We start from the raw sequence: 144,179 nt of genomic DNA, 5'->3' as shown, positions 1-144,179 counted from the left end.
TTAGTATTTTGTATGCTAGGGGGGTAGCATTACCTCGTCTGCTATGTTTGCTTAATTAATTATGTTAATTAATCATGTTCTGTGCATGTACTGGGCAAGAGTCTGTTGCCTTTTGTACTGATGAAAGGAAAACAGCTTACTGCCAATTTGTATGAAGAGAAGAAGCCTTTATTATAGCCTTCATCTCAGAAACAAGCAGATGAAAGGAACGGATGCTTTTGTATCAGTAGCACATAAAGGATAATGAAATTGGAATTAGATTAGTGATTTATTGTTCTTCCAGCAGCACTCTTCACTATATGGGAAAATTGGCTTTCAGTATATACAGTAGTTGCTTACATAGCATGACAAAAGAGAGACCCTCTGAATATGAAAGATCCCAGATGAATGAGGCCTGAAACGCAAAACCTCTCTACTGCAGATCAGACTGTGTGGCTTTCAAGTGCCTTGCCAGTAATTTGCCAACATGTATATTTGATCTTTGAATTGCAGAAGCATCGATTAGAGTAGGTTGTAATGGCCCCTTTCTCCACCTACCATTCACCCCAATAAAGATTTTTATGTTACAACCATCCCTTTTTCTAGGTGTCAAGCAGGAAAAGCATCACCTGTGAGAAGGGGAGAAGTGGTGGTGTAAAACCCGGGCAAGGTTCCACATAGCTTACTATGCTGAAGAAAATAGAGATGCATCTCTCAGCTGCAGGAGAACCATTTCACCATGGAGAGGAGAAAGGTGTAGTAAATGGTCAGAAGCAGGAAAGTATTTGCTAGCAGAGATCTGAACCCTGTTACAGAGGGGGCAGCCTTTTTTCTAACTGTTGGCTATCCTCATCCCCAGTGGAGCTGAGCTGCTGTGTCACTTCAAGGACAGGTTCCCTCATGTAAGTGAATGACTCCATACTGCTGGGGTCTTTTTGTTAGGGTTAGTGTCAGCCAGTTCCCCAAGACCTTGCTGCTTGTGACTTAGAACAGGAAAGCAGATGAAATCTTGAAACGCTGTGTGAGGCTGAAAAGCCTTGTTTCTAAACCTGATTTGATGCAGCGCCAGCCTGTTTGAGGTGTGGTCTTTCCATGCCAGCATGTATGATGGAGGTACAGGCCTGGGTGAGAAAAGAATTATTTTTGAGGCCCCAGCTGGTAGGGGGGTGTGCAGTGCAATCTCTTTTCTGAATTAATATTCCCTGAGCAGGCCTGGGACTGTATCTGTTCTTTAGATCTCTCCAGTTAATGAAATGGCCAAATACAATTGCCTGGCAATAGAATTACACTTCAGTAATGCAAACAAAAAGACACTAATTTACATTTGTGCCAATACCATTAATGCAAAATGGTTATTAGCTATTTATGTTAAAGGGTTGTAATAAAAATCATAAAGGTAGTTTTATTAACTACATTTTGCCCTCTGAAATCCATGCTAGAAGGCACGCTTTGAAATCAGTGGTTTTCTTTTCTCAGGCAATATGGCATTTGCTCCACCTAACTAAGATATTTATAAACAAATTACTACCCTCTTTTCTTCACTTTTTTTTTTTTATAACACATCACTGCTATGAAGTTAATAGGATAGTTGTGTGCAATGCTTTTGTAATTCAATCACAATGCTGTTTTGTTCTTTATCCTATCATTCTCATGCATGTGTAGGAAGGGGTAATTAAAGAAAAAATGGCATTTAAAAACAATTATAATGCAGAAATAACAAGGAGGGAAATGTGTTTCAATCATTGTTTATAAATAGGGATGTGGGGAAGACTGGTGATAGCAAGAAAACAGTGTTGCACCTGGTCTTCCCTCCTGGTTTTAGCTTCTTCACGCGTCTGGGGAAAGTTTTCTTGGTTACATGGACCAGATTTTTCTTTATGCAGTGCGATCATACACATGCTCATGGAAGGGAGAGCCTGTGACCTCCTTGATTTTTGCCACAGCTATCCAGTATTGTGCTGTGTCACTTGGATCCCCTCCTCAACCTTTCTAAAGCACTTGGGTACTGAGTCTCCTGCTCCACAAGTCAGACATGCAGGCAGTGATGGCACAAGAAAGGGAGGAGGTAAGTAAGTCTGCTGGAAAGAGAAGAAAGTATGTAAAAAATGGCATACTTTTTGGGAAGAAGTCCAGGAGTACAGTGTACACATGAAAATGGGGCACTGCACCCACCCCCTTTTGCTGTGTTGCATAGGTAGTGACAGTGAAAACTGAAATATTGCATGAGGCACCCAGTCTCAGATATCTCGGTTAATGATGTCACTAGGGCTATACTTGGGTAAGGCTTTCTTTTGGCAGCAGAGCCAGAGACAGCAGCACTGACTTTCTGCTCTCTTTTTTCTGGATCTGTTGGCCAGTAGAGCAAGAAGTCACAAACCCAGCTTCCCAAAAGCCAGTTCAGCAGAACAAGCCAGCTTAACTCAGGTTGGTCCCAGAATCCAGTTATACCCATCCCAACTAGCTGGCTTGTTGCAGCTGAGGGGCTGTGTGAGAAGTGGGACCCCTGGTGGGAGGAAGAAGAGGGAGACAGGACAAAGGAGGGACCAGGACTAGCACCGACACTGGGACTCACATCTGACATGTTAGGCAGAAAATACTTTTATTGCTCACTACAAGTGAAAGACGGATGGAGGGAGTGATGATTGGATCAGAAAGAGGTCACAGACTGACTCACTGAGAGACTTGAACATCTGCAGATATTACAAAACTGAGAACTGATATGAAGAGGAGGACACATGGTGCAGTTTGAGGGCTGGGCTCTGTGGGCACACTTTTCAATATGTGCACAGGTGGGGAGGCAGAAGGTTGAGTGCTCAAGTCGCTGTTCTCTTGGGCACAGCCTCCAGCAGCAGGGTGATATGCCCATGTGTGCTTTCTGCCCTGCCCATCACCACGTCAGATGTTCGAGGCTGAGGCTCTGCTCCATTTCTCAGAAGGAGCTACATTTGAAAGCTTGGTGTCAGTTCCTCGGCAGCGCCAGGCTGTTTTGGACCTGAGGAGCAGTTTTGAAGAAGCAAAAGGTGCCCAAGAGTGATTGAAGTTATCAGATGGACCTGTCTCTGTCACCTACCTCATTCAGGGGTAGTGCTTCAGGCATCCACACAACTCCTGGTTTGGCTTCACCCTCATGCCGGTGCAGTTTCAGTCAAGTCTTTGGGTTCCTTGCTTACTGCTTTGACTAAGGCTCCTTTGGGGAAGGCAGGATGAGAGGAATAAAGTTCCATGCTTTTCCAGAAATTAAAAGACTTCAAACAAAACTGCAATATCCCTAACAGCAACTGTAAATTTAGAGGTCGGTTTCTTATTTCTATAAAGAACGTATTCTGACAAACAAAAATAATGTCAGTTTAATGAATTCACAGATCCCAGTGAATTTCAATCTTTTACATTGGAATTAGAAGTTCATGTTAAATTATACTCTTAAATTATAGTGTCATCTAACCCAAATATATCTGATATCTAATAAGCTGATATTAGTTATTTTAGGAGAAATTAGCTAGTTTGTAAAGAGGGAGGTGAATCTATTTTTTGTACAAAGAGATTTATAAAGTTGTGGCTAAATAATATCTAGCAACTAGCTTGCATGTAAGAATATTTTTACCCCAAGTACATTTGCATTCTCCTTGTGAGGAGATATAGGAGACATAGCATATATATTCCATGACAGAAAACAGTCCGGTGCTCCAGTTGTACTGTGAGGAAGAGCAGCAGTTTATTTTTGTGGTGAGTCTATATCAGAGACTGCAGTTGTTTGCATTCAGTGACACTGGAGTAAGTTGCTCTTAAACAGTTCATGTTGATAGCTAGAAAGGGAGTGCCATGCACTCCTCTGACCACCTGTCTGGGAATGGCTCTGGCTGCAGGGTAGAGCATGAAAAACAAGATAATAATTGACATGTGGTCCTTGTTTTTCATTCTTGGGACTGCAGACATAGAAATGATAACAGCTGTTTTTTTTCAAAAACTTCTCATAATAAATATAATGGTTTTAATATCTCATGTTAAAAACAACAACAGTCATGGTAGGTCAAGGAATGGGTGATTTGCTGTCTGTTTTTAATGAACATTCTTTGAAGAAGGAGAGATCAAATACTGCTAGCAGAGATCATACAACATTCAGAAGACTTTGTGAATTACCCATGATAGGCTAAGACTACTGTTCTTTGTATGACTTTCCAAGTTCACCAAGAAGAAAAGCACTCATCTTCATCCACAAAGAAAGATTGATTTTCCAATTAGTTCAACCTTCCTAATGTTTCTTTCTTTTATTTCTAACTAAGGAGCACTATGGGCTGAGGCTCATGAGTGTCCTGAGACTCTCCAGCTCCTATCTGTACAGCCACAGCCCCGGGATGCCACAGCCTTGCCTCTCCCAGCATGTCATCTCCGGGACTCTCTGCAGCCATCACGACTCCCACCACCTGCACCCACCCCCAGGCACCTGCACCCACGCGGCCCATGGCACCCTGGCACCAGCACCCTCAGCCCCAAGCCCCCGACCCTGCCCAGCACAGCCTGCGCTGCCCACCCCACAGTCACCCTGAGTGGGGACATGGGACAGCACCCGCTGCCAGCAGCAGCAATCCGGGCAGGGCAGAGATGACCTTGCCTGCCTTTGGGCTCTGCCATGGCCCAGGGCAGTGGCAGGAGAATGGCAAGCAAAACCCAGAGAGCTTGGAGCCCCAAAGCCTTCAACATCAGTCCCTGCAGCTCGTAAAGCTTCTCCCCGGGTGCCATGCCCAGCCATTCCCAAGTCAGCCATGGCCTTTGGGCCATACATAGGGATTTTGCATCCCTACGGGCTGAGCCCTGCTCTGGGCCCAGCAGTGCCTTTGGCTGCAGCAGTAATGGCAGCAGGAGGTTTGCTGCCTGCTCTGGGGGCAGCAGCACAAGGGACCACTCCTTGCAGAGCCCCCTCCGCGCTGGGCACAGCTTTGCCTTTGGGGACACTGCTCTGCCCCAGCCCAGGGACAGCAGCAGTGCCCAGTGCCGGCACTTTCCCCAGGCCGGCCTGGGCTGCCAGTGCACATTGGAAGGGCCTGTGTGACCACAGGGCCCTCGGAAATGGATGCACAGAAGGACAACCACACAACAGGTATGACAAATGGAAAGACTTTATCGACTTTGGAAAAATATTCTTAGTAAAAAGGGCATTCTTCTTTATTATAAGAAGAACCGTCATTTTAAAACTAAGTCTTCTTCGCAACAATAATCATCTTCTTAGTAACAAGAACAGTCTTGTTACGTACTAAAAAGAAGTATCTTCTTAATAAAAACAACTATCTACCTAATGAAAATCTATCTTAACAACTTATGTCTGCCTAAGAATAATTTTCTTATCAATGAAAGTCTTCTATGAAAACAGTGAACTTGTGAAAAACCCCCAAATCTTCTTTAGAATAAAAGGGAACTTCTCAATAGTACAACCATCTTCTTAAAAACAATATCTGCCCAAAAGCATGAACAATATAGAACATATATACAAAAAACCCCAACTTCTTCAACATATGTACAAAGCATCACCGGCATGTCCGAGTGTCCGTCAGCCCTGGAAAGAAAGACAGGGCATGGTCAGTGCAGTGGGGCCCTGCTGGGTCTGCCATGTGCCCCCAGGTGGGCACACGCCGGACACAGAGGGACTTTGTGGCCAGGTCTGAGCCCAGCTGGGCACGGGAGCCGGGCCCCGGCGGTGGCATGGGGCTTTTGTGGCCCAAAGCAGGGCAGGAAAGGCATGGGTGGGAGTTGTGGTGCCACAATACAGGGCACGGCCATGGTGTCTCTGAGCAGGGACACCCAGCCCAGCCCAGCCAGGCGCCAGCTGACCCACTGTCCCTGGGGCAGGGATGGGGAGCACCTGCCTGTGCTGCTGCTGGTCGTGTCCTCATTCCAGGATCATTGGTTCCTCCTCCACTTCCATCTCTTCCTCCTCTGGCAGATCAATATCCATCTCCTCATCAAGTCCTTCCATCTCCACGTCCAGGATCTGCCTCATGTCCCACTCCATGTCTTCCACGCTGTCTCTCGGGCTGCAGCAGGAGCACAAGCTCAGCGAGGGCTCCCTGTCCCACACCAGCCCCACAGAGCTCCAGCCGTGCTGGACACTGGAGGGCTGCCACTGCCATCCAATGGCACTCTACCTTCTTTGGGAGGAGGCTGCACGTCCTGCTGGAACTCATGGCAACACACACACTCCAGGTAGCTTCAGGACTGATGGATGAAGTGCACAACAGGTGAGGACGCTCCAGGGGCAGAAGGTGCAGGCTGGGCTCCAAGCAGGGCACAGGGAGTGCTGGCAGCTTCAGCAGGGCGCACTGACAGCAGCGAACGGCTGCTTTGTGCTTGTTGCCGGGCACTGGCACTGCCCCATGGAACACGGACACAGCTCTGGGAGCTGGGATGTCACAGGAGCTGTGGGGCCACTTCACAGTGGGCCACGGGGATGAGGGAATAATGGTATCCTGGAGTGCTTTTTGCTTTGGCAGGGTCTTTAAAAATCATGGTGTTCCAACCAGACCAAGCTTCCAGCAGACCTGGTTCCTCAAGTGCTAGCTGTCCTTGAATGTTGCCAGGGATGGGCATCCACAGCCTCTCTGCACAGCCCCTGCCAGGGCCTCACCACCCTGAGTGCAAACCAACACCTTCCCAAAGCAAATCAAACCTGCATCCACCTCCTCCATGTCCAAGCCATGCCCCTTGTGCTCTCTCCACATGCTTGTTGGTGGTGGTGTTTTCTCTACCTTTGTACATATACATTTTATCATGATCTGTTTCTACTTGTCACTCTTTTTCAGAAGTAAAGAATATTCCCATTCGGAGTTTTCTTTCTTTCTTCGTCTTTTTCATCATTTTTCTCTTCCCTTCCTTTAACCTACCAAGTGGGGGTACTCTGACAGACTATTGGGCAGTTGGCATTTTGCCAAGCTAAACCAAAGCAAACCAGGAAAACACAGGTAAATTAATTAAAATTCAACTCTGATCAAAATTAAAGCCTGATGTCTAAATTGATCTAGCTCTGGACTTGTCGCAGGAGCTCAGCTCTCCTTGCTAAGTTTGTGTCTCTGCAGAAGGACCCTGAGGTTTCTTAGGTAGCCAAACCAAAGCCCTTGCATGCCCTGCCCGGCAGGGCAGCGATGCTGAGGACACCCTTCAGGCCCGGCAGGAGAAGGCTGAGGAGACGAGAAGTGCCGCAGGTGCCGGTGAGCGCCGCCATGCCGCAGCGGCCGGGGCAGCGCTGCTGCCATGCGGCCTGGCCGCCCACCGCCGGTCCTGGCAGCACCCAGGGCTGCTGTGCCCAGCACGGGCAGCTGCTGTGCTCAGCCCTGGCCTGTCAGCAAACACAGGGCTGCAACAGCTAGGGAGAGCGGGCATTTCCTCTTCCTATCCTTTGCTCCTTGCAATGCATCTGGGGGCTCCTGCATTACTTTGTTCCCCCCAAATATCTTCATCCACAAAGAAAGATTGGTTTTCCAATTAGTTCAACCTTCCTAATATTTCTTTCCTTTATTTCTAACTAAGGAGCAGTATGGGCTGAGGCTCATGAGTGTCCTGAGGCTCTCCATCTCCTATCTGTGCAGCCACAGCCCCAGGATGCCACAGCCTTGCCTTTCTTTTTGCTACCACAGCGTTTTTCCATTACTAAAAATGAGGATTGTGATGAGTCATGTCTTCAGCCGAACATCAAACACAAGTCCGTAGTCTTCAGTGAGCATAAATATAGATGTGGATATAAATAGAGAAAAGGAGGTTATTATGTAGGAAGAAGGAGGATAATAGCTAAGCACAAGTCAGATATTTTTCATGTGCTTTGTGTTCTCTCTGTATCCTGCATTCTTTTATTTGGAGACAGGAGAGCAAGGGGTTAGCAGGACCCTGTTGTAGGCTCTCAGCAGAAAATTAGGAAGGAATAGTCACTAACACGTATGAAGGAATTGTGATTCTGCTCTATCTCTGTAAATATCTGAATGGATATTTCACTCAGCTTTGTAGTCACATGTCTTCCTTCAGCAGTATTTTGTGTCATTTCCAGTACACATGGCACAGAGGAACCCCTGAGTTAAAACTTTCCTCTTTCATCAAAGGACTTGCTAGAGAGCCTGCAGTTCAACCTGGTCTTACTACCATCATCTCTTCTCAAAACCTCAAGACTCTGCTCTTCCCTTCAGGCCTTGTGCAAGCAGCTACACACAATGCTCTGCTTTTCCTCATTTGACAGAGAGTGTGAGTAGGTCATGTCTCTGATGCAGATTTGTTTAAGCATGTCTCTAGCATGCTGCTGCTATGCAGCAATGGAGCAGTGTTTGGCTTGCAGTGGGACTTCTGGCTTTGTCTTGTTTGAAGACTGTTTCTCCAAAGGCCTAAGTGCTCAGCCCATTTATTGGACTTGAAGCCTACTATCGCAACCAAATTCAATGATTTCTTTCTCTCTGTACATTTTTGAAATGTAAATACTGACATCACCACCTTGGCTGCACCCCTTAGCTGGCTGGCTTGTTGCAGATATTGGTGAAGGGAATGGGCAGTGGAATCAAGTGCATCCTCAAAAAGTTTGCAGACAATACCAAGATGAGTAGTAAGGTTGTCATGTTTGAGGGACAGGATATAATGCAGAGCGACTGGCCAAGCTCAGGAAGTGTGCCCATGGAAACCACAGGAAGTTCAATGAGGCCAAGGACGAGGTTGAGACAGGCTGGAGAATGAAGGAATTGAGAGCAGTCATGCAGATAAGCACTCATGGTATTGGTAGATGGGAGGCTGATCATGACCCAGCAATGTGAGTTTACCACCCGGAATCCTGGGCTACATCAAAAGAAGCAGGGGCAACTGTTCCAGAGAGGTGTTTCTGCCCTTCCACTCCACTCTGTTGAGACCCCACCTGGAGTGCAGCATCCAGTTCTGGGATCTACAGCACAGTAAGAACAGCGACCTGTTATCAGGAATCCAGGTAGGGACACGAAAATGATGAGATGGAGTTCCTCTCCTATAAGCACAGGTTAAAAATGTGGGTGTTGTTCACCATGGAGAAGAGAAGGCTCCTGGGAGATCTTACCACACCTTCCAGTGTCTAAAGGGGGCCTAGAAGAAAGATGGGACAGACTATTTAGTAGGACCTGTTGTGATAGCACAAGGGGTAATGGTTTTAAACAAGGAGAGAGTATATTCGAGCTCTGTACAAGGAAGAAGATTTTTCTGCTGAGGGCAGTGAGACACTGGAACATCAGTGTCCAGCTTCCTAAAGTGGTAGTGGATGCACCATCTTGAGTACTGTGTTCAGTTCTGGGCCTCTCAGTTCAGGAAAGATATTGAGGTGCTGGAGCGAGTCCAGAGAAGAGCAACAAGGCTGGTGAAGGAACTGGAGCATAAGTCCTGTGGGGAGAGTCTGAGGGAGCAGGGATTGTTTAGCCTGGAGAAGAGAAAGCTTAGAGGTGACCTTATCACTGTCTATAACTACCTGAAGGGAAGTTCTAGCCAGGTGGGGGCTGGTCTCTTCTCCCAGGCACTCAGCAATAGGACAGGGGGGCGCAGGCTCAAGCTCTGCCAGGGGAAATTTACAGAGAGAGTAATCAGGCATTGGAATGGGCTGCTCAGAGAGGTGGTGGATTCACCATCCCTGGAGATTTTTAAACTGAGATTGAACCTGGCACTGAGTACCATGATCTAATAAATTGACTGGAGTTGAACCAAGGGTTGGACTTGATGATCTCGGAGGTCTTTTCCAGCCCAATCAATTCTATGATTCTATGATCTCTGGAAACATTCAAGGTTGGGTTGGATGGAACTTAGAGCAACCTGGTCTAGTGGGAGGTGCCCCTGTTCATTGCAATCAGATTGGATTATCTGGCTTTTAAAAGTCCCTTCCAACTCAAACCATTCTATGATTTCATGGCTGTAGTGACCCTCTAAGGGTTTGGTTCAGCTCCACCATTGCCCCCAGTGTAATTTGTGGTTTTGCATAATGAGGGATATAGCACCCTGGTTGTGGACTGCCTTCTCTTCTTGCTCCCAAGAGACCTTACTTTCAGAGAACCGCAGACAGGCAATGCACCTAACACATGGAAGGAATTCTACTGCAAACTGCAAATGGGATGATCTGTTTATCCTCCATGTGTTGTTTGAGGTTAGAACATGAGATGTATGTTTCAGAATGTAAATGAAATCTTGCATGGTGCATACAACCTTATCAACCAGGCTAGGGTCAAGACTATCACCAACTAGCTTCCTCTTGGTAAGGAAATACTTGTCATGTCATCCAATCACTCAGAATCTGATGGATCTTACTGTATATCAAATCACTGTCATCTGTTTCATGTGACATTTCAATCATCCTTCTCTTCAATTCAGAAAATACAAAATTACCTTGTTCACTAAACCATCCATGCTAATCACTTTTCTTCACAGGTTACCCAAACATACATTGTACTGAAATAGCAACATGTTTATGCTTTTTGAAGATGGAGTCAGGACAGTTTTCCGTGTGACTTTGTGGAGTTACTAGGATACAAAATTTTAAAGGCCTGGTTCATCTGGTTATTCAAAGTTAGAAACTTAACAGTGACGTATAATGGAACAGTCTTCAATGATTAAAAGTACTTTGTAAGTCTAGGTTAGGACAGGAAACGTTTTCTAAAATCATTTAACACTTTGAAAAGAGGATCAAAAGTCATAATTCAAATACAGCCCCTTTAATTAAGTCTTCTAAAGATAAAAATCGTCCTCTAGAAACTCTATGAAGATATTCCTAGCAGAAAAAAAGTCATACCGACTTTTCGTACACATGTCTTCAGTGGATGACTTCAATGATCAGAAGAACCTTTACTGATTGGAGCTAATCGTTACTCATCAACACCACTGCACCATGTGTCCTGAAGTGATAATTTTCTGTGATAGCTACATAATACCACAGCAGCAGTGTTCTTCAAGTATCAGGATATTAAATTAATCATGAAGGGATTTTCATTAGCACGGGGAAAAAGTGCCTCAATTAAAAATACTTTCTTAAAAATAATATCTGCTCAAGGATCATTTCAACTTCCCAAGGAAACTAGAATGCATGTGATGATCTCAGCAATGCTTCTGTGCCATGTGCTGGTCCTGACCCCTTAGTGAATTCCTATCAGTATTGTCTCTGGTCTTTCCCTGGAAGTCCTTCTTGCCTTAAGTTTCTCATTTTCTCCTGCTTATGGTAAGGAACAGCACTCCCTTCAGACTCTTTTCTTGGCTTTAGCTGCTTATAAAGTAAAAAATTACGTTTTGCCCTCAAATGATTTTTGCTATGTACTTTCCGAAAACTTGCCATTTGATCTACTTTGATAATGACTGAAAAAAGATGAAATTTTTCACCAAGGTGCTAGTTAAATTGTCTCTGTCAAATTGCAGAAGAGTACAGAGTCCAGGAAAAATGTTTGCCAGTTACCTTCAATACCTGCCAAAGGTCTGAAGTTACTCTCCCTGACAGTGCAAGCTAGCTGATGTCTTTGTGGGCAAGGCAGAGAACATAGGAGAGACCTGGTATCTCCACAGAGAAGAGAGAAAAGGATTATTTCAGCATAGTGTGAGGAGGTAGAGGTACAGCACCATCCTTCCAAGTATGCAGCCACTTGAGGTATGCAGAAGTCAAGCATGCACATTCTGGGAAACTTCTCTGAAATGAGCTTTCTGTTTGTGATTTGACCTAAAGAAGATATATGTAGCTATGAACAGTGTATAATTCTAATATCTGCAGGGGTTTGCTGCCTATGAAACATCTGAAAACTTGAAAATGTGCAAAGACCCCCAAGAGGTCACCACATCAGGACCTACAGAATTAAAATTTTGGTGGCATCTGAAAATAGTGGAGTTTCATGGATGACCTCATTTATTTCAGTATGTAATGCTAAATAAAAGAATTTGGCCTGTAGAGGTGTTGTTTTCATCTTTCAAAGTCTACTTCACTTTTGCTAAAGAAATAGTAGTAGAAACATCCCCGAATGATATAATTCTAAAAGTACCCCCTGAAAGTTTCACTTTACTGAGGCACTTGCCTCAGTAATTGTAATTTTTTTTTCTGCCTTCCAGCTCACATTGTCAGTCTTAAAGTTTGAGTTTTAGGAAGCTGAATGTTAGAAAATACTTTAATGGGCTGATCTGCTGTTTGACGAGTCTGAAATGGAGCTTCCAGTGGGGACTCCTTTGTCTGAACTCAGACTTGCTCACAACCCAATTCAAGTTGAAAAACTTGTATAGCTCAGTTAATTTGTCACAGACCTGGAATGAGATTTTTGTTTGTAATCACACTCGAGGAGCCAGGATAATCTGTCCTGCAAATGCTCAGGTGTGATCTTATATTTAGCTGTTGTTTCCAGTGAAGCTACTAGGCTATTTGAAATTCAGCAGGAGATGATGAATTTTCCAGAACTAGATCCTAATTAACTTCTAAATGTGATACAGTTCAAATAATTTCAGAACCTATATGCAAAAAGCAGCTGTGTATTGTGTTCTAAACAAGAATACACCTTTAAGCTTTCTTCTAGCAGGACGCTGTAATACAGAAGAGTCACATCTATCTTTACTAGCTTTCTCCATGACATCTTAATGAAAATTAAGAGATGCGCGTTTCCTGTGCCAGCATCACCCTGGCGTTTATTAACTGGCTGAGCTAAAAACTAGCCTTAGATAGAAATAATGAAAACATGACTCCAATGTGACTAGAGAATCTCTATAGTTTATAGTCTTATTAGTGATGCTAATGTTTTAAATGATGGTAGAATAACTCAATATGCACATTAATGTAACACATTGATAGATTATTAATGATCCAAATGCTGAACTAAATGAATCCCTTATATAATTCCAGGGAAGTCACATCATGCCAGAAATAAAATTAATTCATATTATTTTAAGTATGATTGTTATGACTAAATTAATACTGGTTTACTATCTAAATATCTGATAAAAGCTCAGACAGACTTCCTATACAATCAGAAAGCTGTGAAATTAGTATCAGGATCTCTATTTAGAGTTGTAGAGCTGGAGAACCTCAAGAGGAGCAATGATGTCAGACATTATTCCTGGCAGATGCTTGTCTAATCTGCTCTGAAGAAATCTTGAATGATGGAGATTCCACCAACTTTAACAGCAATCTATTCCCCTGCTTGACATCTGTGGTGTACATAAATCACAGGACATTCAGAGATGCTGAAGGGAAGCTAGATGCCTGACACTTACAATCAAAATGTATTAGAGACTTAGATAATTTTGATGATCTGTGTATTTGTGACCTTGATTTTTATTTCTTACATTCTTGCAGGTCTATTTTTTAATCAGATACATTAAGGTAAAGCTAAAATCAGCTTGTTTAGCATTATGCTCTGGATAATGATGTTATGATGTTAATATCCAACAAGTTCACAACTTCTTCTTAGGAGGTATGTGCTGGGCCTTGGATGATTGCCTCTTACCTGACACTTATCATATCACTGAACTCTCACTAAGGAAAAAAATCAAACATCTTTACTCAGCTAAAGGCGAAGATTCAGAATTCTGATTTTATCATAATTCCATAGCAGGAACAAGTTAATTTTCTCAGTACCCATTAAAGGACTAGTATTGTGGTGCTTTAATGCGGTCAATGTTTTACACAGAATTGCCATGACTGTCACAAATATCAAGAGAGTACCTAACTGATTGTCAGACTCCTTAACAAGAACTGATTTTACTGCTGCAATATTCAGATGATGAGGTAATTGCATTTTATCAGGTTATTGAAAAAGTCTTGTTAAAGCAGTCAGAGGTCATGGCCTTTTCTAGCATCCTCATTTCCCTTTGGTTGCTGTTCTGGTTTTTCTTTTTTTTTTTTGGTTTTTTTTTTTTTAATCCATTGCATCTGAATTCTGGAAGGTGGGGTAGAGGTTCATAACATTGCTCTGCATCTGCAGATATCATAAGGTTACCACTATCGTTTTCAGTTCTTGGGAATGATGTCAGTCTCTGGTAAGTGCTGACAAACATGGACCTTCAGTGGTGCTCACCATGTCTGGCAGAGGAAGACAACAGGAGTTTGGCTCAGGGGAGAACTTGCACACACAGACACTTGGACTCCACATACGTGAGGTGGTACGGTACCTGCATGAGGTATTTATGCCAATGGACTTTGCAATTAAAATGGTAGTTCTGGGAGTCTCTACCAGTGTGAAAACAGGTTGCTCCATGCTTTGAAACTGCGCTGTCTTCTGGTGCTTGCATTGACAGGAATGTTATTAAATGACAAGTTGCTCATGATGATTCAGACTGGTAACAGGCATCTGATGGCATCCACAGCCCCAGTCCTCTTGCCCCTGTCTGAGCTGTATCTTCACAAGAGCCTTCTGTATTTCTGGATTACTCTGACAATCACCTATCGATCACCAGCTGCGAGAAACTTTAATCTGATTAGAAGCAATAAAACTAGGTTCTATCTCTGGCACCTACTCAGGTTTCAGAGCAAAGTAAAAAGTATGACATCACCCCTGCTTGCATCTGTGTTGTGTAGCTAATGAAATTATGTGAAGGGTTTGAAGACCATTAAAGTCAATGTTGATCCTTATTATTATTAAGAGCACTTTCCAATTTACTGCACCACAGGGCAAGCTTGAAAGCATCATTTTTCAAAGGGATGTATGTTGCACTAGATTGCAGTGAAGAGCCCTGTTGGTGGTAGAGGATGCCAGCAGAAGGGAGAATCAATTCTGAAATTAATTGGCTAAAAGTCTGCATAGCTCCTTTCCTGCATAGGTCCACACTTCTCATTGTTTGGTGATAATAGGTACAATAGTGACCTTGGGATAAGAAAGCCCCAGACTGGCTCCTGTGTCTGAGGAGCTGGTGCCACGCAGAGGTTTCCTCCTGCAGACTGTTGTGGCTCTGGTGTTGCATGAGTCATGGCCAAGCTCTCAAGAGGGACCTAAACACCTGTCATTAATCCCAGCATAAACCTGTGAGTCCTTCCCTTACCTGCTCCACAGCATGGTTGGATATTTTTGCTTTCAAAAATTGATATTGACAGTTTGAAGCTGAGACTAAAGATACTTAGATGGTTGATGTCCACTAACAAGAAATGCCTCTGATCCTAAGTGCCTTCCTTACTGTAGCTACCTGGCCTTCTCTGGTTTTGGTGAATTCGAGCTGAATATGATATATAATGATACTGTCAAAACACAGACAGATTTTGTGTCAAACTCTTTGTTCTGTTAAATGGCTTAGAGCATATTGCAAAAGCATGACACAAGCCATTCATTCCCTTGGATATTTTGGCATCTGACTATGTGTTGCATCTTGTGACATTGTTTCTTCAGTCCAACAGATAAAGAAGCATTTTGCTCCAAGTGATGTAGATTTTTCATTTGCTTTTTGAACAGGTAAAATTGTTTTCTGTATTTTAGATCTTCTAGAAGTAGAGAGACGAGGTTTTTGCATTGATTTTGTTACAAGCGCGGGGAGCCTCTAGGGATCCTTGGATTTTGCTTTGGAGCAGGTGTCCCTGGTCAGGCTCAAGTTGTACAACTTGAAAATGAAAAAAATAGGCAATGAAAAAAATAGAATCTGCTTATGTCAAACATGAACTTTCAAAACTAGCTCAGGAAGGTGGCTTAAAAATTTGAGCAAGAGCACACAAAGGATTCCTCAGTGCAAGAGCTGGTGGGGGATAGCGGCTGGGAAGAATGCAGATGTCCTTTTTGCAGGAGTTTTTGGGGTGGATCTACCCAGCTGTCTGACAGTGTTTCAGAGCACGTACTGTGTGCTGTGTTAGGCAGTACTGGCAGTGGTACTACAGTCAGCTTTGCTCCTCTAGTAAGTTTACCACATAGTAAAAGGTGATCCCAGCACAGAGGAACAACTTGGAATAGTCTAGAGACACTTCTGCCATATCCTGATTTGTTGCTTTATTTCCTCAGCATCTGTTGTCTGGCAGCAGAAGGCAGAGCAAAGCTAAGCTTGTTCTGTCTTTTGAATAGGATAATTTTATTTAAATGAAGGCAGTTTCCAACTTCAGAGAGAGGAAAACTGGGTGAGAAGTCTCAGAGATGCCTATCCTGCCAACCTGCTCACCAGAGTAGGCCTGAGCTTCCCTAGGAGTCTGGCAGTAGCTCTGTAGCTCTGCTAGGCATCTTCTGAGCAGGAATCAGCCCAGGGCTCAGGATATATGCTCATAAACTGCTGATACTCTGATAGCAGAGGGTCTGAAGTAAAAACAGAAGAGCACTGGAACTTGGAGAAAATATGGTATTTTGCCAGTCCAACAGTTTACTGATGAAGCTGAAGTGTCCATCCATACATTTTGTACCTGCCTCCTCATGCATTTATGAGGAGTGGGGAGGCACATCCACAGGAATCATCAGGAGGAGTTATTTCTCCCTTTCAGTTTTGCACTGCTTCATCCCATCAGGCTCACAAAACCTTTGTAATGGTACTGGCTAAAAGCTGGCTCTGGGAATGATGTCTTTCCTGGAGCAGATAACAGTGCCTGGTTTTCCAAAGAGAGGCCATTTACAATGGTGGAAATGGTATAATCAGAATGAGTGTGACATTTGAATCTCTTCTAAGCGTCTCCCTATCAAATTTTATTTTTATTTGAGAGACATAGCACTAGCCTCAGCACAACAGAGCATCCTCAATTAATACTGGCTAGATAAGAAACTGCATAAAAGAGACAGCATAGGCACAGATAGTCCTAAATAAAAAAAAATGGAGCTACCAAGAGATCTGCCTCTCATTTAAGAAAAAAACTAAACCAGTCCCCTTCCTTCAGACATCACAACTTCACAGTTGCTAAATGGAAAAAGAGGAAGGGATAGAGGCAAAACTTTAAAATAATATGTACTGTCCCTTGAGAGTATTTTTATTATCTGTAACATCCTTCCTTAGTGTGAACTTGCGTGGAGAGGATTCATGTTTATGATAGGTTTTCCTACCAGGAACTTGCTATGCTAGAGTCTGGAGAGTCTATTGCTGGCACAGGTAGGTGTAATTCCTCAGAGTCAACATGGCCAAAAGCAGTGAGGCACACTTTCCTCATTAGAAGCCATAGATTACTTTTTTTAATGTTGGAACTCCACTGTGGAGACATTAAACAGTACGACTGCAGTAATATTAGGACCAATGTCCTGAAAATCAGAAATTCCAGTTAAATTATGTACTACACAGGGAATTTTCCAACCCTTTACACCACCACTGATGCCTTCCATATATTTTGTTCCCTTATTTTCATATATATTATATTAAATATATATAATATACAATATTAAATTTATATTATATTATATTATATTATATTATATTATATTATATTATATTATATTATAGCCAATCAGTGTGCTGTCTCATGTTGCAAACCAGTGAGAGATAGTGGTGTTCTGCTTGGAGGCAAGGATCAGACTACAAGCATTTGCTCTGTCCATAGAGCTAGCGGCTTGGAAATAAGGACGTTCACTTTGAAAACTGCATTTTAGGTAAATGTCTGCTGAACTACCACTCAGTTTACTCAGGTACTAGGTCTCCAGTGGTGCCTGAAAGTCTGAAAAAGCTTCCGTTCCTTCACTTAAAAAAAAAATTCCTAACTTGCAAGGTCCTTAATTTAGAGAAGGCACATGTCACTGCACTGAAATCATGAGTACAGCTCCAGAGCCATAGCATATAATAGTTGTCTGACGCGTGGGGCAAATTTCTGACAAGCCTAATTAAACCTCCCAGAGGCACGGGCACTACAGTAAGATAATTACAAGAACAGTAGGTGCCAGTTTAAAGCCCTACTCAGCATATCCTGACAGGTAACTCTTTCTAGGCTTTGAGATACAGGGGAAACGTTGGATGCTATGCTTTTATATGGAAAAGGCCTTCCTGAGTGATGCAGTAATGTAAGGGGGTGAGCAAGACATTTTTGTGATTTCTTTGCTCTCCTTCTGTAATTAGAGAATAATGCAAAAACTTAACCCTTGTTGGGAAGCCTCCTCATCTGCTAAGACATCTTGTCTTGCCCTTGCTGAGACTGAATTTGTCAAGGGCAAAAATCTTGATAAAAGATCCAGCTGAGGTAGCATGAAGCAGCTCAAAGATCTTGGCTTAGGACCATCTTTCTGTCAGTCCTGCTTCTTATGTTTGGTGAAGATCAATGGATCAGATGTCCCAGCACAGCCGCAGGGAAAGCAGCTGCTTTGCAGCAGCCTTCATTGTAAATATAATGAAACATTAAAAGTGTTGATGAAAACTTACAAGTTTCCTTCAGAGTGAGACTTCTCAATCAGCAGTGCATGAGTTACATGGTCTGGCACAGAGACAGCCTGTGGTAGTAAGTGTCTACCCCAGCTACTGCTTTCTGTAGCTGCCACTCTTTACTGCAGTACCCAGCAGAAACGTTTAGGAAATTGCTTTAAAACTGCAGGAGGGAACAGCAAGTTTGAAGTCACCAGGGAAGCTCTTGAGTATTAGCAATAGCAGACCTATTCAGCTCGCTACATTTTGGAATCTGCGGACTGCAGACTGCTCCCAGAAGACCACTAAGGTGGGTTTTTATAGGAACCACAATAAAGATATCTGCTTGTTTAAGGCTTGACTGGACAGGCACAACCTGTGAGTCAATCACTTTTGCTAGTCAGCTTTTTGGGGTTAAGCAAACCAAGCAACAACCTGCTATTTTATCTTCTTTCCTCACTTTTTTCTGACATGTTTGTTCATCTACTCGTTCATCTACTTATCATTAATCTTAAATTCAATACCAGCCCCCCTGCTAGCTGGCAGGATTGCACTGGGCAGGTTTGTTTTAAAGAGCTTATACAATAAATCTTTATCAAGATCTGTTATTTTAATTGCCAGATGACCCCTTTTCAAAATGTAAGAATTTTTCCTCATTGTTACATCTTAGTTGAGTGGAAAAAGAAAAGACAAAGGAAATAAAAAATCCTTACCAGCATAAGGTGGAATGATAATTTATAGAAATTAATAGATATACAGGAAAACACAATTTCCTTCCCCACTGATACTGTTTGCATTTCAAGTCCATCAGCCTGTGGGCTGTAGAACCATGCCTCAATCCCAGTCCAACAAAGTGCAAATTTTGTCACAGGTTAAATAAAAGAGCTTCAACTAATTTACAAGCTAAACCATGATATATTTCACTAGCTTTCCACATTTCAACATTTGCTTTAGAATAATTTACTGCCTATATATTGGGTGTTCTATCTATACAAAGCCATATTGCAGACTGTTAACTTGTAAAAAAAGGAGATCGAGAAAACATTCTAATTTCTCATCAGTGTAAGAAAAGATAAGAAAAAAATATTAACACATTGGATAATATCTTCTGAATAGAATTGAAAGAGTTTGCAAGAAAGTAGTCCTATGCACTGATCCTATCTTTTGTTAGAGCTGGAATAAATTCACTGCAGTCAGTGTAATACATTATTCCCAATTTTTAAAGAAGCAGTTAACACAGGTCAGATTCTGCCTTGATCTTCATGACCATGGATCTGCTATAATGTCATTAGTAATAGTGATGTCTCTGGGTTGCATAAGTATCTGGGAATCAGAGTCACTGGGCAGGAACCATCTACAATATGGCTCCCCATTTCATAGTCATACTACAGTGGTAGCTGAGAAACTAGTGAAAATCAACATATGGCCAGTACAGAAAGTTGTGCTTGCACTGGTAAGTGAACAGACTTGGGCTGATTCAGGACATTGGTTCAGAGAATCCCTTGGGAAGCAGACCTTAATAACAAAAGGGTTCAGGAAGGCTGGACATACTTTAAGAAGAAAATCTTAAAGGCACAGGAGCTGGTCATCCCTGTGTGCCAGAAGACAAGCCACTGGGGAAGAAGATGGGCCTGGCTGAACACGAGGCTTTTGCAGGAATTATGGGAAACAGAGAGAGTTTCTAACCTTTGGAAGAAGGGGCAGGCAAATCAGAAAGGGTACAAGGATGGTGTTGTGTCATGTATGAAGAAAATTATAAAGGTGAAAGCTCAGCTAGAACTTAATCTGTCCTCTGCTGTGAATGATAAAAGAAGTTGTTTTTATAAGTACATTAACAACAAAAGGAGGGCCAAAGAAAATCTCCATCATTTACTGGCTGAAGAGGGGATCATTGTCACCAAGGATGAGGAAAAGGCTGAAGTACTTAATGCATTCTTTGCCTCAGTCATTAACAGAAAGACCAAATACCCTCAGGGCACTCAGTACCTTGAGCTGGCAGACAGGGATGGGGAGCAGAATAGACACCTGAAAATCAAGGGGGAAATAGTGACCTGCTGAGTCATTTAGATGTAGGATGCCAGTTTGGATTCATCCAAGGGTGCTGAGGGAGGTGGCAGAAATGCTCACCAAGCTGCTTTCCATCATTCATCATCCATTCTGGTTAACTGGGGAGTTTTCAGATAACTGGAGGTTGGCCAATGTAATGCCCATTCACAAGAAGGGTCAGAAGGAGGACCTGGGGAACTACAGACCTGTCAGCCTGTTCAATTCCCAACTGACAGAATACCATAAAATGGGTGATAAACAAAATCTAGGTGAAAAAGTGTCCTTCTCTCCTTTTTCCTTTGGGGGAAAAAAAGGAAGAGAGAAAGCTGGTTTTTTTTTGTTGTTGTTTCTTTGTTGGTTTCTTTGTTTTGTTTTGTTTTGTTTTTATCTTTTCCCTAAGTACTTTCTGCTCAATACTGCTCAAGTATTGTGAAATCTCTGACAATTTTCATCTTTGAATTCAGAGAACCTTTGTCTCAGGTAGTAAAATTGGTGGTTAGTGAAGTCTGTTATCTAGTGGAAAAGGATTACTTTTGATTATGAGAATGATCTTATATAGATGATTTAACAGAGGCACATTTTTCCTTCAGTCAGTTGTGTTTTCAACCATTAATCTACTTAACCAGAAGATGAGATTTCATTTACTTGTTTTCTTAGAAGGTACATGAAAAGGCTTTTAGAACTTGGTTCTCCTTGAATTTGTATGAAACCTTCCACAGAAGTTTAGAGAATTGGACTGAAACATCTTTTTGTCTTAACCTGAACAAGTAGCAAGATAGCAAGAGATACTTTACCAGTAAGGAGAGTCAAATTGTGGTTTTCCTACTACAGCAAAATGTAGCCTCTGAGCTTGTTTCACATGTCTTCCACTCCTTATTAATCACCCCACGTCTTCAGGAGAGTTCCTTTGAATTTTTACCTGTGTGAAGTTTCGGGCCCCTATCTTAGGCAATGTGAATTATCTTTCTAATTAAGACTGTCCTAAATTGAGTAAGAAGAGTTAGCAACTTCACAGCCTTCTACAGTTTGCCAAACTTTGATATCCCAGTGCAAATTCCTCTGTCTGCGTGGCTCACTTGTGGCTTACTCATGAGCAGGGGAGGTGAGTGGGACTTTGGGAATGTGACTCATCCTGTCCTGAAGCACAGGCATAGATTACTTCAGATGAATTTGCTGCCTGAGTCTCTGCTTAGGCCACACTGGCCACTTCAGATATTTGGTCCAAATGTTGGTATTGCAGCATGGAAGTGCTCTGGGGATGTTCACAGCCCTTATGTCCCTGGAGACCTGAGCTCAGGGTATCTCCCCACATCCCACAGCCCAGTACACCATTTCAGCCGACTTAGGGTAAGGAAGGGCATCCAGCCATCCTCTCTGCTGAGAGCAGGGGTTAAGGATGCAGAGACTGGCAAGTTCATCTGTTGGGAGCTGGAAGAGGATCAGTGTCATGGCTTATCCTGTGTGTAGCAGTCCTGGCAGTAAAGGCAGTGGCTGAGCTGCAGTGGTGAGGATCCTTCTTTTGCCTGCAGCCAGTGCTTTCAGCACCCTTCAGAGTGGTTGCAGGAGCCTGACCCTTAGTGTGTGGCTACTAAGACAGCCAGAGGATAGACACCTGAGCTTCTGCACCTCCAAGGGACTACATTAGTGTTTCTGGGATGACATGATAATATAGATTCAGCAGAAAACCTGCAAATACCTCATCTGAAGAAGGAACCTAAATCTTTTCCTGTAGCCCTGTCTATTTATACTACATCCCCAGTGCCCCTCATTCTTGTTGAGCTGTGGTATAACCTATTACTACATCCCCAGTATCACACTGTGCAGAGCAGTGTCATACCTTGAGCATTAAAGAAGCCATAAAAATGTAATTGCATTCTATATCTGATGTTAATAGCATATTCTTTCAGCTAATGGAGGAGTTCTGCAATACCCATTCTATTTCCCTAATGTTAACTTTCTAGACAAATTTAGCTATGGTACAAAGGTTTTATGTGGAGCAGGATTTTTCCTTTTAATTTCTTTCCTGTTGTCTCTTTTCATCTGAAGGTCTGATTCTGTAGTGCACATTGTTCTCCTTGCTAGGCTGAATTCAACAAAACCAGCAAGAAGCTCGAAAGAGCAATAGGGCCTCCTGTCTTCACTTTGACTCTCACTGCAAGTCTGCATTTTTTCTAAGCTGGAATAGTCTCACTCCAGGTTACTGGTGGCTACAGAGAAAAAAAGAAACATTTTCTCAGGAGTCCAGTGTGGTGGAGAAATTTATTTGCAGTGCATTACTTGAAAGGTATTTAGCCATTGTTAAGCCCTGACTTTATTTTAAGAATTAGGAAGTATTTACTTACTCCAACTTGACCATCTGAGGGCAGTGTCACCTAACACTTGCTAGAAGGGATATGCCTGGTCACTATATACTGTTTGCACTTTTCCCATCCTCTAATGATGTCATCTGAAATTGACATACCTCAAAAAGAGCCTTTCTACACAACTGCATATTGAGCTTGACTATATTGCACTCGCTCTCTGGATCTGTGTCTGTTGCTCTAAATCTTTAACGGCACTGAACTGAGTTTGTGGTATTCTACCTGATTCTCCCAACTAGACTTGAATCTAGATGGGACTATGATTGAACTTAGGGTCAGAACTCTCACAGTTGTCTAACACAGATTACTGCAAAGTGCTTTTTATATGATGGAGTTTATGCTTGGCTTGAGCAGGACTGAGAATAATATCCAGTTTTAGAGTCCTCATGTGACAAAGAATCTACCACAGTCTTTGACAAATTGTTCCATAGGCAGTCAACCTTACTGTTAAAAAGTCCATCTTATTTAGACAAAATATGTTTAAGTTCACATTCCACCAGATAATCAGCTAGTCTAAGTTGTCCTTCATTTAATTTTGCTTTTGTTGTTAGTGCTAATTTTATGTTGTGGAGCACAGCAAACTACCAGATCTTCTTTTAGGTGGTTTCTATTAATTACATGCATGCAGGCAGCTGCCTCTTTTCCTTTAATTCCATCTCATCCTGAAACAAAGCCCTCTGTCTGTGGTCAAAACAGGTATTTTGGGTAGGAAGGAATGGGAAATCTTACAGAAGAGGCACCAATGTGAAAGGAAATATGGGGTTTCTGTGGTGGGTAGACTCGCTCTGAATTTTCTCCTCTGGAATTGAGGTGAGTAGGATGGGAATGATGGGAAAACAGAGCAGTGGTGGTTTATGTCATTTAAGAACTTGACCCTGAGCTTATGCTATACACCAGCTAGTTGCGATCAGCTGCATAGTGGCATGGTTGTGCTGCAACTCACATACAAAGATGGTGACATAGAAGACACCTTTATGTAAAGACATACCTCATAGTCATAGAATCATAGAATCAGTTGGGTTGGAAAAGACCTCCCAGATCATTGAGTCCAACCCTTGGTCCAACTCCAGTCCATTTACTAGATCATGGCACTCAGCGCCACGTCCAATCTGCATTTAAAAATCTCCAGGGATGGGGAATCCATCCCCTCTCTGGGCAGCCCATTCCAATGCCTGATTACTCTCTCTGTAAAGAATTTTTTTCTGATATCCAACTTAGATTTCCCCTGGCAGAGCTTAAGCCCGTGCCCCCTTGTCCTATTGCTGAGTGCCTGGGAGAAGAGACCAGCCCCCACCTGGCTAGAACTTTCCTTCAGGTAGTTATAGACAGTGATGAGGTCACCTCTGAGCCTCCTCTTCTCCAGGCTAAACAACCCCAGCTTCCTCAGCCTCTCTCCATAGGGCTTGTGCTCCAGTCCCTTCATAAGCTTTGTTGCTCTTCTCTGGACTCGCTCCAGCACCTCATTATCTTTCCTGAACTGAGGGGCCCAGAACTGAACACAGTACTCAAGGTGTGGCCTCACCAACGCAGAGTACAGGGGAAGGATCACTGCCCTGGTCCTGCTGGCCACGCTATTTTTGATACAGGACAGGATCTCACTGGCCTTCTTGGCCACCTGGGCACACTGTTGGCTCATGTTGAGCTTCCTGTCAATTAGTACCCCCAGGTCCCTTTCTGCCTGGCTGCTCTCCAGCCACTCTGTGCCCAGCCTGTAGCGCTGCAGGGGGTTGTTGTGGCCAAAGTGCAGGACCCGGCACTTGGCCTTATTGAACTTCATCCCATTGGAATCAGCCCATCTCTCAAGTCTATCCAGATCCCTCTGCAGAGCCTTCCTGCCTTCCAGCAGGTCGACACTCCCTCTCAACTTGGTGTCATCAGCAAATTTGCTGATGATGGACTCAATCCCCTCATCTAAATCATCAATGAAGATGTTAAACAGGACTGGACCCAACACAGACCCCTGGGGAACACCACTAGTGACCGGCCGCCAGCTGGATGCAGCTCCGTTCACCAGCACTCTCTGGGCCCAACCTTCCAGCCAGCTCCTAATCCAGGAGAGGGTACACTTGTCCAAGCCATGGACTACTAGCTTCTCCAGGAGTATATTATGGGAGACAGTGTCAAAGGCCTTGCTGAAGTCCAGATAGACACATCCACAGCCTTCCCCTCATCCACCAGGTGGGTCACCTGATAGTAAAAAGAGATCAGGTTGGTCAGACAGGACCTGCCCCTCCTAAACCCATGCTGGCTGGATCTAATCCCTTGTCCACCCTGAAGGTGCTGTGTGATTGCACTCAGGATGAACTGCTCCATAATCCTGCCAGACACGGAGGTCAGGCTGACAGACTTGTAGTTGCCAGAGTCCTGCTTGCAGCCCTTTTTGTGGATTGGGGTGACATTTGCCAATTTCCAATCATCTGGGACCTCCCAGAGAGCCAGGACTGTTGGAAGATGATGGAGAGGGGTTTGGCAAGCCCTTCTGCCAGCTCCCTCATCACCCTGGGATGGATCCCATCTGGTCCCATAGACTTGTTAGGATCCAGCTGGCTCAGTAAGTCAGTAACTATTTCCTCCTGGAATACAGGAGGGCTATTCAGCTCCCTCTCCCTGTCTACCAGCTTCAGAGGCCAGTTGTCTTGAGGGCCACCTGTCCTACTGGTAAAAACTGAGGCAAAGTAGGTATTAAGTACCTCAGCCTTCTCCTCGTCTTCCTTAACTATTTTTCCCTACAAGTCCAACAGAGAATGGAGGTTTTTGTTGCCCCTCCTTTTGTTATTAATGTATTTATAAAAGGACGTTTTGTTATCCCTAACTGAAATAGCCAAATTTACTTCAAATTCCACTTTTCTTTCCCTATTTTTTTTCCTGCATGACCTAGCTCTATCTGTAAATTCTTCATAAGTAGCCAGCCCTTTTTTCCGTATTCTGTAAACTTTCTTTTTATCTTTTTATTCTTTCAGAATCTCCCTATTTAACCAAGCTGGCCGTCTTCCCCTCTGGCTGGCCTTTTGGCACACTGGTATAGCCTGTTGCTGTGCACTCAGAATTTTCTTCTTAAAACATGTCCAATCCTCCTGGAGCCCCTTGCCTTTAAGGGCTTTTTCCCAGGGTATGCTCTGAATCAGTTTTTTGAATAGGCCAAAATCTGCTCTCTGGAAGTCCAGAGTAGAGGTTTTAATGGTGGCTCTCCTTACATCCCTGAGGACTGAAAATTCTATTATTTCATGGTCACTATGCCCCAGGCGGCCTCCAACCACTACATCATCTACCAGCCCCTCTCTGTTTGTAAACAGTAGGTCTAGCAGGGCCTTACCCCTGGTAGGCTCATTTACCAGTTGATGAAGGAAATTGTCCTCTATACATTCCAGGAACCTCCTTGACTGCCTCTTCTCTGCAGTATGGAGCTCCCAGTCCTTCTTGTCTTGCCCAGAATACTTATATGAACACTACACAGTTATAAATTCCTCTTTAAACTGTGATGGAAACCACTACCAAGTGATTTCTTGTGGTGGGAAATAGCAGTTTATATTGATTTTGGGGAGGTAACAAAAAAGATAAAATAATGAAGCAGTACCTCTTGGTCTTTAGCAACAAAGATGTTACATGGCCAGGTTCTAGAAAAATGTCAAGTAATCAAGAATAGTTTTGACAGGAATGTGTACAAAGACTACAATGATCAGCTCAGTAATCCCCAGCATGTTAAGAGTTTGTTCATCCTGAACCTGTTATCACCTTAAAGCATTAAATGTAGGGTTTCCTTCTTTCATGATTGATGGTGAGAAAGCTGGATGTTGGCAGCAAAAGTACAGTTGTAAATGCAATACATTGAAATACACTCATTTCGTTAAACACCAGTGTATAAAATGAATGTTAGTGGTGGTTAAGTCACTAGTAACCAGCCCTGGGCATTAAGAGTGAATCCAAGCACACTGGAGAACAATTCTGGAAATGGAAAAAATTGTTAGAACTTTGCTGTCATTGCTCTCTCTGCCATGATCTCGTTGCAATTACAGAGACATTGTGGGATAACTTGCATTACTGAGGTGCTCTCAGGGATGACACACACTGTTTTAGGAAAGGCAGGCCAGCAAGGCAATGTGATGGAGCTGTTCCTTACGTGAGAGAGCAAATAGAATGTCTTGGGCTCTGCCAAGGGGTGGATGAAGAACAAGTCAAGACCTTACATGTAAGAATTAAGAGTCAGGCTAACATGAGCGACAGTGCTGTGAGTGTGCCACAGGCTGTCTTATCAGGAGGAGGATGTTGATGAGGCCTTCTAGAGGTGGCTGGAATTAGCCTCACAGTCACATGCCCTTATTATCATAAGGGACTTCACCCACCCTGACATCTCCTCAAAGTTAACACAGCTAGGAACACGCAGTCCAAGGAGGTTCCTGTGGAGCATGGATCATAATATTTTGGTACAGGTAGTGGAGGAGTCAGTGAGGATAGGTGTGCTGCTGGACCTTGTACTAGCAAGGTAAGACTAGTTGAGGATGTGAAGGTTGTGGGCAGTCTTAACTGCAGTGACCATGAGATGTGGACCTTTCTCAATCTCCACATCTGACCTGGCTTTGTTTCATGCTACTAATCTCATCACTAAGTAGACCTCCCTCTGTTGCATCTTTTTTTGTTATTGTGGTTTAGGAATGGTACTCCCCAGTACAGTGCCCACCTTGAAACTCTCCCAAACCAGATTCCTTTCTCTTGCTTCCCCTTTCCCTACTCCTTACCCCTGTGGCAGAAAGAATTAGAGAAATGGAGCCAAAAAAGATGGAAATCATGGGTTCAGATAGGAACAATTTACTGGAAATAGCAATGAGATAAGAAGACAAGCAGTAACAGCAACAGGATTAATAACAAAAATATACAAATCAGAGGGTGATTCATGAGCAAAAATGCTTGCCAAGAACCCCGTACCCGTGACAATGAACAATGGTGGACAACTTTCCTTCTCCTGCCTCATTTTTTTGGACCAGAAGCTATGCCTTTCTTCTTGGAAGCTAGAGGGGGTCCCTTTCCCCTGCTCCTGACAGTGATGTGAGGTGGCATAGAGTAACATTAAAGTCCTGGCTGAAACTAGGAAAATTAGTCACTGAAGATTTTCCTACCTTGTAACTTTTCCCACCACAGTACTGATGTTCTTACCATTTGGCCTAATCTCTGGGAGATGAGAAGTCACATGCAGTATTGGCTCAGAAACGAAATGTTTTTAACCTCATTACCACAAGTAATGATCCATGCTATCCATAAAAAGATGAAGCTGAAGAAACCCCGAGGTGATAGTACCCTTGCAGCAGATGATTAATGTTTGGCTTTTTAAGAAAGAATACAAAAAAGAAAATTAAGGATGAAACATCTTCCTGAAGGACATACTGAAACAGTTTATGCAGTGTGTTACCTGCACACAGAAAAGGATGCGTGTACCAATGTGAACCACTGTGCTCTGGGGACTTCACACCATCTTACTGGCAGGTTTTCATACTGTCTGGAAGAAAAACACAGGAAAGTGGGAGGACACATTAATGGAGACCATTGGCACCAGAGAGAGAAGGCTCAGACACTGTGCTAGAGTGAGATAGGAGTGCAGTATTTATTCTGTGACCATCACAGAGAGTTTCAAACCAAAAGTTGTGCAATGGGTCATGAAATGGCCAGAGAGAATTGTATCTTCACCCCATGATTCATGGAAAATTAAACTAATCATGCTCGGTGAGCCATTCTTGGCAACCTCAGCCATATCTTGAAAAGAGTGGAGGCGAGAAAGTGCAGAGGGGATCCAGTAGGCAAGTGGGTTATCAAGTTTGGTTTGTACATGCTTAGGGAAGCTGTTCCTCTGCACAGGAAAATATCTGATTGTTGACAAGGAACATGTAAAATAATTCTTCTTGCTTTTGAAAACCTCATCACCACTTCTCAATATTTCTTTTATCAATAATCCTTTCCAGACAATGTTATAGTGGTTGCAGCTTGATCTGTCACCTATTTATGGCAGGTGGAGCAAACTAAACAGTTAGGGAAAAAAACCCCACTTTCCTGACTGGGCTCAGAAGGTAAAACACAATAAACTATGTTTTTGGGTATTACAGCTCTTTGGTTTTGTTGTTGTTTATACACACAGTTGCCCCCCAAAATAACTTTGACTCATTTGTAATTTCTTTTTTCTTTGGTTGGTACACAGTATTTAGCTACATAGTTCTCTGATGTTCCAGCAAATAGCCAGGCATTTTTTTGAAATAAAGGTTCTCTTAGAGTTTGCTTATTTTCCTTTCTGTTCATTTCTGGATCTGGGAAACAGAAAGAGACTTCAGGAGTGGCCCAAGTTTGTTTTACAAAGAGAAATATACTTGTTGTTCTATTTTTTTGCTGTGTACCACATTGTTCTTTTCTCCATTTTATTCTCTAAGCGTTCATGTAAAATGGAATTTGTTTTATTTGGGGCATGCTTTGGACTTTCAGGATTTCTTAAGCACATTTTTTTCTGCATCATGGAAGTCAGAATCCATTTACTGCCAGATGACTGGTGTTCACCCATGCTGCTTAGCTGTGTGGTTACTAGACGCTATATGTATTTCATCTATAATGTCCTAGAAAAATTTTTCTCCTCTTTCTTTCTCTCTGTCTCATCCCCCATTCTCATGTATCATTCCTTATGTAACCTCTACCTCTGTTGGTCACTCTGGTGACTTTTGAACTACTTTGTCAATTTAAATCAAATTTGTAGGAGTTAAAGGGGGAGGTTCCATCACATTTCATGGAAGTAGGAGTCTATTAACAGATGGCTGCACTAACAGCACTGGCCACACTCCCATGTCCTCCTGCATGCCCTCTGCATCCTCAAGCCCAAAGAATGGTTGCTGTCCTCACTCCTGAAACCTGTGGTGATTTTGAGCTCGCTGAAGTGCAGCAGCAATGGCCATATGCTCCATTCTGTGCTGTCAGTGGAATTGTTGTCTCCTGTCTCAGGCTGTGGCTACCACAGAGAAGTGCTGTGCAGAGGGAAAGGAACTCTCGAGGAAAAGTTCTAGAACTCCACCAGCTGGCATTGTGCTAGATCTGAATGGATGAGTGACATCACTGTCTGCCATGTCCATGCCAACTTTCAAGCTACTGACAGATGTAGCAGAGCCTCCCTCGTGGAGTGGAGTCAGTTGTCCCTAGAGAAACTGCAAGGACCATATGACATTACATAGAGTTTTTTTAAAATGAGAGTGGCGAGAGTGTCTACCTAGAAAGATCATCAACACTTTTATGTATCAGAGAAGCATTAGAGCCAGTTTGGAACAGAATATGACACTCTGCATGCCATTGGTGTACCATCACTGGTACACTAATACACCTTCACTTAAGGCTCAGATGGATGAAATGCACATACGCAAACTGACTCTGTGCTCCTCAGTCCTTGGGACACAGCCTTGAATGGGCTTGAAGTCTCCCCATCTCTGCAATGCCTTTAAAGAAACACTCCCTAGCATGAAGGGGCCATGCTGCACTGCAAACAGAGGCCTTTGGAAAATGCATCCTGAACTCAGCACTTGTGTGTGGGATGTGCTGCCTGCAGCTGCCACCATGGAGGCTGTGGGGAGCAGAGTGTGCCTGGAGGCCCTATGCTCTTGGGAAGCATGAGTGTGTCACACTGCTAACTTCTGAGGCTGGGAGCTGACCAACGTAACTCAAGTGTCTGGGTTTGGCACCTGATTTTCACTTAGATTTTAGGCCCCTTGTAAAGCAGTCTTGCTGAGGTGTCTGTGCTTCCTGCCTACTAAGTGGACAGAGCCAGGACTCTACCTCTGGTCAGACAGGGTACTCCTGGAGGTTCTCAGAAGCTGTGATTTGTTTGCTCCACAAAGCATGGATATTTACAATTAAATTCTGCTTTCTTAGGCACCCCACAGTTGAGGGGCTCATAGGTTATGTGATTTTGGTGCTGGTTTCTTAGTTCAAACATTTTTTTGCGGATCAGAAGTTCAGTGCCAGCAGGCAGATCAGGAAGCAGAGGAATGCCTCAGCACATAGGCACACTCACTACTGAAGGCATTGCTACATGTTTGGGTGAAAGGTGCTTTGTCATTGCAGGTAATTTTCCTATCACCTCTTCTGAAGTTATCCCTTTGCTGGGGTGTAAGGCAGCCTTCGATGTCTTGACTCATCATGAAGTTTATTTAATAAAATGAAGGCAGAGCACATTTGTGTGGCTCCAGGTACACCTGGCAGGATGGTGTGTTATGGGTTCACCTAGGTGGGCCTAGATTTGGGCTCTGAAGTGTGGACTAGGCCGAAGCTGTCAGCTGACTTGAGCTGGGCTGAGCTAACAGCTGACCTCTTCTAGCCAGTAACTTTGTATTCCATACCACGACATCATCTCCAGGAAAGTAGGAACCAGTGTGGGAGTGGTTAAGGAAGTCGCTTCTCAGCCCTCCTCTTGGGAGGACGCACGATGCTGTCCCAGGGGCGATGGAGAGGACCAGGCCCACCACTGGCTCACAGGGTATCTCAGGAAAGTAAGATGTGTTGTTCGGGGTCTCTCCTTTCTGCTTAAGTTTGTCTCCCTGGGGAATAAGTCTTTTCTTAAGTAATATGTAGTTAAGATAGTAGAATTTGTGTGTTCGTTATGAAGTTGAGGTGGGGAACTTGTTGTTGCAGACTTGTGTGAGTGTATATTTGTACTCTCTTCTAATTGTCTCTTTCTTTCTGTGAAAAATATATGTAGATTTCGTATAAATGCAGTTTGAAGTGGTTTTTTTTCTTTCCCCTCTCTTTTCCTCCCTTTCCCTGGTGTTAGGAGGGAGGCTTTTCTCTCTGTGCTTGGGGGGGGTTGGCAGTTGCTTATCTCAAACCAAGACAATGGTGGCTGCTCAGGTTTCATTTAATCTTAAATAAGTTGAAACATTTCTATCAAACTGGTTTTCTCATTTTAGACATCATCATACTAATATGAACAAGAAGAAGCAGATATAAATAGCATTGAGATGTGCTTATTCCTGATACTTTTTCTGAGATTTTATGTTGTGTTTTTTAGTCTTGATTATACACCTTGAGGTAGAAACCTGGCTAAAGAAGATTTTTTATCAATTATGCAATGAATTTTACATTATTTCCTTGGTCCAGTTGTTGTCTTTCAGAGGAAATTAAAAAAGAAAAAATTATTTTTTAAGGCTTATCATTTAGGAGATAGTTTATTGTAGTAAAATAATCTTATCTGCTGTGGTTTCTGATGTTTGGTATTCATTGATAGACATATTGTCATTTATTTTTCGTTCTGAATCCCTCTCACTAAAAAACTCAAAGCACATCCTATTTCTAGTTCAGTTTTGAAAATTCACGGATTCACAAATTCTCATATGAAGTTAAGTGTCTGCTGAATTTTTTGAGGATTACTCTTTTAGAAATCCCAACACCTAATTTAACTGCTTAATTTTATTGTATTTGTAGGTTCCACTAGATGAATACATAACAAATGAAGTCACTAGCAGACTTTTCCTTATGTTTCTTGGTATCTGATGACCAGAGAAAACAAAACTGACAAAGATATTTCAGACAGTGTTTTTTTGATGTTGGCAGAGTGAGTGAGTCTGAGTTAAAACAATAGGCTACTGAAAACCTGAACCATTATCTACTTTTCTGTTTAGATTGTGGAAAATTCTAAATACCAAGGGAAAAATTAAAAACTACACCATCATACCATAATACCAGTTAGTTAATATCTGTAAAATATATTGAAATAAAGAAGTATGAATCAAAATTTAATTATAGCAAAATTTGGTTTTTAGTTTTAAAAGCCTCATTTTTGAGCCAGTAGAAAAGTTTGACAAAACAAAAAGTATACCAGAACCCAGAATTAATCTTATAGAAAAAAATACGTCAAAGAAATAAGAGAAGAATATGGATCAAGGTCCCTCTACTCATGAAAACCAAGCAGAGGTAGACCTTGCTTCTAGAAAGCAGTGATCAGGAAAGTCAGAGCAGAATATACCTAGCTGGAAGGGAACCACAAGGATCATTGAGTACACAGGATCATTCCCTAGAGTCACACCATGTGCCTGAGAGTATCATCCAGACTCTGTAAAGCTTCCCTGGGGAGCCTGTTCCAATGCCCAAACACCCTCTGGGTGAAGAATCTTTTTCTAATAACTCACCTAAACCTCCCCTGACACAACTTCAGGCCATTCCCCTGCCTGCTGTCACTGTTCACCACAGAGAAGAGATCAGTGCCTGCCTCTTCTCTTCCCCTCACAAGGAAGTTGTAACAGTAATGCGATCTCCCCTCAGTCTCCTCTTCAACAGACTGAACAGACCAAAAGCCCTCAGCTGCTCCTCATACGGTGTCCCCTCAAGGCCCTTCAGTGCTGTGACTTGCTTAATTTTTACTGGTTCTACAAGTGAGTATCTTCACAGTGGATAGTACCTCCCTGTATTCTGCATTTCTCACTACATATTCAGTATATTAAAGGACTGAGTAATTTAAATATCTTAACTTCTGTATTTTACAAAAACTCCAGTTTTCAGTCAATTATTAAATAATAAATGCAGGTTGATTGTAAAATACACTGACTGTTTTTTCATTTCTCTGACTAACAACTTCATATGACAGGGGCTCTGTGGCCAAATTCTAACTCTGTAGAGAAATATTCTCTTAAAGTGGAACATGTTTCATAGGGAAAAATACCCTCCATTTTGATCTGTGCATCAATTAGCTTACATTGAGCAAGAAATAATCCCTAGATAAAGAATAAAATGAATGAAGGCCATTCTTTTTGCGTGTGCTTTGTTTGTTTGTCTAGTCCTACACAGTGTTGCCATCTTCAGTTACATAGGAAACAGCAACACTTGGGTTGCTATTAGACCAATAAACAAGTCTATCCTGACAGTAACCTGAGGCTCCATCACACAGAACAAAAATGGAAGGTAAGGACAAAATCAAGGGGAACATAGGCCACAGTGCAGGAGCGAGTTACTTAGTAAATGTTTGTAAGTGGTACAGTTCACAAACATGCGGAAGCATGCTAGAAAAATTATACGACCTCTGGGGCCCCTGTCTTTTAAGACAAGAGCCTGAAAATTCACTTTTTTCTTCTACTTTTTGCCTCTATCTGCAATATAACTTCAGCCGTGAGAAATGAGTTGGAAGGGTAGAGAGTAACAGATGACATGTACTCAAGAGTGATAAATAGAAATAAAACAAAAATCAGAGGGAAAAATGCAAAGATTACACTTAAAACCCACACTGTTAATTGGAATTGAGTCACAGTGCTTTCTTTCCTGGAAAAATAGCAATTTGTCTTCAGCTTTGGCAGAAGAGCAGCATGCATAAGAGCAAATAATATTTAAAAGTAGAATAAGCCAAGATGGCACCAAGTGAGATAAATGCTTAGCTCATAATCATTAACTTCTGGCCTAGTTAATGCTTTGCATTGCCAAAAAATCAGTATTTGGAGATTAATGATATAGGCTATAAATAATAGTTCTGAGATGCAGCATCAGAAAATAGCTACAACTTTATTTGCCCATGATCATGAACATACTATAAAAACAAAGAAAAAGAGCATCTCCTCTTGGGAGCCCTAAATCATAGATTTGTTCTGGTAGATGCTAATTTTTGCTGCAAAAGTAGCTAATGTCCTTGTTATTCACAAACCAAGTGGCTGCTTCCGTTGGGCAATCTTTTACATCATTACCTGCCTGAACAGAAAAGCCCTGCTGTTCTTAGAAGGGCAGGAAAGTGGTTGCAGCAGCTGCTAGATGACAGATCAAAAGTGTTCTGGGCTCCTGCCTCAGCATGAAGCTGATGTACTGTGTTAAGCCATCTATTTAGCAAGATAACCTGGAGTAGGTTTGATGAGGTAATGGTATTATTAATTTCTTATAATAAATAAGATGACCAGATGAGGCTGACTGTGGCATTCAGATATGAGTATCAGACTTTTACAAAATCATCTGCCTTCATTTCTGGTGCAAAACCTGATGATTTTCAGTGTGTTACCAGATAAATTTTCCCAGTGCTTTGCAGTGAGCATGAGAAGGTCCAAATTTGCTTTTCACAGCTACAGAACAGGCACTTTTTAATCACCAAGGCTAAAGCAAGAAAAAGCTATTTCCTCCAGACTATTCTATTTTCTTTACATTGAAGGACATTGCATACTATCAGCATGGTTTGCTAACTCTGTTGAAGATTTCTGGAGATTTGGGTTATCTTGATCAGAAGAAGTTATTGCTTTCCTTGGTAGCTTCTCTGAAAGTTGCCACCCACACGGTTTAAAAATGGTGACCTGCTCCTTAGCTGCATTTCCATCTTAAATTTCTATCTCCTGCTGTTACCTGTGCCTTTATCTTGAGCTTAAAAGGGACTCAGCATCCTCACCCGCCTGAATGAGACACAGCAAAGAACTTTGCCTTGCTGAGTGTGCAAATCAAATGCCTGAACTTCTCCCTGTACTGCTCTTCTTCCAGTCCTGAAATAATTTGTACAGATTTTACCTCCAAAATCGTTAACTTTTTAGTGCATTTTTAGGAATGAGAATGGCAAAGGTGGACAGGATTGCACTGTGAGCAAAGGTGATAATGTTAATGGAACAACAACAAGGCAGAAAAAAATTTTAAAGAGTGGACGAGAACTGAAGGTAAATTCAGACTCCTTAATGAAGTGGCTAAGTAACACAAGCTAACAAAAAGGACCTTTTGAGGGCATGGGGGCCTTTAAGAGGAAGTAACTAAAATGATATGGTGATGAATCATAAACAGCATTTCTTGTGCATTAAATAGGAGGAATGTTGAAAATGCTGCTACCAGATGATAAAGGGATATTCCCCTTTTCCGTCTGCAAAAATAAACTCTAATAAGGTTGTCCAATGTGTCTAAGGATTATCTTAAGAATGTCTGCAGGTGTCTGCAGTCTGGGGTGCAAAATGGCCAACACAAACATGCTCAGTAACATGTGTTTTGTTTGCTTATGTATTCACCTTACCCCTGTCACTTCACCACTGTGAGCTTTTCATGTTAAAGGCTCCACTTGCCTCTTTACAATTCTGATCTTGCACTGGAATTCATGGTGAAAAGCACTAAACCCAAATGCAGCTGACCCAGGTCAGGAGTGTACATTGACGAACACTGAACTTAGGAGCAACAAAGGCTTCCTTGGCCTTCAAAGAATTCAGCAGGTTGCTCCTGATCATCACTGCAGTGTTTGGCCTATTATCCGAGATTGTCAGAGATATGGCTGAGAAGCCGTGAGTCATCCTGATCTCAGTTATTCTTCTTTAATCCTGACACCCAAGGCTCAGCAAAGCCAGATGCTTTGTAAATGCTAAGTGGGCTGTTCCCGTTAGCTGGTCTACAGGTCCCTCCTCTGCCTCTGCAGGGGGACTTCCTCAGTCTTAGGGGCCAGCCCAGGCTGGACAGGACAAACCATGTGTGGGGTCACTGTGTCCTGGTGGGACATGCACACCTCTTGGTGGGTACTACACAACCGTTGTCTGTCTGAGGACATCATGGTGACCTTGGCTGGTGCCCAGGAGCACACATTCAGCTTCAAGGCATTCAAACCAACTCTGGGCATGCTGCAGTGGTTACAGCAAGGGAAGTAACACTCCCACAGGGACGGCTTTTCCCCAAATTTTCCTAAATATGTTCTGAACATGTGGCTTATGCCTGATTCACACAGTAAGTTTAGAGCTGCTGAAGCACAACACTTCCAGAAATGTTGTCTCATTGGCTCTCTGGGAAGGCATTTCAGTTTGAACAGGGAAAAGAACCAGAGAAATGTTTAGCCAGAAGGACACATGGCAGAAATAGCTGTAGAAAAGCCATATCCTGTTGTCCACCTGTGTGGCCAGAGGAGTGGAGGAGCTGGGGCCAGAGACACAGGGGCAGCATGACACAGCTGTGGGATTTCTCTCACAACAGAGCCTTTCTCCTGGAACAGCCAAAACTTTCATGATGGTAGGGAGGATGAGCACAACTGGGGAAAGCAATTTAAAAAACTAGCATGGCAAACTAGTACTTGTTGGCATGTATTGAACAAGCTGACAGAGAAAAGGGACTGAAAGCTGTTAGGACAAAATCTAGTGTACTGTGCTGCCATGGTCAGTTACGGGGTTGGGGAGAAATTATGATCCTTGCTAAAGAGCCAGTGTGATAAGACCCCTGGCTGCCATGCAAATATCCCTCGTTTTCTACTCCCAAGACCTTCTCTGCAGGATGTCACTTGTGTGGAGGCTGTCTTGCCTCTCAGCAGGGTGCGCACCGACAGCAGTGGGAAGGTGGGGTTTGCTTTTGCTTTTGGACCCTGTCCCATGGGTGCCTCTGAGGTGAGAGAGGAATCAGGGACAGAGCACACAGTGTACCATCCCCCAGATGCCAGGTTCCTAGAAGGCCAAATTCCCAGAGAACCACATCCTGCCTATGCAATCCCTCCCTGACTTCAAGAAGAGCAGATGCTCCTCACCCTCCCTCCTGGCCACAGCAGGCCTGTTTCTGCAGTCAGCTGCTTCTCACAGGAGCTGCTTTTCAGAGTTCTCTACATAGCCTTGCATATCCCTTTGTAAAATGTTATTTTCTTTAGAAATAGAGAAGACCACTATGTACATGTGTCACACTTTGCTGCTGAGCAAAGGTGCTGGGGCTTTCTGTTAGAATTTTTCATTCATGGAAAAGTGTAGTTTGCTTTTGTGTTACACCCATTTTAGTGGTGACACTGAGGAGAGACAGAGCACACACAGAGAAACTTCCAGCACTAAAGGTTAAAATAATATGGGCTGCTTGTAAATAAATACCTTTCAGCTAGTAGCTATCAATAGTGCAAATGTCCTGCTTAGAGGTAACTGAACCACACTTATAGAGGAGGACGCAGCATAATGTGGGTCCCTTGGTACATGCCAGGATCTCTGGGGCTGGAAGCCAGCTGGGCATACTCATGCCAGGTTGCCACCTATCCTACTGAATCTTTCTCAGGTGGCTTCTTGAAAAGATCAGCTTGTGGACCTATACTGACCACTTACCAGACTTTGAATTTATCCTTTCTGTGTTCCTATGGCCTCCCTTGCCTGTTTGCTCTACAGCTGAAAAAGAAGCCATCCTTTGGTGGAGGCTGAGCCGCTTCATCTCTTGCCCCAAAGGCAGCAGGGTGGGCATGTACCTCCTATTAGGCATTTTGTGGAGGGTGTGGTGAATATCAGATGAACTTCTGTATCTCCCTAAGTTTAACTGTAACGTCACCATTTGCCTTCAATGTCTCTGCTAGCTGCAGGGATGGCACAGCCAGATCGCCTTTGTAGGATGGCCCAGGGTGGTGCCCAGACCCTCAGGAGCCCTGTGTGGTCCATGCTGGGGTAGCTGGGTGAGTGTGTGAGCAGGGGCAGCAGGTGACCCCTGGCCACGGTCAGTATGGGAATTGAATGGCTTCCATGTGTCGGGCACCTGACATGATGAACAAGGTCTGCTAACAGCAGAAGTGTCTTGGGTTGGCTTGCACCTCAGGCTGTGGGATATCTGATCAGTCATCTCATTTTTCTGTGCTGGAACCACGCACATGCACACCAGCTTCAGTTTCACCCGGGCTGCCTGATGGCCACCGGCATGGAGGAGCAGCTCTGTAATCACAGACATAAACACAGATGGGGCTGACCTTTTAGCTCCTGATTTTAATCCAAATCACACGCAGTTCTCTGCAGCCCTAAGGATGCCTTTTTCTTCTTGTTCTTTAACAAGGAAAAAAGGGGCAGTGGGGCAGTGTTCCTGTAACAGTTCTTAGGAATAGCAACATTGTGAATTAGTGACAGAAAGTATGCATGCTTACACAAAGTTGAAACAGTTTTAAAATATCACTTGATGAGTTCTTAGGGATGTAATAATAAATGTGTCATCAAAACTGCAGGGGAAAACACAGAGAAAGGATTTCTACAATTTTATTATTTTTTTTTTCCGTAGAATTTTCTAAAGAATACTTCTTTTCTCTCAAAGTATATTTCAGCCCTATTTTTAGTCTGTTCTTTATACAGGATTTCCAAAACTACAAATAATGAATCTGCTATATTGCAAAGTCTTTGAAAGACATGACCTGATTGCTTAGTTTCTGGAGGGAGATGGCTATTTTATCTGTAGATGATGGAATGAATCTAATTGCAGTATCACATTTGTGGTATAAATTTTCCATTCCAAGCATTAATGGTACAGTGCAGTTACTGCTTGTGATATAACTCCATTAGAAGTACTTTTTAAAAAAATCATTGGGATATTCTGGAGCTGGAAGATTTAATATGAAGGAGTTTTCATTAAAACTCACTCTAACCATGCATCTCTGAGGGGATTTCTATTGGCTGCTGATTCTAAAAATGAGTACATCAATAATCAGATTATGTGCAAAGCAGAAATTTATCTGTTCACTAGATCACTACTGAAATTATTTGCATGACAAAAGTGCAATTGTTTTTTAAATATGGAGGTAAAATATTGAGATGAATAATGCTAAGTCAGCCTGCTCCATCTGGGAATCTGCCCCATGTAGTTTTAGTTAAAGGGATAGATATTAATTTATTATTCAACTGCACAAAGTTCAGTAGAATAACTGTTCTCACTAATTGCTAATGGGCAAAATTGCTGGTGCTTATAGGAGATATTCTGGTAACAGATAATTAAGCAACTAAGTAATTGAAAATGTCAGGAAAGAAAAATGATCTTTCCACCTCCCTGAGCTGATTTTGAAACCCTGTCAGCTGAGCTCACTCTGGTCCCTACAGCCAGCCTGCATCTCTGCTGGGGAGATGTGCTATGGCCACTAAGCACACAGACAGAGGGCAAAATGAAGCAAAACCAATTTTCTTGATCTCCGTTTAACAGCTACCGCTCACACTCAGGAATGAGCTATGAAACTCCAAAACTGCTACGTGTAGTTCTTGCTTGCACTGACTTACAGAAACCAGGTTTCAACCACTACTTACTTCATGGCTGATGGATATTGTTCCTTTTCACGAGCCATATTCCTGTGCTACTGCATCCGGAGAACTCTTCTCTGTATCTGTCATCCAGATATAATCCTGGAGCCTCTCCTTTTTTGAGGAGGTGCCAGAGCAAGGATGGACAAGTTGTTGACTGTGAAAAGGAGGAAAAATCACCTCTCAGCTTTTCCATCATGGATTGGAGGTAGCAGACAACTAAGAGAGCAAGTGGGGACAAGAGTCACATATTATTTTGGCTCCTCCACCATATTTGAAATTCATCTCTCAGTGTTCCTGCGGAGAACAAGGGAGCAATCCCTGTCCCCTTGGAGCCCTGGAGCAAAGCAGCAAACACCTGACTCCCAGTGTTTCAGTAGCCCCTAGAGCAGCAGTATGGACCCAGGCACCAGGGAAAAGTGATCCTAAGCAGCACGCTGAAAGCTGAAATATCACCCCAAAATCTAAGCACCTGCTTCAAACCTGTCACACTTTTTGGGATAGAGTGCAGCTGAGAACCCCTTTTGCTCCCACTCAGCCCCAGTTGCAGTCCCAAGAAGACTGCATGTGAAACACTGGCTGCCCTCCAAGCTCACAGCTTTACTGGCAGCAGCAGCAGAGTGCTTTGGTAGCTATTTCTGAACATCCAGAGGATGTGCTGAACCCTTCTCTCTCTTAAGTGAACCTGTTCCTTTTTTGCACCTCTATGGTATGGCCCAACAGTCCCTTGCAATTCCCAGTAATCCAGATAGGGAAGAGTGAGAGTGTTTCCTATATTTTGCTGCTGGCCAGAGAGCTCTTTCTGATTGTCTGTTAATGAGTTTCTAATGAAGAGCAAGGTTTCCAATTAACAGGCCTTCCATCCCTAGCTCCCAGATGCTATCCCTCCAGATATCACTCAAATTTCTTCCTGCAACCCTGGCTGCCCACCCTTGCCAATGGCAAGCTGATGCAACAAGGAGCACGTGTCTACTTAACAGTAACTACCACAGAGAAATATGGTATTACATTAACATTTGTCTCCAGGATGGCCACAGAAATACTATCTCACCCTTTCCCAGAAGACACTTGTGTTGCACAGACAGCAGTGCCACTCAGAACTTGAACAGGATTTGAAAGCTCAGACTGGATGGCATTAGTGCTTAGTTGGAGTGAATTTTCCTGAAGACTTTGAAAGCTAAAAGTTTTTTAAGTTACAAGGTTATGAAAAAGAGTGAGAAATATAGTCCATTACAGGTACATTTAAAAATTTTCTATTTTGCTCACATACAGCCAATTTCAAAAATCACTCTCACTGAGTCAAGAAACCTCAGCAAAAATGAGCCCTCTCCCAAAACTCCCATCTCCAGTACTGATTCAGCAGGGCAGGTGAAAGCCTACTGGCAGAGTCCTGCAAAAAGGCAGTAGTGGACTTTAAGTCAGACCCGTATTGATTCTGACATGAATAAGACAAGAGTGATTTTACACAGCTCCTCTATACAATTAGGTCTAACTGCATGGAGGCTGAATTTCCTCTGTAATTTCTTTGAAAGAGTATTAACAGGTAGAAAGGATGGGCTGCAGGTTGGTGGACATAGGAACTAGACTGCAACAGGGGGACAGAAAATTTTAAAAAATTAGCTAAGTATGTATATATTCTGTAGATGAGAACAGCTCAGCAGTTAGAGACCATTTTACTTGATAACCCACAAGACTAGGTAGAGGATTAATGAACATGCAGGATCTTCAGGATCCAGCACAGGGCATGTTCAGGAAACTGCAGGAGAAGCAAAAAGCTGTGAATACACTAAAAAGTGATTTCTGTGCCCCCTTTGGAGTGAATGGCAAGTTCAGGTGTCCACTGTCTGTCCTTGGGCTTTTATCATGTTCCACCACCTTCAGCCCAGAGTGGAAGTGCTGAACCAATACCTGCTTGGCTGTCACTTGTGCAGTACAGCTGAGTGAAAAACAGACCTGTAAAAGGTATTTCAGTTGCATTTTGACATTGCTTAATGTTCTCAAATACATTTTTTCCATTTTAGAGGAGTGGACACCTGGATCAATTCTGAAGTGGAGAAGAGTGTTTCAAGATAAGGAGTAGAAAAGTTTTGTTCTTCAATGTCAAATGAAAATCATAGAATCTTAGCTAGGCCTAGGTTGGATGGGACCTTAAAGATCATCTAGTTCCAATCCCACTGCTGAGGGCAGGGACACCTTTCACTAGATCACGTTGCTCAGAGCTCCATTCAACCTGACCCTAAACAATTCCACATATGGGGCATCCACAACTTCTCCAGTCAACCTGTCCCAGTGCCTAAACACCTGCATAGTAATGAGTTTTTAACTAATACATTATCAAAACCCTCTTTCAGTTTGAAGCCATTCCCCCTTGTCCTGTTGCTATGTGTAAAAAGTCTCTCTCCATCTTTCTTGTAGGCTGGAAGGTCACAAGGTCACCCCAAAGCCTTCTTTTCCAGGCTGAACAACCCCAACTGTCTCAGCATTTTCTCATAAGAGAGATGCTCCATTCCTCCAATCAGCTTGGTGGCCTCCTCTGGACTTGCTGCAACAGGTCAATGCCCTTCCTGTGCTGGAGGACCCCAGAGCTGGATGCAGCATACCAAGTGGTGTCTCACCACAGCACAGCAGAGGGGCCCTGCTGGCCATGCAGCTTTTGATGCAGCCCAGGACATAATTGGCTTTCTGGGCTGTGAGTGCACATTGCTGGGTCATGTTCAGCCTCTCATCCACCAGCACCCCCAAGTAATTCTTGGCAGGGCTGCTCTTGATCTGTTCGCCCATGGCCTGTATTGATGCCAGGCATTTCCCCAAACCAGGTGTGGCACCTTGCACTTGATCTTGTTAAACCTCACGAGACTCCCGTGGGCCCACTGGATGGCATCCTGTCCTTCCTTGGTGTCACCTGCAAATATTGCAGCATTTCTAAAGCAAATTTCTCAATGTTAAAACCCACAAAACCCTTGAGATTTGATATAATTGTGCCATTTTTTTTCCCTTGGAGACTTTTCAAGTTTGACCCAATTCTTTAAAAAACATGTGTTTAAGGGTTTCTCTTGTTGATAAAAAGGCTCCTTCCCTGTCTAATTTGACAAGTTAAGGCTCTCTCACTGGGGCTCTAACAGGCTGGTATCTTCTCCTCACATAAATTCACCAGAGAGCCTCATAACTCAGGGAAGTACAAAATTGGTTGAGCTGTAAAACCAGAGCCATGCAGTGGGGGAATCAGGCATAGGCTGCTAGTTTCACACCACTGGGGAAAAAAGACAGGACTTTAAAGCTAATAAAAGTCAAAAGAATCCCTCTGTAAATTGTGTGTGAGGATGCTGGAGTGAAAAGGACAGATGGCAAAGGAATATTTAAGGTAGGGAACTGAACCAGCTCTTGAAGAAGCTAATATGCCTTGCCTTTAGCTTCACTGTTTTTCTTGCAGCTAAGGAGACTTAGTCATGCAGGGTCTGCTGCTAAGATGTAGGCATGGTCTGGAGCCCTTGTACTGTGACCTCAGGACATTCCAGCTGAGTTTGTGCATGGGCTCAGGCTAGGTATTAGAGTGGTCTACTGACTGTTCCTTGCTGCCCACAGTGTTTGACAGGCTTCTGACAAGGCGAAAGCCCGAAGGTGGCCTCTTAGGTATTCCAGGTATGCAGAGGCACATGAGGCGGACTGTGCTGGGCACTGCTGTTCATACAGGCACAGGCAGCGGGAGATGGAAAGGCATGAAGGGTCCATGGGATGTGAGAGCACACCAATACCTGGTACTGGATGAATGGACTCCCCAGCTGAGTGGGCATGTAGGGGCAGAGGGAACTGCTGGGAGGAGGAGTGGTGGGTTGGAGGATAGGGGAACCTCTATTTGCAGGCAAGCTGTGTGTTAGAGCTACCTTCCTCTGTACCCCCAGCAAACCAGTGTTATTTTCCTGCTGGGATGATGCTCTCTGGCACCAACCTTCATCCAGCAGCTTCTGCAAGAAGGGATTTTCTTTGTGCAACCTGGAGAATGCAGGAAACCTGTACTAGTCCTCCCTAAGGAACTTGCTCTATTATGAAAGCATTGCTTGGCACTATTGGCCAAATCATGCTCTCATTTAAACCTACATAAAACTGAAGTAGCTCTACTAGAGTCACATGAATACTGCAGATTTATGCTCTGATAATTAGGAACAGAGTTTGACCCCATTATAACACTGTGACTGCAGTTTTACCAGTTCTTGGGAGACAGAACAAAAGTATTTGTATTTACTTGGTCTGAATTTTAAATGCATACCTTAACAAAAGAATCTGTAAGAAGTGTGTATCTCTCAGATCAATCTATTCTACTCTGCTAGTGAATTGTGACCTAACATCCTGAGAGGTGCAGGACCAACAAAGTACCAGTCTATAATAGCATTTCATCTCAGTGAATCTAGCACACCTCACCTGTTATCTACAACATCAGTCCTGACCTTCCAAAGGACTCAGCAGCCAGTAATCCCACCTGTCTGTGGGCTGCCTCGCTGACATTTCAGTTGGTGGGTAACTTACTGTCTTGTAATGACATTCATATTTTCCTTGGGTGGGGTATTTCAGCACATCATCACCTTTTCTTGGTGAAAGGAGTCACTACCAAAAAGCTCATGAGCGTATTTTCAACGAAAATATCTGGAAATCCATTTTTTCTCAGCTCTCATAAATGGTACTTTATCAAAACAAGGTGAGTTTTCCCTCCTGTGCGTAGCAGTTTTAAAACTAAGCAGCTGTTACCTTGTAACAGTGGCAAAGTGTGACAGAATGGGGACTTGACACTTGGATTTCTTTGGAAACGTTAAGTATTAACAGTGCTTTGACCCAAAACATAAAACTTCTCCTTGTGCAAGTAGACTGCTAGGTCCAGAAAGGTCACATGGCAAATATGGAGGTGAGGACAGCAGGTGTCAAGCACATGCAAGTACTTTGTCCTAATGCTCTGTTCTTCCAACTCTGCAATCCAAAAGGAAAAGAATGAAATGATAATAATGAAAGGAAAATCTTTCAATCCAAGTGGGAAAGAGATTTCTGGAAAGATTAAGTGATGTCTTGCCACCCCAGTTCTTGTTATGCTGCTAATCTTGCCTTTGTGACAGAAACAGCTGCTGTTGCAATCTTTCTAGAAAATATGGTACCCCTGTAGCAGGGAGCCTTAAAACACCAAACACTGAAACACACAATAACAGTAAAAAGTGGAGCAGGGAAATTAAAGCCCCACACTGAATTGAACTGGTTTATAGCAAGAGAGGGAATTGTAATTTAGTCATGGTTGAATGTTTCCTATTTCCTCTTAGCATTCACAACTCGTTTTTTACAATTGTGCTTTTGTGGATAGAGGAGTTGGAATTCTCCAAGGTTTTGGGAATATCCTTGCTTTATCCTGAACATGTTTGTCTGCTCCTTCCATGACACAGCGTCTAATCCTACCGTGGATGCACTAAGATGAAATGGGCTTCTAATTTCATGGTTGAAGTCAGAAGAGATAATATCTGCCCAGTTCCCTGTGTAAAAAATTGCTCTCTAACATAAGCCTCCTGAAATTCTGCTTCTGTATCCTCAAAAGGATCAGGATATGAAGACCCATATGAGTGTGTATGATCTCTGTATGGGCTGAAAAACAGTTATCAGGGTTGGTTGATGCTATATAAAATTTTAATAAGAGATGAGTCACATGAAGCTTTCCCCTGCTTTCCCCTTTTATTCTTAATATATGTTCTAGACATGTCTGTGGAATATAACTTGTCAGTGTATGTAGGTACAATCTGATTCATGTTGACATCTTGTTAAGATCGGGGAGGTGTTATTCAGGCAGCTGCAAGGGCAATTCTGAGAGAGAGGGAAGAAACACTATATTATGACTCCTCTTAAGTGAGTTTTAAAAGGCTACCTTGTTTGTGCAGTGTCTTAAAAGACATCTAAAAAAACCCCAGTAAGAAGCAGTCAAGAGAGGGTTAAAGAAGTCAGTGCTGCCTGATGTTAACATCTTTCCTCATTTTTTCAACTTTGTAAAAGATAAATGTTTCAGATTTCAATCTGTGGTTCCCAGCAGTGCTTTGGATACACTGCAGTAGGCCCACAAAAATCGCTAATGCTGGGCCAAGCTGAGATAATGCATCTCAGCAGGAATGACGTAATGTCCTAAAAGAAGACTATGATGTAATGCATATCTCACAAATCAGAGCCAATTTCCATTAGAAAGTCTTGAAGTCTAGCACTAATACTGCAGTATGCAAAACTTGGTGCGTTTGGATGGGTTTTTTTAGTTTTTATTTTTTAAGGATAACTTTGTAAGGCTTATAGCACTCATGCAGTCTGTCTCACTTACTAGAGGAGCTTCTCTCTCATTAGACCCTTTTTTGCAATTCAGGTGCTTACTGCAACCCATTAAGCATTTCACCTTGATTGAGGTGCCTGTGATATGCTAATATGAACACTGTAATTTATAGTATTAGTATGGCTGTTTATGCAGGTGAGGCATAAAGTGCATATAGCATATTATAGTAATCCTGCTTAATGAAAGTGTTAGGCAGAGATTTATTAGACTTACTAATGTCTTCTGTAAAAGTTAAGCAGGATTTGTGCAAAGCTCACCTTTGGCTTAAGCTAGTGCAGCTCCTCGGTACTTTGTGGATTTGCTTCCCAACTAAGCTAGATTTGGGCCTGTGCAGTTTATAAAACATAATGGCTACTTTTCCTGCCTTTTTTCAATAACCATGCTGTCAGAGCAGCAGGACTTGCCTGCTGCTCAGTGCTCCTATGATGCATGAGCCCATGGGGCCAGAGTGTTGGGAGCTGCTGCAGGGCTTATTTCCAAGCAGGGCATCTCTGAGCAAGCCTGCTGGGGTCCTGGACCTGTTCTAACACCAGCCACTCACAAAGCAGTGGGATGTCCTAGAGGGTCTCACTGTCCCCTTGGACTTCACAGTTTACAACAAGGAGACCATTATGATTCCCAGGCACGTGGCTGCCTTTGGGGATATGGCCCTATACCCTTTGTGCACACTTTTGAGGATGAGGGCAGAAACTGCTGCCACTGGCTGTCTATGTTCTTTGGAGGCAGGGCAAAGCCAGGAGACTAGCTCTGCAGCTAGGGGAAAGCCCCTATAGTTCCTGGCATTGGAGGGAATGGCAGCAGCTCATGTGGTGTAGGATGTACCCTTGGCTACCTGTGCAGCCACATCACCAGCCATAACATGTCAGTGTATACCCATACGCTGTGCCTTCATATCACTGTTGTCCTGATGTCGGAGTTGGACCTCACATGGTTTCAAAATACCTCCAGTTGTCCAGAACCAGCTCTAATTAGGGCTGTGCATTCTGTTCCTGGAATGGAATCACAGACTATAGTATTTTCAGAGTTCCACCCCAGACGGAGCAGTGGTCTCAGGGTTAGAACCTGTCTCCCAGGAAAAGAGAACTGTATTGCAGCCCCTTGCAACAACTCGTGATATTCCCAAGGATGTATCCTGAACATCAGAGTCATTTTAAGAGTGTTGGAGCTGGAAACCATAATCTTTAAAAAATGACCACTGAGTTAGCTCATGCAGGACAGCCCTCCACCACAGCAGGCAGCCACCAGCATAATTTTGACTACCATGGTCTCTGAGACAGTGAGCTGATCTGCGCTTACCATACCATCTCATTTCAAGCAACTGAGGTATTACTGTATAACCTCATGTAGCTCTTATAAATTTGAGGTTTAAATTTTGGCTTTTCCATGCTAAGAAATATTGAGAGTCAGATACTGAAGGTTTGGGTTTACTTGCCTACAAGATGTGAGGTCCCTAACAGATTCAGCAGGCAAATAAACTTGTGACCTTGTTCTAAAAATTAATAAACCACCAGCAGCACCTCAAGGGGAGTGTGAAGGTGGCGTCTGCTCCTGTTAGTTCAAGCCTGGACATGCTTTTCATTCAGAATGGTTTGACTGCAGATGGGGACTGTTGTGTATTATGCATGGCATCATTAAAATGGGAATGATGCTGGACATGCACCACAACCACACAAGTGAAAGGTGAGTTACAGTCTCAAATTGTTTTAAAAACTCATTATCATTAATAAATACCAAGCTGTGTTTATGAATTAGCCTTGGGAATTTTCAGTGGCATTGTTACAGTAGAGGGAGGACGGTTGCCTACTGTTATTTGGTGGAGGGTAATCTCTGTTGGGCTAGTAGGTGATGGAAAATAATATGTCCTTGGAGCAGTATAGCATTAGTGTGGTGAACTGCCTATGCTTGGGTATGTTAACTCAGAAAAAGCTGGTTCCAGTGTTTGCTTTGGTCTACTGTCTTGGTTTGAGGGGAAAAAACCAAAATGTTTACCCACAAGCGGGGGAGGGGCCTCCTCCACAATAATCACACCACTCTTTATCAAATTTAAGAAAAGGAATTTTAATTGAAGAAGGATAACTGATATATATATATATATAAAAATAAAAATATGTAAACAGACTAGTGCAACCCACTTCGCCAACACCACAAGAGAAAGAAAAAAAACAAACAACAACAAAACCCAGCAGGTTTTCCTCCGGGAGGAAAAGTTATACTTAAGTGTCAATGTCACAGCCTGGCTGGCTGCAGAGTGAGTTTCAGTCCCTTTCCAGCGAGACAGATGAGCAGTGAGCTTTCAGATGGACTCCGTCTCTTCCCCCTGTGTTCCCCGTCCAAGAAGCAGAAAAGCACGAGCAACCAGAAGCAAATCCAAGGCAGGTAGCAGCAGCAACGTGGCCAGAACCAGTCAGAGGCAGGCAGCAGCAGCAACGTGGCCAGAAAAGCAGTCCGGGCACAGTGGCAGTGAGACAGCCAGGAAACCCCAGCAGTAACCAGCAGGGCAGCCCACCTCTTCGGAGCCCCCACTCCTGTGTTCTGCCGAGCCAAGACTGGAAAAGAATATTCAAAAAAACCAAAAAAAAAGACAAACCTGCCTCCACCCAAGTAATCAACAGTTAACTAATTCTTTTGTTAACTGCTGGCATGGGCAGTTAGTGGCAGGGGAGAGAATTTACATAATAATCCCAAACTACAACATTATCCACCCCTAAATTCTCTTCCATGCCAATACTCTACATTAAATTTTCTTTCAAATATTTAAATGTTTACAAATACAGTAATATGAGTCATTTATCCAGAGATAAGTTCCCCTTGAGGTACACATTGTGTCTCTCTATCTTCCTGCATCACCCACCAGGTGGAACCAGATTCTTGAGCAAAGACAACCCCACGAATGGGTTTGCCTTTGCCTGAGGCAGGGTTAATCCAGACTGTTTTCCCTAGCATACCTCTCAGGTGTATTACGGGGACTAAATCTCCATCTACAGTGTGAAGGGGTTCTGATTGGGCAGGACCGGCTCGATTGACAGAGCCTCTAGTGTTGACTAGCCATGTAGCCTTTGCTAAGTGTTGATCCCAGTGTTTGAAAGTCCCTCCACCCAACGCCTTCAAAGTGGTTTTCAACAGTCCATTGCACCATTCAACTTTCCCGGCAGCTGGTGCATGGTAGGGGATGTGATACACCCACTCAATGCCGTGCTCTCTCGCCCAGGTAGCAACTAAGCTGTTCTTGAAATGAGTTCCATTATCTGACTCAATTCATTCTGGAGTGCCATGTTGCCACAGGACTTGTTTTTCTAGGCCTAGGATGGTGTTTCGGACAGTGGCGTGAGGCACTGGGTGTGTCTCCAGCCACCCTGTGGTTGCTTCCACCATGGTGAGCACACAGCGCTTGCCTTGGCGGGTCTGTGGCAGTGTGATATAGTCAACCTGCCAGGCCTCCCCGTACTTATACTTATCCCAGGGTCCACCATACCACAGGGACTTCACTCTCTTAGTCTACTTCATGGCAGCACATGTCTCGCAGTCATGGATAACCTGAGCGATAATGTCCATTGTTATATCCACCCCTCGGTCTCGTGCCCATTTATAAGTGGCATCTCTGCCCTGATGGCCTGAGGCATTATGGGCCCATCGAGCCAAGAACAGCTCTCCCTTGTGCTGCCAGTCCAGATCTGTCTGTGATATTTTCACTTGCGCAGCTCGGTCTGCCTGTCGGTTTTTAAGATGTTCTTCATTGGCCCAATTTTTGGGCACGTGTGCGTCTACGTGGTGGACTCTCACAATCAGCTTCTCTACTCGGGTGGCGATGTCTTGCCATATATCGGCAGCCCAGATGGGTTTCCCTCTGTGTTTCCAATTGGTTTTCTTCCATCGGTCTAACCAACCCCAGAGAGCATTGGCCACCATCCATGAGTCGGTGTAGAGGTAAAGCTTTGGCCATTTCTCTCGTTCAGCAATGTCCAGGGCCAACTGCACGGCTTTAAGCTCTGCAAACTGACTCGACCCACCTTCTCCTTCAGTAGCTTCTGCAACTTGTCGGGTGGGACTCCATACAGCTGCTTTCCATTTGCGATTAGTCCCTACAATGCGACAGGAGCCATCGGTGAAGAGGGCGTAGCATCTTTCTTCTTCTGGCAATTGATTGCATGGTGGAGCTTCTTCCGCACGTGTCACCTGCTCTTCCTCTTCATCTGCTAGACCAAAATTTTCACCTTCAGGCCAGTTCGTGATGATTTCCAGGATCCCAGGGCGATTTGATTTTCCTATACGGGTGCGCTGCGTAATCAGGGCAATCCACTTGCTCCAGGTGGCATCAGTGGCATGATGTGTAGAGGCAGCCTGTCCTGACAACATCCACTTCAGCACTGGTAGTCGAGGTGCCAGAAAGAGCTGTGCTTCTGTGCCAATCACCTCTGAGGCGGCTTGAACTCCTTCATAGGCGGCTAGGATCTCTCTCTCTCTGTTGGGGTATAGTTGGCTTCAGATCCTCTGTAGCGTCGGCTCCGGAATCCAAGTGGTCAGCCTCGAGTCTCACCAGGCACCTTCTGCCAAAGGCTCCAAGACAGGCCATTATTCCCGGTGGTGGAGTAGAGCATGTTCTGTATGTCTGGTCCTGTCCTGACTGGTCCAAGGGCTACAGCCTGAGCAATCTCATGCTTGATCTGGTCAAAGGCTTGTTGCTGCTCAGGGCCCCAGTGGAAATCATTCTTCTTACGGGTTACCAAGTAGAGAGGACTTACGATCTGATTGTATGCTGGGATATGCATCCTCCAGAACCCTATGGCACCCAGGAAGGCTTGTGTTTCCTTTTTGCTGGTAGGTGGAGACATTGCTGTGATCTTATTGATGACTTCTGTTGGAATCTGACAGCATCCATCCTGCCACTTCACTCCCAGGAACTGGATCTCTTGGGCTGGTCCCTTAACCTTATTCTGTTTGATGGCAAAGCCAGCTCCCAAAAGGATCTGGATGATTTTCTCTCCTTTCTGAAAAACCTCTTCTGCTATGTGCCCCCACACAATGATGTCATCAATGTACTGCAGGTGTTCTGGAGCCTCACCCTTCTCCAGTGCAGTCTGGATCAGTCCATGACAGATGGTGGGACTGTGTTTCCACCCCTGGGGTAGTCGGTTCCAGGTGTACTGCACGCTCCTCCAGGTAAAAGCAAACTGTGGCCTGCACTCTGGTGCCAGAGGAATGGAGAAGAACGCATTAGCAATGTCAATAGTGGCATACCACTTTGCTGTCTTGGACTCCAGCTCATACTGGAGCTCCAGCATGTCCGGCACAGCGGCACTCAGCGGTGGGGTAACTTCATTCAAGCCACGATAGTCCACAGTCAATCTCCATTCTCCATCAGACTTATGCACAGACCAGATGGGGCTGTTGAAGGGTGAGTGGGTTTTGCTGACCACCCCTTGGCTCTCCAGTTCACGGATCATCTTATGGATGGGGATCACAACATCGTGGTTCGTTCGGTATTGCCGACGGTGCACTGTTGTGGTGGCGATTGGTACCTGCTGTTCCTCAGCTTTTAACAGTCCAACAGCAGAAGGACTTTCTGAGAGACCTGGCAATGAGTTCAATTGTTCAATCCCTTCTGTCTCTACAGTGACTATTCCCAAAGCCCCTTTGGGTCCTTAAAATATCCATTCCTGAGGTAGTCAATGCCCAGGATACATGGGGCGGCTGGACCAGTCACAATGGGGTGTTTCTGCCAATCTCTCCGTGTCAAGCTCACTTCAGCTTCTAGCACAGTCAACTCTTGAGATCCCCCTGTCACCCCAGAAATAGAAATAGTTTCTGAGCCCACATGTCCTGATGGCATTAATGTGCATTGAGCGCCGGTATCAACCAAAGCCTTATACCTTTGTGGGTCTGATATGCCAGGCCATTGAATCCACACAGTCCAATAGACACGGTTGTCCTGTGCCTCTACCTGGCTAGAGGCAGGGCCCCTCTAACACTGATCCTGGTCATAGCAGTTAGAACCTTTTCTCAATGAGTACACCTGGGAGGTGCCCTCCTGTGGGTCAGATTCTTGCCCGTGGGAAACTGGGACTGCACTTACTCTCACTGACCTTCTTCCATTCTCCTTCAGTTCTTGTACTCGGGCTGCAAGGGCATGGGAGGGTTTGGTCTAATTTGGTCTTATATTTCCTTTTCTGGATAGGGGCAACTTTCATAGGCTTGGCCTGTCCTGGTTTAGCCTCGTCCTGCATCACTGTAACATCAGAGGTTTTATCCTCTTCCCTTTTTTTAGCCCCATCCTGCATCACTGTAACGTCAGGGGTTTTATTCTCTTCCTTTTCTCCCTTCACTGTGGCATCAGGGGTTTTATTCTCTTCCTTTTCCCCTTTCACTGTGGCATCAGGGGTTTTATTCTCTTGCTTTTCCCCATTCACTGTGGCATCAGGGGTTTTATTCTCTCGCTTTTCCCCCTTCACTGGGCTAGGCTTCTGAATGCATTCTGGAAAAACCCTGGCCCTACCTTCAAACATTCTGTAAGCCGCAGGGATACAACCTTGCAGAAAAACCATAAAGAGCAAGATATCTCTGGCATCCAGGGAGAATTTAAACATCTCAAAAGCTGTTGTAGCAGACTTGAATGGGGAATGGACAAAGGGTTGGGAGAAGAGATTCCCCTTTGTTCCTTCCCAAGGGTCTGTACTATTATCACTGAATCCCCAGAGGTAGCAGCTTAGGTTGCGGCAGGAAAACAGCCTGGAGAACACCACCCACATGACATCCAAAGGCGTCGAATTCATGGCACCATAAATCCAGAGTAAGAACTCAATAATAATTGCAGCTATTTGAGTTTTACTCATTGATTTGTTGATAAGACTTAAACCTGCCGCTCCTTTAGGCATGAATTTGTACCAACAAAAAGCCAATATATTATACAGGATGGTCCTGATGAACCCTAAACTCAAGACCCACATGGTGCCACAAAATAGCAGTTATCCTTCTTTGTTTACAAGCAGCCCCACGTTGGGTGCCAAGAAATGTCTTGGTTTGAGGGGAAAAAACCAAAATGTTTACCCACAAGCAGGGGAGGGGCCTCCTCCACGATAATCACACCACTCTTTATCAAATTTAAGAAAAGGAATTTTAATTGAAGAAGGATAACTGATATATATATATATGTATATATATATATATATATATATATATATATATATATGTAAACAGACTAGTGCAACCCACTTCCCCAACACCACAAGAGAAAGAAAAAAAACAAACAACAACAAAACCCAGCAGGTTTTCCTCCGAGAGGAAAAGTTATACTTAAGTGTCAATGTCACAGCCTGGCTGGCTGCAGAGTGAGTTTCAGTCCCTTTCCAGCGAGACAGATGAGCAGTGAGCTTTCAGATGGACTCCGTCTCTTCCCCCTGTGTTCCCTGTCCAAGAAGCAGAAAAGCACGAGCAACCAGAAGCAAATCCAAGGCAGGTAGCAGCAGCAACGTGGCCAGAACCAGTCAGAGGCAGGCAGCAGCAGCCGCGTGGCCAGAAAAGCAGTCCGGGCACAGTGGCAGCGAGACAGCCAGGAAACCCCAGCAGTAACCAGCAGGGCAGCCCGTCTCCTCAGAGCCCCCACTCCCGTGTTCTGCCGAGCCAAGACTGGAAAAGAATATTCAAAAAAAACAAAAAAAAAAGACAAACCTGCCTCCACCCAAGTGATCAACAGTTAACTACTTCTTTTGTTAACTGCTGGCCTGGGCAGTTAAGTGGCAGGGGAGAGAATTTACCTAATAATCCCAAACTACAACATCTACCCACAGTCTTCCTGCACCAGTGAGGTGCTGTCTGACCCTGTTCTTGTGGCAGGACTGCTCTGAGGAGAGCTGCAGACTCAGTCTTGCCATCCTGCTTTTCTGCCTTAACACTTACTATATCCTTAGCACTTCTCATTTTAGCCTCTCAAAGGTTGCCATTCATTGAATCTCTCATCTCCACTTTGAGGGGTAGTAAGACCTGTGAGCCATATAATCCTGCTTTAAAGTTACAGTGAGATGTACTTAGGAAAAAGAACTGATCTGCTCAGAAATGTCCTGTAGGATGAGAAATTGCAAGACCCATGACCAGAGAAGCATCCCCTTAGTTGAGCAAGGAGCTGAGTTAAAAAGCAGTTGAGTATTATGAGGTGTTCATAATATATCTGGGGTACCTGTAGGCCTGTATGGGAGAACTGCACAAATGGCTGAGTGTATCTAAATTTTTTTCTTCTTCTCCAGAGACATGAGGCTAAAGCAAATGAAACAACATTGGAATGAGAAAGCTAGAAGTCAGATCCCAAGCATGCAGTTGATTGTGCTGCACCATGTGGCTTGAACTGATCATGTCTCTGCTACCTGGACTGCTGTGAACCTGGATGTTCAAATTTAGGCCATCCCACCTTGTGCTTGGGTTTCATCCCTCTGGACCTCTTGACTCTCTGAGTAGCCTTAAGAGCCAGCCAGTTGTGAAATAACAGATAACATTGGTATCCTCTTAGAGAGATGGAGGGTTGCTGGAGTGCAGGTGCAGGCTGTTCCCTGCCTCTTACACACCTCCTGTGATGTGATCGGTGGCAAGGGGGGTTATCTCAGGGTCATGCTCTTTCTGGAGATCTTTCCTCCTTTTGAACTTCAGGGAGCCCATCTCACTCCTGTACACAGCTTGAACATAATCTGTTGCAACAGCAGTACAGTGACCCTCCCGCATTTGTTTTCGAGAGAGCAAATCCCCTCAAAGGCCACCAAAGAGAGGTCTGGAAGTTCTGTGCTGTTGCATGCAGAATCTCTGTAAATTCAGCATGCTGCAAGGTATCTCTCTGTTTCTATCACTGTACCAATGGCTTGCAGTTTCCTGCTGCTGAGGCAAGATTAATTCACACATGAATACTCTGTGCACCCAGCACCCTTTCAGAGGGGCTGCCTGTTGGAAGGTTGCCTATTCCATATTGCACAGCACTGAAATAGTGGCTTCTGCCTGCCTGTGGGGCTACCTGAAAACACGGGAGACCTCCTGGATGTACCTGGGCATAGCTAAACGTAGGCTGGCCTCACTCCTCTGCTGTTTTGCAGCATGACTCACTTGGCCACAGCTCTCTAGAAAAAAATAAATCACAGTGGCAGCTCCAGGTGGTCGTGTTGAGGGCAGCAACAGCAGCATTGAGCAGAGCACGGCCTCCTGAAACTCTGTGTCCTGGTCAGGCAGGATTCAGCAACAGAAGCAGCTCAAGATGCCTTAAGGCACCCATTTAATTCACAAAGCAGCACTTGTTCCCAGTCCTGCAGCAATGCTCTCACAAGCTAAATTCTCATTTCACATTTCTGGTGGGTGCTTAGATGGGCTGAATGTACCCAAGCTGCAGTACAATGCAGCACAGGCAGCTGCAGGTGAAACAGCAGATGTGTCAAGCCCGGTGTACAATGGCAAGGAGAAACATCTGTTTCTGAGTCTCTGGCACAGACTGGAGCCTTTGAGGCCATGAATACTCTCAGCAGCATGTCAATGATCAAGTAAGTACTCTGGATGGCTTCAGCTGAGAGAAAGCTGTGTATCTCAGTGCTGCTGTGTGCTGGAGAGGTTTCTGGCTACAAGGGGTGGGTAGCTACAGCAGCCAGCCTTTAGGTGTAACCAGAACAGGGATGTCCAGACCACCCCATCCAAAACCATCACCTGTGACCAGGTGCCCCATGGAGACACCCACCACCTGTCCATTCTCCATGAGGCGTTGTACTGGCAGTCCTGTGAAACATGAAATTTGAAGTCTGAAATGAGTAATTTATAACCTTAGACAGAACTGCTGGCACCTCTTTTTAAAAGATCTGTACAATATTTTCCATTATAAGAGTGTGTTTCTAGTTGCTTCTCTTTTTTTTAAGCATATCAACCTGAAGCTGATGTTTTATTTGTTTCATCCAAAACAAAGTAGGTGTTATACTTTTTAAAATCTATACGTAACTGGATATATATAGATACATTTATGTGTAAACTCTGACAATATTTTTGTGTTGTGCACTCTGGAATGGGATAATCAGCACAGGAAATTTCACCTTTTCTGTGCAAACCTGCCCAAGTTTTAATCCCTGTTTACTCTGTTTCAGTGAGGATCTGCTGGAGCTACAAGTAAATCTGGCATCCTCACAGCTGCAGCTGCAGTAAGCCCATCAGCCCATGGTTTGTCAGGAATGGTGGGGAGCATGGCACAGCCTCCTCACTCCCTCAACATACCTTTGATTCAGCTCATGCTCCTCCTGCTGTGGTTATCCCTTTTCCTTGTCCTTGCTGTAAGAAATGAGTGCACAGCTACTGCCTATACATACCTTCCACAGATGCAGACACGGGTGGTTTTCTACCGGCCCAGCTGTAGATGGGGCACTGGCAGAGACTGAAAGAAGTGGAGGATGTTTTGAAAGGGTTTTAAAATCAGAAAGAAAAGGGGCAGCTCAGTCTTTGAAAGGGGAGGTCTGTCCATGGGAAACCAGGGCTTATGGGTTCTGTAGCTTTTAGAGTACCTTCTTGAAACACAGGAGATGAATTTTCCCTACCTTTGGCTGAGCAGTTTGGGAGCAAGACAACACTAGAGGACATGACAGTATGCCTTAGAGAGGAGAGGGTGGAGAGAAAATAGCTGGCTCCTACATTTCCAAAGTTTACTTGCATAAGGATACTTGCTTAAATCAATGTTAAGGGTCCAAGGCTTCGAATTTACAAGAACCTGTTTTTTTAACGAGAATGAATTCCCTGACTGTAAGTGATGCCTGCATGTAAGAGATATGTGCTGTCCCTGGTCTGTCTGCGCTAAGAAACTGATAAATATGGGAGAGGTGCATGCTGCAATAGTTGCCCAGAATCCTATTTTTGAAGATGGTCTCAAAACAAAACTCTCATCTCTGCCATGCTGCAGCTTAATTTACCTTTCACCTGAAGCCTGTAACATACCTTATATGTGTGCCACATCTGCATGACCTAAAGACAGCTACCTATGGGATGTGGAAGTGGGGCATAAGCCAGTACCTTGCCCTCTCACTGGAAATTAGGACTGCCAGTGCCAGGAACCTTGTAGTCACATCTTTGTTTAGCTCCTAGCAAAATAGACTTACTCCAAGACAGAACTCCTAGTCAGGCTGAAGTTGAAGTAATAAAATAGTAGCATTATAAAACCAAATAAAACGAACTTAAATGGGAAGAAATCCATGGCTCTGAGTTTACCAGCAACCAATGTGCTAGGATTTGGTTGAACCAACAGATGTTTCAACGAAAGTGTTTTGAGGGGAAGAAATTGAAGATATATATATATCTTACTGTTTACTTAGCGTAAAGGTGTAGACCTTCTGCAGTGAGTGTTTTATGAGTAGGAGTAGCTGTCATTATTCTCATGACTTAGTTAATTCAGAAAATGGGATAAGGGTGGCGGTGAACTCTTTTTAAGGGCAAATATTTCACTTGCAGTTCTGTTGACTGGGGCTCACAGCTCACTCCTTAGTGCAACTCTGGAAGCCCGAATAGACTTGCTGGCCTGAGGAAGGAAACAAACATGTCAGGCTCAACCAGACCTGAGAGCAGAGAGATGTGAGGGAACATTGTCCTGTACTGGTGGCTCATACTATTTTTTTCTCTAATCCCTGCAGTCTTAGCTTTTGCAACATCTGCTTTGCCTCTCTGGACTCTGGAAAACCCACTGGACTTGCCCTCTTCTGTAGACAACCTACACTCTTTCATTTATTTACTAATTGTCTGTAACTTGTAACTGTTTTGTATGTTCTCTGAAGTAAAATCTGTCTCCCTCTGTGCTGTTGCAGCACTTTGAACAAGAGAGGCCAGACTTCTTCTGGGCTCTTGCATTCCAAAAATGTAGTTTGTCCCTTCTGCTTGTTTTTGCAATTCAAAATGCCTTATAATGACTTTAGTGGAAAGTGCCTAAGGAATGTGGCCATAAGGAAAGATCTTACTGGAATGTGCCAAAGTTTAGTAAAAATAATGCTTTGTTTAAGTGAGGAATGGGTGCTCAGCAGGCAAAAAGTAAAAAGCTGTAGTTTTTGTGTGCTTTTGGCTTTCCAAAAGGTATCCTTTGTTGACTGTATTTACCAGCTTAATCTTAAAAATAGCTTTTAGATTAGAGTTAGGCTCCTTCTTGCTGTGGAAGTAGCAAGTGGACTATTGACAGAGAAGTAAAATGTCATTTAACACTTCCATACAGTTCAGTCAGGATGCTGTGGTGTGGCAGAATGAATGACAGCTGCCACAACAGCACCTTTACTTTCCACTTATTTTTCTTGGGCAAAGGTGGACGCAGAGCTGTATGCCAGTCCTACCTCAGTATTGTGTATGTAAGTCCTTGGCTGGGCTTCCTTTAGTTCTTTGGAGACAGTGCACTTTCTCCTGTAGGTAAATGTTGGTCTGTTTTTCATTTAAATATTAATTTGGGCTGTCACAATGTCATGTGTAATATTGCCACTCTCTGTGAGGATTAGAAGTCTCAGAATTCACTTTAATCAGTCAGTTCAATGCTGCTGAGATTTGCAATCTACCCTCTCCCATGCAACAGTCAAAGTCTTTCGACTTGCTAACAAAATTGAAGTGAGTTCTTTCATCTTAGACAAGGATAATTACTCTTCAAACACTATCTTAGCCCCCAAATCCCTAGAATTCAGAACCAAATTAATTTAAACTCTAAGTCTGCTTTAACTAGTAATTGGTTAATCAACAGGCTCGATGTGTAATTATGTTCTTTGTTCACACTCCTTACAGTCTTGAAAAGACCATCTAATGTTGCTTTCATTCCTATTATTAGACCATATGACATACAATGCTGTGTATACAGTTAACAAATTCTTTCCTGGAATAATTTTCCTGGGATTGTTTCCTACAAATGAATTTGGTAATTTTTTTTTTCTTGAAAAAAGCTTTCGTATGGTTTCTTGGTTATTTTGGATTTCTGTGACTCATCTGGAGATTGTGCAAAGTGTTTCATGCTTTAAATCTTTGCTTTCTGCCTGTTGCTGTAGAAATCTACACTTTGTTTTAATTTCCTTCATTTGTGTGTGACATAGCTGTAATAGTCAAGGGATCCTTGCTCCTTCTGTATACTGATAGGATGTGGAATATCCAAGATATTGCCATTCTTACTGTTTTTCAGAAGAAACCAGCCACAAAATCTGGTATTATTCTTTTGGACAGAAATTATCATTGCTATTAAGAATAGGAGGTCTGAGAATAAATCAGAGAAGGAAATTGTGGTCTCTTTAACACAGATTTTTGGGTCTTCTTTACTTAGTGGATTCTGTCATAATCCCATTGTGGTCAGTGGTCTGGTCAATAGTTTTCATATTTGTGTTCACAGGAATTTCTATCAGCTTCATGAGTGTTTATATACCAGTACCTATTAATACCCTTTCTTCTTCAATAATTTCCTTGCTGAAGCCTATTAGACATCAACAGTTAACTCTATTTACAATATTTAATCTATTTAAACTCTGTTTAACTCTATAGATACCTAAATGTACTCCATTTTTCATTCTTATTAATATCACATAGCTTATAACTCCCAGAAACAAGTGAAACTCTTCTCCTTCTGGTGATTGAGATGCAGGAGAGCTTGATTGTCAACACATACTGATATCAGTTCTTAGAAGACATGTCAGGTTAAGAAGTGTTTGGGCCCAGACCTCTGGATATGTGTGGATCCGATTATCTGCAAAGCACTTAGAGCCTGTCGGTCATTTCTTTTGATATCTACTCAGGAAACTCAGCAGCACAGAGAAAAAATTAGAAGGGGAGACTGTTGAAAGACTTCACATGATTTGCACTGAATGCAATGATGCGGTGACAGAGGGGCCTTTTCCTTTGTTGAGAGCCAGGCAGCTGTAATGCACACATTTGCCCTCTGTCCCAGAAGTATGGGGCATGTGAGCTGCCTGGCACTCTGAAGGAGAGGTGAAGGGTAGTAAGTGGCCTGAAGCAGCAATCCCCACTGCAGGCATTAGGAGATGCTATCAAAAGCCTTTCTTCATGGCCAGTAGCTCCCCCATCATGATGTTGTTAAAGATGGTGAATCAGCAAGATGTTTCTTGGTGAAATTTCAAGTTCTGTTCAACATCAGATTGAGAAATAAGCAGTGAGATGCAGCCTGGGAGTTGTTTTTCTGGGTGTACCCCATAGCCCGAACTCACCTTTAGCTGTTCAGTGGCTGGGATCACCTTTTTTGGGAGAAGAACAAGTCAGGCACACCAAAGGCAGTGACAGAAAGCGTCCTTCCCTCCAGGAAGCAACATTTTTTAGGATCTTTACCCATTAAAAGGTTTCCTAGTGATAGATTTCCAAACGTGATCAAAGCATGATTGATAAAACAACTGCAGCAACCAGTTAAGTCCACACAGTTGAAGAGGTTTCCCTCTCTACCAACTCCAGTGAATCCTTTTGTAGCCATTTGCTATTGTCTCATTATTTTTGCTAAACAGTTTTTCTTGTTTGCACTCACTGCACTGTATCTCCTTGATCTTGAATGCTAGCATATGTTACAGTCCATGTTTCCTCTCACCTACTTGTCTTTGTCAAAAAACTGTAGTGATCAGAGAATTTCTCTACTTTCCCCACTTCTAGTGGTGCTACTTCTACCCTGGTGTTGAACCTGATCCAAGTCCCTGGAAAAGGCTTCACTAGGCTTGCAAGGACCCACCCCTTTATTCCTTCTCCCAGGCAGTGTTACAGCTAGGAGCTCAGTTTTAAGTAGAGAAGCAAGTTTGTGTTTCCTAAAGGTCCACCCTGAAACCAGAGGGTAGAAGCAAGTAATAGGTAGCAGCCTTGAATTACCCCACCCCAGAGAGATGGCTGAGCCCCCATCTGCTTATGAGGTTCCCTCTCTCGTCTCCACTCTGTAGTGGTGAGGTTACAGGATTGTTAAGTGCCATGGTAATGAAAAGCAGGGGAAAATCAATTTTAAAGCTCAGCATGTAAACAAATTTTTGCTTTTCTGAGCACAAAACAGAATTTTCTGCTTGTCTATGGTACTGAAAAATGCAATACAGAGAAAGAAATATGAGGGGCATTTTGAAAGTGCTTAGCCTAACTGTGGTCCTTCTCAGCTTCAGGAGCCCAAGCCCTGGGCTGGCCCTAGGCAAAGGTTTCAGAACATACTTGGCCCCTGGCCTGGACTACGAAGTGGAGCCCCAGATAGAGCCTCTGCATGCAAAAACCATTTGTCAACCTTCTCTTGTCCCATTTCATCATGTGTAGCTCTAAATCTGTATTTCCTTTTATTTTCCTTTTATTCAATTGCCAGTTTATGAGCCTCTATGAATCACATTTTCAAACTTTTGTTAATAAACACAGGGATAAAAAACATTATTGAAATATTCTTGAAAGGACTAAACAAAGCAAACCCAAAATAACTAGTGCAATTCTTGTGTATTTTACTGCCTTGGATAGAGAGACTTAGAATATAAAACATAAAAAATGTGCTAAGAGTCTAGAAGCTGGAGATGGCAGAGAAATGATAGTTTACCTGGGCTTTCTGAGTATACAGCAGTCGCATTCAAACCATTAGGCATGGAGAAGGAAGAAACATTTTGAAAAGTCTGTGTTGTTTCTGTAAGAAAACAGTTCAAACAAGCTTGTTTTGAAATTTTCGTAATTTCAACTTTTTAAAGAAAATGTTTCTGGCATATTTCTTAGGGTGCAAATCTTTTAATCTGGTACCTAAACAAGCTGTTAAGAAGGCTACTAGTGTCTTTATATTTATATGGCATGAAATGTTGACAAAATATTTCACATAATTTTTGTAAAGAGGAAGAAGTGTCTCTCCCCTCTTCATTTTGAAAAAAGTTGACCTCTTGACTCAAGAATGCTCACAGCTTGAAAAATGGTGTCCACAGTTCCTTTAATCATGGCCTTCCAGGAGACCTGGGATTTCATTACCCCGTTTTCACTATGCACCTTCACAGACAGCCCCAGACCAACCTAGGAAGACTACCTTATTTTTACCTGAGGTACATCTTCTAGACACTAAAGAGCTTCAAGTTTCAGATTTACAGGACAAGAGTGCTTGAATATTCCTCGTCTGTGTAGGAGGCTAAATGTCATAGAAGAGTTCACTTTGGAGACTTAATGCCACTCCCATGCAATTAATAGAGCAAGGGGAGCTGAAACAAGATGGATGGATGTAAAGTGAACCCACTTAATGAGGGATAGGATGAAGGAAAATTGATAGCCCATCACTGCTCCAGCAGATACCAGGATCCTTTGCTCTACTGTGCCCCAAATCACTCAGTAACTAAAGTATTTCTGTAATATATGAGGAAACTCGAGCTACTCAGTGTTTCCCAAAGTCTCAGTTCATCCTTACCAATTTAGTGGGGACACTAAATTAAAACTCCTAAGAACCAGCTGTCTTTCCAGGCTCCCTATATTGAACAGAGAGATGCTCTGAGGACAACCTTGTCTTTCCTTCTTAATGTTCCTGTGTGCCCCCGAGTCACAATAGAAAGCTACATGCTCACACCATACAGAGTACCATGATGGTTTTAGACAGGTTTGTGAATCTCAGGGCATTTCTTTCTGTCATTGCTTAGCCCTTACTAATCAGAAATCACCCCTCTCTCTCTGAAGCAGTTGCAGCATCCCCTGATAAGTCAACTCTTGGGTTCAGTTTGAAATCTTATTCTTGCTTAACATTCCTCTCCACTGTCTGGTAGATGTTTGAGAGGCTTGGCCCTCTTGTGTAATCTCAGTTTGACTCATGCAAACACCTCCACAGCTCTCATGGGCTCCACACCTCCACAGAGGTCATACTTTGCAAGGCTTTGGTATTATCTTTGGAATGACAGCTCCTACAGTGAATATGCTTCTGCAGGACAACACCTCTTCATGCTTACAATGTCCTTACAGTACACAGAAAACTTACAGGAGAATTTGGATACCAAATAGTAAGTGTAATTCTGAAAAAAAATCACCTGAAATTTCTATTTTTAACAGCCAGTGAGTGTCTCTAAAACTATTTCCTGGCATGGTTGAAATACCTTAGCTTTCAGACTTTTGTTGGCCTCTGCACAATAATCCTCCTCAGAACTGCAGAGGTGTTTCTGCTTAATTATACAAACATCCTTTGGAAAGTGTATTTCTTTCCCTTGCAAGTTCAGCCTCATCATAGGTCCAAATTTGTAGATGGAGGCAAGTACATTACAATGGCGATGACTGATAGCTCAGGATTTCTTGTGTTCACAGTGTTCCCTAATGTAGTCCATCTTTCATCATCTAGAGTTGCCTGATAATGATGTAATTTCCATTGCTTGAATGTTGAAGCAGCAGCCACATCGTGGAGTTAGAATGTTTATGGGGCAGCTAAATTGTGTTGTTATCAGTTTAAGGCAGTGTTTGCTTTGCTTCTGGGGACAAAATGACAATTAGACTTTCCTAAAACCCGTCAAACAGGGATGAGAGTGCCAAGAATTCAAATCTGCACTTTAGCCAAGGTGAAGGAGAAAAGGGGGAGAGAAGAAAAGAAGAGAGCTATTTTTGTGTGAAGTTGTGATGACCATCAGATAAAAATGACAAAATTGTACTTGTCAGAAAATAAGTCACATTGCTGATCACCAGATAACTTTGATTTAATATTCCACAATCATTTAACTGAGATTTCATGGCAAGATTAATGGTGAAGTTTCTAAAACATGCGTGATGAAGACCTTTCTTCTAATATCCAGCTGTCAGACAGTACTTATCTGGGGTTTATGTTGACTGATTATGATTGGGATTGAACTAGAACATGATCTTTAAATAATAATTAGATTTTAAAGTGAACCATCATGTTTTTGGGTCTTTCCTAAACATTTTGAAAACTGTTTAGGGCTTCAAATCGATGTTTTTACACATGTACTCTTATATGTATATATGCATTTGCAGACTTAACCTCATTAATATGAAAAATCAGTAGGACAATTCAGCAAAAAAAATACTCCATCATCTAAATCACACAAACTGTGTATTAAGTTTAAAACATATTTCCAACGTACAGGACTCACACTGGAATGAGTTGTTTATAAGACACTACGTGATTGTAAGTAGGGCATTTTGTGTTTTGAGTGAATGCAGACTAACATCCTTTGAAAAAAGTGCTGGTTTCTACTATGACTTGGATAAATTGTTAAGCATACTTTGGAAAGAATGGTGAGCAAAAATATCATTTTGAAGATTTCATAAATTATTTGCAGTATATTTCAGACTAGCTTAGTTGTGCCAGTTCTTCAGTAGCACTCACTGCGTGCCTTGTGTTTTCATGGGGGACTTCAAGTGTGAAGGAAAGTTTGGGTGGCGCTGGCCAGCCACATTGTCTGCCAGGCTGCAGACAGATGGAGACACCCTTTTCCCTGAGAGCCTCTCTTCTGCAGCTGAAAGCTGAAGAAATGCAACAGGACTTCCCAGTTTTGCCCTTTATTAATTTCCTCCATAAATGAAGGAGGTTCACAGTACTGTTATGTGTTCCACCAAAAATGAACTCAGAGTACTGAAAGCATCTGAGAGATCCCAAGCTCTTTAGGAGCACCTCCTCCTGAGCAAGGTGATCAGGTCAAGTAGAAGGTGCTATTCACTTCTGTAGTGTATTGCCTTGCACAGCACAGCCATGCAGCACTGGCTGAGGCAGATGCTGCAATGGAAGCCACAGGACGCCTGCAAATTCATGGGGCCAACATGTACAGGTGCTGCCTCTCATATACCCTGACCAGCACTGCATTTCGTTTCTACACTGTCCTCTCCGTGTTTTGTTTAACACACTGGTTTTTACCCTTCTCCAAACCTATCACATAGTAGGGAGCTTATGGAACTCACTCGAACCTGGGTCAAGTCCTGCACCATTATGTTAATCCCTTAATTGAAAGTCATAGCCAGATGAGAAAGATGAAACAGGAGACAAACGTCTGCTCTGTGAGGAGCTGGCTTGGTACTCCAAGAATTGAAATCAAGGGTGTAGTCTCTCCGTAAGGAGTGAAGCTTTGGGTGCCTCCAAGGCCCTAGTCCAGGGGAGCTGAGTTAGATAGCAGATGGATTTCTGAAAGGTGGCCATGTCTCATCTGTCACATCTATCTTTGGAAAAATTGCTTATGCAACAATTGCAAAAAGCAAAAAAGGTCTAAGTCAATGCATAGATGATCCTCTCTCACTAAAACAGGGGTGGACAACTGAAGCAGAATGTGACAGCATCCAAAATGTGAAATTAATTTACATTTAGTTGTAAAGGAAAAACAAACACGGCATCAGGTGGCCAGTGGTTTAGGGCAGAAAGATACTCAGACTCAGAGGGCTGAGAAACGATACATGGTGACTGTGCTTCTTCCCTAGCTTGTTTCACACACCCGTGCTGCAGCCTGCCAATGCTGAATTCTGGGGCATAAGATGCTTCACAAGAAGACATCCATCTTAAAAAACTAGGATTTGGTTTCATATGAAATTCTTCTCCCAGCTCCTCATCTTTTTTCAGTGGCCAGTTACAGAAAGGGAAGAGGAAATGGAGAAGCCAAAGAAGGATTTCCTTGTTTTCTTCCCAAGAAAAGAGGCAGGAACAATGAAAGCAGAATTCCCCCTGTCTTTTAAATTTCTTGTTTCTCTCCTCAGGCACAGTGGGTTTGGGAGCACATGTTTACTTTCCTATCCATAATAAACCCTGGCATTCTTGAAAGGTTTTATTAAAATAAGAGATTTGGCAGTTGAACAAATTTTTTAGGGAAAGGTTTTCAAAATTGCCAAAAATGTATTTATTTTCTCTTCATTCTCATGGATCTTATTAAGGTGGTTTTTTTTTTTTAATTTTGATCTTATTTGGGCTAAGCATAAAGGAGGTGTAAAAGAAGGCTAATAAGACTTTTGCATTTGCAGGTGAATGAGAAGCCTGTAATTGGGAGATGCAGCAAAGAGTCCAATTTTCAGAAGGGAATGCAGACTGAGTGGAGATAGAGCCCTGACACTTCCTTGTGATCCTGGGAACACAGGCTGTGCTGAAGATTAGATTGGTTATATGTGGAACACATGTGAAAATGGCACAATCCAGTTCCAAATGGCTGAGCTCCATAAATTCTGACATGAGTAAGACTTCTCATGCCATTCACTCTCAATAGTTTTATAAGTCATATTTTAGGCTATTGGAATTGTGTGAAAGAATCTGACATGAAAAATTAAGTAATGTTCAATCATTTAGATTAAAATGGAAACCTGCTTTTTAAAGTTAAATATCTAAAGACCAGAATCATATTATGTATGAAATCCAGGAAAACATGAAAATAATAGTAAACAACCCTTTACAGAAATATCTGCTGTATGCTTTGGAATGTTGTAAATCATGTTGTTGTAACAAGGGTGTCATGAATTTTAATGGCACAAGGAAACATGATAGTACAGATTATATTAAAATCTATAATAGCAGAAAGTCTTATAACAAGAGCAGAATATATTTCTGTCATACTCAAAATTTCATCTCAGTCACAGGCAAGACTGATGAGGGAAAATGATTAGATGCAGAGATTTAATTTATCTTTCTTTTCCAGAATGGGGACTTTTGATCCTTTCCCATCAAGTTTCAATGCTTAAACCCCAAATTTCCAACCACCACTGTAATGCAAAGGAGATGAGCCTCCATTTTCATAACTTTCCTTTCATTTTTTGCCCAACTGCTGGAAATCAATAAAGTTTTACTAGTAAAACAAATTATTTTTGCACTTGTATTATTGTAGAAGCTGAAAAACACCCCTGTCATAGCACAGTACCACATTTCCCTGCTTAGTTGTGGCCTGAACATGGAAAGAAATCCTCTTAGACTTAGCCCTACAGATGAGGCATTTTGTGTAAGGGTCTCTCTCAGCCCAGCTCTTACACTGACAACAGCTAAAATGACTGCCAAGGCCGACAGGCACTATATTCCTAGGGATTGTAAGGAACTTCATAACAGCCTTCAGATGCATTAATCTTCTGTAACATTCATTACAGTCAACAAAGATCTTCAAAGATCCCGAACCCCATATTGTAATCTTATTCCATAAAACTTTGGCAACATTTTAATGTATAAAGATGGTGATTCTTGAAGAGACTTTTGGACCCTATAGGTGAGCTTGAGATACTATTATTTTTCAGGAACTTATATTATTGGCAAGTTACTTCTACAAATTTATTAAAACTAAAACCAGAACAGCTGTAGTTTATGTTATGTTCTCTAGTGGAAAAAAGGACAACAAATAACAATTTTGCTTTCCCTGTATTTGCTCAATTCAGAGCATGTGGCAATTAATGAATTTCTTAATTTGAATATCAAAATTAAATTGCTTTGGGGAAAACCCCAGAAGTTCATGTCCCAAACTCTAAATAAATTGAACCAGATAATTAACCCAAAACCAGGCTATTGCAACTGGTTGGATTTAACTTGTACAACTTTGTATGTGCTTTCTTTCCAGAAAAGACTGCACACAATTATTTGAAGGTTACTGGCTGCCCCATTCCTAACTAGAGAAATCTTCTGTCTTTTCTAAAGAGATGCTTTCCCATTAAGTCCTGGAGCGGCTTGCAGTAGTTGGCTGTGTGATTCCTGCATAGGCACCAAAACTGCATAGAATCTCTACTACTCATGATTCCCTAGGTAGGTGAAACATGCCCCATCCCCTCATTTTTCAGAGACTGACAGTTTTGGGACGATGGGTCATGTAGAGGGGAAATGTACAATAATTTCATAAGTTTTTGACATATGAACTCATAACATGGGAAATGCTTATGACTAGCTCCTATCCAGCTTCTCCTGTTTACATTGTATCCCATGCGCAGATTCATCAAGCACAAGGTCCCCTATAGTGCAGGTACACCAGTGGAATTTCAGAGCAACAGAAAGGAGCATCTATTCATCACTCATCAATGTTTTCCTGCTGTTTGGAGACTAAACATTCACAAAAGCAGTAGGAGGTTGTTATGTTCCTGTTAGCATCTACCGTACAGAAAAAGAAAATCCTGAGGTGAATTGTGCATGCTGTCAAACATCTCATGGCTCTGACAGCCCTCCTCTGTGTTAAATTCAATCATCTACAGCCATGTGGTTCAGAAGCTGCAGTGTTTAACAGCAGCTCAGCACCCAAAAAGGTAGAACCAAGTGTTACTATCAACATGGCCACATGGCACAGATGTAATATTGTAATATTCCCTCTTTATGTCATCCATGCACTGGGTTAAACACCTGCTATCACATTATGGGTTTTGCAAACCTAACCAGAAATATTTACATTTGGTTATGTCTTTCTAAATATTTTTCTTTTTAATTATGCAATACTAAAAGCATTGCATGTCTTTCTTCATTTGATTTAATTTTGCCAGTTTGATGTCTCTTTTACAGTAGCCCTGATCAAAGCACAGAGTTCTTGGGAATTTAGAATTCCTACAGAGACTAGATCACCCTGACAGAGAGGCTGCTTCTCATCATGTCAGTGCCTCACTACACAGTGAATCTCACAAAGTGCAAATGCACCAGCTGGCCTGTGTTCATGTATGAACATTTCAGTGACCCGGGGACCAGGTTATTTAAGCCTCTGAGCCTACATGAGCATTCCTATGACTGAATTGATGGGCACAGAAACATTTCAGACTTACAGGTCTCTCTGTGTATCTCCGTAGTTCTCTGACTTCTTCCCTGACACACACCTCCAGAAGCCCAGAAACAACAGGGAGCATGAAGGCTGGTGAGACACATACATAGTTTGTACAATTGAAGACTCAAGCTCAAGTCAAGAGAGGAGAGTGCTGACAAGCACCTCTCTGTACCCTATCACTGACCTTGGGCTCACTTCTTCAGTCATGTTCCAGACTCCAGACCTTCAGAGAGCCTGCAAAACTCATCTTCTTCCTGAGCATGAAGGAGAAGATAGGTGAATGGAAAAGGCTGTGAAATCATAGAATCATCAAGGTTGGAAAAGGCCTGGAAGATCATCAAATTCAACCTCTGACCTCCAGACTCCTCTTGTTTTGGAAAAATGGCTGATAAGAAAAAATTCCAGGGTAGTCAAAAAGGTTCTCTAATGCTACAGGCAAAGGCCACAGGGGTTAAAATGTGCAGGAGGAGAATCAGAAAGAAATCATGTAGCAGACAAAGGAAGAGTAAAGAGGGATGTGCAGTACCTTTAAGGAGAAACAGCTAAGCTGGGATTTATTGCAGCTCAAAGAGAACAGTGGGTTGAATTATACATTCCTGAAGGCCTCTATGTACAGCAGGTGCACAGATTTTCTGTTGGTTCTGATATGAAATGCATATGGTTTTTATGTGCAGCATATAATAAAGTCTTCCACCCAGGTATTATCCATTTTCACAGACAGCAAAGGTCTGATTTTGTGGTCTTCTCCTGAGTAAGCTGCAAGATTTGTGAGCTTGGATAACTGGCATTATCAGGGAAGGTCATGAAAGTGAGATCACTGTGTTGTACCAGGGAACTTAAGTCTTTCATATCTATTCTGAACTATAGTACACTAATAATACAAAATGCTCTTTTATGGCAGCAGTACTAGTAATTTTATTTTGATTTTTGCTAGGAGAAGACTTTAATAGACAATAGCTTATGTAAATGTGGGACTACATCGGCTACTTTCAAAATCTTCACGAAGTTGTATTTCCAGTTCCTGTTAAGTGTTGTGAGAATGTTCTTTTGTAAAATACTTATTGCTTCTAACCTTTTTACAAACTTTATATACAACAGCATTTTTACTACTGTTGCCTAGTGTCTTGGGTTGAGCTGGCAAAATGCCAAGTGTCTAAGATAGAAAGGGTTCTTCTTCTCTGCAACTAGCTAAGGGAAAAAGAAGAGGGAGAGGGAAAAAAACTTCAAAGTAGGTTTATGTTGAAACTGATTACATGTATTTATACAGAAAAGAGAAAATTAAGAGAAAACTATAATATAGCACACATTTACACAAGTTATATATATATATATATATATATATATATATATATAACAAGAAATAACTTCTTACTCATTAATTCATGCAAAGTAAAGTCTATTGCACTAGATCTGTAAGTACTTTAAGTGACACATAGCAAGAAACAGAAAGAGTAACAACAAAATGTTTCTACTTCTCTGAAACTAAAACAAAATATGATGTAGTGGCAGCAGGAGCAGGGCTTAACAGAGCAGGACAACAGCAGCAGTTTTTTCTGCACTCTAGTTATAATGGAATTGACCAACGCTTTTCACTGTTGTACATATATCTTACGTTTGTGTCATCTGGTATGAAATACTTCCTTGGTTACTCAGTTAGGTGATAGCTGTTTTCTAATCTACGTAGATTCTGCTAATTTGAGGCTTAGCTAAAATTACTACACCTAGTATTGTTGTGACTTTCTAAGCAAGTCATTTGGTTGCAGCGTTGCCTCTGCCAAATGTCTACATGGCTGCTAACACTGAAGGTACCAGGACAAAATATCTCCAAGAATACAGGATGTGTTGTTAGGATTGGCTTCTAAACCCTTTCAAATGATAATCTAAATGCACAAGAATGTAGATGGAAAAAACAGTAAGGAATATAAGACACACAACAAAGTATCTGACTGAGATTTAGAGTGGACTGTTTTGAAACTCCAATAACTTAATTCAGTACACATCCTGGTTTGACTTGCATATAACAACAGATCTGCATAGGAATGTCAGTGTTTATTTTCCTGTTAAGATTATGCTTATTGGGAGTGGAGGGAAATATTCTGACTAACATATGAAACAGTGTGATCCAGATACACTGTAAAGCGTCTTTAAAGAGCTCAGCTTTTAATTGAGTGCTTTATCCACTTGATCTCCTCACTGGCCCCTATTTTGACTAAGAGGACATATCATGATGTTCAATAACCATAGTGAAAACAGTCTTTGTCCGTGAGCATAACTATTCATGTTAAGAAATATACTCTGTTAAAATACAACCTCAGCAAAGGTAGCATAAAATCAGTGTCCCTCCAAATTTTACAGGCAAATGGAAGAAATCTCATTAGAAGTTGTGCTAAGTTTCCAACTGCACTCTGTTTAGCAATAGAAATTTAGGTTTTGGTCAATAGGATTTCTTATGTTTGGGCATTAAAAAGAAAACCCTTAACCTACTCTCTGCTTTCTTTTCTCACTACAATTAATTCAAAGCCAGTGGGATGTGAAGTCAAGACTGAATGGATTTCTGACTCAATACTTCTGGAAACCTGACTCCATCAACATAACTCAAAATAATTTTATTCTTTCAGAAACTGAATAATGATAGTTGTGAATCCATGAAACCATCTATGCCAGGCAGTTAGCCTGGAAAAACACTGTGAATTCACCTCTGATCTGTATGTTCCTGTTAAAACTTTTGTTAAAATAAGGAAGTGAAGGATGGTGCTTCTTTTCTTTCATTGCCTTCTCAGGACATTCAGTTGGTGGCTACTGCAAGATTAAGAACAGACCTCTGATGTGGCTGCTGACCTCTTGAGTAGCAGAACGGCATGGTAGGGCTGCGAGCCCCAGGGCTTTGACTGGCTTTTTTCCTTTTCACCTTCTCAATTTTTATTTAAAAGTTGATGGGATTTTTTTAAATGAATGCCTGAATTAATTCACACAAATCCATCTTGCCCAGTTAAACAGCCAAGTGAAACAGTGTATTTTTACATATCCAGCTCATTGAGATGCTATTTTGAAGGCCTGGGCAGCACAGAGACTTAGTCAGGACACACAATTTTTCTACATTTAGTTTATTGGTTTCTAGCCAGCTCAGGCAGGTGGAGACTGACTTTTCTTCCCAGTACCTTATGACAGTTCATGTTTATGCAGCAGCAGGTCTTAAGTGAGTATCAGTATCAAAACAGTCAATCAATACTGGCAATAAGTAGTGGCTTTACTTGCAAATCATCCAAGCAGAGAGACTAAGACTGTGGAAATACATTGAACTACTTGGTCTTCATCTCTTAGATACACAGATCTCTTAGATGTCTTGAAGGCTGGATGAGGACAACAGCCTAGAATTTGGTGGCTGATAGCAATAGTTGCGTTCCAGAAGCATGTACCTCCTGGCTGGGGTAATGGTGCTGCAGGGGGCTCAGTGACCTTACCCACAGCAGACCAAAACTGCAGCTCAGAGCAGGACAGTGTGCCCAGCAGTGTGACACCAGCAGTGAGCAAGGACAACTTTGTCAAAAGAGTCAGTGACATTTATAAGGAAGAAAACTAAAAAAATTTAAAAAAATTCACGTACCTGGACAGTAAAAGTGCAGACAGCAGTGACATTTAAGGGAAGACATACATGAATTACATCTTCCAAAACTTGATAGTCATTAGCAGATGTAAGTAGGTCTGGCAATGCAGCTGAATCTTGAGACTACTTTAATACTACTTGTGATTAAACTGCTATGCTAGGTAAAAGCTAGAGGGAAAAATACACCTTTTTGAGACAGGGACTGCTAATGGAACATGACTCTGGAACAACTTATTATATCAGAATCAAGTAAAAAAGTGTCTGGACAAAGGAAAAAACCTGTGACTCTTAGAATTAATATGGCAGGACCTCAGGCAAAGACAAAGATGGGCACTATTAATTCAGATTCAATAGGTAATGATTGTAGCTGTACAATACATCCTGGATATCATTGTATTACTTTTTCTAGTTTCTGAAGAGTTTAGAACTCAATAATCAAATACAAATTTTTATAAAGACCAACAACATTAAAATGAAAAGCTGTAAGTCAGAGGGACTGCTAGGTTAGCTCATAGTCAGAGATGTTCTCATTTTCTGGTGTGCATGTCATTTGCAGTGTTGGTTTGTCTGGCATTGGTTCCCCAGTGGATTGAAAACTAATGTTTGAGAACAGAATGTAGGATTTTTAAAATGTTCCTTGTAGAATTAAATGAATAAGTGATGCTGTGAGCAGCACAAATTCATACTGCCGTGCCATTGTGCAAAATATTTGACTAAAATAAACTATAAATGCAATAACATGATGTGGACAATATGAACTACAAGGCCATTTGCAAAGCTACCACACTGATTTAACTGTCTTTTTTGAACATACGTATTTTTAACTACACAATAGAGTTGTTTAAAGTATTACTGTAGTGTCACAGTCTTGTACAGATTGTGCTCATCAGGTTTTGAGTTTAGAGTTGAAATGAGAGTGGAGGAGGAGAAGGGAAATTCCAGCATGTGTTACTAAGTGTGTAGGCAAACTATTTTGAGGAACTGCCTCATACAAGTTTAATGCATGGCAAAAACCCCCTGAAGTTATTTAACTTTGTTACTTTGACAGTGTTGTGGCTAAAGTTCCCATTTGTGCTATCTTCTGTAATTTGTTCAGGAACGGAGCATTCCCAACTTCCTGCTGCAGGACAGAAACACTGATTTCCACTTCCTCTTGAAAACTCCCAAGTAAAATCAAGTCCTTGTAAAACTTCAAGTGAACCACAAAAATGTTGATCTGCTCAATATCATCATAACTGCTTTGTTGGTGAGAATTCTTTTAAATGTCAATTTCAGTAGAAAAAATATAAATATTCTTTGGGTCAAGCCAGTTGTAATTACTTCTCTTAACCAAAGAGCCAAGAACCTGGTTCATCTGGTACGCCTGTTTAAACTCTTACATACTTAGAGAGTTGACTTATTCCCCAGTGTATGTTCCAAACCATTTCCCGATAATCAGTATTTCTTTCTTTATTCAGTTCTTCATTTTCTGTGGCTGAAGACAGAGAAGATAAGAGCACTATGGATCTGACCAAAGATTTCTGTTATTCTAGTGAATACCAGACAAATACAGCTATCAAAAATTTCAGTTTTGAAGGAACTTCCAATAAGAAAAAAATTTGAATTCAAGTTGTTGCAGTTTGAAAAAGTATAATTAATGTGTCTATGAGCTGAAAGTTTCCCCGGCAACCTTATTCAACATTGATTGACTAATGCACATCTTGGGGCATATAAAATTTATTCTACTAATTAGTGAAAATGTTAACTAAATTGATGTGGTTTAAAGCATAACAACATATCACTCTCTTGTCTCAGAAAATAAAGTCTTTGGAAGCTGAGATATATTTAACGCTTTTTGTTGTAAAATTCTTTATTTTTTCTGCATATCTAATTCACTCATGGACTGACATGCAGGAGTGACAGGCACATTCTGGTGTGAGGACTCCTGGATGAATACCAGTGTTTCTGTAAAGTTCAAAGGTACCAGGTTCCTGACTTGGTTCTGTAGCACTCAAATATTAAAAAGACATTTACACTTCCTGCTTGCAGCTAGGCACAATAAAGAGGGGTTTGATACTATGAATGGGCATGAAGAGAAAAAGAGGGTCCTGCCCTTTTGACAGTGGAGCTCCATCCCCAGAACAGCTGTGTTGCCAGGTGAAGGAACTATGGGAGGAAGTGAACAGGTTACACAGCATTAAAGAAAAGGACTCAATGATTCTGGTGGTTCACTTCCAACTCAGAATATTCTGTGATTCTGCCAATCTGTGACAAAGTGGAAAGAGGGGCAACTCTGTGGTCCTTGTGCTGCTTCAGAACTATGGTTTGATTTCCTAGATCCTGAATGACAAGGGAATGACTCTAGCAAAAATTCATTAATTCTGTGACAATTATTGTTTTCTCTGGTAACTGCTATGAGATCATTAGAAATCCTGAGTGTTGTGTCTGGAGACCTGGGTTGCAGGGTGCAAAAGGTATCTGATTTACTGAAAAACCTAATAGAAGACTAATATCTAGGAGGAGAAGAGATGAAGGAGATGTAGAGTCTAAGAATGTTATTTTGTCATTTCAGTCTCATCTTTTTTTATCTTTTAATACCAATGAGTCATGTCTTGGCTCTTCCCTGGGACACAACATGACCTTCCTGGACATCTGGCTCATGGAAGGACAAGGAGAATGAGAGGACACTGATCTCCAAATGCAGTGTCACTTTCTCAGCTCAGGAGTCCATCCTTTTTCTTTCCTTCTGATCATGGGAGTGTAAGGACACTGCCTGGGACTCTCAGAAATCACCCAATAAATGCAATCCTGACTTTGGGGTTCTCTTATCTCCAAGACCTTTTATTCTATTCAGAAAATGGAGTTGTTGCAGGGAGGTCATCAGTTCCTCAGCATGTATGGGATGCCCTGGTGTCCCCTCTGTAGGAACACTCTGTGGTTTCCAGATACAAGTTATTTGAGCTGTTAGTAATAGCATGACAAACCATTTCCCTGGCTTTCAAAGTTATGTCCTTCTGTCTTCTTTCCCCTGTTCCTCTTTCTCATCATATGCTGCTGACAGCTGAGGCACTATGTTTTGCTGTATTTCAAGTAGTAACATTGAGATTTGGTTTTGGGTTTAGAAACAAAGTGTGTGATTCAGAAAATATGACTATAAAACACAGTGAAGAAAAGCAATGTCTGTGTAGCAGCAATGGACTCACAGGCAACTCAGAGGTAATTTAAATAATAATAATAATTACATTTAATGCTTACTGTGGAAGGGAAGGGAGAAAAACATTGAGTCTTCTCCTTGCTTCAAGGACTTGGGAGCACAGACAGGATCATCTGACAAGCAATGGCTGGTCCTGTCACTGATGTGGCCACAACTGGAGGAGCTGTTGGGGTTGCAAGGCAATGCCAATGACAGTAGCCAGAGACAGCATGTTCCAGCCAGAATGAGGTGGAAAACACAGGAGAGGCACCAAGTTATGCTGGAGTGGTGCCATGCAGCAAACTTCTCAATTGTTGAGTGGCAACAGCATCCACTAGGCAGCATCTTACTGACTCTACTTCTCGCCTTCCCGGGTACTTTGAATTTTGTTTGGGGGCTGCTTGTATGGGATAGGTTCAGGACTTGGATTATCAGGGTTGTGTAGCATGTTCACACTGGCAGACAGACTGGGTGCTGGGGTACTCAGCAGTCTCAATAAGGGTGAAGCAGAATGGTGGTGGTGGGTGCTTATGTGGTGGTCCCTCAGGTAAATCAAAGCAAGAAGATCCAGTGTTGAATATGCTTTCATTCTGTCAGTACCAAAGGAGTATTAGGTTTAATTGCTGTCTTTATAGATCAGAGAAGCATTGGTTTGAACAAGCTTGAACAGCTTGTCCTTTTGGTCTGTTTAAGGAGAATCAACATATTTAAGTGCTTACTCCCACATCAGAGCAGTCACCACTCTCGCTGCATTAAAAATGGCTCCCTATTTAGCTGCATTATTCAGAGGAAGGTTCTGGAGTCTTGTCTTGGGTGAGGATTTAGCTGAGAATAGCAAGCTCTAGCAACAGAAGAGCATTGGAAATCTGCTGCAAGATCCTGCTGTCACCAGTGTGGGGGAAAAGCTATGGCTCTTGAATAGGGGAGGAAATGATCACAGTTGTAGTAAGAGAAGCTGAAGGTCATTCTTTGCCTCCCCCCAGCTTCTTATGATACAGTCACAAGCAGGAGACAAAGTGCAGCTCTTCTGCTCTGGTGAACTAGATGATGTGTCCTGCTAGGTACAAAAGAGGACTTCTGGTATGATTAAGGTTGCAACAGGTGTTAAATAAATCATATAATTAACTGTAAGATGTGTTGGGCTTTGATGCACGCAAGTTCAGGGAAGCCTCTGCTAGCTCTGCCAGTGGTTGCCCTGCTAATCTTGGTTTTGCAGTAAAGAAAAAACCAGAAGTATTAAAGACCTGCCATTGTGGCAAATTATGACAGGGATCCCTCTGTCATGGTTAGATGAGAAATCATTTAATGGCCAAGATGCAGGCTTACTTATAGCCTTGCCTGGTCCCAGTTACCTTAGCGTACATCACAGGTCCCTTTACCACCAAACAGCCCCAAGTCCTTCCATGTGTTATTGGTCACTTCCACTGAAGGACTTTTGCTTTCGTCTTCAGCAACATGACCAGAAGACCTGGTTTCCATCCTCCATTTTAGCTTCATACCCAGCATAGCACACAGCAGTCCTCCAATGGTTCAACCTGTTCCCTACATGCCATGTACTGAAGTTTCCACTTCTGAAGTGGCAGATCCCCACCCTATTGGTCATTAATTTATAGGGTGAGCCCTTCCTTCCCTCAGGTGAGACTGTGCAATACCACAGGATCCAGTTCACCATCACTCACACCATGATCTTCATGCATAGTGGCTTGTCTAGACCCAAAACACTACCAAAGCCTGATTTTGGTGTTCTTTCACTCCTCCTAGTTCTGGATGTACTGAGCTCTGATTCATCATACAAAACAAAAGTTGGACTTGAAAAGGCTGAAATGATGACACTTCTGACATCAAGTCTGGATGCATCTTAAGCAGAGTATGCAGCTCCTTGCTGCCAGGCACTAAGCTGGACCTTGACAGGACCAGCTTTCTCCTTGCTGAAGACTTGGGAATGAGATCAGGCAATACCAGGAGTTCTATCAGTGTAGAAAGTTTCTCTATCCATTTTGCCCCACAGATAAACATTGCTTATTAGAAATGAGCTGCTTTTTGTCCTTTAGAAGATGCAGACAAGTGAGCTGGTGCTGCTATGGGAAAGCCACTAGGTGTTCCATTAGAAGAGTGTTTCTGCTGCTATCTTCCTCCTGAAGCTGGCCACATCTTTATGAAGAAGCAGTCTTTTCACAGTTTTCTCCTGTGGCCGTTTTCTACATCTGCCTCAAACATCTGTGGGCCTGGGGTCTGAGTTTACCAGACAGCCACATTGTGTGATGAACTGCAGCAATTCCTGTATAGCTAACATGACTTTTGTGGGGTTACCCACCAACCACACTGTTCAGGCAAAAAAGGCTGGAGTAGCTGCTGTGCCACCATAGAATACTGAGCTCTTACAGCACCCTCATATTAACAATGCAGAATATTATTATCTGGCCTAAATTAACAGCCATCCACCTTACTTTTCCTCGAGTTATAACTGACAAGTAGGTGAAAGATCACAAAACGTTTCCCTTGAACTTTCCATCTGACCCTGCTGCTTGTCAGCAGCTGGCAGGGTTCGGAAAGTGAGGAGGCTCGTGGTCCCGGCCGGCATGTGGCTGTGGCAGTGGTGTCTCGCATGCCTTCCCTCATCCTGTGGCATGCCGCAAGACAGACCATGTCAGTGCTAGCTCGGGGCATGCTGCAGTCACAAAGCAGATGTGTGCCATGCCTTTCACTCCAGCGGCGAGCACATGCCGTACCCCTCACTGCCCACTTGAGGTAATTGTGTTCCCCCTCTACTTCATCTTCCCTTATGTGAGCCCGAGAGACTTGTGAATGAGACATAAAAAGATACATAGCTGTAAGATAACTTGTCAGGCAGGCACAGCTTTGTGTCAGCTCTTTACTGGGTTTTATTTTTCAATCTGTATTCAACCTCACCACAGAATCATAACATGTCCTGGAAAAGACCTTAAAAATCATTTAGATACAACCATCCTGTTACTAGCAGGGATACCTCCCACTAGAGCAGATTGCACATTTATTTTCTTAATTTTGAAAGGGAATTAAAACATTATTTTAATAATCTTAAAATGTACTGTAATAACTCGTGGCACTTCTTCATGATTCTATATGTGAGACCAAACTAAAATTTAACTGATAGGAACAACGTTGTGAAATAAAAATATTCTGGAAAAAGATCAAAAAAGTTGATAGGGAAGGCAATGAGCAAAATTATGCAAACAGGGATAAGTAAAAGCATCAGTCAGGAATTGTGACTTGGAACTATCCCAAATATGGAACCAATAATATGTAGGTCCCACAGTGGGTAAATGAGAATGATTAAAAAAAAGAGATTAAAAGGTAAATAAAAGATGCAGTGAAATAAAGCAGTGTGATTTTTCTTCAGTACTGCTTTTCCCCTCTCATTCCTTCAAACAGTGATTAAATAAACTTTGGCTCTGCAGAAAATTCAAGGCTCTTCAAAAACTCTTAACATATTCTGTTATGTAGCTCTACATTATCTATTTAAAAAATGGACTTTCCTAAAAAGTATCTTGTCAAAGTTAGAGTCAAGGGGACAATTTGCAGTGAATAATTTATTCAGCATATTTTGTCTTATTTTCTATTCCCAGATTGGTTAGGAGGCAATGACGATTCCTTTGAATATGTTGGAGTTTACTCACAAAAGGCTCTAAGGGAATTATTTTTAGACTGGGTTTATGACTGAATATGATACTTGCTACTCGATCTCTGTTGGCTAGTTATTATTAGAGTCAGACAACTATTCACAGTTGAACTAGGCACAACTTATTTTAAAAATGCAGTCCAATTTCTGTTTGCGGATTATCCCTAATAAAGCCAGGTTTTTGTGGGGTTGTTTATGTTTTGTCATCTATGACCATACATGCAAACAACCAGGAAAGGCTTCCAAAGAAAGGCAATATTTGGTATTCAATTCTCTTCATCTCAGCAAGTGGTATCAGCTTTCTGACCAGATGATGAGAATCGCATATAGTCTATTTAAATTAATGAATTATAAGCTAATATTCATAAACATTCAATTAATCTGAAATTCAGACCACAAACAGAAAGCCACTTCCTGTGCAAATGCTGCTGAAAACATTCACTGATGGCTCTTCATCAATATCTTTTGAACATCCTCATGAATATGATTTATTTATTGACAAGTTTTCACCCATTCTTCTGAAAGGAATGTTGGCTAACAAGCAGTGAATCAAACTTGGCCTGGACAAGTGTACCCTCTCCTGGATTAAGAGCTGGCTGGAGGGTCAGGCCCAGAAAGTGCTGGTGGATGGAGCTGCATCCAGCTGGCGGCCGGTCACTAGTGGTGTTCCCCAGGGGTCTGTGTTGGGTCCAGTCCTGTTTAACATCTTTATTGATGATTTAGATGAGGGGAGTGAGTCCATCATCAGCAAATTTGCTGATGAAACCAAGTTGGGAGGGAGTGTCGACCTGCTGGAAGGCAGGAGGGCTCTGCAGAGGGATCTGGATAGAGTTGAGAGATGGGCTGATTCCAATGGGATGAAGTTCAATAAGGCCAAGTGCCGGGTCCTGCACTTTGGCCACAACAACCCCATGCAGTGCTACAGGCTGGGCACAGAGTGGCTGGAGAGCAGCCAGGCAGAAAGGGACCTGGGGGTACTAATTGACAGGAAGCTCAACATGAGCCAACAGTGTGCCCAGGTGGCCAAGAAGGCCAATGGGATCCTGTCCTGTATCAAAAATAGCGTGGCCAGCAGGACCAGGGCAGTGATTCTTCCCCTGGACTCTGCCTTGGAGAGGCCACACCTTGAGTACTGTGTTCAGTTCTGGGCCCCTCAGTTCAGAAAGGATATTGAGGGGCTGGAGCGAGTCCAGAGAAGAGCAACAAGGCTGGTGAAGGGACTGGAGCATAAGTCCTGTGGGGAGAGGTTGAGGGAGCTGGTGTTGTTTAGCCTGGAGAAGAGGAGGCTCAGAGGTGACCTCATCACTGTCTATAACTACCTGAAGGGTAGCCAGGTGGGGGTTGGTCTCTTCTCCCAGGCACTCAGCAATAGGACAAGGGGCACGGGCTTAAGCTCTGCCAGGGGAAATTGAAGTTGGATATCAGAAAAAAATTCTTTACAAAGAGAGTAATCAGGCATTGGAATGGGCTGCCCAGAGAGGTGGTGGATTCACCATCCCTAGAGATTTTTAAACGCAGACTGGACGTGGCGCTGAGTACCATGATCTAGTAAATGGACCAGAGTTGGACCAAGGGATGGACTTGATGATCTTGGAGGTCTTTTCCAACCCAATTGATTGTATGATTCTATGATTCTATGAAAAGGTTTTGCATACAAGTGCCTTTGGTCTTTAGTGGGCAATACCATTGTGGTATAACGTATAGATAGCTGTGGTTTGCCGTGTAGCTAATGAGGTATTACTTTTATTGCCTGGCCACTCAGTAGTGGTTTTATCTTATTTGGGAAGCTGCAGAGTAAGGGTTCTACCAGCAGACAGCACAATCTTCCCCAGGTCTTTCCCAGCTCTGCTCCATGGGGCCTCTCATGGGGCCCTTAATTTCTGCTCACTAAGTGAGGATCAGGCATTGTCTTGGGTGGAGATCGTGTCAGTTGCCTTCAGGTGAGTCTGTGGCCTCAAGTGAGTTTGGTGAAAGCTTTGTGCTTTCTCCTGATTCTCAGCTTTTCTGCTGTTCACATGTCCAGGCTTTTTCAGAGGTAAACATTTTCTCTGAATACCTCTTATTATATTTCTGAAAAAAAGACAAAGCACATTTGGAAAAAAACTCTGCAGCTTTTAAAACAGCAGTGAAAGCTGGCAGGAATAGATGTTTCAGCTGGGTAGTGCTCCAAACATCAAGGACAAAGTTCTCTGTTGAAAGGAATAAGTGGTTGCTTGTAAAAAAAAGGCAGACTCACAGAAGTATAAAGGCACCACATACTTTATACTGGATGTTAGTTCTCTTTAGATGCTGCATGCAGTCAGCAGGACACGCAACACTTTCAGCCTCAGGTGACTCTGCAACTGCAGCTGCTCTTGCCCTGTCCATGTGCAGACAGGCCACATATGTTCCCACTTGACACGGTGCTGTGAGGCATTTCAGAGAGATTCCTCATGCACCTTGCCTACATGGCCAAGCTAGACCTAGTTTTTGGAATAGCTGGAGTAAATACTCTGCCACTGAAAAGAAACAGGAGGCTTATCCTGTGGTGGGAAAGCAGAGGAAAATGCTTGCTGGCAGTGGTTTAGCAGGTAAGTTCACCAAGTATCAATATTTATGGAAGTTCTGATTTCAGAGGTATATTCAGAGGTTGTATCTGTCAAATCCCCATGAGAATGAGTCAGTGCTATTACTTGCAATGTGACAGTACCAAGGGTATGTCCATACTATGTGTCTTCCTCAGCAAAGGAGACATGGGATTGATGTTGGTGGTCAGCATATCCACCCACAGCATCAGCCCCTGAGCCTTGTGGACAGGTGAATAAATATGAAGGGGTTCAGGAAAAATATATATTCATATAACCCTATGTTTCTATTTATGAAGAAACTTGGCAAGCTGCTCAGTCAAACCTGATGCCAATGCGACAATGTCTCATTTATTAGTGTTGTTGTTTGTAAAAAGAGTGAATTTCACATGAAATCCAATCAACACTTGATAATGAGTTCAGTAAACATAAAGAAGACTTTCATTTGCCTTTGTTTCCCCCAGGGTTCCCATGCTTTTTAGTAGGATACTGCTACAATAGCTTTGTTGAGATACTTGACTTAGGTTACATTAATGTCGTTACACCTTTGCATACATGATATAGTTTGCTACCTCTTTTCTAAGTTCAATGACATCTTTACATCTGTCATACTTCTTTCCCCCTGGTATTTAATGGATGAAGATAAGAGAGGTTCACCTTGTTGTCCTCTGAAAAAAAATCATGATTTTCATGGTAGCTCAGTTTTATAAACTGCATGACACAAGAACATTTCTAATTAATACTGTTATTTCTCAAAGAGAAACATTCTTAGGAGAACAAAAACCCCTGCCTGTTCAAAAATTACTGCAGAAAGTTAAGCAGAACGATAAGCTAAATGAAGTTTTGATAGAAGCAGGTGCCTTGCCACAATGGCAGAACTTTTTAATTGCTCCTGTTGAAACAGTACTTCAATTGAAGTATTAAATCTGTTTAAGAAACTAGAAGTATAGTAATTTCTGAGGCTAAATTGCTCTTAGCAACAAGAAAACACTTACTTCAGCTTGGTGAACTTAAACACAGCAGCAGAAAACATGAGGATGAGTGGCAGGCTCTTCTGGATAAAAACTGCAGAGGAAGCTTTCTCATGAAAGCACGGACTGATACCCTTTCAAGGACACTCCTGTTTTGATGAAATTCTTGTTCTTGTCACCAAAGTGTAGTTATTAAAATACTCCAAGCTAGACTGAAGTTTCAGCCTTGGAAGGCCCATGGCTTAGCCTGCAAAGGTGACATTAGGTGCTGCTGAGACATTCTGAGTGGTCAGCTGTGATGCTACTGCCCCTTAACCCTAAGCTCCCCCTGGGACCACTGAGGGACAGGGAACAGGAGCAGAGGGATGTGCATTTTGATGCTGTCTGATCTTCTACTGCAATTGCACACAGGGATTATAAGAAAAGGCTTGAATTCAGCTGAATCTTTATCAAAATATGAATTAATACTTCTAGTTGATTTCTTTTAACTTTTGCCCCAGTTCCAGTGTCCCATGTCCTGCTGCCCTGGTCTCCATGGCACAAAGAAATGAGTGGAAGTTATGGGCTGAGATATGGGGTCAGGTAGTCTGTTCTCAAGGAGCTGGTTCTCAAGCCAGTCCCTTTAGCTTGTGAGTACTCTGTTTGCCCCAAACTGCTCCAAGCCACTGCAATACACAAATTATTCATTGGAAGACTGCCTTGAGGGAACTGCAAAGTCTATTTCTTTAATTATTTTAATGGTCAGAATTGTGCCAGGCCAAGCCATTTAACTGTGTATTTAATTAGTCATCTGTATGCATGCAACTTAAAGGTGCTCAGCTGTACTATTTTATAGGGATTAACAAAGTGGACAATAAATTGTCTATGTCAGCAATAAAAGTATTTATAGTAGTACTTTTTTTTTCCATTACTGCTGTGTTGTTCGTACTGGTAGAGGTCTACATAAGAACAGTTCTGCACCAAGAGATGGGAGAAACATAGTTTAGAGTTTTGTCTGATATCACCTAGGAACAGCAGTGGACAGCACACAAGAAGCTGAAATGTGAAGTTCACAGCCAGACAACCCAAAAAGTTATTGCCAGCTGCACGCTTGCTGTATTAAAGAAAATAAATATGTAAAGAACTTGGCCCAGTGAAAACTCATTATTTAGAGGAACAGGAGAAGAAATATGACCTGAACTGGTAGGCAGCAGTTCTTTGGCTTGAATAAATCCTAAGAGTATTTGGCCGTTAACAGTTCACAAGTTTGCACTGGCAAAATATTTCCTGGAACAGTACAATTAACCTCCCAGTCTTGCTTGTTCTGTGAGCAGACAAACCATTTTCTATGTAAGTGCCATTGAAATGCTGATTGCAATTATGGGACCATGATCCTGCATAGATAAAAGGTATGTTTTGAAGCAGGGAATTTTTTTTGTACTTACATCACATGGTTAGTCCCTTCTAAACAGAAGCAACGTGCTTGTTGTTAGTTTTGCACTAATGTTTTCTATGCTGTCTTCCACAGTAAATCTTTCAGGAGAATGCTGGCAGTTTATAAGGAGCACTGACCTTTGAAACAGAGGAAATAGATATTGTTAAAAATCTTGGCTTGCTTTCTTGGAGGTCATGTGGCCAGGCCAGGCAACTTTTGAAGCATGAGGAAATGCTTCAGTGGTAAATGCTGCAATAACAACACAACTGACCTGAATCTGTAAGCTTCTTTGCACTATTTGGCATATTTAGCCCAATAAATAACACCATGAGACATTAATTGTCATCATGCTGTTATTGTAGCATGACTCAGATGGGCAGCCAAAGGCTCTCCACATACGTGGTTTGCCCTCAGAGAAAACAGGCAGTGGAATCAGGTGTCACTGAATGTTTTGTACCACAATCCTGTCATTCTCAGCTCAGCTGGAAGCAAACAGAATGAGATATCCTTTTTGATCACAACTTTTCAACAATTTTTGCCCTCTAAATTTCTTCCTTGTCTTTCAGTCAGATCAAGTGCCTGCTCCTGCCTTTCTATTGTTTTTCTGCTATTTCTACTACAGACATCCAGACAAATGTCCATAAACAAGCCTAAGGCTATGTAGTTTAGCTTCTGCTCAGGCATAACTCCCCAGGTGCCATTCATGGATGCTGTGCCTCTTGGAGGTACCTGTCAGGAGTGAAGGCTTTGGACAGGATGCAGATCCGCACAGAGGTGCTTTATCTTCTTTAGCTGCTGAGAGCTCACAATGACTGCCTGCTCTGGCAGGAGAGATGGGACCTGGACTTGTGCTGTTGTGGGAGACAGATGTATCCATATCTTTCACAAGCTGGATGAGAAGTTAGACAGGGACGTTGTTTCTGCCCTTCAGTCATAAACTCTCCACAAATATTCAACTATAGGTAGGATAAAACATTTGATAAATTCAGGTCATATTCAGCAAATACTTCTATTCAAACAGCTAGTCCTGAGTAGGGAAGAAGGATTTTTGAAAGTATAAGGTTTTATTCTTTATTAAAAAGAGGAAAACAGGCCTTCAGGAGTAGCTTTTCCTCTTTTGAACAAAAAAAAAAAAGTTTGGTTGAACAAACTATTTTCTCTCTCTTGAAACAAATGAAAATATTTCTTGGAGGCAGAGCACAAACCACTGCTGATCAGCCCAAAAAAGCAACTCAGGAGTGTGGTGTCTGCCTGTAAGAGACGCCTTCCCCCCTGCCCTCCTGCTCTTCATCTTCTTTTCTGTTCTCAAAACTGTCTCCCCTTTTCCTAGCTGACCCATTTTCACTGATATTGCTCTTCCTCTCTGTTAAAAGTGCACCAATTCCCCTTTCAAGAGAAGGGCTGCCTTCTCCCTCACCATCCTGCAGTCACTTGGCTCAGCCTCTGGCTCGGAGGGTCTCCTTGATTGAGGGAGGGCATGGAGGCACATTGCTCCTGGCCAGAAGCCATCTGTTGCGAGCCAACTGGGATAGGAAAATGCTCTTTGACAGATCCATGGATGTGCTGTTCCACTGGTGGCTTCTAGACACAGATTCAGACAGCTGCTTTACCCCTTTTCCCCTGACTGAACAGTCAGTCCTTCCTTTGGATCTGTCAACCTCTGGTCGATGCTGAATGAGCTATTTTGTCCTTCTGCACAACTGGGCAGGATCAAAACAGAAAGGGTAAGAGTTTTCCACTTTCCCCAAAGCCCTTGGAAGCCCTTGCCAGGTTTCTCTTGCTCACTTCTCTCCAGCCCCCGCAGGAGCTCTGTTTGCTCTTCCTGAGACTGCAATTGCCAGTGCTCCCCTTGGTAGCTCTCCTGCCCTGCTACATTCGTTTTTGTTATGCTAATAAACTTATAACCAACTCCAGCTTCGGAGACTGTAATACACCCCTTTTCATTCTCCAATTTACTTCTGTCCCTGCATTAGGGCACAGAACAGTTTGCCAAGGGCCCAGCAGAATGTGTTTAGCTGACTGGTTCTAATTGTTCCTATTAGATCCTGGCATGCTTCTGAGATTTGTCACTTCCACACAAATCACACTCCTAACCCTGAGGTTTAGCAAAGTTTGAATAGATTTGGATTCTACTACATCTTTTTTTAGGGGAGATGATAGTGGTCTTTGATGAAAGATCTTTGGATGAAAAGTCTCTGTGCTAAGTATGAGCATGAGAAGAACATACTTTCAGTCCAACATTTTATCTTTTTATTTGTTAAAGTATGGATGCTCATGTCAAGATAGCAATATGAATACATTGAGGGTCTAAACTTGTACTTGATACCTTAGGGGTGATAATGTGATTTATGGTTGCCATAGTGGCATGTACAAACACAGACTTAACTTAGATCCTACATTCCTCAATGTGAGGACAGAGCTGATCACTTAAATAACATTCCCAGGGAGCTATGCTTCCTGGTGGAAACCCTTTGAGGTGTTCAAGTCTAATGTAACTGCCTCTTCTCAGAACAAAATGTGTACTTGCATACATTGAACAAAACTACATGACTAAAATAGTTTTAAGCTGATTTTATATCCATATTCATCTCTTATTGCAAAGATGGTTGACTTCTGGAGTACTAATCTTTAGCAATTGTACCACAGTAATATTTCATGACTGCTTTTCTTTTAATTTCTTTTTTCTCCCCTTCCCTTTCCCCTTCCCCTTCCCCTTCCCCTTCCCCTTCCCCCTTCCCCCTTCCCCTTCCCCTTCCCCCTTCCCCTTTCCTTTTCCCTTATCCTTCCCCTTCTCTTCCCCCTTCCCCTTCTCCTCCCCTTTCCCTTCCCCTCTGGCTGCATGGCCATCGCTCCTGCCCATTTCTGCCCCTGTCCTAACCCTAGTGGTTGTTTCACCTGTCTATCCCCAGTCCCTGGTGTTCTATCGTCTGTGGTTCCTCCCATTTTCCCATTGGCTAGTCGACACCTAAAGCCTTCCTTTCCACCTGATCCTTACCCAGTCCAGTCCCAGCTTTAGCACCTTCCCCTCAGACCCCATAACAGCCACATGATTTTGGAATAAACATGAGTTTCACCATCAGATGTGTGTCTTAGAGCTCCCCGGTTCCAGGGTTCAGGCAGGAACCACTCCCTTCCCCCCAACATCACACAGGTAGTTTCATCAACAAACACAAAGAGATTGGGCAGGTGTTCACATACAAGTGATTTAAAATTCTTCTAAAGTAAGCTTCTCACCCTTTCTCACAAAATTCACCTTCTGTGATGGTTGCTGATGGGGCTGTGGTTTGAACCTCCCTGAGAAACCATGCGAGGATGGAGAAGGAAAAGATTCCCATGAGATGTCTAACTTTGAAGGCATAGATAGCAATGAAAATACTTCTGTAATTACTTTTTTAAGTCAGAAGTTGAGGGTGAGGTGGCTGGTATAAACAGCTGCACACCTGAGCATCACATGTGAATGAACACATGGGAGGGAGGTGGGGTGGTCTTTAGTAGCATGAGCATGGATTAAGTGGCATGGTTGGCATGGGATTTCTTGTGAAAGACAGACTGCTGCTACCTCTGCACAGATTGTCAGACTTTCCCTGGGGTTTTGTTTGTTTGTTTAACCTCTCTCTGACAGTAAATAGGACTTGGAAGAACTTCAAGTTCTGGTATAACACAAGCTTTGTCTTTGTATAAAACAATTGTTTCAGTATGTCAGGGGAGCAGATAACCAGCTAAAGTTGAAGAGCCCTTCCACAAAGAAGCTCTTTCCAGCCATCTCTCAGGATGTGAGAACTGACCTTACTGATGTTGAGCTTATCCAGTTCTTGGTGGGACATGATATTTTTTGCCTGTAGGAAATCCTTCTTTTATCTCTAAATATATATATATATACACACACACACACACACACACGTATGTATGCATGTGTGTGTATATATATATATATGTATGTCTGTATATGTATGTAGGTATATATATATATCTGCTGCCCTCTGAAAATAGCAAAAAGTCTTTTTTGATGCCTTTCCTACTTACTCATTGCTCTCCAGTTAAATTTTGTGTGGGTTTCATTTATTGTGCTTGATGGCTTAACAAGAAACTGTCACTACAAGGAAATTTTTGCTGTATGTTTCATGTTTCAAAATTTGCTTTGTTGTTGTTGTTGTGTTGATCCTAACTTGCCTCTGAAAGGGCAGGTGCTCCCTGCTCCTGTTCTTGACATCGAGGAGGTCAGCTGTCTCCCAACTGCTGCAGCACTTCATTCAACCAGGGGAGCAAAACATCTGACTGACAAATGCCTGACAGACTACAGACAAGACAAGGCTTTCTTATTGGACAACCTGATCGTACTATTTTTACTGTAGCTGCACAGCAATTTAAAAATAATATTAATAATAAAGAAGATCAGCACAAAAAAGGAGCCACAAAATTGGCAGTAAAATGGTCCCAATATGTGACCAGAAATAAGGGAGCATTATTGTGGTTACTGTGCCCTTGGCTTCAGTAGCACCCTAATAAGTACGTATTAGTGTAATGAGACAGAGAGTAAGTTAAATTTTGAGAAAAACTCCTTTGAGTGGTGGAGAAACTGTTGCCAGAGTAATCCTGTCACACCATGCAAATCAGGTGTCCAAAATTGATGTTCCCTGGTGGGCACTGTCAGGCAGTCAGTTTTCCAGCTCTATTTTCCACCCTGGAAGGGATGCAACTGGGGGAATGCACAAGGTGTTGAGACCCTTGCCTCCCTACTGCCCTGGCCCCTGGCCCTCTGGCTCTCCACAGCCCCATTTTGTTTCTCTGATGACGAAATTTTCTGTGCTAATCATTCTCCCAGAGTACCAGAGTTGGCAGGCTGGAGCAAGGACAGCCCTGCCTTCCTTATTTGGTGTAGGACATTAGAGGCACAGATGCCACGTGAGCACCCAAATGATGGCACTAAACAGGACTGCACTGCTCAACACACCACCAAGTGCAAAAGAAGCCCCAGTTAGAGCGGACACAGAGTGGAGATCCACAGAAGAACACAGCTGGAGACATCAACAGGAACTGGTGGGAGTGACAAGGGCGCACAGTCAGTTTGTGCAGCTGCTAAGAGATGCAAAATAGCACTGAAGAGCTCAGTTTTCTTCTTGGCATCTCAAAGGAAAGTTCAAATGAATGTTTAAAGGATAATAAATGAGTTATATTTTATATATATATATATATATATATATGCACACATATATATAGACATACATACACACTCATCTATCTATCTATCTATCTATCTATCTATCTATCTATCTATCTATCTATCTATCTATCTATCTATCTTATCATATATAATGGTATATTGCTCCATCCTTGGAAATGTTCAAAGCTAGTCTGGAGGGAGCTTTGAGCAACTCGATCGAGTGAAAACTGTCCCTGCCTACAACAGGCATTGGAACTAGATGGTCTTTAAGGTTCTTTCCAAAACAAACCTTTCTGTCATTCTGTTAATGGGGTGTTCCTGGCAAGGTTAAGTGCAGCATGAGAGAAAGCATAGGAAGGCCTGTTTGAACCCTTGCAAAGCAGACAACTAAGTCAAACATTGCTAACACTGCAGAGGTGAATGGACCTGTGCTGAATAGGTAGTGAAGAGGAAGAAGGATATCCTTGGAATAAAGATAAAACACTGTTCCCTCCTAAAACACTCAACTAGACTTAGTCAGTGGGAACTACTTTAACCTGTAGAGTCAGTACAAACTTCCTACTGCGAGTGCCAGCTCTTGCAGAATATCACAGGATTCCTTATTACCCTTCTAAGTAACATAAAAATGAACCTGAAATAAAGGTGCAGGTCAAAACAGATAGATTTGTTTAAACACTATTTTCATAGTCAATATACTATTTCAATGAGTAACATCATCTAATGAACAAGAACCTGTGTGAAGGTGCAAAACAAAGCTTGGTTTTCAGCCTCTGCACTGGAAATGATTATATGGGCAGTAATACAAATCAAAAGGGAACACCCTGGCATATTGGAACTTGAACACTGAAGCAAAATCCTGGCATTGCTACAGTCAGATCATGTACTAATTGTGCTGAGGCTGGGATTTTTGCAAGTTTCTAATGAATAAACAGGACAAATGCAGTTTTCAGTCTTTCCTCAGACTAACATGAGTCATTTAATGATTCCAGTGGCTTCTCTGAAGCATACATAGTTGAAGCTCAGACAAATAAAATGCTGATGTAGCCAATTAATGGAATACAGCCTTAATTTTACTCGTGGGTTAAAATCAGTGCAATCATTAACCTGTTTGAAGTGCTTTGCTGACTTAGGAGTTAAGACTTTATAAGAAGATGAATGCAGATTGAATTCCAATAGCATTTTGCATAAACTTGATAAAGCTTGGAAAAGTAGCTTTTCTAGTTGATATAAGTGCCCGCAGTCTTGTGGAATAAAAGTAACACTTGGAATATCTGCATAAGTCACTCCTGAGTATTTGGAAGGGATGCTTTAATGTGCTTTCCTTCACTAATGAACGCAGCCACTTGCAGGATGAAATCTGTGAAAGTGCTGAACAGAGCAGAGCAACAGCACCCAAAAACTCAGGAAAGAAAATAAAGATGACAAACTGCAGAGGACCCTAAGCATCTTCTGAATATAATAGTCAAGATGCGGATTTTGTTTTGGGCATTCTGATTAATGTCCCTTACTTTCGCACAAGGTGCCATGGCACCTTTTAAAGAGCACTTTCTTCTACAGACCCTTTAACAGCATAGCTCTTCCTAGTCATCTACTGGAGCAGGATTTCAGTATTGACTTGGAAAAGTACTATATACTAAATCACTAAAATGATTTTCTGGAACAACTTGCTTTTGTTTTGGTGGTCCTCTATTCAAGTAATAGCACAGGTAATTTTAAGACAATAGCCTGATTTCTTTTCTCTATTCAGTTTTGTTCCTAATGTAATTGTAGTTTTGCCATCAAGGCAGATTAATTTGCACTCCTGGCTCACTGACAGAGGCATTCCATTACTCCACACATGAAACTGTGTGTGCGTATCTAGGGAAGAGCACACATGAAGGTATGCACAGGTGAGTTATTAAGGAATTGTCCCACTTGCCTGCTTATGATTTTAGTGAAAAATAAGCCATCTTTAATTTCCTCTTGATTTCTCTCTCAAGCTGTTGGGCAAGCTGAGGCAACAGCTGCCCTTGGTTAAAGGCTCCTTGTCCTAGTTCAGCTGGAGGGACCAGCTAACCCTGTGTGGTGGTGATCAAACCTGTGTATTCCACCCCCTCTATTCATTCCCCAAGGACAATGGGCCATTAGCAGCAGCTGCCCAGGGAGCCATTATCACTTCACACCCAGCCTGAGGGGGGCGGAGCTGCTAATGGGCCATCAACAGCTCAACAACCCCTGGCTCCCAGAGTTAATCACCCATTGTGTGAGTCCCCGCCCAGGGGGAGGGACTGAGTGCTCCCTGAGGGTACATAAGTGGTGGGTAAGAAGACCTCAGGACCTTCTCGTCGGATCCAGAGCAGCAGCAGGACCTCGACAGCAGGAGATCACCGCTCTCGCCCAGACCACAGCCCTCGCCTGCACCAACAGGTTTTTCTTTTCCTTTTGCTCTGGACTTGGGGGAGCCACAGGGGTCTCAGCACAAGGGCAAACAAACCTCCTTGGGTTTGTGCCCCAGGACACTGGGTTATACTGCTGGGGTATTGTGAGTTGAAAGCAATTTCCCTTGTGTATCAGTGTTGTTATTGTAATATTATTATTAAATTTTAGCTCTGACTTATAATCTCTCTCGTGGTGAGTTCATTTCCCCTGCTGGTTCACCTTCAAACCAGCACATCTTTTGGTGCCCAACGTGGGGCACGAGAGAGAAGTCAGAACTACAATTTCATTTTGTGTATTTGGGTACAGAAACTCCCTGACTACCATGTTGCTTGATGTATTCATGTGGATGGTGTATCTGGGCCTGTTCATATTTCAACACATGGGGAACCATGTGCCTGTTTTGATGCTCTCTTTAATACCAGGGAGAACGATCAAAATTGCTTTATTAATATACTATGTTTATGTTGTCATAACATCAGAAGCAATGAATTTCATTGTGAATGTATATTCAGTCTGGTGTGCCTGTCCTGGTTTGGGTTGTTACCTCTGGGGTCTCATTAAAAATAGCACCCAGACTGTGGGGAAAACAGGCGGAGATGGTTACTTCCACCTTTTCACCTCTGCTACAACAATCATTGAAAATATTGAGTTTCCTTTTGATGTTAGGGACAGCATAATCCTGCTGTTAGTGTTGCTTTGTCTCCTCTGTACTGTATACACCATGTTTAGGGTCAGAACTGGGCTCTCTAAGGAGACTTGCTGGAGGCCTGCCCTGGGAGCGGATGATGTTGAGTGGCACGGGAAGTGGGAAGATATGGGCCAGTATTTGGAGACCTTCTCTCCTCAAATGATCTGGAAATTCACCCCGGAACAACTGCAGGACCCTGCCAAAATGCTAAGCTATGTGAAAGGAAGATGCTCTGGTAGTCCCAGAGATGTGCAGCTCACAGCAACCTGCTGGGCCCTGGCCACTGCCTACCGCACACTGCTTGGTGTGGTACAGCATCATCAGGAGGAGGAGAAAAGGAGCAAACCCACCAGCACCATGTCCACCCAGACCATGACTGAGCCAGAGAGGAAGAGAGATACATCAACTAGCGCCATGTCCACCCAGACCATGACTGAGCCAGAGAGGAAGAGAGATACATCAACTAGCGCCATGTCCACCCAGACCATGACTGAGCCAGAGAGGAAGAGAGATACATCAACTAGCGCCATGTCCACCCAGACCATGACTGAGCCAGAGAGGAAGAGAGATACATCAACTAGCGCCATGTCCACCCAGACCATGACTGAGCCAGAGAGGAAGAGAGATACATCAACCAGCGCCATGTCCACCCAGACCATGACTGAGCCAGAAGGACAACAGAAACCGATAGCAGTTGCCCCTGTCCAGAAAAGAAAATCAAAGACCAAATCAGTTCGTATAGTGCATGACAAGGAAGAGTCAGGACCTTCATCTCAAGCAGAAGAAATGGAGCCAGAAATAATCACCCGGTCCCTATCCCTGGGAGAGCTGCGTGAGCTCCGGAGAGAGTTCACACGACAGGCAAATGAGTCCATCTTGACCTGGCTACTTCGAATCTGGGATGCTGCAGCCAATGATACAATTCTAGATGGGAGTGAGGCAAGGCAGCTAGGATCCCTGTCTCGAGATGTTGTCATTGATCAGGGCATTGGAAAGAGACAGGAAACTCTCAGCCTCTGGCGGCGACTGTTGTCAAGCGTGAGGGAGAGATATCTTTGTAAGGAGGACCTCCACGTACAGCAAGGACAGTGGAACACGATGGAACAAGGTATCCGGTGCTTAAGGGAATTAGCCGTACTGGAGATAATCTTTTCAGAGGATGAGAGATTCCCTAAAAGTCCAGATGGTGTCCAGTGCACATCCCAGATGTGGTTAAAATTTGCACGACTTGGGCCAGAAATGTATTCTCGCTACCTTGCAACATTGCAGTGGAGAGAGGGAGAAGACAAGGTGGGTGCACTGGTCAGCAAACTCAGGATTTATGAAGACACTGTCACTGCTCCATTACGAGCCCATGTCTCAGCTGTGGAAACAAAACTGGCTGAACTGGAAGAGAAGATTAAGGAAGGACTCTTCCATATCTCTCCAGAACAAACGAGAGTCTCTGCCATCAGAAGCAGGCGTCTCCCAGCTAAGGAGAAAGGGTACACTCCACGCGGCAATCTGTGGTTTTACCTCCATGAGCATGGAGAAGATATGAGGAAGTGGGATGGGAAACCCACCTCTTCCTTAGCAGCTCGGGTACGTGAATTGCAAAGAGGCACAACTAACACAGGCAATTCTTCAAGGTTGAAGGCTGCTCCGGTCTCTCGTGGGCAAGGCTCCAGACAGTATAGGAATGATGATGTTATGCCCGATCCTCTTGAAGGAGCCTCCCGGTCATATTCACAGGGAGAGCGCAGTGAATACCATGACCAGAACTAGGGGGGCCCTGCCTCTAGCCAGGTAGAGGAGAGGGACAATCGGGTTTATTGGACTGTGTGGATTCGGTGGCCTGGCTCATCAGACCCACAGAAATACAAAGCTTTAGTGGACACTGGCGCACAATGCACGTTGATGCCATCAGGATACGTCGGGGCAGAATCCATCTCTATTTCTGGGGTAACAGGGGGATCCCAACAGCTGACTGTACTGGAAGCTGAAGTCAGCTTGACTGGCAAGGAATGGCATAGACACCCCATTGTGACTGGTCCAGAAGCCCCATGTATCCTTGGCATAGACTACCTAAGGAATGGATATTTCAAAGACCCAAAGGGACTGCGTTGGGCCTTTGGCATAGCTGCTGTGGAGACAGAGGAAATCAGACAGCTGAGCACCTTGCCTGGCCTCTCAGAGGACCCTTCTGCTGTAGGACTGCTGAAAGTTGAAGAACAATTGGTACCGCTGGCCACAGCCACAGTGCACCGTCGGCAATACCGCACTGACCGAGACTCTGTGACCCCCATACACAAGATGATTTGTGAGCTGGAGAGCCAAGGGGTGGTCAGCAAGACTCACTCACCCTTTAATAGCCCCATATGGCCAGTACGAAAGTCCAGTGGAGAGTGGAGGCTGACGGTGGATTACCGTGGTCTCAATGAGGTCACACCCCCCCTGAGTGCCGCTGTGCCGGACATGCTGGAGCTTCAGTATGAGCTGGAGTCCAAGGCAGCCAAGTGGTATGCCACCATCGACATTGCCAATGCCTTTTTCTCCATTCCGTTGGCAGCAGAGTGCAGGCCGCAGTTTGCTTTCACCTGGAAGGGGGTGCAGTACACCTGGAATCGACTGCCCCAGGGGTGGAAACACAGTCCCACCATTTGCCATGGACTGATCCAGACTGCATTGGAAAAGGGTGAGGCTCCAGAACATCTACAGTACATCGATGACATCATTGTATGGGGGAACACAGCAGGGGAGGTTTATGAGAAAGGAAAGAAGATAATCCAGATTCTCCTAAGAGCTGGTTTTGCCATTAAACGAAGTAAGGTCAAGGGACCTGCTCAGGAAATTCAGTTCCTAGGAGTGAAGTGGCAAGACGGGCGTCATCAGATTCCAACAGAGGTGATCAACAAAATAGCAGCTATGTCCCCACCGACCAGCAAGAAGGAAACTCAGGCTTTCCTAGGCGCCGTGGGCTTTTGGAGGATGCATATCCCTGAGTACAGTCAGATTGTAAGCCCTCTCTACCTTGTGACATGGAAGAAAAATGATTTCCAGTGGGGCCCTGAACAACAACAAGCCTTTGAGCAGATTAAACAGGAGATTACCCATGCAGTAGCCCTTGGGCCAGTCAGGACAGGACAGGATGTGAAGAATGTGCTCTACACTGCAGCCGGGAAGAATGGCCCATCCTGGAGCCTCTGGCAGAAAGTACCTGGGGAGACTCGAGGACGACCGCTGGGATTCTGGAGCCGGGGATACAAAGGATCTGAGGCCAGCTACACCCCAACTGAGAAAGAGATCCTGGCAGCGTATGAAGGAGTTCGAGCTGCCTCAGAAGTGATTGGCACTGAGGCACAGCTCATCCTGGCACCCCGACTACCAGTGTTGGGCTGGATGTTCAAAGGAAAAGCTCCTTCTACCCATCACGCCACTGATGCCACATGGAGTAAGTGGATCGCTCTGATCACACAGCAAACCCGGATAGGGAATCCTAATCGCCCTGGGATTTTGGAAATCATCACCAACTGGCCGGAAGGTGAGAGTTTCGGATTGTCCTCTGAAGAAGAAGAGGAGCAGGTGACACGAGCTGAGGAGGCCCCACCATATAACCAGCTACCAGAAGAGGAGAAGCGATATGCTCTCTTTACAGATGGCTCCTGCCGCATTGTAGGGACAAGCCGGAAATGGAAAGCAGCTGTATGGAGTCCTACACGTCGAGTTGCAGAAGGGACTGAAGGACAAGGTGGATCAAGTCAGGTCGCAGAGCTGAAAGCTGTTCAGCTGGCTTTGGATATCGCCGAACGAGAGAAGTGGCCAAGACTCTACCTTTACACTGACTCGTGGATGGTGGCCAATGCTCTGTGGGGATGGCTGGAGCGCTGGAGAAAGGCCGGCTGGCAGCGCAAAGGGAAACCCATCTGGGCGGCTGAGATGTGGCAGGACATCGCTGCCCGGGTAGAGAAGCTGAGTGTGAAGGTCCGTCATGTAGATGCTCATGTACCCAAGAGCCGGGCTAATGAGGAGCATCGTAACAACAAGCAGGTGGATCGAGCTGCCAGGATTGAAGTCTCTCAGGTAGATCTGGATTGGCAGCATAAAGGTGAATTGTTTCTAGCCCGATGGGCCCATGATGCTTCTGGTCATCAAGGCAGAGATGCGACATACAGATGGGCTCGTGACCGAGGGGTGGATCTAACCATGGACGGTGTCTCACAGGTTATCCATGACTGTGACACATGTGCTGCCATCAAACAGGCCAAGCGGGTGAAGCCTCTATGGTATGGTGGACGGTGGTCGAAATACAGGTATGGGGAAGCCTGGCAAGTTGACTACATCACACTTCCCCAAACACGCCAAGGCAAGCGCTACGTGCTGACCATGGTAGAGGCAACCACTGGATGGCTGGAGACATACCCCGTATCTCACGCCACTGCCCGGAATACCATCCTGGGCCTTGAGAAACAAGTCCTGTAGAGACACGGCACCCCAGAGAGAATAGAGTCTGACAACGGCACCCACTTCAAGAACAGCCTCATAGACACCTGGGCCAGAGAGCACGGCATTGAGTGGGTGTATCATATCCCCTACCATGCTCCAGCTGCCGGGAAAGTTGAGCGATGTAATGGACTGCTGAAAACAACCTTGAAGGCGTTGGGTGGGGGAACTTTCAAACACTGGGAGCTGCATTTGGCAAAGGCCACCTGGTTGGTCAACACCCGGGGCTCCATCAATCGAGCTGGCCCTGCCCAATCAGAACTCTTGAATACTGTAGATGGAGATAAAGTCCCTGTGGTCCATATGAGAGGTATGTTAGGAAAGACTGTTTGGGTTAGTCCCACCTCAAACAAAGGCAAACCCATCCGAGGGATTGTCTTTGCTCAAGGACCTGGTTGCACTTGGTGGGTAATGCAAAAAGATGGAGAAACACGTTGTGTACCACAAGGGGACCTAATTTTGAGCGAGAAGAGTTTGTAATGTTTCATTGTATACATGTGTATATATATGTATAGGTAAAAAGGGGGTTAATTTGGGAATGACTAGATGGAGTGGAATAAGGGGTGGATAATGTCCTAGTTCAGCTGGAGGGACCAGCTAACCCTGTGTGGTGGTGATCAAACCTGTGTATTCCACCCCCTCTATTCATTCCCCAAGGACAATGGGCCATTAGCAGCAGCTGCCCAGGGAGCCATTATTACTTCACACCCAGCCTGAGGGGGGCGGAGCTGCTAATGGGCCATCAACAGCTCAACAACCCCTGGCTCCCAGAGTTAATCACCCATTGTGTGAGTCCCCGCCCAGGGGGAGGGACTGAGTGCTCCCTGAGGGTACATAAGTGGTGGGTAAGAAGACCTCAGGACCTTCTCGTCGGATCCAGAGCAGCAGCAGGACCTCGACAGCAGGAGATCACCGCTCTCGCCCAGACCACAGCCCTCGCCTGCACCAACAGGTTTTTCTTTTCCTTTTGCTCTGGACTTGGGGGAGCCACAGGGGTCTCAGCAGAAGGGCAAACAAACCCCCTTGGGTTTGTGCCCCAGGACACTGGGTTATACTGCTGGGGTATTGTGAGTTGAAAGCAATTTCCCTTGTGTATCAGTGTTGTTATTGTAATATTATTATTAAATTTTAGCTCTGACTTATAATCTCTCTCGTGGTGAGTTCATTTCCCCTGCTGGTTCACCTTCAAACCAGCACACTCCTATACCCATTTTCAACCTCTTTCTATGGACACCAGTCTGTTCCTCATGCTGCTGAAACATTGCCTCACACTGCAAGCTGCATACAGCAAGGAGGCCATGGGAAGCAGAGACAGAAGCACAGGAACACTGCCTAAACCAGAAATCTCCAGTAGCATATGGCCTCAGCACCAGTGGACAGTATCAGGAGCAGTTAGTGCTGCAGCTGTCACCTTGTAACAGGATACTCTTAATAGACTGAATAAGAGAGCTGCAGTTCTTCTTCAACAACTCTCCATTTCACTAAATGATTAGAGTATTAAAGTCAGTGGGAGCCAGCAACAAAATTGCTCCATTTACAATACACTCGAAACAGGCCTTATGAGGCTTCAGATTTTAATTATGTATCTTTTATTCTCTATTCTGATTGGATAGGAAAAATCTGATTTCTCCTTTTCCTGATTTTGGATACTTATATACTTTTTTTCTAGTGGATTAACCCCATTCTCCATCTGGAGGTCTGGGATTGTACCATATTTTCTTTGCTTTTACAGTCAGCTGGAAAATCTCCAGCCCTGAATGGGGCTGTATGTCCTTGGCTTTGACATTTGGTTTCTAGTCTCCACTAATAATCAGGGTTAATTCCTTTGCTTGTCATGATGATTTGTGGGGTTTGAATTGCCCTAATTTATACAGTGTTTCTGCCTCCACACGAGCTCCCCCATCCTACGTCTGGCACTCCAGTAGCATCTCACTCTGTGTTGGGAATGTGAGAAGCACATACTCAAATAGGTACCTCTCTGATTTGCTTTTCTCTGCCATGGGAGGGGTGAGTACATGCAGTAAGTACTCACACCAGTTACCTAGTTTTATGTCTCCTCTTCCTTCAGAGTTCAGCCTCTCTACTCCTCATCAAACTGGACATTGACTTTTCAAGTGAATACCAGAGAGATATGCTGACATCATCTTTCACTGTATATGGCTTTCTTTTCATAGAATCAGAGAACAGTTTGGGTACGAAAGGCTCTTAAAGATCACTGAGGCAGTGGGATAAGCAGGCAATCCTGTGGACTGGAGTAGTGTATCTACAGAGAAACCACCAAAACCTAATTTACATTATGATCTGTGCAGATGAATACATGCAAACAAACCAGCACTTTTAAAGCTGTTGGAGTTTGCTAGAGGAAACAATCAAAAGAAACATTGTTTGCTCAGCTTCTCAGAAATCTTTTGATAAGATCTCAAAAAAAGGATATGTGGAAGCAAATCACTGACCACAGGACAATGGGCCTTAGCATTTTGGCATTTAATATCTGGGTGAACAATTGGAAAAGAAAAGGTCCCAGGGCTTGGTTCTATTTGTGACAAAATATTTCAGCTGAGGGATGACACAGAGAGGTATGAATATTTGGAGCTTCTGAGACTTAATGTATTTATCCTGAAAAAGGGGTAACTCCTTTAGTACTTCTTACAAATGTGAGCAATTATATACTCCACTGAAGATGGTAGATACTGTATCTAAGGATGAAATGAGAGGAGAGTGCAATTCCCTCCGAGTTAAAAAGACAAGTGGTCTGATCGTTACTACACACAGAATCAAAGAATCATCAGATGAAGAAAAAGGCTCGGGGACAGTACATTTCTTGAGCAGTTTTGGTCAGCAAAAAGCATAGAGAGGTGAGTGAGGAAGTGCCCCACAGCTCTGGGGGAAGCAGGACATTTTTCAGTGCTGCATAAAAAAAAAAGGTCAGACTGTGCTAGACAAAGTCTTGACTAAAGCATCAATTTTGCTTCCTCTTAGAAGCATTCTGCAGCACCCAGAATTGAGGTTAAGCATTTGGACTAATCACTTTGCAATATCCTACTGAGCTGAGAGAACTAAATTGGTCACCAGAGGAAGCTGGCTGGGAACATTAGGTTGCTTTAAACAGTAGCAATAGTATTCTACAATATTACCCCCTTCCCCCCCCCCCCCCCCCCGCACCCCGCCCTCCCCCCCTTTCTCTTATACTGCTTAATCTCAAGCTTCTAATTTGTGTTGGTTTGGAATAGGTTGTCAGCAGGAATCTAGAGGGAAAGTCCTCTTTCTGAAAGGGCTTGTAGGGTACCATTGCCTCTGGTGGACCATATTCTGTGGGAGAGAAGGTTTTTTCCAAGTCTTTGCTCCTACATAAACACCTTAGAAATATAGTCCTTGGAAAACTGGGAACTGTCTGAAAATTCTGTTTTAAATGGGAACAGTACATCAGGTTATCTCCCTCATGTCCACAGCCTAGGGCAGAACAGTTGTTGAGCACTGAGCACACTTTACTGGAGGGAAGGGAACTGGCTAAACAAGGAATTATTAGTGCACTTGAAAGCAAGGATGTGTTTTCTATGAACTTTAATTGGAAGAAGAGATAAATGAATGCCTTGCAATAGATGAATGCAGCAAGTCCCATCACAGTTTAAATATGCAAGGATATTTGTGAAGAAAGGAAAAAATCCCAAATGACAAACTAGAGGTACATGTGGAAGGGCTGCTTTACCCAAAGAAAAAATATCTCTTTTGGGTTTTTTGTTTGTTTTTTTTTCTCTGACTATTCACAATGGTTTTATGTGATTGTTTATTTGGCTATTCAAAAAATAACAGAGCACCTCCTCATGCAATGCACAGTATTTATATATTCACCTGAGAGCCAAAACACATTCCTGATAGGCAAGGGCTGTCAGAAGACCTGGGGCAGTTTTAAAATTGATATATGTCTCTTCAGTCAGACATTCTTATGCTTTGGCTACACAGGTTGAAAAAAGCAGAATTGGTCCCCAGAGACGCAACTGCTGTTTTTCATCTTTACCCTCAAAGAAACATTTTAATTCCATAATCAATAGATCAAAATGGAGTGATCTCTGGATAACTGACCATAGACAACCATTGCCACTTAACTGTTTAAAGCATAAATTATCAGAAATGCCCCAGTTTTCTTTTGAGCAAGGCAGAACTGGCTTTTCTAAAGCAGAAGAGAGATTTGCCTGAAGTTCAGATAGTTTTGAGTGAGCCTGTGAAAAAGTTCAATTTATTTTCCACTCCAGCTTCAGATTGGTGGTACTCCAAGGTTTCATAAGCTCTAGACACTGACCTATCTATTTATAACACTTAATGAGTTAAACTCTTCAAACATGTTGAGAAAAGCCTCAGAACTGTTAGACTTACTTTGTCATCAAGTATTTGATATTTTCTGTCTTATAAAGTAGAGTTTTAAGTTCCTGGCATGTGCAAGGAAGAAAATGCAGCTAAAACCAGAAAGAAGAAAGAGGCCTGTCAAAGAGCTATTTTTTCTGAGATTCCCTCTTTGTTTCCTGGTCCTTAGATACATGATGGAGGCCTAAAGGCTGATTTTACCAGACTTGCCCAAGGCCAGCTGATACAAGCTGCTTAAGCAGTGCTGTAACATTTACACTTGTTCCTCACTAACACTTAATAGTGTAGATTATAAATAGCCTCTTTCCTTATGATCAGCCTAACATACAGCTGGGAACTCCTCAAGAGCCTATATTTATGATCTTTAAAAACCTCTGCTACAGAAAACATAAATTATTGCCTCTACAGGTGTAGGAGAGGAGTTCATGGAGCCTGTACAGCTGTTTTGGGAAGGGCTTCTCCTGACAAGTCCCGGCTCATGGGGCACAGTGACCCCTTCCTGGGAGGGCATTGCCTGCATCTCATCACGCTCCCTCTAAAGTGCTTATCTTCTGCTCTAATATTTTTCTAAGATAACTTGAAAACCAATGGATGGTAGTGTTGTAGCAGAGGTAGCTTGGGATGCAAATTTCGATCAGGGAGAGCAGCAAGACATTTGTCTTGCTGTGACGGGTATTCATGCAACTGGCTTTTGGCTCCAAACTTAGCTTTTGATAGGTCCTCTTGCCTCCCTCACTCATGAATAAAAGGGGATTCCTGGGAACAGACACAGGGTAGGTGTCCCTCAGCTGGGGGAGTCCTAACCTTTTCCCAGAACCCTGTGGGAAGCTGTGAAGCGAAAGGAATCCTTTCCTCTAGGCAGAGACTGGGCTGGGACTGTACCTGAATAATTGTGTCATCTTCATCGGATGGTGTCTCCTCTTGGCCCAGGCATCCCTGGCTTACCTTTGGTTTCTATCTCACCTGCCTGTGCTTTACGCATGTACAGAAAATTCCTGGAAAACTCCATGGAGACACAAGGTTATCCCTGTGCTAGAAGGATTTTCCTGCCCAGGTACTACAGCACTGCTCTTCCCAGAACCTGAAGTCAGAGTTTCCCCCTGGCCCTCCATGAAGTCTGCTAATATGCATTTTCCAGACCTGTATTGTACTTATTGTATTTATTTATACATTATTTTCCTTTTTTCAACACCAACATAGATATAGGGGCCTGAAGAGCTTCTTGAACGCATTTCAAAAGAGGCTGCATGCATCAAGGAAGGAGAAATTTGTGCAGATAAGAGGGGAGACTTTGTAAACTGCAGATCTTGGAAGGTTTGTGCTGACAGAGAAAGAGGCAGCAAGATCACACTGCTGTTGCTGTGGGAGCCAGGAGTGCAGCATGGCTGGATTATCTGGAGGAGACCGGGTGGAATTTTCCTAAGAGTTAGGCAGCATAACATGCCAGGACAGCAAATGACTGGAGGCAAGTGATTCATTGTGCTAAGTGCCATAAAGCGAAGAAAACAGATGTCCTGGCTGGACTGAGGACAGAACAACACATTGTTTAAATAGATTTATCAATAGGATAATGAATATTTTGTTCAGATTGTTTTAAATATGGTGTTGGGGTTTTTTGGTGTTTTTGTTTTTGGTTTTGTTTTTTTTTTTTTTACATCCTAAAACATTGTAACTAGATAAAGCATGAAACCCTCTGGTAATAGTTACCAAAGTCCTTTCTGACACTGAAACATTAACAGCATGAAGAACAAGACTTGGAATAATTCCAAGTATACTGGGATTATTACCCTGTCCCATGCATCTGATTTATACCCATACATTTCCATTGATACCAGAACTAGTGAATGCAACTGAGGAAATTGAAGATACAGTTTTTTTATTGATGTGCAAAACAAAGGGCTAAATTTAAAGTTAATACTGACTGAAAGAAGAATCTCTTATCTGAAACTATATGTAGAATAATTGTCATATGCCTAGGGAAAGTGACGATGATTTTAATCCAAAGCCTGATGGGCCTGCCTATGCACATGAATGTAGTGTGACCCAGCAAGTTTTCAGCTCCACTAAAGGTTGTGACGTGGCACCTGCCCTCTGCTAAACACCACCTCGTTGTCACAGAAGGGTTTTGTGAAGAGGCAGCTGAAGGTTTCCTCCAGACTTCACAGAGCAAGACAGTGGCTTGTGGGGGCAAAGCTATGTAGACATGACCTAGGTCTCCTGCACTTAGGCCAGTAAGGAATCTGCTCAGCTCTTACGACAGGAAAGACTGGTGAGATTCTGTGGGAATATTCAGATCTGCATTCTTCTGCATTAGCTGCAAACCAAATATAATTTACCCATTAAAAAATGGAGAAAGTGTTTTCTCTAGATGTTTTTCCAAAGGATCCTGGTTGACCAAGAAAGCCAGTGGAGTCCTGGTTTTTATCAGCAATAGTGAGACCAGGAGGAGCAGGACAGTGATCGTCCTGTACTTGGCACTGGTGAGGCCACGCCTCAAGAGCTGTGTTCAGTTTTGGGTCCCTCACTACAAGAAAAACACTGGGGTGTGGGAGCATGTCCAGAGAAGGGAAATGGAGCTGGAGAAGGGTCTGGAGCTATGAGGAAGCTGGGGGTGTTTAGCCTAGAGAACAGGAGGATCAGAGAAGACCTTATCAATCCCCACAAGTACCTGAAAGGAGATTGGAGCCAGGTGGACATCCTGTCTCTTCTCCTAAGTAACAAGTGACAGGAGAAATGGAAATGGCTCCAAATTGTGCCAGAAGAGGATCTGACTGGAACGTAGGAAAAACAGGCTGCTCAAGGAAGTAGCTGAGTCACCACTCCTGGAGCATTTAAAAGATATGTAGATGTGGCACTTAGGAACTTGGTCAAGTGGTGGACTTGGCAGTGCTGGGTTAACAGTTGAACATGATGATTTCATAGGTCTTTTCCAATCTAAACAATTCTATGATTCAATGGCTCCATTGACATTACAGAAAATAACTGGAGAGTTACATTTTTGTGGTAGCATCACATGTTCTTTGTTCAGAACCTTCTCAGCTCTCCAGTCAGGATACAGATGTTTCCTGTATAGGCCACCAAAGCTTTTTTTTACTCCTTTGAAATTACCAGACTGTCATAGTGGTGGTACACTAGAGGTTTTGGTCTTACATGTGAAGCTCCTGAGGCACTTTCTTAAGTAAAATCCTGCTGTGAAATGGCCTGAGGGATCTACTTAGACTATGCCTATCACTTGTGTGGTTTATCTTTGCTGATCAAATCACAAAGAAGACTTCCCTAAGGAAAGAAACACATGCCCCCGTCCTTTTGTTTTTTAAGTAGCCAATAGCCACAAAGCTTCCCCTGTTGTGAGCACTATTGCTACCACATGTTCTAATGTGAGAAAAAGAAAGAAATACCAGTCTGTGAAGCTTGCTTTTGTCTTGAGTAGATAGTTACCTTAGTTGCACAGCACATCCTGACTCTGGTCCCCTCTGCTGCTCACACTGATCCATTACTGCATAACTAGCAGGTCTGTCTGAACATGAGCATGATCATGGCTGTGCTCTTTCTCTGGTCAAAAGCTGGAGTCAAATCAGTAGAGTGATAGCAATCTTAAAATAATAAAAATAAAAGGAAGAAATGCAGATGATCAAGTTTTTGGAGGGTGTGTGTGGGAGGTAATGACAGCTAAAGAAGACTGTGAATTAATCACTTTCCATAATATTCCTGGAAGTATCTTACTTGTTAATCTTTACAAGTTGAACAACTGCTGCAGGGTGAATCTGACTTTCCACCTCCAATGGAACAGCCCATTCTGAGAGTTAAAGATCTCTCTATTTATCTTTTCTGTGAAATCTTGCTCTATTTCATCTGTGCAGAGCACTAAGTATTTTGCTGGAAAAAACAGTAAAATAAGAGAGGGAAAACCAGTCATTGTTATTATCAGGGGTTGGGTTTTTTTCAGTTGAAAAGGAATCTTTGCCACTTTCATGGCTCAATGTCTTTTATGAATCCCATCCCTTTGACATACCATTTGGGCTTCAACAAAGAAGCTTCAGCTCTCACCAAAAAAGGAAAACTTGTTTAAAATCCTTCCCTGTCCCTTGTCACTTGTGAAGCTTGTGAGAAGAAGCTTGTCACTTGTGACTGTCTCAAGATATGTCAAATTGGGTTAACTGTTGTTTCGTTATTATTATAAACTGCACTATCTGATAATCAGACCAGTTGAGACCATAAGCCAGTCTGCTGAACAGGCAAAACACTGTGAAATCCCACTTCAGGCCAGATTATAGAAAAGCAGGGTGTTCCTTCAAATGAAAATCTCCAGATGGAGTATAGGCAGCTCTAGGGAATTGGACTGGCAATATCCAAGATGGTCTCATCATCAGCATCATATGGTTTTGTTTTCTGTCTTTCACAAAGCTTTCTGAATGTGACTGTCAGTCCCTCTCCTGTGAGGTGAGTGGTCGTGACCAGTATTCAAAAGATGAGGACCTGCAAAGAGCAAGGCATTTTATTTCCCTTGCAGATAGACCAAAGCACAGACGCCATGTAGAAGCCCAAGTTCCAGTGGCCCAAAACTGCGCACAGATTTTTGGTTAGGACTAGTATCGCTCAGGCTGCACTCTATGTTTGGGGAACTGATCCTCATTTCTCCCTTCTGCCTCAACCCTCATTTGGGCTGAATATTCAGGAGTGCTTTGCTGCCATTTGAAATGCTACTGTAAGGTTTCCAAGAGAGTTCATACAGAGTTATGTAGTGCCTGTCACATGCCTCTCAAAATCTTTCTGGGCATATGTGGGCCACAAAATGTGGGGCAGCACATGTGGAGAGTTGCTGCTTGAGATGTGAAGTAGACTATGGAGAACCTGAACTCAGTTCTTTGATTCTGGTTTAAAAAGATTTCTGCCTATGACAAGATATGACATTGCTTCCAAAATAAGTACCACTTCAAAGACAGAAAAAAAAAAGACAACTTCAGCAACAAACCTATGGAATTTCACTGGGCTTAGGATTTTAAAAGTTTTTCCAGTAGGACTCGTCACATTATTGTGGAACCTATTTCTGTCTACTGGAGTGCCCTCTATAGTAAGCGGGGAAAAGATGGAGAGCAGCAGCAGTCATTTCTCCTGGCCTTGCTGTGCAGGGTGATACACACTCACCTCCCATGTGCAGAGCTCCTCACTGCCCTTTTGAAGCCTTCCATCCTATGCACAATGAACTTAAGGTGTCTGTAGTAGACTGTGAAGGTGATGGAGAACTGTTCTGTGTTCTCCTGGTGGCTTTGGCCTCCTGACCGTCAGCCACACAGGTAGTTAAGTTAGCACAGCTGGCAAACACATCATGTGGCTTAGCTGTCTGAGGCAGCTGATAGTCCTAGTGCCCAGAAAGCCTTGCCCATGTTGGTGTCCCAGCATCTGACTTCCCCTGTGCAGTTGCTCTGCTGCAGTTAGACAGCTGCAGTCACAAACATCAAAACCAACTCTCACCAAGTCACAGAATCACAGAATATGCTAAGTTGGAAAGAACCCACCAGGGTCATCAAGTCCAAATTTTAGCCCTGTATTGGGGCCACCATTTGTTGGGGTTCCCTTATCCCAAGTAAGGGGGCAGCATGAATGAAAGTCAGAAGAGCTCAGGCACAGCAGATATCAGAAGGCTTGATCAGAAGGCTTATAACTTAGAGTTTATTCAAGATTGTTTCACAGTCAGTTTCCTCATAGTTCATAGATCATAGTGGTAGCTAGTAGTAGTAGTAGTTCCTAGCAGTAGAAGTAGTTCTAGTAGTTTTAGTTCTATTCTCAGTAACATCCACACATTTATATCCTCTCCCATCCAATCAACTGGTAAATGAGCCTACCAGGGGGAAGGCCCTGCTAGACCTACTGTTTACAAACAGAGAGGGGCTGGTAGATGATGTAGTGGTTGGAGTCCGCCTGGGGCATAGTGACCATGAAATAATAGAATTTTCAGTTCTCAGGGATGTAAGGAGAGCCACCATTAAAACCTCTACCTTGGACTTTCAGAGAGCAGATTTTGGCCTATTCAAAAAACTGATTCAGAGCATACCCTGGGAAACAACCCTTAAAGGTAAGGGGCTCCAGGAGGGATGGACATGTTTTAAGAGGGAGATTTTGAATGCACAGCAACAGGCTGTCCCAGTGTGCCGAAAGGAGAGCTGGAGGGGAAGATGGCCAGCTTGGTTAAATAGGGAGATTCTGCAAGAAATCAGGGATAAAAAGAAAGTTTACAGACTATGGAAAAAAGGGCTGGCTACTTATGAAGAATTTACAGATAGAGCTAGGTCATGCAGGAAAAAAATTAGGGAAAGAAAAGTGGAATTTGAAGTAAATTTGGCTATTTCAGTTAGGGATAACAAAACGTCCTTTTATAAATACATTAATAACAAAAGGAGGGGCAAGGAAAACCTCCATTCTCTGTTGGACTTGGAGGGAAATATAGTTAAGGAAGATGAGGAGAAGGCTGAGGTACTTAACACCTACTTTGCCTCAGTTTACACCAGTAAGACAGGTGGCCCTCAAGACAACTGGCCTCTGGAGCTGGTGGACAGGGAGAGGGAGCTGAATAGCCCTCCTGTATTCCAGGAGGAAATAGTTACTGACTTACTGAGCCAGCTGGATCCTAACAAGTCTATGGGACCAGATGGGATCCATCCCAGGGTGATGAAGGAGCTGGCAGAAGAGCTTGCCAAACCGCTCTCCATCATCTTCCAACAGCCCCCAGGACACAGTGGTCCCTCCTGGCTGCCAGGGCACTGCTGACTCATACTCAGCTTGCCATTGACCAGGACCCCCAGATCCCTTTCCATGGCACTGCTTTCCAGCACCTCATTCCCCAGTCTGTACGTACGTTGAGGGTTGCCCCGCCCCAGGTGCAGAATCTGGCACTTTGCCTCATTGAACTTGGTTGATGAACATGGTTGGTGACTTCCAAGCCCCCTAATTTGTCCAGGTCTTTCTGCAGGGCCTTCCTGCTTTTGAGGGAGTCAGAAGCTCCTCCCAGTTTTGTGTCATCTGGAAATTTGCTTAGCATCCCTACCAGTCCTGTGTCCAAGTCATTTATGAAGACATTGAAGAGCACAGAGCCCAAGATGGAGCCCTATGTGACCTCACTAGTGACAGGTCACCAGTCTGATATTACCTCCTTCACTATCACCCTCTGTACTTTACCTGTGAACCAATTGCTCACCCATCATGTGATGTGTTTATCCAGCTGTGTGCTGGGCATTTTGTGTGTTGTCTTTCAGATGTTTTTCAATACTTCCCAGAAAAGTCTTCTCTACAACCTTACTAGACACTAAAATGACACTGACAAGCCTGTAGTTTCTGGGGTCCTCCTTCTGGCCCTTCTTGAAAATCAGGACAACCTTCAGCTGCTTCCAGTCAGCTGAGACCTCTCCTCTTCAGGACACGAAATTCTGCATGCTAAAATAACTGGGGACTAGCTGTGAACAAGAAAATTTTAATTGATAACAAAGGACTTCTTTCCATGCAAGATACTGTAAAAGATTAAACTCCCACCTGCTCTGTCACAACAGGAGGATTCTGGCCCATTACATTTCTCACAGTTTAAATCCAATGATGAACCCAGAATGCTTAGGCATGTGAAAACCTGTGAATGGTAATGATCTTGCTGCTCCCTGGGACTGATGGTTTGACAAGGGATAAATTCATATCATTCCCCTCCCAGAGAATAGGGGATTTTACTCTACTATCTTTATTTAGAAAGAAGCACAGAAAAATGCTGAAGATACATGTGGATAAACTGCAGAGTAAATATCAGATAGAAAGAGAAAGGTTGGGAGAAGCCACCGCTTGGCTGGGAAGTTTAAACAGTCAGAAGAGTGAGATAACTGGCACATGGGTGCACCCATATAGGTGTTTGTGCTTATGTTACATGTGTGTATCTCCTTGACTTTACCCACATTCACCCATAAATAAGTCAGAGATTTTGCATGTGCTTTATGCGGACATCGTGCCTGTTCTCTCATTGCCATCTAGTCTGTGTGAGCTTTTTTGTGGCTATGTAGACCTAAGTAGGGATGATCAGGGTTTGTACATGAATGTGTATGGCCACCATGGCATGCCATTGAGCATCACTGCTGCCAGCACGGTAAAGGGGAGGGGATGTGGGACATGCAGTGTCTTCAGTGATGGTGTCTGAAATGGGGGAAGACTAATTACTTCCATAGATTGAAAATATGAGCTTAATTCTGAGGTGCTGTTGATTTGCCGGTGAAAGGGAGCTGTGCTCAGTCTGTGTGGTGTGCCTCAGTGTGGGGTGGAACAGTGCAGAGAAACAACATGAACACTTCCTTCTGCAGCCACCTGCATCATTAGTCATCTTGGGTTGGACCTTCAGGGCACTCAGCAGTATCCCACGAAGAAATGTCCCCAAGCAACAAACAGCACCTTTTAAGCATGAAAAAGTGATTTGCAACATCAAATGGGCAAACTTATTCTGCTGGATAGACTCTTTCTGATTTGGTCACTAGGGGGTATATTGCTTCTTTGTGTGAACACACTGCTCACATGCTATTAATTGGAGTGACATGTTTTTTGCACCAAGAGAATAACACACTCTTAAGGAAATTAGGAAGTTACAAATAGGCCTCAAAGTGTTCATTGCATCATCTCTTTGACTTGACAGTCCATGTGGAAGAGACCACTGCAACAACTTTGAAATATGAAACCCTCACCACTTCAAAGAATTGACTTCAGTAGATATTGTCCAGAGATTATGGAAATACCATGTAATTTATTTATAAAAGTAATAACATTTCTAGAATAGGGCCATCCAGAGGATCTTAAATCAGTTTGCATTCTCTTTAGTGGAAGCCCATCTTTCTGTTCAAGCGAGTATTTATGTGTAAAAGCAGTGACTCACTAGTCAAGAGACACAGCAATAGTCTGAATTCCCTAACCAGGCTCAACAAGAGTTAATAGGTTTTTTTACCCCTCTGTCTCTTCTCCACATCCCTACAGCCATGTTGGCAGCTCAGTCTCAGAACCTATAGCAGATGAACAGAGTCACTGAACATGACACCGGAAAAGGCAAACCAAAGCTACAGTCAAACAAAAAGCACAAGCAAGTGAATGGTTAGCTATTTTGTATCAAGATCTCCAGGCTGATATACTCCCATTGCTGCGTGGTACCTCCACACGTTGTAGACCAGTGCCCTGTAGGCTAGGTCAAAGTCTCAAACTCAACAGAGGTGTTGGACAGATCAGAGTGTTGTTAGTTCCAGCGCAGCTGTTAGTTCCATGTCTGTGCTACTGATCTTACCAGACCTATGTGCAGACAGTTTGGTCACCTCTGCTTTCCCCCATGACAGCTCACAGCTTTGAGGTGAGAGATGGCAGAGCACTACCCTCATCTCTGTGTCCTTTTGGCATGGCCTGATGCCATCTCTCAGGAAAACACTGCAACTCCAGGAAGGCACTTAACTGAGGTGGAGGAACATTTTACATCAGTTTTTCTCTTTTTCCCATGTCAGTCAGTGGTGGGATCTCTCCTCTTTTGATATGACACCTCTTGTCCATTTAGGTAAGGACATATTTTCAGCTTTTGGTGTTTACTTTCTTCCCCCAAAGCCTCTTTGGATGTGCAAAGAGGCAGGCTTCCAAATTCATTAAGGAAACATTTGTTTGTTGACCCTATGATGAGTGCAAAATGTACAGACCGAAGGTTCAAAATCTGTCAAAGTATCAAATTATGAGCATATTCAAATCAGACTCATTATTCTGACTCATAAGGTCTAGATATTTGGGCTGGCAATGTATGCCTCTTTCTGTGCCCTCCAGCACTTGTCTTTGACTCCCTTTCCAGCCCCAGCGTAACACCTGCTTTAAGAATTTACCACTTGGGCTCTCTGTTGTTACCGCAATCGTGGTTAGCTGAATTTTTTTTTCTGCGGGTGAGAAGGGGTATAGTAGTCTTGTCACAAATTTCCATTACTATTTTTAAGCTTCAGGAATTGCCAGTAAACTAATAACTGCTGATTTCTGAGTTGCTGATTTGTCTGCTTGTTCATAAGTAGGAACACAAACTGTGTCAATTTTTGGAATTCTGTTTTGTATGCTCTTATCCTCTGATGTGGACCAGGGGCCCTGCTATAACTCAATTTAATTTGAAGCAGCCAGCCCATTAGGACTGGAAACCTGACCACTGAGTAAATTATGTTCAGAGCATTTTAAAATCTGCTCTGTCCTGATATTAACCCTCACAATGACTTTATGCCACACACTGGCAAGATAGCAGCACTCAGTGAGAGTCAGCATAACGCATTGTTTTAAGATGAGATGTGCTTCCTAGGGGAATTTAGGCCATATTCTGACCTTAACAGAATCTAGTCTAACTCCATGGATTTTCATGGCATCATTCTGAAATTATTTGTCTGAAGTGTAATGAAAAAAGTTTTTTGCAGATGGACTATAGGCCCTTAAAGGACCTTCTTTTTCACAGAAAGTGCAACTCACCCCAGCATGTGAGGTCTGTGCAAATACTCTGGGCCATGAAGAATGACTTGAGGGGAGCAAGCCAGTAGTCTTTCTGTGCACATGGTGAATTAAACAAAAGAATTGTGAAAGTAATGAAGAAAATATTTTTTTTAAATTTGAAGAATCCCATATTGTGTGAACATATTCTGATTTATCTTACCCAGCCCTCAATTTTGCTAAGAAGAATTGTTAACACACATTTCTAGTTAAAATGTTTGCACCTCTCAAAAAACCAAGATTGTTGAAACCACTGTAAAAGACCAAACAAAACCAACATAAAATTGATGGCAAGGCAGTACTTTTTCACACAGCACATGAGCAGAACTCATTGCCACAAGATGTTTTATGGCCCAGGTGTATAAAAGGTAAAAAACCTCAAGACCCCATGATATAGTGTGAGAAATTTCCGGTGTGTTTCCTAATGGCCTGTGTGTGATCTCTGGCTCAGGAAATCATCAAAACACTAATGACTGGACTGTAGGTAAAAAACTGCCAGACAAGGTACTGGGATAGATGAACCTCTATTATAAGTGTGAATATTTTTTATTCTCATGAGAATAAAATGGAGATTCTGATGGGAAGGTGGTCTTTCTGTCTGCCTTATGGTGAATTTTAACAGTATGAGAGTTAACTAATTTCTTCTTAAATTATTGCACCTGATTTTGCATACTTAAAATTAATTTTCAGAACCAATGCCTCAGTGTTTTTTACAATAACACAGAAATTCAGTTAGTTCTCTAACTTCAAAATAAAGAAACACATTCATGGTTCTGTTTCTCAAACACTTTGAAGTGTTTTTTCTCTGCAAAAAATAAATTTTAATTTCTTGCTATTTTTGTTGTTGTTTAAGGAAGAAACTATTTTAACTTTGAAAACATCTGGTTTCTGGCCAGAAAGCCACCAAATGCTTGAGTAGTCTTACTCCATAAATATGCCTTATCATGACATCTTTGAAGAGGCTTCTTACATGCCAGTGTGCATCTAAACATTAGCCCAAACTCTGAGTTATTGTGATTATTATCACAAAGAAGAATATTCCTTTTCTCTCCTTCTTGTGACCTATCTAGACAAATTTTCCATGGACCCAAAATGACACCCTGCTATTTACCTTCTAAAAAGATCTAAACGGTGAGATTTTAGACTTGAATGGCCTTTTACTGGCAAAAGTGGATTTCCTAATGGATTTTTAGTCTAACACAATTCCTTCTAAGGGATGGGGTTCCCTTTAGGTTTTGGCATAGTTAAGCCCCCTTTAGCATGAATCTGTAGGAGAGATTGCTAAAGCTAAATGTTAAATTATACCTTAGCCTCATTGATAGATGAATAAAAGAGCAAGCTCAGCATTCTTCCCTGTTTGCAGCAGCAAAAAATTGTTTCAGCAACAATCTTGGCTGAACTTAATTACCTGTAAATTATACGACCTCAGGGCATGTTGGACAATAGAGAGGAAACCAAGGCAATATATATACACTTCTCTGTTGGCAATCACAAGTGTTCATGCAGCCTGATTAATTTTGACTTGGCATCAGGAAGCATCTGGCATTCTGAATGTTCCAGCTTGTTTTCACCGTGTCTCTGTGACTCAGACCTACTCCATAGCTTTTTCATTCAAATGTTGACAATAACGACTGAATAATCCTTATTCAGAGATAGAAAGGGCAAAGAATAGGCAGTGCATGCCACACTCAACACTGCATGGAGAGGATGGGGGAAAGAACTTCTCTTAATTTAAAAGACACGCAAATGTGGTTCTTGGGGAAATGGTTTAGTGGTGGCCTTGGCAGTGCCGGGTTAATGGTTGAACTCGAAGTTCTTAGAGGTCTTTTCCAACCTACATGATTCTACGATTATCATGATGCCAGGCTGTGGCAAGGCAATCATTGTTGACAGGGAGTATGGCACAGCAAGAGAGAGTGCCTGATTTGCTGGCTCCTTGTTGCTGCCAAAATACCATCCGTGTCTCATTCCTGCATAGGGCTCCCCAAAGTCTAGGGGTGGAACATGATCACCACCATCATTATAATGAATCCTCGCTGTTCTCCCTGTACCCATTCTGGTCTCACTCAGAGCTGTGAGATTTGTCACAGTACTTCATGCTTCCCATAAAACATGAAAAGGGCATTGATCCAATTCCCAGGTCTGAAATAATCAGTTCTAAACAATGGAGTATTAAATACTCACAGAGATCATGAGGGCTAGAAACTCATGCCTTCTCTTGCTGGAGAGCTGGGAGCTTTCCTGCCTTCTCCCTTGATCAATGAAAGATGTTTAAGTCCTGGCGAGGTGTGACCTCACACCCTCACACTACCTTAGTTAGTAGGAAGGATGGTTTATATAACTTTTTAGGGCTCTCAAATTTCCCCACATATCTCCTCCTGCTCTACTATGAATTCCTTGGTATTGAAGCTATTTAGCTTTGTGTCAATATAAAGAGATATGGAAAACATTAATGCATGTAACTTTTTCTGAATGTGCAGTGTAAATACAGTACATGTTGGTCTGTGTTGGTGTGGTTGTGGTTCTGGCTGCCCTTTGGCCAGAGCAGAAAGTCACCCAGCCCAGACGGTACCTAGTGGTGATCTCTGCACACTGCAGTCCCTCCCTTTTCTCCATGTGTTCTCTGCTGTTGTCATCTGCCAGCCCCAGGTTTCTGCTCCTCTAGAAACCTTCTCTTTTTGAACCTTCAGCCTCACCTCACTGCTGCAGGAAGGCACTGGCACGGGAAGATTCTGGGGGAAAAAAGAGTAGAAAAATATATTACTGCTTCAGAGCAGGCAGTGATGATGTGAGTGCTCAGCTCTACCTCAGTCCAGTGGTTTGCACCTGGAAAATGAGCCCCTGCCTCCCTGCTGTCTAATGCGCCCGGGGAGGTGATTGTGTTGCAGTTTGCAGGTGCCCATCTTTGGTACCTTCCATCTGGGAAGGTGCCTCCTGGCACAGAATTTTTTAACTCCACCAGGTGTCTCAGTTCTTACATTGCCTAGGAGGCCACACTCCTGCACTTTTTTCACTGACTCTCAAAATCAGTAGTACAGATACAGAGCTGGGCAGTGAGGCCAGGGATCTGGCTTGGTAGGAATGCTCAGGTTCTGTGATGGCTGAGGTTGGCTCCATCATGGTCAGCTGCTGCTGGCCCACCTAGCACTGCCTCTCTATTTTCTGCTCAATTCATGTACTCCAGCAGCAATTTGGCACTGTCTCTGCTCTCAGCAGTAGCCAGGGGATGAGTGTGGCTCTCCTGCACTTGCAACACCCCAGGCAGGTGGCTGTCCTTGGCTGGGAGAAGTGGCATTCTCAAATATGTGGTTTCCTTCCTCATGTCTTTTCATTGACATGAGGGCACCTTAACCAGCATTTATTTTAAAATGCATTTAAACAAACCAGCCCTGCAATGCTCTTCATGGCTGGCTGGCACCTGGCTCTCCCCCAACAAACATGGTGGGATTAAAGAAGTGTTGATGGGCTTCTTCCTCTACATCCTTAAAGATCTTGTCCCTTTGTCAAAGGAGCTCCTTGCAAAAGGTGGTGGAGGAAAGGACTGTGATATAGTGTGAGGAATGGTGGAGTGAGTAGCCAGAGAGGAAAAGAGAGGTCTCACAGGATAATACATATGTCCTATTGAAATAGAGATGAGACTGTTCATGGAAAGAGCTATGGAAACCCAGCATGAATATAGAGAGCTAGGTGCTGGACCTGCCAATATTCCATGCCAGCCTGGGAGAACATGACAGCTGGAGAGCCAGCATTTCAGGGAGTCTACTGGGACCTGCGTGTTGATGCATACACAGACTGTGCAAATCATCTTCACTGGTGTCACACTTACTTGTGTCATTGACCACAATTCACCCCATTCAAAGATCAAATGTCCTGAGTCATTGCAGAGTACAGCCTTGACATGGACAACTTTATCCCTGTGGTTTACTGGAGGTAATATCACACTCAACTACTGAATAGACTTCAGTAGGCTGTCTCTTGTTTTCCAGGAGTGTAGGTAAGTTGGCAGTTCTGATTAAGCAGTGATAGAATAATTAGTTCAGCACCTCTAACAGATGAATGGGCTGCTTGAAGATGCACAAGGCAAGGGGCTGGTCCTATTTTTCAGTGTGTTTCTGTCCTGATGGTGTTTCTGTTCATTAGTTTCACCTTCTTCACAGCCCTAAGCAGTCATGAATATGACTAAGATGGCCAAATCACGCAGTTTGCTTTGAAATTACCACAACAAAAATTATTCTGTAATCTTTATTTATTCTTTTAAAAAGTGTGGGTGTTTTCCATAAATTTTTAATCATTCTGAGAGTATGTTTAAAGCTGTTTTTCTGTTCTTCCATCCCTTCTTTTCTAAGAAATAAGGAGGTATACAGGTATCTTTATTTCTGACTGCAGAATACAGTGCTTTTTGCAATATACCAAACTATTGCAAAGACCTGTGGTCACACTGGGAGACACAGGAATGCCAGCTTTCTTATTATGTATTTGGAAAGGTACCACCAAGTTTCCTTAGAACTAGACACCTTGTCTCTTCAGAACACAAGCCAAAAGTTTGCCCTTATTTGCAGCCAGAGGCTGATGTCTGAAGCACAGGGAAAGCTACTCTGAGGAGTGAAGAAATCCACAGCTGGCAGGACACCTGCAAACCTCTCAGCTTACATCTGTACCTGGGAAGACTATGGAACAGATCCTTCTAGTAGCTATGCAAAGGAACATGGAAGACAGGGAGGTGATTTAAGGTAGCCAGCACAGCTTCACCAAAGGCAAGTTCTGCCTGACTTGCCTGACTTGCCTGACTAGTGGCTTTCTAGGATGAGGTGACTACATCGGTGCACAAGGAAAGGGCTGCATATGTCATTTATCTGGACTTTTGTAAAGCCTCTGTCTCAGTTTGAGGGAAAACCCAAAATGTTTACCAAAAGCAGAGGAGAAGATTCCTCCACAATAATTACGTCACTCCTTATTAAATTTAAGAAAGAGGAATTTTAATTAGAAAATGGATATAAGAAGGATAACTGTTCTTAACTACTATATATATACATATATATGTAGCTATAGATAGAACTGTAAACAAACCAGAGCAAACTACTCCCCCAGCACCAAAAGTAAAACCAAAAGAGAACAACCCCCAAATGGTAGGTTCCTCCTGGAGCAGTTATATTTTGGACAGTGTCAGTGTCACACCTCGGCCGGCTGCAAGGTGAATTCTCAGTCTTTTCCCAGCAAGGCACAGACAAGCGGTGAACACGGACATGGACCCCCTCTCTCTCCCTCTCTCCTTATCCTTTGTCCCAAATGAAAAAGGAAAAGCTGGCAGTGGAGGGATGGTGATAGTTCCCAGGAAGGAAAGGTCTGCAGCATGTCCCAAAAGCAGCTGTGACTCCTCTCCCTCTCTCTCTCACTCTTGGGTCGCTGCCATGGTGTGGCGGTCAGGCCGTGCTGCTGCGGGCGACGGTGAAGCCGGAGCAGTGACCAGGGCCACAATGTCAAACCAGGAGAACAGCAGTGGTAAGAAAAAAACCAGCTCACTAAACAGCAGCAGCGATGAGCAGAAGAATGGCTTCTCTCCAACAGCAACACACACAGCTACAGCGTTCAGCCAGAGCTATGGATGTCCCCAAAACCAAAAGAGACAGTGCAAACCCAATCCCCACCACACCTTCCCCCACTCTGCCCTCCACCCGAAATGATTAAGCAGGAATTTGTAGCAGTTGACCACTTCTTTTGTGAACTAAAGGCATGGGTAATTAGTGGCAGGGAGAGAATTTTTTTTCTTTAACATTCCAAAACTACAAAAGTCTCCCAAAAGATCCTTCTCTCCAAATTAAAGAGCTGGATTTGATGAGTGGACTGTTAGATGGATAAGACAGTAGTTGAATAGTCACATCCAGAGGGTAGTGATCAGTGGCTCAGAGTCCCAATGGGCATTAGTGACCTTCAGGGTGTCCTTCAGGGATTTGTGCAGCTGACACACCTGATGAATGGGGTGCCATCCAGAGGGACCCAGACAAGCTTGAGAAATGAGTCCATGGGAATCTCATGAGGTTTAACAAGACCAAGTGCAAGGCACTGCTTCTGGATCAGAGCAGCCCTGGTATCAGTCCAGGCTGGGGGATGAACAAGTGGAGAACAGTCTTGCTGAGAAGGACTTGGGTATGCTGGTGGATGAGAGGCTGGACAATACTCAGCAATGTGCACTCAAAGCCCAGAAAGCCAGTTGTGTCCTGGGCTGCATCAAAAGCAGCATGGGGAGCAGGGTGAAGGAGGGGATTCTGCCCCTCTACTCTGTACTGATGAGACCCTACCTGGGGTGCTGGATACAGCTCTGGGGTGCCCAGCAGAGGAAAGACATCAGCCTGCTGGAGCTAGTGCAGAGGAAGGACACCAATTTGATTAGAAAAGTAGATCACCTCTCCTATGAGAAAAGGCTGAGAGAATTGATTTTGTTCATCCTGGAGAAGGCTTTGAAGTGACCTAATTGCAGCCTTCCAGTACCTGAAGGGAGCCTGCAAGAAAGACAGAGACCCTTTTTCAATAGCATGTAGTGAAAGGACAAGGGGGAATGGCTTCAAAATAAGAGACAGTAGATTTAAATCAGGTATTAGGAAGAAATTCTTTACTATGAGGATGGTGAAGCACTGGAACTCGTTGCCCAGGGAAGTTGTGGATGCCCCATCGCTGGAAGTGTTTGAGGCAAGGTTAGATGGAGTGCTGAGCAACCTGGACTGGTGGAAGGTGTCCCTTTCCATGACAGGTGGGTTGGCACTAGATAACCTTTCAGGTCTTTTTCAACCCAAATAATTTGATGTTTCTATGGTTCTATCCCGTCTTGATAACCTCCTTGCCCAGGCAGGTAACCAACAAGCTGCCCTGAAAGTCCTCAGGTGTTTTCCTCTGACTTCAAAGATGGGTGTAGATCTATACCCATTTCACCTTAATAGAGCAAAGTTGTGAAGCCACAATGGTCAGTTAGTTAGAAAAACTCAGAAGGAGGTGATGGAGTGGGAAAGCAGGCACTATGTTTGAACCAAAAATAATCTGTCCACCAAATATTGCATACCCTTTTTTACTGGGAGGAAGATGAGTGATTGTACTTTAGGGGCCCTTTGCAGGATCATGCCTAGCTTTCATAGTATTCCAGCACCAAGAGAACAGCAGGGAAGATTCCAAAACATACTCATCCTGCTTGAGCTGAGGCACAACAACCTCAGCAGGCATGGACGAGAGGTTGGTGGTGTGGGGTGACACAGTCAGAACGTTTACCTGGAAGTTGGTGTAAGGACAGCTATAAACTTTATACTGTGATATGTTGATTCAAAATAAACCCAGACTGTGAGTGTAAGGTTACAGGGGTGTGTTGAAAAGCAAATGCCAGCATCTGTGCCCTAAACAAAGTGTCTTTTGTTAGTAGAGATGTTGCACACTATCCTATCATGTGCAGTCCCCCCGCTGGCATCCGGAGTCAAGACAAGATGATATACATGCTTATAATAAAAGAAGTCATCACTCAATGTCTCTGTGACCCCTGGGCCTCAGCTGGCAGTCTGTGCTGCCAGGAAGGAGGCTGAAGGCTGTCTGGGGCTGTGCAGAGCTGGATTGCACTGGTCACTTTGAAAAGAGGTTCTTTGCCTATCCACCACCTAAATATGTTTCTGCCTGTAGGAAAGCATTACAGACCCTTGCTGCAGGTCACTGCAGCTGTTAGTCTTGTCTCTGAGCCTGCCACATTAGGTTGTCTTTCACCAAACCCTGTACTTCCTTTCTCCATCACATGAACATTGAAAGTTCAGGCCACAAGCAGTTAGGGCAAGCATGAAGTGTCCCTGTCAGATGTGTAATGACACTTCCTGTTGCACGCTTAGCACCATCTTTCTGTCCCCCTTGCCCTGAGTCTTTCTCAAGTAGATTTTACTGCTTCAGGATGTTCATTTTTCTTTGATGTTTGCCAGTCGCAAATAATTAAAAGTGATGAATATTTTTGTTTAAACTAGTCCCAGATCAAGGACTTCCATCTTCTGAATGAAGAACTCTAGCACAGTACTTATGGCAGACAGTTAATATGAAGCACATGTGCAGTCCTGCTGAAAGCAAATAAAACTTTTTAAAGGATTTTCAGAAGCACAGAGAGTTGGTCTGCCCAGGTATACCATGCAATGGGAATTACTCATATGCTTAGTACTAAGCAATGTACTTTGTCTTTAGGTGGATTAACGTCCATGCACTCTAGAGAAAAATGATTCCAGAACCAGCTTGCACAAATGTTCTGCATTGTCTCCAGATGCTCTCACTTATAGACATTATCAGGATAACTGCTTATGTAGATGCTTGGGCCTTATGCATAGGCAACAGGCAAATTTTTTCCAGGGACCACTTTAAAATGGGCCTTTCAGTGGAATTATATCTAATCTCCTAGAGCCTTTTTTCCTTATGTAGTGAGTCTATTTCTGAAGCAACGGCTAATGCCACAGCATGACACATAACAAACAATAGCAGGAGGTTGAAAAGTACTTTAAAAAGTTAAAAAAATATCATGAAATAAGATATCCATGAATAACAATGAACATATGACTATTTTCTGTTTTATATTTAATTTAAAAAAATTAGTCTAAATTTTCAATGATTTTTTTCATTCTGCTCCTAGAAGGTATTCTCCATTCCCTGTTAAATCCCTTAGGCCCTCAAAGGTCCTCACAAGGTGTCACTCTGCCCAAAGTACCAACTTCATTTGCCAAAATTACAGCTTTATCATTGTGGCATGGACCCTGCCTCATTGTGCTTTTGTGCTTTTGACAATGTATAAGTCTGGAAGAAGCCATAAATGCTGTAGGCCATATACAGTCATCATGTAAATCAGAGAAAAATGTTGCAAATAGAGTTTAAACTCTGATTTAGCATATGTCCTGGAAAAAAGGTGAGCATTTTGGAGATTTATAGGACTGAAGTGTTTGGGACCACATGTGGCTGATGGCTCTGCCTGAGCTCAGTGCTTTGCTGGTCTTCACCAGGCTGAAGGAGTGCTCTCTGCTATGGGTGGAAACCTCTTCCCCTGGGTTGTGGTGAGGAAAGACAGTCAGTAGGTAACACGGGCTGGACACAGGAAACTGACATGTCTGTCTGTGACTATGCCTGTTCTGACTCCCCACCAAAGAGTCTAGGTGACCCTATTCTTTCCAGACAATTTCAAAAAGACTGGGGCTGAAACTGACCACACTCTCCTATTCTGGGGATTTCTGAGGCAGTGGTTTTATTAGCAATGAGAAGAAAAAGCACGTTATCTTAAATGACATAAAGTAATTGGTTTAATTTGAAAAATGTTCAAAACTCTATCTTATCTCATCTTGCAGCTCCTTCTGCCCATATTTTATTCTTTGCCTTGTGCAGACACAGTGAGATTAAAAAAGAAAAATAATTGATTAGTGTAAGGATCTTACTCAAACCCAGGTAGCTGAGAGCTAAGTATGAAACTCTGTATTTGAGGTACTTGTAATTTTGTCTAGATCAAGTGGCAAAAGGGCCACTTCAGATTTGAATCTGGAGTCATGAGACACAAGTTGCACAAGTAACACAGTAGTTGCAAATTACAAAAGAAAAGCTCCTGCAAAATCAGAAGCAAATAATTATTTCTTCTACCATTTGTATTAAAGTGGATTCATTGTGCCATTTGCAAGCAGTGAAACAAATGAGCTACAGACTGGCTCCAGGAAGCCTCTTCTTTTTCTTAGTCCTTTTTAGAGCATTAAATTTTCACCATTTTATTTCTTACATTCTCAAGTACATATTAAATCTCGTGAACAGTATAATCAGCATTTCCAGAAGTCACAATTTTGAATACTCAGCTTCTAGGTATACACAGTCAGATTTTCATAGGTAATTCTATTCTGTATTTTGAACATGAGTCTGAGCTCACTAGTTAGGACACAAAATGTAAACTCATGGACCTAGAAGACTTTGGGGAAGGTTGGATGGGAAAGAGGTGAAGCAGGTTAGGATCTCAGCATCTCTTGGCACAGCCCTGGGTGTGCTTCTGTCTGGTTTGGTACCTAACTGCAGTTTGATGTGTTTACTGGCCAGTAAGAAAAGAAGTGTCCCCCAAGTCCCTCTGGGAAGGGCTGTATCATAGGAGCAGTTGTGGTCTTGGCCAGCCCTGTGCCTTGTTCAACAATGTGGGAAAGTCAGGAACACATTTGGCTTAAGCATGATTTCTGGTGCACTTTCTTAAGGAGAGTACAGGCATTTAAACTGAGATCTAAATTTGGACTTGAAGAGTCAGTCAACACATGGGTCCTAGGCCTCTTTCTCACTTACACTTTTGACTGTTGAGTCCCTCTGGGATTTTCTTTGTTTTATCATGTTGCTTCACCTTCATCCTGGTGAGGGCTGTTGGGCAATGGGGAAAGGATCGTCAGACTGACCGCAGTGATGGTTCTTCAGTTCTACTACAAGGGCAAGGGAATGGAAGTAGATTTTAAGCTTATTATTTCATGAGTGGGTGAGAACGAACCATGCCACAAATTCAGATATAAGACTAGGCTACTTTAAGGAATGTCTGGGTGCTGAAGACTATGGACTTCTTTCATCTTGGTGCAGAGATGGAGCAAATACTGCTTGGGGGATGAAGCCAATTCTGGGTAGACCAGAATGGAGCCACACAGGATACAGGAAAGATCCCCAGATTTACTGATACAAAAATGCAGGCAAAAGGAAGTTCATTCAAATGAGGCACAGTCTTTAAAAACCACTAAAATATTTTTCAGTGTCCTTTCAAGGAGTTAAATCAGCAAGTTTCCATTTCCAATGTGTTGCAGTAGGAGGTAGGGACCAATTTTTTGTCTGGATCTGAGCAGTAGGGGTTTAAATGCCCTCAATGTCTGTTTCATCTGAAATGTAATCTTCTTAAACATATGACCACATATTGAAACCAAGGGATAGACATTACCTTCCTTTGGATACCTGTGTAGGAATGTTCCGTGTTTTCATAGCTCTAAAGCATAAACCAACAGATTGTCAAGCAAAAACAGAAAAAAAAAATCAAAGTGAAAGAATGTCTAAATTCCCTTGCAATATTTTTATTTCAATGTCTTCAGTATTTTTCCAAAGCAGCTAGAAATTATTTAAGAATTCCTCATTCTGACAAGGCTGGATTCTTCCCTCAACTGAGCTGTGGTCTTTGAAAAAAAAAAAAAAAAGAGTGAGTAGGGCAGGATATTTTAACACTTCTGTGGACAAGAGAAAACTAAGTCAGCATGAGATTGGTGGTCTGTTTTACACTGGGCTCTGAAGTATTCCTGTCCTTCTGTGATGCCCTGAGAGAGAAATCTTGTCCCTCAAGAATTCCTTTTTACAGGAAAAGAAATTATTTTCCGCATTGCTATTTCTGTCATCTAAATAGTGAAACAAGAAGTTTTAGGCAGCTGCTTTGTACCCATGACCCACTGCCCTCAAATTTCTCTAGTCCTGGGAAAGGCCTGTTAATCTTCCTTGGAGAAATGTTGTGGGTAATTATTTATTCCACAGCTTTGTTGTATTATATGGGCTGGAATTAATCCAGAAGCAAAAATTCTACATGAGAAGTTTCAGCAACTAAGTCCTACCTTTTGTCCTTGTTCAACATCAAAACACAAAAGATTGTTATTTACTAGAAAATGAAATACTCTAGAATTCAGTTTTGTAAATGCTAAGAATGCCTTTACATGAAATATTCTACTTGGAAAAGGCCTCAGTGTCTTATTTTGATTAGGTCAAGACATCTTGATCTGACTTCTTTTTTGTTTGATTTCTAGGTAAAGTTATAATGCTACATAAATCATAGGTGTCTATCACATAAAAGATATCACTATTTTTTTTTTAAAACTATAACCAGAGACAAAGCAATTCCTTTATTGGCTTTTTTATTTTATCAGTGTTAACTGATAAAATTTTTTAACTTTTTATCAGATCAGTGTTTTCTGATGGAAAAGAAAATCAACTGGAAAATTACCAGTCAGTGTTACTAGAATTGACATCCATACTGTTGAGTCCATCTCCTTTGAGGCCAGCAGTCTGGTTGTTCATCAACAGCAATGTATGACAATGATATGCCTTTATGTAAGTCAACAATTCTAGCGGTTTCAAAATCAATAAAGCTTATTTAGCACATACATGAAATCCAAAGCCAACAGAAGCTAATCCGAATATAACCCTGTGCAGGCTATAGTGACTGTGATAAACATTGCTAACCTGGCTTGTCTAACAAACTGGCTACAAAGGTTTTGCTTAATGAAGAAGCATGAAACAGCACAACACAGTGGGGCACAGCTTCCTGGCCAGCCTGTTGTAGCCTGTATGTTGGGAATCTCTCAGATACATCTGGGCAGAGTGGGCAGCAAACTTCTGCATGCTTTTAGTCAGATTTGCAGGGCTCCCTCTGACATGTGGGAGATAGGGAGTATATACACTCTCCCTCATTTTATGATGAAAGGTCAGCCCTCTTGATTAGCTCCTGGTCTTAAAGTGCAAGGTGGCAGAGAAACAAACTGTGCTCTTTCAGTGAACCACAGAGTCACAGAATGGGTAAGGTTGGAAGAGACCACAGTGGGTTATCTGGTCCAACCTCCCTGCTAAGGCAGAATCCACATGGTTGGGCTGCTCTTCTGCCAGGGAATATGTGCAGTTCGTACATGGACTAAGAGCTCATCATTCATGACTGTTTGGTTTAAACAGAAATTTAGACTTGTAAAATGTTCTGCTAAAATGCTGTTTGTCTATGTAGACTAAGGTATATTAAATAGGGTAGAGATGGTACATTTGCATCAGTCTCAACATAACAGCAGAAATTCAAAGAACTCTCACAGCAGAAAAACTCACTTTGAGAGAGATGTCAAATCAGCTGCTGAATCCCACCCGACTCTTGTCGTTAATCACCCCTGTATAGTGGTAGTGTAGATACTGTGTAGTGACACTGTTCCCCACTGGAGTAATGACACCATTCCCCACAGCAGCAGTGCCAGCACTGGCAGCAGCTTAAGCCCACCAAGGCAGGAGCTGGACAGCTTTCAGGGTGCTGTTTGCAGTCATTCTGAAAGGATGTCAGAGGATTGATCTGAGGAAAAGACAGGTGAATCTCCAGGTCCAAATGCCAGGCTTCTGCCCCACCAGCTCAGCCTGCAATGCAGATGAGGTGTGGGTATGCAAAAGACATTTCTATCCAGTGTCAGAGGCACAGAGCATAGCAGTAGCATTGTCCTCAAGTCCTGTACCAGCCTCATGCGGGCTGTAGAGTAGACCAGTCCTGAGCAGGTGTCAATATTGCAAGGGCAAGTTACTCTTTCAAAGATTTTTTTTTTTAACAGTTATGTGTGGGTAAAACAAGTACATACCAGTTCAGAGCTTCACAGTCCTGTGAAGGTGATTGATCTGAGGCAAGGGACTAACAAAACAGGTTTAGTGTATATAAATATAAATAAATATACAAATATATAAATATTTATATATTTATAAATTTTATATATATGTATACACACAGACACACACACATATATACATACATATATGCATACATATATATATATATATATGAAATCCCTTTATCTAGGAGGAATCAACCCTTTGTGTCCTAATCTATGAGTGTACTAGTTTCCCTGATTGAGGTAAAAAACTGTTTTTTCTTGAGGGCAGGAAAAATCTGGACCATACTACATGCTGAGAGCTATGACTGAAGGATTATGAGAAAAGCAGGAATGCTTTTGTGTGCCAATGCCTCAGTCTTCTGCTGACAGCTTTATGCTCAGGCTTGATATTCCACTTGTTTGTCTGTGACTGTCTGATGGTAGGCAGGATGGCAAGGCTGCTTCATGCCTGTGGGATGGAACTCACCTCCAAAATCAGACTGTTGGGGTGAAACAGCAAGTGATCCCACCATGTCAGTCTCAAAAATAAGTCTAGAATGTGTGTATATGTTTATTTGGATTCAGTACCCCTTTACCTTGCTACTATATCCCAGGACAGACTTCAGGGGTGACATACTTATTAATCATTCTTATTAATCAAGGCCAAGTGTCAGGCTTTCCACTGAAAGACTAGAAATAAATGACATGAAAGGACAATGTAAATAACAGCACTACAGATGGAAACTGGGTAGTTTTCTAGCACTCTACTATGCACTCAAACATGAAACCCTGGGACAGGAATGCAGCACCAGCTGAGTGTTTGCTTCACGTTCTGCAGGTAAAGCTGGGTGAATGCTCTGTGCCATGTCTGTTCTGGTTATAATATGTATCAGTGTATGGGTCATGGACCATTCTCTTCTTCTGAACTACTGCTTCACTAGAAAATTTCACTTCATTCCCCTCCCCATATTCACTGGGACTAGTGCAGGTAAAAATTCAAGTATCGTAGACATAAAGGAAGTGGGCTGCTTGGATGATTAAGGACTTCTATGTCTGGCTCATTTTTGTCAGATTTGATGTTTAGTCACTGCTGCCCAGTGGTCCATTTAAAGTTTGTGCCTGTTGGATTGACATACACAGCATACTAAATAGTGAAGAATAATATAAAAGGACATAACTATGTATGTGTTCTGAGATCATTGTGATATACAGCCTGTGTGCTACCAGACTCCTAGAAAGGTCACACAGGACACATCAAGAGTACTCATGGCATACTTATTAGAAAATTGTTATTACTAAGAGCTTTAGTTTCCCAGTGGTCAATGAAGATCAAACTAAATATTCTTTGACTGAAAAATTACACTCTGATATTCTTAGATGAAATACTGAATGCAATTAGGTGAAATATGTCTATTTCAATAAGCTTGCAATTATAAAAATGAATAACTTGGATTAATTTCTTACCTTATCAGAACAATTATTCATATTTCATTTTTCACTGTTTAGCTTCAAACTAACATGTTAAAAATTATAAATTTTATGTTATTTGTATTTTCATGGAAGTCAGGTCTTGTCCAAGAAAGATAACAATCTTGTTTTACATGATTATGACTCTGGTTGACACAGCTAACTCTATTGATAGGATAATTAAGACTTTCAAGGCCTCCTCCATGACAATATGATCAAAACTCCTGACTTATGAAATTTATGAGGATCATGATAAAGGGCTTAAAAGTCAATTCTTCAATTCATCTCAAAATGCAGTTTTAACTGAGAAGTATCAAAGACCATATATTAACCATATTGGGCTGGTTCTGGTCAGGTTCCTCATACATGTGTTCATGATCATCAAGTGTTTTGTAATTCATATCTAAATAGTACCTTGCCATGTAGTCATCAGGAAATTATGAACAACAAATGATCCAGATATTGGCATTAGGAAGAACACATTGGGATGTTTAACTGCATACTTAGGTCATTATTCTTGAAGGATAAAATACTGTTCTGGATTGAGGCTGGTATAGCTTCATGCTTGTAGGAGGGTTTCTGCATCAGAAGCAACAGCATTACTCTGCACAGGACTGAGTCACACAACAGGGTAAAGGACTTGCCAAGGAAGTTTTAACTTTGGTGTGATCAAATCACTCCTCGAAAGAATGACTGTTAGCCCCTCCAACAGTTATGGCCAAAGTGTTTTCTGTATGTTGTAATAGCACAGTATGACCTATAAATCTATTTTTCATCTTTTACTACAAAAAAAAAACCAACAAAAAGAAAGGAAGGAAGGAAAGGAAGGAAAGGAAGGAAAGGAAGGAAAGGAAGGAAGAAAGGAAGAAAGGAAGAAAGGAAGAAAGGAAGAAAGGAAGAAAGGAAGAAAGGAAGAAAGGAAGAAAGGAAGAAAGGAAGAAAGGAAGAAAGGAAGAAAGGAAGAAAGGAAGAAAGGAAGAAAGGAAGAAAGGAAGAAAGGAAGAAAGGAAGAAAGGAAGAAAGGAAGAAAGGAAGAAAGGAAGAAAGGAAGAAAGGAAGAAAGGAAGAAAGGAAGAAAGGAAGAAAGGAAGAAAGGAAGAAAGGAAGAAAGGAAGAAAGGAAGAAAGGAAGAAAGGAAGAAAGAAAGAAAGAAAGAAAGAAAGAAAGAAAGAAAGAAAGAAAGAAAGAAAGAAAGAAAGAAAGAAAGAAAGAAAGAAAGAAAATACCATGAGAATCACTGCATGGGTTTCTTTGCTAAATATGACATCAATTGCAGTGCATGTTATCTGTGACTTTTGCACAACCACATCTGCACACACTAGAGGGTCAGGTACAGTCCTGTGATAAGAGCAATTGTAATGACCCACTTCTAACTGGGATAGAGTCATCACTGCCATTCACAGTGACATTTCAGTTTAATGAACTCATTTGCACTTGTTGCTTCTACATCTCAAATTGCTTCTGAATATTTATGTATGGAAAATATGTCATCCAAAAGAAGTGCTGTCTACTCTCCAAGGAAGTGTTTCAAAATTTCCAAGAGAATGATTAAGGAATAGCAAGGAATCTCTGACTTATTCCTTCTCTAGAGGTTTCACATTGAAACCTGGATAATCACAGGAATCTCAAATTCTCACTGTAACTGAGCCACACAGAGGAGCTTTGCACAACAGACACACATATGTATAGTCCAGCTACAGACTCAGCTTTTTTCTGCCATGTGTTTGTGCAAGACCATCCTTTGCCTTTGGATATATAACTATGCTTTCCATCTTCTTTATTAAGAGCTGTGGATATGAGTCTCTCCAGTAATCTCCATTACCAAGTTTTAGGTAGTGCTTTGAAAATCTTCATTTATCAAGATGATGACAGTACCATCACTAGTGGTACCTGGGCCTCCTCTAATCTAATCCCTGCCATCAGAGCTTGACAAGTTTCATAGTTAGGTATTTTCTTGAGAGGTTTGTGACCCAAAGCATTGTGTCTTCCAGCGATCTGGAAACTAAGAACAGTTGTTTGAGAGGATAGAGTCACTCCCTGTATGGGCAAAGCTGATGTAGGTAGGTGTTGACCAGAATGATCTCTGGGGTGTCAATGGCATCTACACCCCAGAGATCATTCTGGTCAACACCTCCCTACATCAGCTTTGCCCATACAGGGAGTGACTCTATCCTCTCAAACAACTATTCTTAGTTTCCAGATTGCTGGAATTGACAATGACAGAAAACAGCTCTTAAGCTACTCTTTATTTCTAATGAACCCTTCAATTCATGTAGCTGTAGCCAACAAAATACTGTCTATACAAAGAACATAATTTTGTTGCTTGCCCGTGAAAATCTAGTATTCAGTGATTGGCCTGAGGCAGTCAAGGAGGAACTAATGACAGACGTTTACACCAGCAGGCTTTGAAACATTCACCCACAAGCGAATGCTTGTTTTGAAGACCAGAGCTTTGCCCTGGCTAACCCAAATCTGCCTATTTACAAAATGAAATTACAGATCTTCTTAATTTCTGCTTTTCAACACAAGGTGTGTTAACTAGCAGCAGAAAATTTTATAGTCTGTAGAGTTGTGTATACCATATATACATGCATATCGTGCATAAAAGATATATAGTCTTGAAACATTTTTAAGATTCCAAGGGAATCCTCAGACTTAGAGACATGGGGAGATAGACATTAGTCTGACACTATGAGGACTAGTGAGTGCATAGACCTAAGGTTAAGAGTACCTCAAGAAAAAGTCATGCTGGAAAAAGTACAAGAGTTTCAAAAATAGTGCTGTTTGTGGCTTATCCTTCAAATCTTTCTCTGAGTTTTCTCACAGTAATGAGACAACTCCCATACAGAACTAGCAACAAAAGACTTTAGAGATGTAAACATACCATGACATGCACAAACCAAGTCTTTCCTTTATGACAGAAATTCTTCTGGTGGTAGGTCACATGTCCTAGTTGAGCAGGAGGGACCAGTTAACACTGTGTGGGGGTGATCAAAGCTGTGTATTCTACCCCCTCTATTCATTCCCCAAGGACAATGGGCCATTAGCAGCAGCTGCCCAGGGAGTCATTATCACCTTCACACTCAGCCTGAGGGGGTGGAGCTGCTAATGGGCCATCAACAGTTCAATACCCCCTGGCTCCCAGAGTTAATCCCCCATTGTGTGAGTCCCTGCCCAGGGGGAGGGACTGGGTGCTCCCTGAGGGTACATAAGTGGTGGGTAAGAAGACTTTGGTAACTTCTTGTCGGATCCAGAGGAGCAGCAGGACCTCAACAGGAGGAGATCCCCGCTCTCGCCCGGACCACGGCCCTCGCCTGCACCAACAGGTTTTTCATTTCCTTTTGCTCTGGACTTGGGGGAGACACAGGGGTCTCAGCACAAGGGCTAACAAACCCCCTTGGGTTTGTGCCCCAGGACACTGGGTCATACTGCTGGGGTTTTGTGAGTTGAAAGCAATTTCCCTTTTGTGTCAGTGTTTTTATTGTAATACTATTATTAAATTTTAGCTCTGACTTATAATCTCTCTCGTGGTGAGTTCATTTCCCCTGCTGGTTCGCCTTTAAGCCAGCGCATCACATCAATACATATCCTTTGCTATTTCAGTCAGATTTATCAGCTGGCTTCTTCTTCATTAAGAACACGTATTTTAAGTGTCGGAGTTGCTTGGAGGTTCTTTTTAAATTTTGTATAACTTTACTATCTTTAAATGAGCACTTTCCGCATGTGAAGTAAAAGATCTGAAAATCCAGGAGCAAGCTGAAAGCAGAGAAGAAGCTTTAGGAGGTTGGTTTTACATCAAAGGCACATAGCTACAGATAGATGTGAGTCAGGCAACTTGGCTTCTCATTTCCTTATATACATTGGTTATGTATAATTTCTGTCAATTATACATATTCTTGTGTCCAAAACTGTGGATCAAACACAAATGTTATAAAGTGCTCCACCCTTTAAAGATGAAGTGAGATATTTATTTGCTTGAGATGCTTACAGAACTCTACAAGTTCCTGTTGCTTGTTCCTTATCTCTTGCCCTTCATGTATTTTCTTCACAGTACAAGGAAAAAAATGTGAGCTCAGCCAGAGGGGTGGGGATGTCCCACTGCATGACCCAAAGACTGAAGGTATCCCGCTAAGCAAATAGATGTTTTCTGAGATGATTTGTTGGTGACTTGCCCATGGCATCACAGAACAGGTCCTGCTGCTGCTACAGTCCTCCTGATAGTCTTATTGATGTCATGCTGGAGAACTATGCTGTGGACAGGGACAAGTGATGCAAAAACATTACAGGACGTCCACTTTCTACTGTCAAGACAGGGAACACAAAACACCAGACTTGCTTCCCCAAAGCAGTGCTCTCACAGAGGTACCAGCCAACAGCAGAATAGCAATCTATCACATAGCTGCTCAGGAGCTGGGATGTCGATGACCTCCAAGCCTGATGTACAATATATAGACCTTGCACCTAATATCTCCTACATAGCTGGGGAAAAAAGTCTCAGAGGTTCTGCTAGTGCCTACCTGTAAGGAGATAGCTGCATGGATTCTATTCCCTGTGAAGTACTTGTTAAGGCAGGATCAACTCTGTTTGCCCTGTGGTTTCATGCAGGTGTCTCATGAAGGAGACTTATCACAGCCATTGGATGCTTCAAAACTCTGGCCATAATGACCTCATCTCTGGTTGGTGGTGTTTCACCACTGAGATTTTGTAACTAAGGAGATGGAAGTGCCACCAAAAAGACCATCATTTCCAGGACACTGAACTTTCTCCTGGACTGAGAGAAAGCAGGGCTTGCAAAGTTTAGTTTATGTAGAATATCTGTGAAGGAAGGTATCACCAGGGAAAAGAGCCCAGCTGGTTGTATTGAAGAAGACACGACATCTTGCGGGGAAACTGTAACTGGATCAAAAAGTGATATAAGTACTGGAAATTTTCTCCTGGTACCAGATTAATTGGGCTCAACTATTGCAGGTAAAAGTCAGATTTTTTCACTGACAATATTTATTCTACTGATCCACATCTGTATTCAGTGCTTGCAGTCCCTAGCTTACTGGAAATCTCAGGCATGATGGGTGCCCAGTAGTTTGAATTTAGGACAAAAAAGACAGAGGGATTTTCAAGAGCAGCATCAGTGTTAACACTGCAGCTTGGTCTTGCAAGGTGTTCTAAAGCAAACTTGCTGCTGGCCCACAGAGCACTGTTATGTGTCAAGGGTAAACACAAACAGTTGGCTTGAGAAGAAGGCAACAGTACCTTCACCCATAGCTCTCTTGCAACCAATTGCTTGTTTACTTCTCTCCAGCTGTACAGCTGCTGCATGAGAGGAAGACAATAAAACATCATCTCAGACTTTTAGACAGTTTGAGGTTGTGCTCTGCCCCCTCGGGATTCAGTCACAGCTCTCAGTCTTCAGGAGGAAGAAGGTCATCAGCTGAGCCACAATGATGACCTATGCTTCCCCTCAGCATAAAACTTGGTCATTTAAACATCACAGAATCATAGAATATGCAGAGTTGGAAGGGACCGACCAGAATCATTGAGTCCAACTCCTGGTCCTGCACAGGACCCTCCCCCGGGTGCCCTAGAGTATTGTCCAAATGCTTCTTGAATTCTGTCAAGCTTGGTATTGTGACCACTTCCCCAGGGAGCCCATTCCAGTGCCCAGTTACTTTCTGGGTGAAGAATCTTTTTCTAGTATCTAACCCAAATATCCCCTCATACAACTTCAGGCCATTCCCTCAGATCCTGTCACTGGTCACCACAAAGACAAGATCAATGTCTGCCTTTCTGCTTCCCCTCATGAGGATGCTGAAGAGTGTGATAAGGTCACCCCTCAGTCTCCCCAGGCTGAACAGACCAAGTGACCTCAGCTCTTCCTCATAAAGTTTCCCCTCAAGGCCCATCACCATTTTCATTGCCCCCCTTTGGCTCTAAGAACTTAATATCTTTCTTTTATTGCAGTGCCCCAAACTGCACACAATATTCAAGGTGAGGTCACCCCAGTGCAGAGCAGAGTGGGACAATCCCCGCACTCGACTGGCTGGTGATGCTGTGCCAGATGCCCCCCAGGACAGGGTTGGCCCTCCTGGCTGCCAGGGGACTGCTGACTCAGATTCAGCCATCCACCAGGACTTCCAGGTCCCTTTCCATGGCACTGCTTTCCAGCCTCTCATTCCTGGTCTGCATGAACATCCAGGGTTGTCCTATCCCAGATGAAGATCCAGCACTTCTCCTTGTTGAACCTCATATGGCTGGTAATTAGTGGAAAGAATCTGACCCCATGTATTTGAGGCTGGAAGTCCCCATGCTCACACTGTATTTCAGTTAGTGCAGAAGAACTTCTGCAGGACAGGAACTCAGCTATACCTGAGAGATATACCTGAGATATCTCCTACCTAAGGGAGAGGCAGACACCAAAAACATCCTAAATGAAAGAATGAGTTATAAACTGTCGTTCTGACACTGTTGCATGTCCATGTGAAGAGCTACGTTATACAGCAGGGAAAGAAGAGAAGTTGGCTTTTGGAGGCACTGAGGGTCTTCTTACATGGAAGGTGCCACAGAAATGGATTTCTCAGCTGCAGCTGTAAAGCAGATGACTGCAGGGTTCAACTAGAATGGAGCAGTAGAGTCCACTCAAAAAAGTGGGTTTGTGTTTATGACCTTCCACCTTGTCATAACTGTTGTTTCACTTGATAACCATATTTTTAATGTGTAACTGTACTACAGGATCGTGAAAAACTGTAAATGGCAGAGAGCATACCTTGTTCTCTCAGTTGTGCTGCTGCACACAAGGCAAGAGCCTTAATGATCTTTCTTTATAATTATTTTTACTATAACATCAGTCCCAAAATATTATCAATTTCATCCCTACCACTTATTACTGAACAAAGACTCTGAAATGTGTATGACATATGACCCTCAAAAGTCACATAAAAGAAACTCACATGCTGCTATTTGGTCTGGGAGTCCAGCCCATCTGATGTAGGTATTATTTAGATCCTCTAGCTTTATACATGAAAACAGAGCAGCACTATCTAAATAACCCCACTATGCTGCTCATCTACAAATAGAAATGAGAAAATGCCTCAAAGGTTGTCCAAGGAGTTCTCAGGCAGACTCATCAATTTTCTGAAGGTCCACTAGAAATCAGATGTGGTTGTTCTGTCCTAATACTATATTCCTTTCTGGACTGTCCCTAAAAAATAATGCTGGCTTAAGAGTAGAACTGTCAGGAGGGTCATGATATTTAGGGTGGACCGTTGTCATTGGAACATTGTTATTGCTTTCCCCTTCCTTGTCTTGCCACTGAGAGGTACCTCAGTCACGCAGACGGTATCAAGTCTAGTGCAGTGTGAACAGGATGTGGTCCCTTCTTTCAAAAATGTCAACATCTTTTGCAGTGGAAACAGATTAGAAAATAAAAATAATTTTTTCATCAACTGTGATTTTGTGTGTATGTGTATTTGTGCATACAAGAGCCATTTCGATTCGCAGAGGTCCCTTAACTGCAAAATCACCAGATTTGGTAGTGGTTATTACAAGCTATTGCTATTTTTTATTAAAAGAAATTTGGTGAGTAATGGCTACTATAATTGCCTTGACTGAGGCGTATACTCAAGTTTTTGTAATTTCAATAATTTCTTGTTCCATTAATTCTTTGAATCAAGGCTTGTGCAGATCATGGCTTGTAATGGGCACCTTTCATGGACTTGGCTTGAGTTTGTGGTTTTTGTTGTTGTTGTGTCCCTCCTCTACTCTTCTTTTTGCCAACTTTAACAGCTATTTGCTAGCCAATCTTTTAGCAAGATTTTTAATTTCATCTTACTCCTTAGTTCCTGCTTAAGCTCATGCTACCTAGGTCCATTAACTGAAATTCTTTTAGTAAGTTGTGTTTCTTCAGTTTTTTAGCAATCATGATACTGGTCCTTCAAGTTAATGATCTTTCTGAATGTAATTTCACTGTATTTTCTTTGCATGTAATACAGTGAAGAGCAAAAATATCTCTTAACAAGCTTTAATCTCAATTCTACATATGGTGTAAAGTCCAGTTATAGCAAAGTACATTTATAAAGAGATTCCACAGCTACTAAAATTTCATCTAACTTCTCTTGCAAATTAAGACTTAAAGTCTTCACCAGCAGATGAAACAAGTTTCTAACAATAGATGTGAGTTTTTTGCAATGTCTCTTTCCTCATGGAATTGCCAAGAAGCAGAATTAGTCTGTAGGTGTATGCAAACAGCACCTGATCTTCCTTGCTTTTCTTCTCAGTTCAATCCTAACCCTATCCCTGGATTTTTTCTGAGACAAAGAAAATTTGAACAGTTGAATGATGTTTTTCTGTCTATAATCTATACTGTTCTCAATATCTGATAAAACTTGAGTTTGAGTTTTTAGCTGAGGAGTTGCAAACATGGCAGCAAAACATCAAGAATGGGTCAAGTTGACACCTAAACATAATTATATTTGTGGTACGTGTCTTGAAACTTGTTGTGGACGCCCTGCTAACTGAGGGCAGCTGGACAAACTGATCAGCAGCTTATTCCCTTGTAAGGCCCTCATGTCCAGTAGTTTTGGTGTTGAGATGGGAGTGAATAAAATTTTCTGTTCATTTATGATTTACTTCTAACAGCCTTTTAAACTTGACAATTAGCATTAATCTTATTTTAGAAGAAAATTTCAGCAGTCTTTCCTAGATACAATCTTGAATATTTTAAGTGCAATAAGGAACAAAGTATAGGTATAGTCCACAAAGTATGCTGAATTGGAGAGCAAGTATAATCAAAATATCACTAAAATAATGAGGTTTGCAGTCAGGAGTCAATCACTGACTACCAGACTGTGTCAAAAAACCATGGGCACTAAAATTTCAGCCTTACAGTTCAGCTCTCTAACCAGAGAAAACAAATACACATTGCATTTAGCACCTTCTAGCCATATAGGGTCATCTCAGGTATTTAAAATAATTTTGCTCTTGTGGAAATCAAAAAAATGAACAGGATCCCTCTTGTGATTTCTGCACATTGTCTAGTTATTGACAAATGGTTTCTGTCTTTGGAGATGGAGTATGTGCAAGGCAGAGTAGGTAGGCATTTTGTATTTGTACTGTCCAAAATCATTAAAAGTAATAAAATCACTGAAATGGTTAGTTCTTTTCATTTGCAACTCTTGTGGAAGCATTTTCCATAGAATCATTTAGTGTTACGTTGCATTCCACATCAGTTTGGGTAAGTTTTACTGGTCCAGTATGTCTGCTTCCAATGTGAAACTGTATTCTGTAAAAATATAATTTGTCTGATGGCTGTATCTCCCTCCTATGACACACTTGCTAGGATAACTGACTGTTTTACAATAGATTTAAATAAGTCCTGCCCCCAGAGCCATCATAGTTGCTGGAGACATGTTCCATTGTAAGACATACTCCATCTCCCCAGACTGCCAACTGCATTTTCTTTCCTAAACACATGCTGCTGTGTTTTGTGATCAAAGATTCATGAAATCCCAAGAGTGCAACTTGATATTAAGATAAAGATTGAGCAATGACTGTATTTTGGAAGACACATATATTAATGTGAGGGATGATAAATTCAAGCCTGACTTCTTACATATTAAAAATGCTATAGTGCTATTACATGATATTACAGGTAGGAAATAAATGGTAGGGAAGTAACAGTGACAAAAGGATGCTACAGCTGCTGTACCAGGCTCCTGCTCCCTTGTATACATGTTGCCCCATGAATGCCCATTACAAACAGCAGTTTGCACACTCCAGGCAAGCAAAGCTGCTGTCTGTGAATGTACTGGATCTGTTGGGAATGCAGTTAACTTTCTTCATAGAAGTCCTCATTGCATTTGTAGCTAAAACTATGTTGGTAATGCACCATTGTGTTGACTAATGTTGAACAGTGCTTGCACAGGCTTTCCCTCTTCCCTCTCTTTTATCTAGTGAGTAGGCTGGGATGAGAAAGAAGCTGCAATGGAACACAGACAGGAGAGCTGACACCTGGCTGGCCGCAGGGATATCCTACACCATATAGTGTCATGCTGAGCAATAAATACTCAAGGAGAGGAGTGAAGAATATGTTTGTGGTTATGATGTTGGTCTCTTTGAACAACTCTTACATGTGCTGTGGCCTTGCTTTACAGGAAACAGCAGGACACCCATCTACCAGTTGAAGCAGTGAATTCATTCTTCTTTTTGCTTTGCTTATGCACAGGGCTTTTGCTTTGCCTAATAAAAAGCCATTTGCTCAATCCATGAGTCTCCTTGCTTTCTGTTTGCTCCCCATCTTGTTGGAGAAGGGAGTGAGAGAGTGTCTGGGTGTCTGGGACTTCGGCTGTTAGCCAGAGACAACCTATATATTGGTGATGAGTTTTTTTCCTGCATGTGGTCAACACATCAAGACCTCAGAATTCATGTTACTTAGTCCAATGATATCTAATGGAGCAGAGAGCATGTACTGAAATATATGGAAAACTTCTTTCAGCTGCTTTGTCCAGGGGGTAATCGATAGGCTTATTTAGCATTGCAAAACTATTCAGATCAAAAATAGTTTATACGTGGTGGTCTACTTTTTAATCCAGTAATTTCATAGGAGTTAATCTAAACATCAAATACACAGGAAGAACAGAATGTTCAAGTTGTGAATATTGTATTTCAATTAAAATATTTCTTCTCCCTATGGTAGTTGAAATGTACTAGGGCTTCAGCTGAGTGGGAAACAGAAAAAAACTTTCCAGACTTTTTTTGTCCAAAAGTATCAGATTAAGTAGTTTGGTAAATTTTTTTTAACATTAATTACAGTAGACCTACCAGATCCACATGTGCCAAACTTCCCTACAATTTATTGCCTGTCAGCCACACCCACACAGCTCACTTCAGAAATCATTTTGTCACTGCCCGACAAACCCACATGCTCTTTTGTGAGGACCAGGCACAGCTCACAAAAATCTGCCAATTGGATAAAGCCATCAGATCTACAGAAAATCCCTCTGAGTCCTAAGAAACCCTCCTTTTCAGATGATTTCCCTATTTACAAGTACTTAGATTGTAACTGACCATTCTAACATTTACAGAGAAGTGGGTGGTGGTTAGTGTGACCATCTGGTTCCTCAGTATACATGACACTAACAGTTAAAGCCCTTGAGTACTTGTGGAAAGTGAATATGAAAGTCAGGGGCAACTGAATATACATGAATTTTCAAATACATACAAGATTCCAAACATTGCTCTTTTCCTCCATGGGGGTTTGTGATGCTAACAAAACAAGAGGAAGTGAATGTCCTGACTTCTGGAAATTGCAGCAACAGCTTAGCCAAGAGTGATGGAAATTCATCTGCCTCTTCTTAGAAACTTGCATATAAAAATGTATTTTCCTTTATATTCAGAAATACAAATATGTTCAAATATCCTGTAACACATGAATGCTATGTAAATATTTTTATAGTGTTTATTTTTTTCTAAATCATATATATTTTCATTTATTTGCATATGTTCTTTGTTGCATAAGAGTATGTATCACTACTGGCTTGTGAAGAAATATAGAAGTAAAGCAATAAAAAAGTTTTAAAATCTTCAGTTAACAAGATAATTGCATTCTAGACAAGTTCAAAATCTTCAGCTAACAAGCTAATTGCATTCTAGACAAGTTCTGTCTTGAAAACATTATTTTAAAGATTATCAAATTTTGTTTTGAAACTGTTTTCTCCTGTTGAGCTTTCCTAGAATTTAAGCATTTTATTAAAAAAAAAGAAAAAAAAAGACATTTTCAAAATCTTCTACATAAAAAGCCTCTGAGCTTTTTATCAGTTGTACCTGAGAAGTTCAATGGATAGTATGTGTGGGGTGATGGCCACTGATAAAGCCAGATGGGTTGAGGGAGACCCCTCTGCCCCTGCAGGGACGCTCCTGGCCGAGGAGAAAGGCTTTTAAACTGCTAAGATTTGCAAAGGGTGGAGTGTTGTTTAAGGAATGACATGGTCTCCCTTTGCCATATCTTCTATGACTGCTTTAGGAGCCACCTTGCCTCAGGCATCTGCATCACCATTCCCTCCCCCCCCCCCCTCCCTCCCCCCCACGCTCCCCAGAAGATTGACTATTGGTCACAGAACCACATGAAGGAAAAAAAAAGGTATAAGAAGTGTGTGGAGTTTAAATGTCAGAGGAGAGGGAGAAATGCCAGTGTCTCTGTGAAGGTAATTGCTGCAGCTTGTCCTGTCTCCTCCTCCTCCTGGAACAATGTAGGGGTGAGAAGACCATTTGCTTTCTATTTTTGCTAACTTTACTTTCTTAACTTTACTTTCTTCCTTTATACACTCTATCTTACATCTTATGCTAACAGCTACTTTAATTCTTACTTTATAAGCATTTCCTTTACTAAATGTGTTTTGCTACCTTAATAGTAATAACAGTAACTTTGCTACTTTATATTGGTGATTGCTTTTTGCTATTCTTTTTTTATATGACCAGGTCTGTTTTGCAACTACAGTAACTTGCTTTACTTTCAATGTGCAGTTTCTTTTTCAACATGTGTGTTGATAAAAAGAAGCTTTGTTCTTTCTTTTTGTTTTGTGTTACAGAGTGGTGTGCAAGATATTTCATTGCCCTATGTTATTGAGAGAGTGTCTAGATAAGTGTTTTAGGTGGCTGTGTTTTTAGTTAGTAGTTCTTTGTTGCTAGTTTCTGTCTGTTGTGAAAATGGGATACATTGCTGTATTGTAAATTGAGTTTAGTGTGTTTGTCTCTGTAAAATGTGTTTTGTGCTGGTTTCTTTTGGGGTCTTTTATTATCAATTAAATACAATCTTGCAGCTGAACGTTATCACCGACAAAGCAGAACCCACAAGAACTGCCACATATTTGTATTAATAAATGTTATTTTGGGAGCTGTTGTGAGAAAAGTTCTTTTCTGGCTTAAGTGTGGCTTCATATTAGAATTCAGAAACCCTTCCAACCTGTGGGCTGTCCATTAGTTGACAGACAGTGTTGGGGAACATAAGGCTCTGGTTGTCTAGAAGCGCCTATTGCTAATAATTTTCTCCCTGGTTTAAATGTGGTCCTCATATCAGGGGTTAGAAAACCTTCCAGCCTGTGTTCTGTCCTGCAGTTCGGCAGGCAGTGCTGGGTTCATAAGGTTCTAATTTTTCTGGAGGCGCCTATTGCTAATATTTCTCCCTGGCTGAAGAGTGGCTTCATATCAGAGGTCAGAACCTCTTCCAACCTGTGTGTTGTCAGTTAAAAGACAGACAGTGTTGGGTACATAAGGATTTGATTGTCTGGAAGCGCTTACAGCTAATAACTTTTAATTAATACAGTTAAGACTAGAAATCTTTGTATTTCTGTCTCCCTCCTCCCTTTCTCATGACAGTATGAAATAGTCCTTCCTAACTTTTGTGATCATCCTATGATCAAGGGGCAATTCAGGCTGGTTTCTGCTTAGATGATGTCAGAGAACCATGCCACTCAGAGAACCATTGATATTTGCTATCAGAGTTCTGCATTATCATTAGTATTTTTATTATTATTATTAGGAAACTACTTATATTTAATGAACAGCCAACAAAGTACACAAAACCACACTTACAGATGGAGTGCTTTTTTTGAGCTGGAATGACTTGGACTTTGAGTTCTCACTGAGTTAGGCTGACCTGCCTTCCACATGTCAAATTCTTGGCTGTCAAGAAGATAGTGGTTTTTAGATGACAATGGAAATTCTTTACAAAACATACATTTTAAGCATGGTGCAGCAGTACCGTCCTGTAGAAGAAGAATTTTCATCAAAATTATTTTTTGAATGATATTTCATGTCTTTTATCAATGGTTGAGTAGGTTTGGAGTTCAAAAAATGTTACAAGTATTTTTCATATTTCCATTTTCAGCTTCTGTATTTTCACTTTAACTATTGCCTGTGATTAGAAATGCATATGAAAAATGTTACAGTTCACCTGGATGCTTACCTGGATATTGCTGCCAGTTGTTTGTAACTTAACCCTGTAGAAGATGATTCTGGTTACAAAGAGGACTGTGGCAAAATGCTACCAACTTCAGTGAGCCAAAGACAATACCTGCTGCATCCTGTATGTTAGAGTTGTAGTGACATTGCTGTGATTTCCAGCTAGTCACCATTCAGCCAATAAAGGTACAGAAATGCAATTATGAAACAGTTTTCTATACATTCATTTATACTTTCTCATGTTTCCTATCAAAATTGCTTATTCTTAAAAATCTACAAGATTTGTGTGATGAAAATTTCATGCCTGAATATTATGGGTTTCTTGCCCTCTACCCCCTTCTGTCTGGTTTGGTTGATTGGTTGTTGGTTTTTGTTTGGGGTTTTTGTGTGTGTGTCTGTGTGTGTGTTTGTGTGTGTTTGAGTTTTGTTTGTGGGGTTTGGTGTGTCCTTGTTTGTGAATTATGTTTGTTTAGTTTTTATCCAAGTTTAATGGTTTAGAAATAAAATGTAAAATGATGACACAGTAACAGTCTATTCATAGGAGTGTAAAGCTGCAAATGAACCAACAGTTTTCTGATACTGCAGTTACTTAATTACAAAATATATAAGAACGAGCACAATTTGAATGTTTTCCCACATGGCACAAAGTGCTTATGATGATGCTATATTCATGAACAGTACATTTTGTAGATTGCAATAATACAAAGCAATTCAGTTAGAGATAGTGTGACCTTAAGCTCAAAAACAGCAGTAGGAACCTTGCCCATAAAGAACATTTAGCTATCTCTACCTTGTTGCCATTTTCTAGCATTATCTAAATGAACATGTCTTCTCTATACTGCAGATGAATTTTTACATCTACAGCCTTTCAATGGTGGAGATTATCCCCTCTCAGCTCAGTGTCCTGAGTATTGTCTATGAGGTCATACATATGTTCTCAGTAACATAAATTTAACCATCGAGATATTGATTTGGGAGACTATCAAGCTGGATGTCATTAAAATAACATTTGCCACTTCACAGAGATTGCAGTAATGCACTGCCTCCTCTGGTGCACCAGACAACAGGATTCTTCCCTTACTACCCTTCCTGTGGTGGAAGTTGTGCAGCTGCCCGCTGCAGGTAGCAATGGTGTTACATGCAACAGTTCACCTTAATTTACTTAAAATCAACCTAGGCAAAGATGTGGGTTCTGACAGAAACAAGGGGAAAGTAATTTTAAAAAAGGTAATCACTTCACCCAAGAAAAATATTTATAATTTATACATCAAAACTAATGCATAGCATTTGATCAAGATCTCGGTTTTATCTCTCTTTTATATGATAAAGTGCTATGACCCTTTCTCATCATTCTAGTAAACTGACTCAATAATGACTCAGAAAATTCCATCTGCACTTCTCACTTAGCATCTGAGTTTTACTACAAGACCCTTAACTGGAAATAAAATTTTGCAGGTAGGCGTTTATTTAAAAAAAAGTTACTCTTGCATTTGAATACCTTGTAGTTGCTTTGTTTTAAAATGTAATGGTTGGCACACACAGTATGTGGTTTTGAATAATATTGTCCAATATAACAAATACAGCCAAGAGTATAGTGTCATGAAATGGTTTGTTGAGGGCAGGAAACTGTTTTAAATAACATAGGAAAAAGGCAGCTTGCTGTGCAGCATGGGATAGCCTTCAGGAACAGCTACTGGGCAGCTTTCAATGCTGTGAGTGAAACAATGAGAAAAAATTAGATAGGGGATTACAGTAAAGCAAGGAGCAGAGGATAGGAAGTGGCCCCAAGGAGGATCCGTGTGTAGTGGCATGGTTAGGCACACCATGTCAAACACCTAGATTTTTGGGAATTTAATTAAGTTCCAGAAGGCCTGGAGAGAAAGCTGGTTAAGCAGCTAAACCACCCTAGCAGCATCTAGAGGTGCAGAGGAGGTTAATGAATGCCCTTCATTCCAATGGGGCAGGAATGCAGCTGAGTAAAGGAGGAAATCATCAACTCGCTGGGTGGACTCTTCAGAGAGCCAGGAAAGGAAGCTCTCCTCCTCCTGGAAATCCCCAGCTGAACACAGCACAAGGAGTGGGGCAGCTCTTTTGCTAACTCCCCAGGACAAGGAGACCATATATGTACATAACCTTGGGGTTATCGTTAAACGAAATATTTTCATCCCACTCCTCACACAAGTATGTTCAGAGCAGGAATAGCTAAACTTTTTTCCAATAAAGGCATTGCTATCTTGTGAGGGACTGGAGACTAAATTTTCAAGGGGAATGAAGGATACTAAAGGCACTTCTCCGTGGGTTCCTATTAACCTTGGTCTCTCCAGCCCTGCCATTATAGTAGTTTGCTTCTGACCCTCTTTCAGTCATGAACCAACTAATTCCTCTCAATAGAAAACCCAGAGCTGATGGATCAAAGCCTTATCCAGCCTGGACTTGAGCACCACCAGGGCTGAGGCACCAACCTCCCTGGGGAACCTGTTTCAGTGTTGCACCACCCTCACAGTGAGAAATTTTTTTCCTAATATCTAACCTAATTTTCCCCTCTTTCAATCTTTCTCCATTACTCCTTGTCCTTTCGCTACAGTTCCTGATGAAGAGTCCCACTCTGGCTTCTCCATAGTCCCCCTTCAATACTGGAAGGTTGTTAAGACAGTTCTATGAAATGTTCTCTTCTCCAGGCTGAACAGCCCAACTTTTCAGCCTTTATTTGTAGGGAGAGGACTTCTCTCAAGGATTTGGTCCACACAGCCAATGAGGGTGTGGATCTGTACAAAGTTTCACTGCTCAGACAACCAGTCTTTCAACACTATCTACCTAAGTCATGGGCTCCCTCACATCCCATGCACGCATAACACACTGCTGCTCTCCTGAGACAAAATAGCTATTTTTGTCAGTTGTCAAGGCTCTTTCTTTAAATGCCTGTCTTGTTTTTAACTGGTACACTAGGATGCCCTCAAGACTCCATCATCCAGGCAGCTCCCACAAGATGACAGAGCAGATTGGCACAACAGCTTACAACCACTATGCTGAGCTGTGGCATCTTGTATTTTGTAAGTTTAATGCAGCATCTTCCAAGGCCAGAGACATCAGCAAAAAGTTTGGTACATCTTTACATAAATGTGCAAGCAGCACTGAGTTTTTGGTGAGGAGGTCTTCACTGTCCCTCCTTTCCTGTACCATGCTCAATGTCCCTCTTGTCTGGGCCTGGGACTCTACCTTGAGCCCAACAGACCAGGGAGCCCAGATGCCATCTCCATGTCCTTGACACTGATGATGAGGAACCAGAGGAAGGACCACCTCACCACTCGATCTTTATCCCTCCTAACTGTGATGAGATTGTGTTCCAGAGTGTGACCAAACTTCCAGGTGCAGATGAGAGCTGATGTTAGGTGAGCCAGGCTTGGAGGTTCTCTTTTGCTAGGGCAGCTACACCTACACAGATGACAATAGGCACTTACCTCCCATCTGAGAGGAAGGTTCCCTTGTGACTGAGCTCATATAAAGCATTTAGCACTCTTCTGCTATGGCCCACTGACTGCAGCATGGACAGGTAGTTTATCAGCAGCCCCTCCTCAAAAACCCTGACTCTGCCAGAGTGGAACTGAAAACATCTATCACCTGCGTGACAACAATGTACTTTTCAATCTTTGTATCCATTAAGTCTTATATCCCTTAAGGCTCTGTTAAGTCTGACACCTTTTCTATGGCAGTGACTTTTAAACCTGATGATGTTGCTCCAATAGAGCTCCCAGTTCCCAGACAGGCACCTTAGGCATGTCCTTCCACCCTCCTAAATTTTACATCCAGTGTTGGCTATATGATATGATTGAGACTCAGCAGTGACAGCCATTGGTGTACATAACCCCAAACCTTCCCCACACAGGGGAAAGACCACCACAGGCTGCAATCAAAAATAAGCTTTTTTAGCAAGCGTGGCTGTCTTGAGGAAAGCTAAAAGCAAGTGAGATCTGCACATGTG

This window comes from Pithys albifrons, chromosome Z (assembly GCF_047495875.1).
Source record: "Pithys albifrons albifrons isolate INPA30051 chromosome Z, PitAlb_v1, whole genome shotgun sequence".
In the NCBI taxonomy this organism is placed as follows: domain Eukaryota; kingdom Metazoa; phylum Chordata; class Aves; order Passeriformes; family Thamnophilidae; genus Pithys; species Pithys albifrons.
The sequence above is the reverse complement of the archived record's forward strand: the minus strand, read 5'-3'. Positions refer to the sequence as shown.